Here is a 110317-nt window from a genome sequence, read left to right on the forward strand (position 1 = left end):
GAGGCTCCGTACTGATGATGGTGAGGCTCCCTACTGACTATGGTGAGGCTCCCTACTGACGATGGTGAGGCTCCGTACTGACGATGGTGAGGCTCCGTACTGATGATGGTGAGGCTCCCTACTGACTATGGTGAGGCTCCTTACTGACGATGGTGAGGCTCCGTACTGATGATGGTGAGGCTCCGTACTGACGATGGTGAGGCTCCGTACTGATGATGGTGAGGCTCCGTACTGATGATGGTGAGGCTCCGTACTGACGATGGTGAGGCTTCGTACTGACGATGGTGAGGCTCCGTACTGACGATGGTGAGGCTCCATACTGATGATGGTGAGAGTCCGTACTGACGATGGTGAGGCTCCCTACTGACGATGGTGAGGCTTCGTACTGACGATGGTGAGGCTCCCTACTGACGATGGTGAGGCTCCCTACTGACGATGGTGAGGCTCCGTACTGACGATGGTGAGGCTCCCTACTGACGATGGTGAGGCTCCCTACTGACGATGGTGAGGCTCCCTACTGACGATGGTGAGGCTTCGTACTGATGATGGTGAGGCTCCGTACTGACGATGGTGAGGCTCCCTACTGACGATGGTGAGGCTCCGTACCGACGATGGTGAGGCTCCCTACTGACGATGGTGAGGCTCCGTACTGACGATGGTGAGGCTCCGTACTGACGATGGTGAGGCTCCGTACTGACGATGGTGAGGCTCCGTACTGACGATGGTGAGGCTCCGTACTGACGAAGGTGAGGCTCCCTACTGACGATGGTGAGGCTCCGTACTGACGATGGTGAGGCTCCCTACTGAAGATGGTGAGGCTCCGTACTGACGATGGTGAGGCTCGTACTGACGATGGTGAGGCTCCGTACTGACGATGGTGAGGCTCCGTACTGACGATGGTGAGGCTCCGTACTGACGATGGTGAGGCTCCGTACCGACGATGATGAGGCTCCGTACTGACGCGTTTACTGCAAAAAAAAAAATATCTAAATGGCCAAGACTTCTGGACCAAATTTTCTCAAATCTCCATAGTAGTAATTTGAGACACAAAATATTTATATTTATTGGTTCGTCGTCCACATCTTGAATATTGTGTTTAGGTTTGGTCAACTTCCCTCAAAAAAAGAAAGACTGTCGGAATGGAGAGTCGAGCGACCAAGATGATTGCCAGACTGAGGAGCAAATCGTACGAGATGGGATTAAACAACTTGAATCTATTTAGTTAAAAAAAAAAAAAAGAGAGACGGTTAAGATGTGATCTGATACAAGTATTCAAAATCTATGAAAAACTTTGATAATCTTGATCTGTCAAGTTACGTAAGACTTGATTCCACTGATTTTTCTCGTAGTGATGCATACAAACTCGTGGACAGACGTTTTACCTCGAGTGAGGCGAAATACTTTTCAAGATGGTTAACATATGGGATGATGTCCCAGTTGGAGTGGTTGGAAGCAAGGCTGTAAATAAGTTGAAGAATAAACTTGGTAAATTCTTCTCTTTTAAGTCTACGACGTATATGCGGCTCCTTAATCACAATGACAATTTGCATGGTATTTCCTTTGAATCACCTTTATACTTTCGAATGTTTACCGACACTAATGTGTGTTTCTGATATTTTGCACCATCGCACCTCAGTAACTCAGTGCAAGATGTTAGTGGAAAACGAAACACAACTTGGCTGTACTTATCACACGTTGGCAGGTGTACCGTACATCACACGTTGGCTGGTGTACCGTACATCACACGTTGGCAGGTGTACCGTACATCACACGTTGGCTGGTGTACCGTACATCACACGTTGGCTGGTGTACCGTACATCAGACGTTGGCTGGTGTACTGTACATCACACGTTGGCAGGTGTACCGTACATCAGACGTTGGCAGGTGTACCGTACATCAGACGTTGGCTGGTGTACCGTACATCACACGTTGGCAGGTGTACCGTACATCAGACGTTGGCTGGTGTACCGTACATCACACGTTGGCAGGTGTACCGTACATCACACGTTGGCAGGTGTACCGTACATCACACGTTGGCAGGTGTACCGTACATCAGACGTTGGCAGGTGTACCGTGCGTCACATGTTGGCAGGTGTACCTACATCACACGTTGGCAGGTGTACCGTGCGTCACATGTTGGCAGGTGTACCGTACATCACACGTTGGCAGGTGTACCGTGCGTCACATGTTGGCAGGTGTACCTACATCACACGTTGGCAGGTGTACCGTGCGTCACATGTTGGCAGGTGTACCGTACATCACACGTTGGCAGGTGTACCGTGCGTCACATGTTGGCAGGTGTACCTACATCACACGTTGGCAGGTGTACCGTGCGTCACATGTTGGCAGGTGTACCTACATCACACGTTGGCAGGTGTACCGTGCGTCACATGTTGGCAGGTGTACCTACATCACACGTTGGCAGGTGTACCGTGCGTCACATGTTGGCAGGTGTACCGTACATCAGACGTTAGCAGGTGTACCGTACATCAGACGTTGGCTGGTGTACCGTACATCAGACGTTGGCTGGTGTACCGTACATCAGACGTTGGCTGGTGTACCGTACATCAGACGTTGGCAGGTGTACCGTACATCAGACGTTGGCAGGTGTACCGTACATGAGACGTTGGCTGGTGTACCGTACATCACACGTTGGCAAGTGTACCGTACATCACTGTAGGCAGAGGTTGTTCATGTTTACTGGCCTGCAGTTGGTTAAATGGTACACCAGTTTTCCCTTGAGTTACATGAAAGGTTCACGGATGAGCAAGGCAGGTACACTGGCTGTCCATCAATTAAGCATAGAAAATGACGAACTGAGAAAGTACAGAGGGTATACTGCGATAGATTATGGAGAGCGTAGCGGGGTGATAAGTGGCTCATTAGGTAATCAACATACAGCAGTTACCTCAGTATACTTGAGCCACTCTGTGCTCCACCTGGTGTTCTTCGGCCAGTCGTAAACCCAGCTTGGAAGCCTCGATCATTCTAGGCCTCGAAATGATTGGTGTTGTTGTGGTGACTGGTCGACGTAGCCCACACCAACACCTCCCCTGTTACATGACCTTCCTCTCCACTCCCTCATGACCTTCCCTTCCCAACACCCTCCACCCAGTGTCGGAAGGGGGTGGCCGCTGCTAGTCATAGTCAACACAAAATTTGCTGCGTCTTGAATAGACTAAAAAACTATTTATTTGTCTGGAAATTACTGGTCAGGTAAAGTGTTTGGATTTTGCTATTTAGTCTTACAAAGATTCAGCGCTGTACGTGTTATAGTTAGGGAGGTGTTTGTGTCGACGGCCACAGACGTACACAGACAACCACGTCATTGTTCCTGTGTAGTAACACAGACAACCACGTCATTGTTCCTGTGTAGTAACACAGACAACCACGTCATTGATCCTGTGTAGTAACACAGACAACCACGTCATTGATCCTGTGTAGTAACACAGACAACCACGTCATTGATCCTGTGTAGTAACACAGACAACCACGTCATTGATCCTGTGTAGTAACACAGACAACCACGTCATTGATCCTGTGTAGTAACACAGACAACCACGTCATTGATCCTGTGTAGTAACACAGACAACCACGTCATTGATCCTGTGTAGTAACATAGACGTACACAGACAACCACGTCATTGATCCTGTGTAGTAACATAGACGTACACAGACAACCACGTCATTGTTACTGTACAGTAAGACGGTACATCTCCTGGTGATCATATTCCAAAGCGTGTACACAACGGTAGCAGTACAAGCGGTCTGTCCTGAACCATGTGTTGTGACGCTCATTGCTGTACAGGTTGTGAACATTTCTGATGATCATGGTGTAACCTCATGAGCCTACTGACCATCAGTAGGCTACATACACACACACACACACACACACACACACACACACACACACACACACACACACACCCCAACTAACTTATGTGGTACGACACTTTGGAAATTAACCCTCACTGCCCCGCGACCCACCACCTCAACGATTCATTACGTGTGTAGGAACTGGATCATACAACACGACCAGTGTGTGGTGCCACTTTCGAAATTTCTCGAGGAATGTTTGTATCCACAACGTACAGTCGTGCTGGGTCTTACAACGAGGTATGGTTGGTGGCGCATATCATGAAGGTGTACGTGTGCTATCTATCTAGCTGGGCCAGACTGGAGCACACACTTGCCACACACAACTACACCAGTCGTTATGTACACAGTTGTACGAGGTGGTCATGTGTGTGTGTGTGTGTGTGTGTGTGTGTGTGTGTGTGTGTGTGTGTGTCACTACCTGATGTGAAATCTGACTCGCAGAGACAAGTTGATACCAGATCACCTCAGTGTGAGTGGCTGGTCAGCTGGTCCAGATGAAACCCAGGCATAAATACATGGTTATACTCAGGTTATAACCCAGGCATAAGTACATGGTTATACTGAGTTTTGATAACCAATTAAAGACAGTTGGCGATTTTAATGAAAAATTAGGTGTTAGCAACACTACGAATTTCCCTTGTTACACACACACTGGAGTACCCGACGTTGCCCGGGGGAGAATTGCGGCCTTTGGTTGCCTCAAAATGGCCCTCAGAGCTGGTGTGCAGAAGCTTAAAACATTGCCCAGACTCTGGATAACCCACACCCGAAATCTTGGGTCTGCAGGTGCTACGGTTCGGCTGTGACATAGAAACGAGCGAACGTACAGACAAGTCTTCCCAGGTCTTCGTGAAGTCTTCCCCAGGTCTTCCTGAAGTCTTCCCCAGGTCTTCCCCAGGTCTTCCTGATGTCTTCTCCAGGTCCTCCCCAAATCAACCCCATTCCTCATTGTGTCTTTCCCAGGTCCTCCCCAGTTCTTCCTCAGGTCCAGCGACACATCTCCCGCGGTCTGTGCTTAACATCTTCCTTTCGTCCTCCCAAGGTTCCGCCCAGGTCTTCCCCAGGCAGGTTTTCAACGCGACATTCGACGCTGAAACTCTACGGCGTTTCAGAACCCGCGTCTCGCCGTAGCGCGGCCGTGTGGGTCTCTAGGGCGGCGGCCACACAGGCCGGGTTATGATCTGCACACAGGTGTATCTGCACCTCCAAGTGTGGTGTCTCCTGCTTGTAAGGTGTGCGCCTACGTTAGGTAGGGAGAGAGAGAGAGAGAGAGAGAGAGAGAGAGAGAGAGAGAGAGAGAAGAGAGAGAGAGAGATTTGCACTCGTATGTGTCGTTGAATCAGGCATTTGTTTATTGTTACGTTGTTTTGGTTAGGTTGGGTAATACTGTAAGCCAGTTGCAGCCTGAGATGATGGATCTGTCCACCGCCATCATGTCCACCGCCATCATTTTGCTCAAATTGCTTGAAATCTTTGAGCAGACACACAGGAACCTCCGTGATGACACAGAATGACAGGCATCTCTCACGGACGTCAGATACAGCGAGGATGATACACGTGTTCGATACCTCGGTCATGGTCAGGTGTGTGATGGTAGGTGGACTCAAGAGAGACAAAGATTCTGAGCCGAAGCTTCGTTCTGGTAGCAGACATGTTGGTGAGGTTTGTGACCGAAGTGGTTGGTACTTTAGGTCCACTGGATGAACCAGCTGACGACCAGAGTCGAACCAGCCACAACGAACCTGGTTCGTATAGATACCTGAGCCTTGAAGCATTGTCTGGGTGAGGAAGTTGGTGCGTTTTCTATTGTCTGGGTGAGGAAGTTGGTGCGTTTTCTATTGTCTGGATGAGGGAGTTGGTTCGTTTTCTAATGTCCTTTTCTTACTGTTGCTTTATAAGAGAAGATATGTGCATGTCATGTTTACCGTACAATAACGGAATAATCAGGTCAAGTGAAGATTTCTTGGTCGAAATTAGGAACGTTCAATGAAATATGAATCTTCATAAATAAAGTTTATTTACTTTTTTGCCAAAGCAGACGAGGTTGTGTGTGGCGAGCGACGACCATCATGTTGTCTTGCTGGTGGTACCTGGTGTGGGTTGGTCAGCCTAACCTCAGATGGTTGTCAGCTGTGTCAGACTGACCTCCATCTCGTCAGCAACCGATCCTCCACCGTCACACCTGCCAGGTGCTGGACACGGATAACGTTTCAACCATGACCCAGGTAGGGATATCCCAACTTGACCCACCACCTGCAGCTGATTCATCTCAGTTCCCGTGTTACCGACGGACGGGGCACCGCTTTCCTCCACCTCATCCACCAGTCCTCAGAGACGCCAGGATACATCATCCTCCACTGACGTGACGTGAGCCGGTGCGGCTGTGTGTTCCGTCGTGGTCAAAGGTCGTTCCATCGTGGTCAAGGGTCGTTCCGTCGTGGTCAAGGGTCGTTCTGTCGTGGTCAAGGGTCGTTCTGTCGTGTTCAAGGATCGTTCCGTCGTGTTCAAGGATCGTTTCGTCGTGTTCAAGGATCGTTCCGTCGAGTTCAAGGGTCGTTCCGTCGAGTTCAAGGGTCATTCCGTCGTGTTCAAGGATCGTTCATGTGTGGTGTGTGTGTGTCATCCCAGGAACAATATGGCATTCTCGCCGCGACCAGAGCCATCCAGGACGACCTACATCCTCCTGCCCAGGACTCGTCCCACGCTCACCACCAGAGGTCTACTCCTCCCGCGCACCGGAGCGGGGTAACTTCCTCGAGAAACTACAGCAGTATTGTGAGGCGACCACAATGGCATCATCACAGGTTAAACTTCGTCACGATGCAACAAATGTGATGTTATCTGATGATGCACTTGTGAACCTAACGTATAACTTGAATGGTTGTAAACAGCTGATAGTGGGACCAGCTTAGGTGTGTGCTACATCTGGACTTGATGGTTGTATCTGATCATTTGTGTCAATCATTAGTTATCAGTCTTGGACTCAGTCACCACATGTCAACATCCTACACTCACAAGGTTCACCCAATTTCACATCAACGCAGACAACATTGGTAGACATCGATGTGTGAGCAGAATTGGCCTGACACTATGGACTGTAAGAACACTGGTGAATCATGGGCGAACTTCAAGACAAAGTTTTCATCCACACTGGATGATTTAGCGCCTCATAACGTTAGCAAAGAACTGACCTTGGTGAGGTTTGCCACGGCCATAGTGGACCACACGCGGCACAGGGACACATACCTGAACAAATACAAACGATCCAGAGTTAGGCAGATTATGAACAATACTTGCATCAGGTCAGGTAAAAAAAAAAATTACCTAAATTCAGTTAATGATAATAATCATAATAAGAACCGTCCAAAGACATTCTGGAAAATCTTGAAAGACTTAAGTCCTTCAACTAAGTGTAGAAATAAATGTAGCAACATTTCCTTGAATATTGATAATACATCATGTGTTGCCAAAACAAAGGTAAATAAACATTTTAGTTATGTCTTTGTCACTAATGTTTATCTCGTGTTGAGAGATTACCAGCATTTTTGTTTTTGTTGATGGCTTCATTCACAGACAAATGTCCACATCAAGGCCGGGCCTTAATAGAAATATAGAGAATTATAGCGCAGAAAAAGAAAACACAAGGGAGAGTATTTACTAATTTTGAAGAAATCAGAAAGCCTGTCATTTAAAATGTGCCAGGTCATAGTGATTGGGAAAGACATGAGAAAGTGGAGAGTTCCAAAGCCTCGACGTGTAGGGAAAGAAATAGTTATCAAAGTGGCTCACCCTTCAGTTGCCGATCGGCCACACAATAATCATGCGACGCAGCAGCTTGCCGAGTATTGGCTGCTGTGGTCTCATATGAAACAAGTTTATCATGGTTAAGATACTGTACAGACAGTGCCTTTAATTCATCTGTTGGTACAGATGATCTGGTATGTAAAATAATTGTACATTACATGAGCGTATGTTTGTTTTTTTTTGTTTTTTTAATTTTCCAAAAGAAGGAACAGAGAATTGGGCCAGGTGAGGATATTCCCTCAAGGGCCCAGTCCTCTGTTATAAACGCTACCTCGCTAATGCGGGAAATGGCGAATAGTTTGAAAGAAAAGAAAGATGAGTGTATGTCTGGCTAATAGTTTACACAACCTCCCAGCCAGATTTAGTAAGGATACTTTTCAGGTAATTGCCTCTCCACCCACTTGTTCATATTATAGATCTTTCTCAGTAACCCGAACACTGCTAATGATCATGTACGCCTCTGTGCGAAGAGTGAAGTATATGCTGGTAAATCCAGGTCTGTGTCTGTATTTAGTAACATTTCTAAAGTGTTTGAACATATTGTGCTTAACTAGTTAAATCACTATCTTGTACAACGTAGTCTGTTGTATGTTTCAATGTGGATTTAAGTCGTCATATTTCACTGATACATGTTTAACAATTTTGCACATCACTTCAAACTTGAGTGTGATCAAGTTAATTTTTCGGATATGGTTTTGTTGAACTGGAAAATAAAACTTTCAATACAGTAAATCATGATAATGTTTTGATGAAATGTATTGGTCTTAATTAAGGAAGATTTTATACTTGGGTTTAGTCACATCTGACTGGTAAAAGAACACAGGCGGGAGATGTTGATGGTACCCTGTCTGATGGTACAGGTGTAACGTGTGGAGTTCCTCAAGGTGCCATACTCACGCCTCTTCTGTTTTTGGTCCATGTTGATAACATGACGGCAACAGGGAAGTGTACATTTCTGCAGTACACAGACAACTTGGCTTTGCTGGTTTTAGGAAAGAAGACATCGGTGACAGAAGAGACCTCGGGTGGGGAGATGGAGCCAAGTAGTGAATGATTAACAGAGTATAAGTTGACATTTCGATTTTTTTTGTTTTGCTTCAAATCACCGATTGGATAATGTTGATTCCATCAATGGAGAGGAAAGTGATTCAGTCACATGTAACATATTTAGGCCTAACGTTACACTCGTCATTATCGTATGACGTTATCGTTTCGGAATTACTCAAAGTTCAAATATACTCAAATTTATGTGCAGAAACATCAGCAGTTTCGATCTCAAGACTGAAATGGTTCTTACATCTTGTATTAGATTTAGTGTCATTTCTGCTCTGCCTGTTCGTCAGGGTACAGTGGTGGTGGTATTGTGAAGGGTAGGAGGCAGGGTAGGTACAGTAAGGTTAGGTTAGGTTAGGTTAGGTTAGGTTAGGTGATATAGTGAAGGGTAGGAGGCAGGTTAGGTACAATAAGATACATGCTTAATGCTCCTCCCAGAACTCATGTTGGTTTTAATCAGTATAGTATGGTTGGTGCTGTCCCAGGAGAACACAGAGTAGAACACTTGACATATGAACATCAGTATAACATGATAAATGGTAGTGAAGCGTCCGCTGGTACATCCCATTCCTTAAAAGGGTAACCTTTCTAACCGCTCGACCTATCGTCTCGTTGCTTTGACATCTACCATTTCCAAAGCCTTTGAATCCCTCCTCCACTCCCATATCCTCAGACATCTTGAATCTCACAGTCTTCTCTCTGATCACCAGTGTGGCTCCAGTAAGCGAGATCCACTGGTGATATTTATTCTATCTTACTCATGTCTGGTCGTCATCCCTGAGTGATCCTGGGAAGTCATAAGTAGATGCCCTTGACATATCCAAAGCTTTTATCAAAGCTTGGCATCGGGGTCTCATCTCTGAGCTCCTCCCCTCTTTTGGCTTCCCTCCCTCACTTTACTCCTTGCCGATCTATCCCTTTGCTTGATGGATCATCCCCCGCCCGCCCCTTGCTCCATCAGCAGCGATGTCCCTCAAGGCTCTTTCCTGTACCCTATACTTTTTTTTCTTCTTATCAACAATTTCTTCTGTTCCACAAATAACCAAAGGCACTCATATACTGACGACTCAACACTGTATTCCTCCACATCCTTCAATTCTGCTCCCTCTTCTCTCTCCCGATTTGCATCTTGTCTTGACACAACTTCTTCAATAAAGTCACATTTTGACAGGATATCACAGTGGGGCAGACAAAATCTGGTTAAGTTCAATGCCTCCAGGTCCTAGTTTCTACCCATCTCTCTATTGAAAATTCATCCCGACTTTCCTCTCTCCTTCGACGACTCTGTAATTCCACCTCTTGAGTCAATGAACTTACTTGGAAACCCCGCATTAAGAAACAGGTAAGCCTACCTCCAAGAACCAAGAAGTCTTGTTGAGATGTCGAAGCAATTGCTCCGTTTATACAAAGGATTAATCCACCGTTGTATGGAGTGCTGCTCTCACATCTGGGGTGGGTCTAGCTCTGCAACCTTATTTGATAAAGTTGAGTCGAAAGCGGCCCGACTTATCAACTCTCCCAGGATAACCTTAAACCTTGACCCACTTGGCCTACTCGGCAATGTTGGTTCACTTTCCCTCTTCTGTTGGTATTACTTTGGTTTTTGCTCCCGAGAACTGGTCCACCACTCGGTACACCACGTAGTGCTCGGCAAGTTGCCGCGTCGCATGATTACTGTGTGGCCGCTGGCAACTCAAGGGTAGGACGTTTTGATAACTTTTTTATCTCTCTACACCTCAAAGCTTTGGAACTCTACCCTCTTGTGTCTTTCTCAATAACAATGACTTGGCGCATTTTAAAAGACAATTTTTTTTTCACTTCCTCCAAAATTCGTAAATACTTTTCTTTGTCTCTTTTTTCTTCCTTTCATAATCTTTTCTATATATCAGTTAAGACCCGGCACTGGTGTGGCCTTTTGTCCATGACTGGAGTCTCTATCGTGACTACGAGACGTAACGTTATAATGGTTATAATGGTGTGGAACAAGAGCTGGTCGTTTATCATATGTGTTGTACCTGGAGCAGCAGGTGTGGCTCAGATGGTCGTTCATATATACCACCACAGTTGTATGGGGAATGATCTACCACGGCCAGGTAAACAGTCTCAAGCTAATGATGGCGTTAAAGAAACAAATACGATCCTGTTTTTGCAATAAGTTAATTGATTATGATCTTAATGTGTTTGTTCCTAGTTTTTAATTCTTTTGCCTTGGTGCTAGTAACTTTGATCTGTTCTTTGATATCAGTTTTTAAGTAAGAAATCATTTAGTTATATTTAGATCGATTGTATTACATAGTCCTTTTGTTTATTGGTTACATTGTACTGTCAATCAGTTCAGTGCATTATGAGAACCACGTTAGAAATGAGTGCTTTTATATGCCCTATGTGCCAGTCTTAGTGAAATATGTATGTATATATGATTATTTTGTCAAATGAATCCAAATCCAAACTATAGTCATTTGCCAAACTTTATAGTTATCCTGCAAACTACTCATTCTCACTTGAATAACTTTATAGAAAACTGTAAATATGTGAAGGGAGACTTATCATTTTTGATGGCTTAAGTAACAATTACAATATTGGCTGATAATATACATGGGGCTTCATACTTTATAGTATACAGATGAGAGTATGAAGAAATTTATGGGAAATAGATGCATTAATAGATATCAACCAAGCAGAATTCAAGTATGTAGTGAAAGAGAAGCATACATTATCACGTGAACAATTATAATTGAAATCCAGAGAAAAGCGGAGTAAGATGTAGAAAAGGACATCATGTAATATTTTTGTTGCCGTGAATTAGCATTAATGAAGAATGAAATTTATATGACGAGTTGGACCCCAGACCAAGACACACGGTCCACTGTACTAGAAATGGGGCCCCACGAGTGTACCGTACTGTATATAGGGTCTGTTATTTAAGGGTATAGAAGTCCCACGCCACACTGTGCAAAGAACTAAGTACCTGCTTGCGACTAACAAGACTCTGTGGTGAAAAGTGGGAATTTCTCTGTGCTGACTTCAGTGGAGTGGGGCGGGGGAGGAGGCCAGACGTGTGAGATTGTTAGGGTGGTCAAGTCTTGAGTTAGGCTGGCTACTTAACATACAGTGTCACCTGAAAGTAATAACCACATTTTTTTTGTTTGTTTGTTTTGCACATTAAGCCATCGTCTAAGGGTGGTAACATTATCACGGTGTGTGGTGATTTCAACCTTAGAGAGAGAGAGAGAGAGAGAGAGAGAGAGAGAGAGAGAGAGAGAGAGAGAGAGAGAGAGAGAGAGAGAGAGAGATCTTGGTCGTGTTTATGAGCAGGTAGAGGCAGACGATGCAGCTCTGGGTTATGCCAGGGTGAGGTACACCTGATGACTGGGTTCATGTTATACACTTGCACGTACTGGAGGATCATCAACAGTGACTGTGTCAGTGAACAGTGAGAATGTGTCACGTCCAACTTCATTTGTTTAAGATGACATTTTGATCGATGGTAAAAGTCTACCAACATGAGAAGGTGGAACATGATGTATGGGTGACATTGAGTGATCCTGAGTGGAGGTTAAAAGGGAAAAAAATATAATCTTCAGTTAACTGCAGAGACACACGACCAACTCTCCGACCTGGACACTCAGTCGTAATAAGCCAATGTTACAGTTTAATCCGAGGCTCCTCCTCCCAAGAAGACGTTGCACTTAAATGTCTATATCGGTTAACATACTTAGTACATTCTTATCTAACTTACAACATATTTAGTACATTCTTATCTAACTTACAACATATTTAGTACATTCTTATCTAACTTACAACATATTTAGTACATTCTTATCTAACTTACAACATATTTAGTACATTCTTATCTAACTTACAACATATTTAGTACATTCTTATCTAACTTACAACATATTTAGTACATTCTTATCTAACTTACAACATATTTAGTACATTCTTATCTAACTTACAACATATTTAGTACATTCTTATCTAACTTGCTAAACCCTTACCTAGATTACTTTGTCAGACCGTACATCTTAAATGAGTCACGGAGAACGTTCGAGAAAGAGATGGCATTGTTACGTAGTGAAACCTGTACCAGTCCTGTTATACTGAGCCGTGTAGACCATTCATTCTGATGGTGATTCATCATTCATCATTCATCTAGCCAGGGAGGTGTACTGTGCCGTCACATAGTGATGAACGTTATCATCTTCCCGTTACATTGAGATCTCTGCAACTGTTGCGCGTTGACGCTTGGCATGCACAGGGAGACACGTCTAACCTCTGGAATAAAAGAGAGTTTTACCAGTGTTTGAATGGCAGAAGTGACGGTGTGTACTCCTTTTATGATGACTTAAGTAAGAAGGAAAGTATATCCCGTATCACTTCACTGTGGCTACTGAGGGACATATATCTGATTACCCTGTAGGTTATCAAGTGTCGCGCCAACAACACCAGAATGATGTTGGCCAGTGTTGACAACACTAGAATGATGTTGTCAGTGTTGACAACACCAGAATGATGTTGGCCAGTGTTGACAACACCAGAATGATGTTGGCCAGTGTTGACAACACCAGAATGATGTTGTCAGTGTTGACAACACCAGAATAATGTTGGCCAGTGTTGACAACACCAGAATAATGTTGGCCAGTGTTGACAACACCAGAATGATGTTGGCCAGTGTTGACAACACCAGAATGATGTTGTCAGTGTTGACAACACCAGAATGATGTTGGCCAGTGTTGACAACACCAGAATGATGTTGGCCAGTGTTGACAACACCAGAATGATGTTGTCAGTGTTGACAACACCAGAATGATGTTGGCCAGTGTTGACAACACCAGAATGATGTTGTCAGTGTTGACAACACCAGAATGATGTTGTCAGTGTTGACAACACCAGAATGATGTTGGCCAGTGTTGACAACACCAGAATGATGTTGTCAGTGTTGACAACACCAGAATGATGTTGGCCAGTGTTGACAACACCAGAATGATGTTGTCAGTGTTGACAACACCAGAATAATGTTGGCCTGTGTTGACAACACCAGAATGATGTTGGCCAGTGTTGACAACACCAGAATGATGTTGGCCAGTGTTGACAACACCAGAATGATGTTGGCCAGTGTTGACAACACCAGAATGATGTTGGCCAGTGTTGACAACACCAGAATGATGTCAGTGTTGACAACACCAGAATGATGTTGGCCAGTGTTGACAACACCAGAATGATGTTGTCAGTGTTGACAACACCAGAATGATGTTGTCAGTGTTGACAACACCAGAATGATGTTGGCCAGTGTTGACAACACCAGAATGATGTTGTCAGTGTTGACAACACCAGAATGATGTTGTCAGTGTTGACAACACCACAATGATGTTGTCAGTGTTAACAACACCACAATGATGTTGTCAGTGTTGACAACACGAACCGCCACAGATCCGTTCAAACATCCACAACCACAGGCAGAATTATCTGTTTACATTTTCTTCAACAAATGTGTTTCGTAAAGTGACGAAATTATAAGACATTTGAAGAGGAAATACAGTGTGGCAGGTCCACACTACAGGTCAGACACAGTTACATCAGGGAAAGAAGTGTTTGTGTGTGTGTATGTGTGTGTGTGTGTGTGTGTGTGTGTGTGTGTGTGTGAGTGGAAATGTACCACAATATGTCTCAAATACCACAAACAGATTGGAAGCCAGACTGGACACTCCTCTGCTACACTTGAGGTCAGTATTAAGCTGGCTTTATACAGACTCTTTTCATCCTTATGTGTCAGTTTAAGGGATTTGTTCTCATCATTCCTTGTGTGGTTATATATCAGGTCTGCTATTGTCCCTTCCTGGAGGTATGGTATCGAAGTGTCTCCTCTTGTCACTTCCAGACTCCGGGGTACTTCTAACCACTCAAGATCATTATTTACATGTTGAGATGCATGTGGGGATTATCCTCTGTGTGTGTGTGTGTGTGTGTGTGTGTGTGTGTGTGTGTGTGTGTGTGTGTGTGTGTGTAGTATAGTGCCTCCAACGTGTCTTGCGTTATTCAGCCGATGCCAGACATGTTGGTATGCCTTTCACAGGTCCATGTCTCCACTTGGCCAGAGAACATCATGGTCTGGTGTACCTTTGCTGCATTTGTTTGTATTGGTCGTTTTCTGAGGCTAAGTTCATCCATCAACATGTTGGAGAGGTTGGGGCTCTCAACACGGGTACATTTTCCTTCACTTCATTTCCTACTAGCGAGAAGAAAACGGGATTTAGGTTTCCTAAGTCGTTTTTCAGTCTAGTTACGACGGACCATGTCATCATGTGGTAGAGGCTGTGTTCTGCTGTTCCTGATGGACGTTTAGAAGTTGTTCTGGAGATGTTCTTCAGCAGGGTCTGAGGCCTGTGTGTTCACCAGTACGAAGTGGCTGGCGAACTCCACCACTGCCTGTACACTACAGTTCTCCTGTGCTGTAGGCACTATTGTTGTTGTTATTGTTGTTGTTGTGTGCAGCATCTTGTGGTGTACACCTCCCAGCACGTACATTACAATGGTTGTACACGGTTGTATTTGGTCTTAGTTTGGGGTGTGTGTGTGTGTGTGTGTGTGTGTGTGTGTGTGTGTGTATGTGTGTGTGTGTGTGTGTGTGTCCCCCCAACTGAATTGTGACAAGTCATGCTGGAACATCACAACATTGCTGAATGGTGAGACAGAAAGACGTGTTATTGATGGTCTGAATTTGTACTATCTTTCATTCCAGAGACCATCCTGGAGGCCAGGTGGTCGTGTGAGTGAGGAGGACCCGTCCGTCGACTGGCTGGTCTCCCGCCAGACTGGAGACGCGCCAGCTCAGCACAAACTCAAGTAAGTTATTAAGCCACAGTATTATCACCCACACACTCCGCACAGTGATACAGTCTGTGTGTCTCTCAGTGTAGCGCGCGGCGTCACGTGACATTCGTTTATTTTGAGTGATTTTGTGGTCCCCGGCCAGTAAGTATATTGTGCACCCCATGTTTACCCTTACGAGCTGGAGCGCGCCAGAATCGAAGGCCACACAGAGTCATTGTCAGGCCCCCAGTAGACTGATAATCCATATATTGTTACATAGTTCATTGCGTATTACGTCATACATTACGTGGTCTTTCATGTGGATAGTATTACCCGCTACCTGTAAACATTAGATACACACTTCGATAATCATGTCTTGTTATTGACAGTAAGTTGGTATGACGTATCTTGCTTGGGTTAGTTTAGCAGTGTTACCAGACTACCCACACCAGACGCTGGGGAGCCACAGTCGACGTGGTCGCACAGTCAGTAATGTATGGAGAAGACTGTCAGCAGTGAGGGGGGGTAATACTGTCTTAGTACAGGAGTAATCACTGTGTTACAGCCTACCCCACATACACGTGCACTGAGTGAGATTGTCATATTCTACCCCAGAGATGCAATAGTTTGTTTTTTCTCTAGAACATCCCCAGACATCATCAGTAGAGGAAACCTCTCCCTGGCAACATCCCCAGCCATCAACATCAGTAGAGGAAACCTCTCCCTGGCAACATCCATCAGCCATCAACATCAGTAGAGGAAACCTCTCCCTGGCAACATCCCCAGCCATCAACATCACTAGAGGATACCTCTCCCTGGCAACATCCCCAGCCATCAACATCAGTAGAGGAAACCTCTCCCTGGCAACATCCCCAGCCATCAACATCAGTAGAGGAAACCTCTCCCTGGCAACATCCCCAGCCATCAACATCAGTAGAGGATACCTCTCCCTGGCAACATCCCCAGCCATCAACATCAGTAGAGGAAACCTCTCCCTGGCAACATCCCCAGCCATCAACATCACTAGAGGATACCTCTCCCTGGCAACATCCCCAGCCATCAACATCAGTAGAGGAAACCTCTCCCTGGCAACATCCCCAGCCATCAACATCAGTAGAGGAAACCTCTCCCTTGCAACATCCCTAGCAAACATCATGAGAAGATATCTTTCCCTGGCAACATGCAGGGAGTGCAGTGGGCACCGCCAGGGTTGGGTACATCTCTGACGACGTTATCTTCACGCGTCACACCATCAAGGGTCAGTGGGGTCCACTTCGGGTATGGTCCACGGGAGATAATGGTCTCACGTCTGCCATAACAGACGTCTGCTGAAGAAACCCACACCCGCCCTGTACAGAAGGTATCTGATCCTATATACATGTCACCTGTAGAATAGGATCTTACTTGGTAAAGCAGGAGTCCGCCACAGAAACACATACCCACTACGCCTACGAAATATCACATATCCAGTAAAGCATCAGAGGAATAAATCTCTACCTTTGACATGACTCTCAAAGGTCAAAGGCCATACCACGATACGCAAGAGTCGTACTCACTCGAGGGTCATACCATAATGTCAGTGGTTGTATCGTCATGCTCTGGGTCGCAAGGTCGTCCTTGAAGGTTCAGGGTTGGTTGGTGCCCACAAATGTGCCCCCCTCCCCCCCAGCTGGTGGTGAGCGGGAGGGCCTGGCAGGAAGCTGTGCACCACAACGTACCCAGTGGTTCTTGTGGTGATGCACAGACCACGGCTCCTCCTCGCGCCACATTCTTCCCCTCCCACTACTGACGCTTTGGCCTAACTGAAGACGTTAATCATGTGAATTTGTAAAGTTTGTGGTCAAAGATTTGGACACAGACTAGAACATTATGTCTTTGAATGTGAAAAAAAATAACTTTTTAGGGATAGATCTAAACAGACCCTGCAAGAAATGTCACAAGTTATTGTTAATAATAACAAGATACCCGATATGTTAAGTTTGTATCCACTTTTTGAGTCTAGTCTGTAAAACTTACCATATGAAACTATGTCATGTATGTACTGAAATACCAATTGTAACATCTAACGTAATAACAACCCACTGGGGTCTGAGTAAGACTCTGTAACCCCTGTAATTATTTTTCGATGCTGCTCACAGGAGGAGCATGGGGTGGACAATAAATTTTTCCGGGGTTACCAATACAAATTCAAATTCAGTTCTGTGTCTGCTTCGAACGCAGGGCTCTGAGCTGCCATGCCCACATATTGATACCGTGCTGTGCTCACCCGTGTGGATGATTAAAACTGTATTCATAATAAAATGTGGCAGTTATCTCCGGCCTTCTTTCTGCAGTTGCAGGCTTAGATAAGGAAGCCTGGATTATAGCAGGTACAGTACTGGGGGGTGAGTCATTGAGTCAGTGTTGTCCACCGACACAATGAAAAAGTTTAATGGCACATAAGAAAACTATAAGAAAATACTAATGAGTTGCGTGTAAAAGATACTGACAATATTTATTCACTTAGCATAAAATCAGACTTTTCTTTAGATAGAATACATGATAATTTTTCTTAACTTTTATCCTGAAATATAGAAATGTTGGAATGTTTGAACATCCCTTGTCATCACAAGAGCACCGTGGACCGTGATGTGTCTCCCCCGAGACCTGGTCATCACAACAGCACCGTGGACCGTGATATGTCTCCCCCGAGACCTGGTCATCACAACAGCACCGTGGACCGTGATATGTCTCCCCCGAGACCTGGTCATCACAATGCACCGTGGACCGTGATGTGTCTCCCCCGAGACCTGGTCATCACAACAGCACCGTGGACCGTGATATGTCTCCCCCGAGACCTGGTCATCACAACAGCACCGTGGACCGTGATGTGTCTCCCCCGAGACCTGGTCATCACAACAGCACCGTGGACCGTGATGTGTCTCCCCCGAGACCTGGTCATCACAACAGCACCGTGGACCGTGATATGTCTCCCCCGAGACCTGGTCATCACAACAGCAACGTGGACCGTGATGTGTCTACCCGGGACCTGGTCATCACAACAGCACAGTGGACCGTGATGTGTCTCCCTCGGGACCTGGTCATCACAACAGCACAGTGGACCGTGATGTGTCTGCCCTGGGACCTGGTCATCACAACAGCACCGTGGACCATGATGTGTCTCCCCCGGGACCTGGTCATCACAACAGCACAGTGGACCGTGATGTGTCTCCCCTGGGACCTGGTCATCACAACAGCACAGTCAGTGGACCGTGATGTGTCTCCCCCGGGACCTGGTCATCACAACAGCACAGTGGACCGTGATGTGTCTCCCCTAGGACCTGGTCATCACAACAGCACAGTCAGTGGACCGTGATGTCTCCCCCCGGGACCTGGTCATCACAACAGCACAGTGGACCATGATGTGTCTACCCCGGGACCTGGTCATCACAACAGCACAGTGGACCATGATGTGTCTACCCCGGGACCTGGTCATCACAAACTGTTTACAACTCTAGATGTAGGAGACATCAGGATAGATGATCTGACATGAACATATGTAAACATATCCTTTTTGTTCTTACATCAGCAGAATCATATCAGTGAAATTAATGGAGAGTGGAACGTACTTCTAACAAGCTGAGATAAACGTGATAAACGCTGTTGATCTTAACCACCTCTTGAGACAGAGGCACTGCATAAGTACTTAATTATTTAATCAGAAGAAAGGTTTTTAGCTGGTGTTCTTATGGTTTGTGGAGTGGTGTGGTTCATGGAACAGAGAGGGGGATACGGAAACACGGTAAACAACAACAACAACTTTATTGATTTATTAAGGTTCATATAGTGAGATAGACCAGAGGCAGTGAGCTACTGGCGATGCAGGGTTATGGTGAGGTAGGTTGAAAAATAGGAGATAGTCTTGGCAGGAGTCCCATGATGTTCATGTAGGAGGCGAATGTGGCGCGGATCGAAGCTCCTGGGGAGTGAGTAGCGGGCGTGGCCGTAAGTCCTATGTTGTTACTCAGAGTGAGTAGCGGGCGCGGGCGTGGCCGTAAGTCCTATGTTGTTACTCAGAGTGAGTAGCGGGCGCGGGCGTGGCCGTAAGTCCTATGTTGTTACAGGTGCTTCTCGGAACGGACTGAGACGATGTCCCGTGCCACTCCTGTCGAAAGGTGGACGTCAGAGATGATGTACCACAAGCAAACTTGCCAGGTAGACGAAACGTCAGGAGTCACGCAGGGAACTTCTACTGACACCGAAGATCCCTAGGGCGTTTGAGCTTGGAATCACATGACCAAGACGTCATGTGATACACTAGAGTTTATAGCAAGTCAACTTCCTAACTGGCGTCCCTCGGTGATGCCCGGGAATTTAAGATAATGGGAGTACAGAGCACAAAGGAGATCTGGGAGAAGCTGTGCCCTTGAAGGAAATTGGAGACGCTGATTGACTAAGGATAGGTCATCTGTAGAGGGTGGGGTCATCAAGCGTATTCCTCTGGATATTTGGCAGGCAGTGAGGTCTCACGTCTTGACCTGCCACACAGTCAAGGCGTGATCAGTAAAGCGACCCGGACTGAGATTAGATAATCTGCGGGAGGTAGACCATCAAGCTTCTTCCTCTCGATATTAGGTTGTCAGTTGAGGTCTCACATCGTGCCATTGGGTCGCTACAGGTTCATTCATTTGCTATGTTACCTCGATGTTGACTAGCACTGCACATCCCTGTTTTTGTGTATTCACTTGTTTGTCCAGCAGAAAAGTTTGATTAGCAGATTCGGGTCCAGTGGTCCTGACCGTGTTTGCTCCTACAGAAATCTGTTACGCCCTCCTACCCAAGTCACGCCTTCACCACCACCACCACGCCCTTCCTCCCTCTCTCCACCATTACTACTACTCTTCCCCTCCCTGTCCACCACATCCTCCTCACTATCACCTCTCTCCTTCATTATCACCTCATCCACCCTCACCACAACCACTTCCCACCCAGTCCGTCACACCCTGAACGTCGGACGGCATCGTTCAGTGGTATAATCATTCAACTTTTATCATTGACCCTCTTAATACCGTCTGTATTGCTAATACAACCTTCCAGCTCAACAAGAAAATATTTCTTCGAAAAATTTCACACCAGCAGCCAGCATTTGTTTTCAGCTAAATGGATGGATGAATTATTGGTTGCGGTGAGTTACGTGATTGGACTTTTAAGAAAAGGATGGTAACGTATTATTTGTTAAGACAAGAAGGAGAATGGACTCTGTGTTAAGATATGGAGGGAATGTATTATATGCAAAGAGAGGCAGGGAAAACTGTATTAATATTCGGTATAGGAGTTACTCATCGTGCATCTGTCAACATCCTTGTCATCTCTACAGTACAGGAACGGACAGACAAAAATCTTTTCACTCATATTTTATAAGAGAATAAAAAATTCATGTGTTACATGTTAGCGAGCGGTATGTGCAATACAGAGACTGTGTGTTTGTGAAAAGAATGCTTGCAACGCAAGTGTATGTGTAACAGACTTGAAAGATAGCAGCAACCTGGGCCAAGAAGTACTTGATAGACCCCCACTGCAGTGCCGCTATCACTAAGTGCCGTGTACAATTTACCGTCATACATTGTGTGTTGTACTTAGTAATGTAATCACTGTAATCCACATGAGTAGCATCGAAATCATAATTATAACTATATGATAAATGTATATAGTCAAGGTTTTCTGAGCAGTCACCGGTCAATCAAAATCCGTGAGGTTAACATTGTATATAAATATATTTATAAATGGTGCGTCACAGGGTTAACAGGAGGGGAAAAAGTGGTGGTGGTTGTAGTGAGGTCGGGGTGTGCACGGTGAGTGGCGGCCACAGCTGCCAGGCAGACACTACTACACAACTTTCCAGACCCAGCTCCACGGTGACGGCCACTACCTCGTAGGTATGAATTTAATTCCCTCCTTGTCTCATCATCTCATGCCATTTCTTCCCTCCTCTCCAGGTGTCAGAATGTAGGCTTGTACCATGGGTGCTGCCTGTGATATGACTGTTGGCCGTAAGGTGGTTGTGTGAGGAGCAGGTGGCCAACCATGTACGCAATTAGACCTGTGATGTTGAGGTTATTGCATCATGCCACATGCACAGTGGGCGGGGGTGTCCACTACCCATACTATACCCCCCTTTCCACAACGAAGTTCAGGGTCAAATTTCAGTTTAGGGGCACCACACATTGATAGGTTTAGGGTACATGCAGTAGTGCACGTTGTGGTGAAAAATGAAAGTGGCTGAGGAGGATGTTATGTTGAATGACCAGTTTATTTAGGGGTGGGAAGGAATGCCAGCAACCCACGTGTGAGAGAAAAGACAGCTACCTAAACTAAAGAGGTTAATCTGAGAGCTACTTTTGAAGTAGTTTTTTTTTGTAATTGACAATACGGTTTATTGTTCAGAGAATAGATTTTGAGTGTGATTTGGAACATTAGATATTGAGTATGGTGATAGAGGGTAGGGTTTTGAATATCTAGGAAAATGTGGGGTTAACTGTAAATGAAGGTAAGTCACTTATTGGAAATTGAACAGAGACTGTGAAAGCTTTAACTTTTTCTCTGTAGCAGGTTAGATGACGTTTTAGTAGATTGTTTATATATTATTTTTTTTACCCATATCAACTAACCCCACCTTTACTCTGTTATTCATAACCCTAACCATTATTACCCTGGTTAATACCATAGAATAAGATAGAATGCTCCAAATCATGGTCTTGTATTTAGATTTTATTAACATTACCGATGCAAAAAAAAAAAAATTAGACCTAGTTTGAACAGACCTAAACTGGTAATTTACTTTCTTCTCTTCTCCAATTATGGATATGTCAATAGTAAGAAAGGCTACAAAGATCATGAAAAATATAGGGTTAGTTAACAAAGCAGTATGGAAAACATTTCTAGAATTAACACAACTATTGAAAACCTCACCTAACTTCGTTGGGCTGATATATACATTAGTCTCTAATGCTAGACTCGAAATGGAGAATGTGCACCGGAACATGTATCTGAGATGGAACATGTTTGTATCTTAGAATTCACTGGTGGGATGGAATGCATTTATGCATGTACAAATGCCTACAAATCCCAAAAGCTGGATGTAAACACCGAATGCTAATAATCATACCTTTCACTAACATTAAACAGGAGCTGCACTTCAGTGGCTATAATGAATTAAGGGAGGTTTTGCAGATCTCTAGTTTCATAGATGTGTTTCACTGACTGACTGCATTTAACCCAACAGTTTCGTAGCCCTCCCTACTGTTGTCATATAATTGTGGGATAGGGGGGGAATTTGGTCCCAGTCATGCTCTACCTCTCGTTCTGTTGTCTTCACTATGCACTATTATTGCATAACAGAGTATATGATAAAGCCATTTTTGTGATGCCTCGGAACTGGAATTTTGCCTTGTAAAGTTGTACTGGAAGTGTACCAGGGCTCTATCTTGGGAATATTAATGTTGCAGTGAGAGTATGCTTTGCAAAGAATTATGGTAAGACTATAGATGCTTGATTTAGAATTTTATTTCATCCCTTTTATTTATAGCAGTCCCCGGTACCATTGTAGGACAGTAAATTATTCTATCATGCTCCTCAGGTCTTACTGTATTTTCCATATAGTCTGCTACCATTGCAAAACAAGTTAATGATATTCTAAAGTCAAATTTTTGGCATTTGTAAGTAAGTTACAACTCGACCCCTTTTTTTTTCCAGCTGAAGGTATTATGGACTTGGTTATTGCCTACAGTTTACCATCCTAAAGAAAAATGCACAACTACATGATTTCAGGCTGTAGTGTTTATCTTCCCACCTGAATGCATCATAGGTTTGTCACTACTCACATGCATTTTCCTAGCAGATGTGCTTTAGGTATGGCCACTGCCAGCACCTTTTCATTCTCTTGTATCGGTGGTGTTCACTGGAAAAATAGTGAGAGCCAGTTGGAGTGATAGAACATTTTGATAGAGCTGCAAAGGCTTTGTAAAAATATATTCATGTAGAATCATTTTACACACACAAAACATCTCCACCAAATACTGTAAGAAATAATTTTTTTGCCACCCTCATATATAATACATTTAGGCTAAGTGGTTCACTTGATGTAATTGGCCAATTTAGCTGTTGCATCTCATACCTTCTTTATCAGTATGTCATTTTTGTTGCTTTCTGTGTGTCTTATCCAAGGATTTTATGCCACATATATATTTCTCACATCTTCATTTATTTCAGTATTTTGTCATAGATCCATCTGCATTTTTTATGAGGTATCCCCCACTTCTTGTATTTAAATTTCTAAAAAGGGAAACGGAAGAAGGAGTCAAGCGGGGATTGCTCATCCTCCTTGGAGGCTCAGATTAGGGTGTCTGAATGTGTGTGGATGTAACCAAGATGAGAAGAAAGGAGAGATAGGTAGTCTGGATGTTCTGGCACTGAGTGAAACGAAGCTCAAGGGTAAAGGGGAAGTGTGGTTTGGGAAAGTCTTGGGAGTAAAGTCAGGGGTTGGTGAGAGGACAAGAGTTAAGGAAGGAGTAGCAGTGCTCCTGAAGTAGGAGTTGTGGGAGTATGTGATAAGAGTTTAAGAAAGTAGGTTCTGGATTGTTGTGGGTAAAACTGAAAGTGGATGAAGAGAGATGGGTGATTATTGGTGCATATACACCTGGTCACGAGAAGAAAGATCATGAGAGGCAAGTGTTTTGAGAACAGTTGAGTGAGTGTGTTATCGACTTTGATGCATGAGACCGGGTGATTTAATGGGTGATTTAAATGCAGAGGTGAGTAATGTAGCAGTTTAGGGTACAATTGGTGTACATGGGGTGTTCAGTGTTGTAAATGGAAATGGTGAAGAGCTTGTAGAGATGTGTGCTGAAAAAATGCTGGTGATTGGGAATACCTGGTTTAAAAAAAGAGATGGATACATAAGTATTCGTATGTGAGTAGGAGAGATGTTCAAAGGGCATTATTGGAGTATGTGTTAATTGATAGGTGTGTAGAAGAGAGGGGGGAGTGGTCGAAGGTTTGGGGAGCATTGAAGAATGTGTGGAAGGCAAGAACATTATCTCAGAAAGCAAAAATGGGTATGTTTGAAGGAATTGTGGGTCCAACGATGTTATATGGTTGCGAGGCATGGGCTGTAGATAGGGTTGTACAGAGGAAGGTGGATGTGTTGGAAATGAAATGTTTGAGGACAGAATGAAGTGTGAGGTGGTTTGATCGAGTAAGTAATGAAAGGGTAAGAGAGATGTGTGTTATTAAAAAGAGTGTGGTTGAGAGAGCAGAAGAGGGTGTGTTGAAATTAGTTTGGACACATGGAGAGAATGAGTGAGGAAAGATTGACGAAGAGGATGTATGTGTCAGAGGTGGAGGGAACAAGGAGAAACAAGAGACCAAATTGGACGTGGAAGGATGGAGTGAAAAAGAGTTTGAGTGATCAGGGCCTGAACACACAGGAGGGTGAAAGGTGTGCAAAGAACAGAGTGAATTGGAACTATGTGGTATACCGGTGTCGAAGTGCTGTCAATGGATTGAACCAGGGCATGTGAAGCATCTGGGATAGACCATGGAAAGGTCTGTGGGGCCTGGATGTGGAAGGGGAGCACTCACTTTTATCCCCTTTGCCTTTGTACAATGGCACTATGCATGCATTCTGCCAATCCTCACGGTTTAGTATAATAATTTTTTTTTTCATTCATTTGCTTTGTTGCTGTCTCCCGCGAACTTAAGAAAACTAAGGTTTTATATCAGTACATTAGAGATGGGACAAGCACTAAATCATGGAAGATTCTTGCAGACTCACACTTAAATTTTCTCCTTTACCAGACTTGGCATTGTGCCCCTCAAGTTTTCTATGTTGCTTGGCTCTCTGCTTCAGTATATTCCTCTGCTAACCTTACTAATCATCATATCCATATACCTGAAGTTATTATAAGCTAGTTTTTCTTAGTTCATCCTAGATGAATTACAACGTGTACCTTCACAATTATTATATGTACTTGTAATGGTTATGTCAGAGTAAAAGTTGAGAAATTAGAATTTTTTTTCTATATTGCTGTACAAGTTTTTCAATAACTGATTGACTGAATCTTAACTCAGGGTCTTATCTGATCTTGACTGATAGTGATGATCATACCACTGCCCGTGGTCCATCTGTCATTTTATGTTTTATCTCTTAGTTGCCTATGGGAGGAGGAGGAGGTAAGGTGACATATTTGTTGATTGTGTGCATATAGATTAGATAGTCTTTTTCTGTTTATCAATCTGAGCTTTTTAGATTTCCTTGTGAATATTTGTTTCAGTAAACGTAACTTTTCATTCTTTTGTTTGTATAGGTGCCTTAATTTTGAACCTGTAAGTTGTAGTCGACAGTGATACTAAGACTTTCAGAAGGTAATTTGACATGTACTATGGGTAACATGAAACAGCACCGTCAGAGAAAAACCTGCAAAAGATTATCAGTATATTTGTTTTGGGGAAACAGTAGAGTAACACCAGGTGTATTGTATATCACTTCTCACCCTTCCCATTCCATCTAACAATACGTAGCTGCCCTCTGCTCTGTAGGGATAATTTCAACCACTACTTTCATGAGTTGATTTGTGTGTGGCCCAGCCACTTTGGCCTGGACACACAGTATGTACCTGGCTCCTGCTTTCCACAGTCTTTGTGTGGAGACCAGCCACATGAACATTGATCAATATGATTCTTCCTCCTTTCTCAGAAGAGCAAGCAGTGAAATTCTTTTTCATCTTACTTCATACATCGTTATAGTCACGCCTATAATCACTTTAAGAGTTAAGACTAATTTCCTTATTCTTTTTCTCATATTTCTTACTTTTCCTTTTATCTGAGGCATGTTTATGCTTGTACTCTATCAGCTACTTCAAATAGATAATGTGAACTCATTTATTTATATTATGGCTTTAGGAAATACTTTAAAACAAAATTTGGAAAACCTTCTCTTGTTTGCATAAAGGTAGAAGGCATTATGATGATGGTGTCTTTTGTCTACATGGACTATCAATTTAGATATGCTGTGTGAAATTTTGTGCTAGTAAAGAGAAAACCACAGTTCAGGGGTGCTGTGGTGTTCACATCCCACAAGACTGAAGATCACACCAGAACTCAGAAAAAGTTGCCTGCTTGGTACTAACCTTTACCTCTATCTCCCTACCCCTTCTTTTATTTTCTTTGGGGCTCCCACAGCACACTGGAAGTGGCTTCATCCACTGGGCATGACCACAAGTCATAAGAGGAGAGTGCAGAATAATTGAGCAGTAAGTGTTCAGTTTTTTCACTGTGGTTGCTGCATTGTGGGTATGAGAGGTTTTGAGAACTGTTGAAGTGGTGTTTGTTGTGTTGTAGGGATGGGGTGATGTGTAGATCATAGATGAGAAAGTGTAACTTGTATATGCCTGGGAATGTGGTTTCAGATGGATGCATGTCTGGTGGGTGCTGATGATGGTACATATAGATCTGTTAAAATTCTCACTTTTGAGGCCTCCAAGCCAAGTAACTTCCTTACCTTTGATTTTGCCAGCTTATGGCCATAGATTACAATACTGGTTGTGAAGAAGTCTAGGTCTTTAAAGTGTTTATATGATGTTGTAAGTAATGACTGCATTAACTGACACTACTTAGCATTTAGTGTTTCTATGGTTTCAGGCATGGAAAGGGATGATTTCCAGAGAATAGATGAGAAAGTGTAGCTCATATGTGTTTGGGGAGTGTGGTTTCAGGTGGACATTTGTCTGATGGGGTACTCATGATGATACATACTGTTGTAGTTAATTTTTCACTTTAAAACCTCAGGTCAGGTAACCTCCTTACCTCTTATTTTGCCACCTTTTGGCCACAGAAAATGTCTTCAAATTGTTTTTTGTAGTGTTTGAATAATGCATTAACTGACATTACTTATCATTTAGTGTTTTTATGTTTACAGATGTGAAGTGGGTAAGTTTAGAATTGCAAAAACATTTAAAATATTAACGTGTTTTATCATGTTTTTGGTATGTAGTAGATGTTGAGTAATGGCTGCTAGTGTTGTAGTTATGTATTGAGGATCATTTAATGACTGTTGGTATAGATAGCAACTAACTTTAGCATTTGATTATTTCAGTTGTTTAGTGGTTGCTAAGTTATGACAAGTTCAGCATGGGTGCCTCTGAGCAGAGTAACCAGACCCCAGATCCGTCCCCTGGCCAGGAAGCTTGTTATATTGCCAGCCTTGACCTTGGAACCACTACACTTCGCTGTTTCATTTATGATAAGAATGCTCGAGTCTGTGGAAAAGCAGAAGAAAAGGTACATATAGAACTAAGTAAAGTACCTTACATATACATCCCTGAAAAGTCACTCATTGCAAGGCTGCATTATTGGAGTGTAACCTCATCAAAAGACATTCTTACTCCAAAGGAGTCCACTTTTACCATGCTCCTTGATGTAGTTGAGCTTTAGGTTGTATAAGGTTACTATAGTGGATCATGATTCAAACCTAAACACTTTGCATACCCACACTCATTTCTTCACCGTTTGGGGTGATATCCCAGCTCCCATCTCCCAACAACCTGTGCATGGCAGTAACATTTATCCTAACCTAGACCCATAATGTACATATGCCCATAATGCCAAATCCCCACCATCAGAAAGCACTACTTATTTGTAGCATCTATTTTAAGGGGCATCACCTCCACTGCACATCCCATCTATTTTAAGGGGCGTCACCTCCACTGCACATCCCATCCCTCTACAAAAGACAACCCAGAGATATGGATGTGCAGCAATCACTTGGATATTAATACTCAGAGTGCCCACCTAAACACACACACACAGTGTGAACACCCAGCAAACATCAGCAAAGTGTACACAGCTTCGCTTGAGAAAACTGACTGTACCACTACACAAAACCCCATTAACACACCAAATATCTTACATCTCAATTCCAGTGGAATAAAAAAACAGTCACAAAGATGTACATAACCAACTTCAAAAACAAACACATACCCTCAGCTCACATTCACGAAACCAGACTTATACCCAAATCTACATATCCTCCATTCTGTTACTACGCAGCCTTAACCCATTAAATGCGCCATACAATTTCAGCTGTATTTTCATAGATTTACGTTAATTTGCTAAAAAATGAGTGCTCAAAGGATACTTTTCTAGTATGAAGAGACCATGAGAAATCCATTTCTAACAATAAATGCATCAAAAATGTGATTATTATTTGTATGCATATCATTTATTCATACATGAACGAAGTTGAAATATCACTGTACTGCATTATGAAGCAAAATGATTACAACAAAGTACACAGGCCTTGGTCTGATTCATGCAGAATCGAACTATACAGGTCACATTCCACAGGATCTACCCCCAGTACCAAACAGCATGTACCAAGCAAATATAAAGTAAAATTCAGTATATGCCTTTTTTCACGTATTTACTCAAAGCATACTCACAGTGCCTATAATGAAGTAACAGAGTAAAAGACTTACCTTATTTGTGTAACAAAATCGGTGAACTGTGAGAAAACAGCAAGAAAGCTACCAGTGAACACCTCTCCCTGTTTCTGCCTCCAGTGTTGAGTGCTTTTGCTGCCACCAGATGACAGCAGCTTCTGGGAAAGGTGGTTTACACAAATCTTGAGAGCCTGTAGTCACCTTTAACGGTTAAGGGAATTTTTTTATGGCAGTGTACTGTAGTTGCCAAATGCAGTAAAAGACAAAAAATTGCCTGTGATCACAGTTACAGTGTTAACATAATACAGGTATCCAGTCAATAAGGAGGACCCATGACAATTATACTCCACAATGTTCAATTCATAGACACCATTCAAAGCACAAAACATATTACAAACTGTGAAAACACTGGAAGCACAATCCGTGAAAATAGAACTGAAAAACATTGATTATTGTTATTGTACATAACCTAGCACCTTTTTGATGGGGCTCTTGGAGCTTTAAGAATGTGCTGCAGTGAGAAAGTGGGAAATGATGGAACTTCTTTCTAGCAAGAGGTTTGAGAGAAGACTACTTTGTTCGTTTAGCCTTGCTGAAGGTGAATTTTCACTCGCAAATTAGTGAAGTCCGGTAACATCACACAACACTTACAATGTAATCACCACCTATAAACCTTCCCTCACCAGATTCTCCCCCCCCCCAAAAAAAAAAAAAAAAAAAAAAATGCACTCTCCAAATAAAAAAAGCTAACCAGCACACCCAGGATATATTTGTGTGATGTCAGTATCCACCATTCTGCGTGGCTTATCACACACACTAAATATAAATATCCCATAGGCGATCTTACTATAAACAAGCAGCACCCCTTTCTCATCCTCAGCTTAACCACTCAAACATACTTCCGACCCATCACTTCCAACAGCCAACTTCATTGGACATTACATTTTGCACCCCAATACTCCACACAAGAATGACTTGGAGCAAACTACACACATTCTCCTCTGATCACTTACCCATCTTGATAGCACTTAAACTAACTTAAGAGATGGGGCCCCATGGATATTGAACTCCCTTCCAATACAGTACAAATACATAATTGCCCAAACAACACAGAAAAAACAACAAATTAGGAATGCACGTTGCCCAGCATTCTTACTGTACATAAAATCCTCACCTCAGAATTTCATACATAAGTTTCCTATCCCCATATCATGTATTTTACACATCATCAACACTACCAACCAAACCAGCAAAAAGTGCACACCACAAGGACATAAAGCAATATAAGCCAAAGTTCTTCCCAGAAATTGAAGACATTATAAAGCAAAGAAATATGCTCAGGCAAACCACTTGCCATCAGCAGAAATTTTTAGGGCATATTCAAACTTTAAACACCCCCTCCACAAACCAGTCATTTGAAAACAGACTGCCGAGTGACACACCTTCTTTGATGTTGTGGACCACAAAACCAACACCAACCAACTCTGGCAAACAGTAAAGAAAATTCACGCATCTCACACCACCAGTCTCCATACATGAAGCACTTCAAACCCAGATTAACATCCTTTCTGTCTGAGAACACACAGACATCCTCATGACATAGTATCAAAAAATTGATCACAAACTAGCTTCACCTCTAAACAGGACAGTCTTGAAGAACCTACTTAAGAGCCACCCAAAAACAACTGCTCCTCAGCCCTTTACACCCACTGATATTCAGGATTATTTGAAAACCTGGAAGAAAACCATGAAAACTGACCATTAGAACAAATCAGACTTCCTCATAAAACACTCTGACCCATATGCAGTCTAAACAGTTACACGTCTTCAGCTACTCTTGACCGTACAACAAAATCCCAGATGTCTGGAAACTTGGCATCATAGAACCCATCCTGAAACCCATTGAACCCCTAACTCTCCTTCATCCTATTGCCTGTGACTAGAAACCAAACTCTGTGAGAAACTGAGAAACAGAATCAATCTGTGCTCTCCACTCTCATCTGTACATCATGTCTTTAGACTCAGTCACTTCACTACCTCACTGCTGATGGATCTTACACAGTACATCTTTGAGGGCTTCAATTAACCACTGCCATTTCTCACACTGTACAAGTGGCAGTAGATATCAAGAAAGCGCTTGACACAGTCCCCGTATGTATCCTGTCTTGAATGATAATTGGCACCACTTTACAGAAATGACAAAAAGTGATTAACTAATTTCATAGCTGGCCAATAAGCCACAGTCATTCACAAAGGCTTCATTTCTAAAACCTTCATGCTGTACTGAAGGGTTCTTTAATGAGCAGTTCTTTATCTACCTCTCTTCAGTCTCTTCCTACATGACCTATCTTCTGCAGATTACACTGTAATGACCTCTTTGAACTGTATATGGAGGAAGTTTAAAAGTTGTAGGCCTACCCCTGTCTCTTGAGCCTTCCCTACTGATATTTTTACCGTATAACCTTTTTAATTTATGTATGTTGTCAATCAATCTGTTCCATTCATCCCCAACTCTTGTACTATAAGAGTATTTCTTTACATCCTTATTTATAAGTTTCTTACTTAATCATATGTTATGTCCTCTGGTTGCTTCATCCCCACATCTCTCACTGAAATGGCCACTGTCCTTTTTGTCAGTTTCTTAAAAACTTTTAAGGTTGTGATCAGTTCTAAACAGACTCGAAAGTTGGTCTAAAATGTGGTCGATGTAATTCAACCAGACCAAATGTAATGTAATGAGAATGGAACAGAGTGAAAGATGGCCTCAACATTGATGTGTGTGTGTGTGATAGGGATTTAGGAGTACACACTGTCCCAAACCTGAGATCAGAGTCCCATATTAAGAGAATATTTAAGGGGGCAAAATTGTCTGCTGTCAAATAGCATATTGTAGTTTTTGCCTTCTGAAGAATATGAACAGCTTGCTAAATGTTTTTTATCCATAGACTTGAAAGTTATTCTGATATTTGACAGTCTGTTTAGTTTCTTGCTTTTCACTTCCCTCATAACCTTTGCATCATCTGCAGATATATTTGAGTAGGACTGTGAAAGTCCTGTCTTGTGCAGTTGACCTCACAGTTACATCACAACACTCAGAAACCTTTCAAGCAACAACAAACATGCATCTTTCTTTTCAATATATGACATGAGCAGTCATTTAGAAGCAAGTTCAGATAAGAAAATACAATATATTACCAAAAAACAGTATCACACATTTAAGAATATTGAAAACATTCATGCATCGGTGGTAGTATGCATCTTGACAAACTTGCTGTAATGGTGGTGTTATAAGATTTACTGTCTGTTGTATATAGTATTTTAGAACAGCCACTTTTAAAGTGCTTGTAAAAAATGTAAGACCAATAACTAGACAATTTTATACTTATTGTACACATTTTTATGCATGCTGACTGCTAGCTGTACATGCCTCAGTCACCTAGGAGACAGTAAGAGGGCTCATCCCCTCATATGTTAAAATACAGATAGATTAGTTGAATTGTGTTTGCCTGTAACAGTGACGGGTGTCCTTTCTTACGAGGAGTACTTTGAGTAGTTTTCAGTGGCCATATCATGTATATTATATATGTAGGAGCTTCCCTTGAAGAACCCAAAATTGTTCACTCATCAGTTTTGTATGTCTGCTTTATATTGAGTATTTTGCCAGCTCACAAGAAGAATACAAAAAGATTTTACTGAAAGTTGCATTTATGATAAATGCCCATGCTGAATTATGTACCAAGCTTGTAATAAAGTTCACCTTTCCATTTTCAGGTGACCCTTTTATACCCTTCCCCTGAACGGGTGGAAATGGATCCAGAAGAACTATGGGAAAAGTTTATCACAGTCATAAATGCAGCTGTATCTAGTAAGTCCAACTGGTATAAGAATATTGCAAATTTGAGATTGTGATGCAGATACACATGCTCACTGTCCAGCATGCTCAGTCTCTCGGTATAGAACTGGGCTTAACCTGTGATATTTAGATTTAGCTCTGTTACACCTTAATGGAATTTAGAAGTTGATTCTACTCTGTCTATCTATCTATATCTCTGATGCTTGTTCCCTTCTGGAACCCCCTCAAGGGGATGGCCATAGCAATAGAGTCTCCATAACTAGTGAACTCCACTGCCACTTCTTATCCTTTAGTTCCTCACCCTTGACAGGCCACTAGCAGAGGGCAAAGTCTAGTGCTGTGTTTGTGGAGGCTTCCACCTAATGTCCCTATTGACTACTACCTAATGCTCCCGTCTAACTTTTCTACCTACTGATTCTGCCTAAATGTTCTACCTACTACTTCTTTCTATTACTCCAACCATTTTGCCAAAAAACAGGGCTAGCACATAACACTCGCCACAGGAAAATCTGGAGTTATGAAGAATGAGATTTGTGAGTTAAGTATTATCAAGTGTTATGTGTGACAGGAAGAGAGTGTCTGTTTGTGGACAGAATGCCAGTAGTCCATATGTGTGTGAGGCAGAAAGAAAAGATAGTTACTAGGTCAGAGGTGTGCAACTGATGGCCATTGAAATGCTGGCTCACTCTGCAGCTGCCTAACTCTCCTGATACCCATGCAGGTAGTACTGGTAATGTACTTCCCTGCTCATTGACTACCTTATCACCTACTCCCAACTAAAAGTTGTTCTAAAAGGAGATAATGCATTGCTACATGATTAGTTCCTGTGTTTCCTTTAACTTCTAAAAGGAAATAATGCATTGCTACATGATTAGTTTGTGTTTTCTTTAACTGTACCTTGGACGACTCTGACATTCCTTCATACCCTAATGCTCCTTTTTTTAATCCCATACCCCTTCCCATAATCTCTCTCTTGACACAAGTTAGGCTAATGGTCTTAATGGCATCCATCCTCATGTACTGAAGGAATGTATCTTGAACTTGCACCTGTGCTTGCTCATCTGTTCCGTTTCTGTTTAAAATCCAGAACTTTCCCTTCTTTTGAGAAGCATGCATTGATACATCTCATCCCTAAGAAGGGTGTCTGTTTGAACACTTCTACCTTTTTTTTTCCTGTTGCTTTGATATTTTCCATTTCTTGAGTCTTTAAATCCCTCTTCAACTCCTATATCCCCAGACATCTTGCATCTCACAGTCTTCTCTCTGATTGCCTGTATGGCTTCTGTAAGGCAAGATCCTATGTAATTGCTTTGATGTATCCAAAGTTTTTGACAGGATGTGGCACTGTGGTCTTATCTTTAAGCTCCCCTCTTTTAGCTTCCATCCCTCCCTTTGCCCCCTCATATCTAGCATCCTCTCTAGCCAATCTATCTCTATGCATATTGATGGATCAGCCTGTCCTCCTTTATCCATAAACAGTGGTGTCCCTCAAGATTTTGTCCTTTTTGTACAGTTGTTCACCATTTTCCTAACGATTTTCTTTCTACAAGCATAGTTAACCCACAGTTTAGACCCTGACATAACAGATTTTGGATTTAACAGACAAATGATAATACAGTACATTGATAAGAATTTGAAATAGAAACATTTTAAAAATCTCAAATGCTGCAACATGTGCATTTCATATCTCACTTGCTTTTGGTAGCATGGTGTAGTCTTGCTTTGTTTTGGTCTCAGTCTGCCTCAAGCTATTGTGCGGTCAGTTTGTTTACAGAGTGTTTCTGTTATTTCAGAATTTTTACTTTATTTATTTAGTAGTTTTGCAATCTTTACAGTCCAAAGTGGCATCAAGTGATTGTAAGAGGTGCAGTGAAAGCAGGTAGTCCATCCTCATTTTGTTTTAAAGAAGTACGCTTACACAGGAGAGGGATGGCATCACCTCTATCTCAATCTGACTCCTGCCTTCAACTGCTCTGTGAGCGTTCCCATGTTGCCAGGTGCCTGTTGCTCAACTATCGTACCACACACTAAATCCTACAGTGATAGAGATGTTAAAAGAAAGCATGTAAACTTAAATGTGGCACAGAAATAGGTTACATTCGATTTAATGGACTTTTGACAATAACGGACACCCCTTTCCCCCTATTGGTCCATTAAATTGTGGGTTTACTGTTGCCAAATGCACTCTTAACATTGATTTCTCAATGCTTCATTCCTTCACATCTTACAATTCTGCTCCTTCTCTGACTTGATCTGCATCTCGTCTTGACACAAGTTTCTCAGTAAACTCAGACTTGGATTGGATATCTCAGTGGGGTAGACAAAATCTGGTTAAGTTTAATGCCTCTTAAGACCCAGTTTCTGCCCATCTCTTCGAAAATTCATCACAACATTCCTCTCTCTTTCGACGGTTCTGTAATTCTGCCTCTTGACTCAATGAACATACTTGATATTACTGTAATGTCCACTCCATCTTGGAAACCCCACGTTAAGGAAATAGCTAAGTTTGCATCAGAGAAACCGGGAGCTCTGCTTAGATGTCGAAATATCATTTCTTCCGAACAGTTGCTTGGTTTTTACAAAGAATTTATCCATTCTTGCATGGAGTCCTGCTGTCACATCTGGGGTGGTTCTAACGCTGCATTTGTACTGAGCAGAGTTGAGTCAAAACCAGTCCGACTTATAAAGTCTCACAGTCTAACTTCTAAACGTAACTAGCATGCCCTGCACCACAATGTTGGGTAACTTTTCCTCTTCTTTAGGTATTACTTTGGTTATTGCTTCTGAAAACTAGTTGTTGTGCCCTCACCACTAGCAAGACTACTCAATACTCAGGAAGCTTATGCATCTTATGATGATTTTGTGGCCATTGGCAACTCAAGGGTGGGTTATTTTGATAATTATTTCTTCCCCACACCTTGAAGCTGTAGAACTCTTTACCTTCTTATGTCTTTCCCAGTAACTATGACCTGGCACATTTTAAAAGACAGGTTTTTCACTTCCTCCAGAATTTATAAATACTTTACCTTGTCTCTTCTTTTTCCCCATTCATTAACCTCTCTCTATTTCAATTAAGGCCCAGTCTTGATGTTGACTTTTGTCCATGACTGGAGCCTCCAATGCCAAAAAAAAGATTTGATTGACTGTGAAATATAGCTTACTAGGATGCATTTTTTACTTCACAATGTTGTGATTTTTACAGTTACATAGGTAGGAAGTTTATATATTCATTATTGGTAACTCCTTTTCCAGTTATTTGGTATGCATCCACTGTATACACTTAATATAAAGTAATCACGTAAGGGAGGATTTCTTTTTATATTTTGATTTACAGACTATTTCTGAGATGTAAATAGATAAAAGAAAGTGTGGTTTGCTACTATGAATAGTAATTGGACTGAATTATATATTTTTCATAAGAATTGAAAATATACAATAAATCAGTCAGTCATAACATTCAGTCCTGAGGAGAGAGTGTAATGTCTGTTGACAATGTATTCCCCATAATCTCTTGCATAGTAATGGATGGCTTAGAGAATATTCTTAAGATAAGGGTAGGTTGCTTGAAGATTAGCTGAAGGGAATTAGGTATTCCTATCTTTGCTAGCATGCAGGACTGGAGCTGGGGGCCCTACTTCTGTAACTACTTTTTTTCTAAAGGTGCACATGGCTTCAGAGGAGTTTATATGCTTTTGTTTCTCCGTATGTAAATAGAGGGGACATTGAAAATACTATTACATGTAAGTGGTTGTGTTTTATATGTGGTAGACAAAGTGATTATTTTGTGAGAGATGCTCCATTGCATACCAATAACCAAAAAGGTTTTTGAACTTTGACAGAAAAAAGATATTGCATGAAGAAACATGACTTTTTTATATATGGATGCATAAAGATGGGTATATATATACATCAAAGGATACTCAGAGAATACTGATATGATAAGCAAAATCACACTTTTCTTCAATTATGATGTTTTTGCAGACTGGAGATAGTGCGTGGACTTCCAACTTGCTCAGCTGTATATTTCAGTGCTGTGACACTCAGCACTTTGAATGATTCAAATGATGTTTTATTATATCCCTCTGAACAGGATCAGCTGAGTGGTCACAGTGGTCTTAACTGATCTGCTTCTTATGCTAACAGCTAGAATGCTGTGTATTTCCCTGCTCCCTGTTTATATCATCCTAGAACATTAAGTTCTGTTTCCTTGCGCTACCTCGCAAACGCGGGAGACAGCGACAAAGAAAAAAAAAAAAAAAAAAAAAAAAAGAACATTAAGTGATAATACTTAATTTTTCTTGTCTTTTTATATGTATAAGAGCTTTCTGAGATAATGTACAATTGTCTTTTTATATGTATAAGAACTTTTTTGAGATATACAATAATTATATGTGAAACTTTTTTTAACTGGGTTCAGAATTTTTCATTTAGTTATTACTTCTAAATGCATATATGCTTGGAAAAAATTGATATCAAATTTTCTTACATATATTCAGATGCTGGGCTAAATCCTGGGACCATTCGGTGTCTCGGCTTAAGTACACAGAGAGCAACCTTCATCACTTGGGACCGACGAACTGGTGAAGCATTTCACAACTTTATTACATGGAAAGATATTCGAGCTGACACTTTAGTCAAACAATGGAATACATGCTTGACAATGAAGGTGAAGCATTGATAATGGTTTTGTTTTAAGGTATAGCAAGGAAATGTAGAATTGAAACGAAGTGTAGGTACAAAAGCTGTTATTGATAGACTAGAGAAAGAAAGAAAGGAAATTTTGTTGGACACCTTTAGGCATGCAAATTGAATTCTGAGAATAAATAGTCGAAAGATTAGATAAGTTGGCTTCAATTTACTTTGAACAGCAACTAACCTTTATTACTATCATCAAACACATTCAACAAACCTTCAAAATACTCATTCCATCTCCTTCTCACTTCACCATTACTTGTTATTACGTCCCCATTATCCCCCTTCACCGATGTTCCCATTTGTTCTCTTGTCTTATGCACTTTATTTACCTCCTTCCAGAACATCTTTCTATTCTCCCAAAAATTTAATGGTATATATATGTATATATTTTTTTTTTTGCAAAAGCATTATGCGGATCTTTTAATTAGATAGTGGAATATATTTTCTGACAGTAAAGGTAAAGCACTGTCATTTGTTTTGATCTATTGTAGAGGGCAGCTGTAGGTTGTGAAAATTAATTTTTTGAATGCTCTGATAATTGATTGAAGTTGGAGAAAATTGGTTGGGTTATAAATAGGTAAGTGGAGTCAGAGAATGAAAGACAGGTTTTGAAAGTCTGTCTGTTGGTTACTCACAGTATCCTCCTATTCATGTACCTGTTTATCACTTATCCTTAACTCAGTTGCCTTTTCCCTGGGGTGGATCAAAATGCAAAAAGGCATGCAGCTCCAATGGAATAGATTTTTTCAAACTGGAGACCCTCAACTCTAGCCCCACAGAGTGGTGAATGGCAAGGATGTCCCTCTAACCTTCCACTTTAGGTGATATAGGGTATGGTAGAAAGAAGGTATGGGGAAATTTGGATTCTCAGTGAAAGAGAGAGTCATGGAAACTAGTTTTTAAGTGTATACAGCAAGAATTTCATTACCAGCTTGTCAATGAACACACTAAAATGAGTGTGATTGATATTTCTAGATCTTATTTTCACAGAGTAGCATGGAAACTGAGAATATCATATATGATATATTTAATGGAAAAATGATCATTTGATGGTTTAGTTTTTATTATGTTGTATTCAAGGATGTAAAGAACAGCAAAGATGAGACCAGACTTAAAAAGAAGCTATATTCGAGGAATTTACGCTGAACTCAACAATTTCTGTGGTAAAAAATGGATTTCAGTTGCTATGAACCAGGGCATTGTGCTGAAAGGCTCTGTAAAATTCACAATGAGGATGTAGGAACATGTGTCTTTAGCCTCAGAAATGGAGGGAAGGTTGAGAAAGAGAGGAGAGGCTTGTTTGTTTAACTGTTAAAAAGTAACCCTCCTCTCCCCTAACCTCCACCCCCTGCATGGCCCTCCCATCCCATAACTCTCACTGCTGGCAGGGCCCTCCCCTCCCAAGATTGCCACCCCTTGCACAGCCCTTTCCTCCCAGATACCCATCCTATGCATAGCCCCCTCTTATCCCTAGAACCCCCACCTATGGGTGGCCAGTCCAGTCACTGTGACCATTGGTGACTTGTCTGATCTCTTTAACTGTAGTTGCCTGACATAGTGAACACAGACTCTTGCTCCATTATATATAGACCAAAGAAATATTTTTTCTTGGAAGCACTGCATAAGAATGGGTTGTGCTATTTAATCCTGCCTGAATGATGGATACATTGGATGGGCATGCTATTGCTCTGTTATAGCAAGATGTTTTTTGCGTGTATTTTATATGACTGTGGCATTATTGTTTTCCTGTTCTCCCTCACCTATGGTAATTGAGTTGCTCGAAAATTACAGAAAATATAATAATGAGTGAGGGTATAGCCTACAATCATTTTTTTTACAGGCACGAAGCCAAATCTTTATTACCAATTGATGTACCTTCATCTTGATGCTATGATGCTAATTAACTAGAAAGTATGTTATTTGATGCCGCACTTTTAGGAAACTGGATGTGATAATATACTGGCTAGGCAAAAGAGAATGTGGAAAGATAGAAATTTTTTAGTAAAGTCATGGTCACCAGTATGTTATTCTGATATCCCAGATCAGTGCAGAAATCACTCTAGGACACTTAACCATAGTAAATGGTGTATATATTAATAGTTTTCTGATTTTCATTACAGATGATACGATTTGTCAGCTCCATATTATACAGAATTTTAAGAAGCAAAAGATACCTTGCAGCAAGTGTACTTACTTTCATGAATATTCAGGTGAGTGATTGAAATGTCTTAATCTTTTGAAATAGCCTTGTTTGTGTTCATGTTACAGTACCTCTTGATAAAATGACATATTGTATTAGTTCTGCAATTCATTATGTTTTGTTTATATTTTAGCTTAGGTCTAATTTGTGTTTTAAGGTATTATTTTTTTTTTATTATACTTTGTCGCTGTCTCCCGCGTTTGCGAGGTATATATCCAGAAATCTCTTCCATGATGTACTTTAAGGCTATTTTGATGATCTAGTTTCAAATTGCCCCTTCACCATTCTCCTGATGTGGATTTATACATATCTTCTGAATTCCAACTGTACTCTGTAAATCAATTATCACAAGTGCTGCCATCTTTCAACTGTCCTGTCCTATATGCCCTTGGGTTTCACATCCATACACTGGGAAAAGGACTCCATCTTGCAAAGTTCTTGTACATTATGTTTAAATTATTCCCACTCATCAGATATTTTAGTGCAACCCATCATTATTCTCCATATTATGACTTTTTTGAGGTACCATCCTCATTTAAATGCACTTCCAGTTATCTAAACTTTTCTGCAATTTCAGTTCTTCATTCTGCAAACTGATTTTACTCTGATCCATCTCTTTAGAAAACTAGCCTTATGGTTATTGTATTCCCTTTCAGCACATTAGATGATTCAACTAACACAGAAACTTCTTACAATTGTGGCCATTTCTGATATGTTTTTTCATGGTTAAATATCTCACCACAGTCACCCCACCTTACTCTCATCTCCCACATGTGAGAGAATCATGGTGAATGGTTAGATAGAAAGTGAGAAGGTCGCATCAGGTGAAATAAGGCATAGCTGCAATATCCTTTGTAATGCAGTGTCATACACTTTCTGGCAGTTCAGGGACACAGCCACATCCATCTCTTTTGTCTAAAACAAAGCTCACTCTCTAATAGAAGTTTGAGATATTTGAAGTGCATGACCTTTACTTAAAACCCTTTTGTCTCTCTCTTAGGTAATTTCTCCTTTGCACGTACTCATCCATTTGCTCACATTATTTTTTTGCAGACCACATTCATCAGAGAGACTGTAGTTAATCATAATTTCTCAGTCTCCTATCCTAATGATATGCTCAATATTTACTCTTTTCCAGTGACTAGTCTTAAAATGTATTAGATACTGTTTCTGCAAAAATGCAAAAACTTCATCAAGACCATTTTATGATAATGATCAAGGCCATATACTTGTTTGCTAATATGTTTTCTAGCAATTTGAATGCTTTCCAAGACCTCATCTCCACCCCAGTTTGCTTTTGCTTGCTCCTCGTATATCTTTACACCATCCACTATCGCTCTTCCTTCTAAATACCTCAGCCTAATTAGGTGGTCTTCATCCAACAGTACTATACTCTTTATTTTGTGGAAAAATCTTGGATTATTCCCTGCCTGTTCCAGAACATTCTTTTCTTAGTGTCTCTGCTCCTCCATCCCTGTCATGCTGTACTCATTCCTTGTCCTGTTATGCTTTTATTGCTGGCTGGCTGTTGTGTCACTTGTTATATGTATGGTATTCACATAGATTTTTTCATTCTTTATTTTTATGTAATTGTGTATTTTCACTCCTTCCTAGTAAAGGTTGTAGAATCAGTAGTTGGATACAAGGTAGTGAGACACAGGAGTAAAAAGTGCAGTGCATGGTGGATAGAAGTGATTAGAAATGCTTTGGAAGAGAAGAAAAAGACATATGATAGAGTGCTCAATAGGAATGTACCTGTAGAAGTATAGCAAAGGAGGAGGAAAGAATACAGAATATGTAAGTGGATTGTTAAGAAGCTGATAGAGGAAAGCAGAGTATATGAAGATTTCGGAAGAAAGTTAAGTGAAAAGTTTTGGGATAATAGGAATAGTGGTTCCAACAATGTTACATGGTTGCGAGGCATGGGCTATAGATAGAGTTGTGCGGAGGAGGGTAGATGTGCTGGAAATGAGATGTTTGAGGACAATATGTGGTGTGAGGTGGTTTGATCGAGTAAGTAATAATTGGGTAAGAGAGATGTGTGGTAATAAAAAGAGTGTGGTTAAGAGAACAGAAGAGGGTGTTTTGAAATGGTTTGGTCACATGGAGAGAATGAGTGAGGAAAGATTGACCAAGAGGATGCAAGGGAGGCATGTAAAGACAGGGATAAGTGGAGACTATTTTGCCATGGCCACCCCTTGATGGGAGTTCTCAGAGGGAATGGGTATCAGAGTTATAGATGGATTATTGGACATAAGATTAATTAAATTTTTTGTTATTACATACCAATGTTTCATGTAAGATATTACTTATACTATAACAGTTTGCAATTATAGGTAAATATGAGGTTGAAGTGGGTCCTGGAAAATGATCAGAGGGTTCGGGAACTGGCACGCAAGGGCCATGTAATGTTTGGAACCATTGACACATGGCTTATCTACAAGCTAACTGAGGGGAAGGTAAGCCATATTCTTAATAACTTGTATGAAGAGAACAGTATTAATTCTTGTCAGAAGAGATGCAGTATTTGCAGTGAAAACAGAATTTGTCACACATACACGAACACACACACACACACACAAACATGTACACACACACACACACACACACACACACACACACACACACACGCACACTAAAAAGTGTATATGTATATATTTATGGATATTTTTAGTATTGTAATGATTTTCTTTAACATGTTTAAATGATTTTACAGATATTATCTTTTCATCATACAGATTCATGCCACTGATTATTCCAATGCCAGTGGAACAGCTTTATATGATCCTTTCATTGAAGACTGGAATGAATTCTTCCTTAGTGTCTTTGATATGCCCAGGAGCATTTTCCCAGAGCTGCGTAATTCTGTAGGAGACTGGGGAGTATGTTCACCGAAGTTCTTCGGTGTTCCAATCCCTATCACAGCAGTGGTGAGGTTATTTATATTTGTACTGATTCTTGTATGTATACATCCTTGATGCAGTTAGATACTCCTTCGGTCTAGGTTGCTCATGAAAGGAGTAGTGTGGGAGAAATGCTAGAGCATTCAAAGAAGAAGTTCCCTCTCTTATCCTTTTTTTCATTATTATTTATTCTGAGCCTTTTAGTGAGCTAAGAATATTACTGCTTGATGAATGCTCTATTTTGAAATTGTGTTAGATCATAAATTTCTTAATTTTGTCTTACCTAGCAAGGTAACTTCAGGGACAGATGAAGAAACAGCCTAGTTCACTCACTTTCACACTATAGCTATCATGTATAATGCACCAAAACCAGAACTCCCTCTCCAGAGCTATACCCCACCTACCTTTCTCTTGTTTCCCTGACCACTTCATGTTTCCTTGTTCATTCCATTACTAGCATTGGCCCTTGTATACCATGTTACTCTGATTCAGTTTTCATATGCATGCAATTATGTTTAGTATTCATCAACCATAACGAGACAAGACAAAAGATGGTATATTGATAAAACTGGTTTTGAATATGTTAATGATATCTGTCAACAGAAAATGATGGCTCACTCTCAGACCCTGTTGTCTTGGACTGTTTCTTCATACTGTTTAATTCACAAGAAAGGTTTGTTCTTGGCAGCACCGTTCATAGAAGAATCACTGGATATCATTGTAGATGCTCTTTCATAAGTAAATATGGTGAGGACAGAGTGTTCGCTGAACAGAAATTCTTTAGTGTGAATCTTGTTGTGGGCATTATACCTGGTGGATTTTATTGCAATGATTGCCTATCACAAACTTATGATTTATGGGACCCATATTCCGTATTTGTTTGCAAGTACAATAAAATGCTTTTATTTTCATCAGGAATTAGTGGACATGTCTCTTCCTGTTTTAGTCACAGCATCTTATTACTTTCCAGCAAAGAAGACGATTACTGAATTCTATCTCTTTGTGAAAAAGTTTATTTTTACATTTACCCCTTATTTCATAACCCCTCTTTTACTTTTGTTATTCTTAGTGTCCTGTATGTCCCTTCATTTGTTCATATCAGTGTAGCACATGCATATTCTTCCAGAAACTTCTTGGTTGGTTACCATAACCATACTTTTCAGTATATCAGACTTAGCATAAGTGATGAGAATTTTTGCTTATTTTGTAGTTTTGTAAAGATTCAGCACAATTATCCTTTTCTCAAAATTGATATTCTAAAGGGATTTTCTCTTGAATCAGCTCAGATTGTGTTGTCTTGGGCCTAGTTGCTTCATGATAGTTGCACAGTTAGCTAGTTTTAGATCCTTCTGTAGATAGGAAAATAACAGCATGACATATTTACAAAAACCTTTCCTTCAGCAAGTTCCTGATAATTTTTTTTTTTTCTATTTTTTCATAGCACTTAAGGCTTCCAGAGTAAGCATGTACATGAAATGGACTCACTATTCTTAAATGTTTTTATTGTTAGGTGTCAGACCAAGGTGCATCCTTGTTTGGTTCATGCGGGTTTAAACGAGGAGATGTGAAGGTAACTTTGGGAACAGGTGCCTTTCTCAATGTAAACACTGGCAACAAGGCTCATGCTTCTGTCAAAGGTAAGAATCTTTTTTCTAAACTTTCAGATTTTCTTTGTATTTATATTGTAATCAGAACATTCATCCGAAGGAAGAAGAAGCAATACATATATTGATTTTTGTATTCATTTTTATCACTGCTATGTAAAACCTTGAGTATTAGATAGTTACTTGTTGAGAAGTTAAACTAGTGTTTTACTAACCACAAGGAGATGTATAAGCTAGGATTTCACCCTCTTTGATCACCATAGTATCTGGGACACATTAAATAAAGCAAACACTGATTCACCCATCCCCTTCCTCTCGTGAGACCACATTGTTGCTCCTCAGTATGATATTCTGTGCATGCCCTCACCTTCTCCATCACTACTATCCCATGTAGCTTATCAGGTACATTCAACAAACTTGTGCTTCTCTAGTTCAGACAGTCACCTTTGTCCCTCTTGCTTTTATACATTGGCATTATGTATGCATTCTGCCAAGCTTCAGGCATGCATTGAAAATCCTAACTAACCATTCAACAACACACTCACCTCCTGCCTTAAGAATTTCAATTGTGATACCATCTACTCCAGCCGCTTTGCCACATTTCATTATACGCTGGGTTTTCCCCGCCTTGTCTTTCTTTGCGAAATCATGAAATGCGAAATCACTTTTCATGACTCTCACTTTGCATACCTCTGCAACTCAGACACCATACATCTGCCAGCCTGTCATTAAACATATTCAATAGTGCTTCAAAAAGTTCACTTCATCTCCTCCTCACCTTGTCAATTCCTTTTAACACTTCCCATTTACCTCTTTTGCCAATGTTTCTATTCGTTCTCGTTTTTCTCATACTATTAACCGCCTTCCAAAACGTTGTACTCTTCAAGAAGAATACTGATTATCTCTCACCCCAACTCTAATTTGCCACCTTTTGCAACCCCTAAACCTTCCTCTAGACCTCCTGTTGCATTTTCTCACATCTTCCAATCATTTGCACTTTTCCTGTAATTGCCACCTATACACCTCTTTTCTCATTCACTGGCAACATTATTCTTTCGTCTCACCTCTCACTATCCCTTCTCACCTGCCCACCTCCCACCTTCAGCATGCCTCCCACTTCTCTTGCACATGCCAGCACTGCTTCCCCAAATAAATCCCATTCCTCACCCACTCCCCTAGCATTACTTTCACCTTTTGCTCTTCTACACCCAGTCTCTCCTGGTATTTCTTTTCCCATTTATCTTTTCCAAGCTCACTTACTTTCACCACCCAACTCTCACTCATATAGTTTCCACTTTTCCAAAATCCCCTACAAAGCTTCACTCTTGCCTCCATCAGATAACAATCAGACATCCCAACACATTCACATATGTGAGTCTTTTTTGCATGCCTATCATTTAATATCTAATCCAATAATGTTCTCTTACCATCTTTCCTATACACCAATGTATACTTATGTATGTCCCTCTTTTTAAACCAGATATTTCCTGAGGTGGAGGGAACAAGGAGAAGCAGAAGACCAAATTGAAGGTGGAAGGATGGGGTGGAGTGAAAAAGGGTTTGAGCAATTGGGGTCTGAATATACAGGAGAGAGAGGAGTGCAAGGAATAAAGTGAATTGGAATGATGTGGTATACTGTAGTCAACGTGCTCTCAGTGGACTGAACCAGGGCATGTGAAGCGTCTGTTGTAAACCATGGAAAGGTCTGTAGGGCCTGGATGTGGATAGGGAGCTGTGGTTTTGGTGCATTACACATGACAGCTAGAGACTGATTGTGAATGAATGTGGCCTTTTTTTGTCTGTTTTCCTGGCGCTGCCTTGCTGAAGCAGGGAGTAGCGATGCTGCTTCCCATGGGGCAGCGTAGTGCCAGGAATGGATGTAGGCAAGCAAGTATGAATATGTGCATGTTTATTTTTTTTTCGTACTGTTCGCCATTTTCCGCGTTAGCGAGGTAGCGTTAAGAACATAGGACTGGGCCTTTGAGGGAATATCCTCACCTGGCCCCCTTCTCTGTTCCTTCTTTTGGAAAATTGAAAAAAACGAGAGGGGAGGATTTCCAGCCACCCGCTCCCTCCCCTTTTAGTCGCCTTCTACAACACGCAGGGAATACGTGGGAAGTATTCTTTCTCCCCTGTCCCCAGGGATAGGGGAGAAAGGATGCATGTTTATGTATGTTTATTTATTATTATTTTTTTATTTTATTTTGCTTTGTCGCTGTCTCCCGTGTTTGCGAGGTAGCGCAAGGAAACAGACGAAAGAAATGGCCCAACCCACCCCCATACACATGTATATACATACACGTCCACACACGCAAATATACATACCTATACATCTCAATGTACACATATATATACACACACAGACATATACATATGTACACATGTACATAATTCATACTGTCTGCCTTTATTTATTCCCATCGCTTAATTTTCCAAAAGAGGGAGCAGAGAAGGGGCCCAGGTGAGGATATTCCCTCAAGGGCCCAGTCCTCTGTTCTCAACGCTACCTCGCTAATGCGGGAAATGGCGAATAGTATGAAAGAAAAAGAAAAGTGTATATTTTGATACGTATATATATATATATATATGTGTGTGTATGGGAGCAAGGGGCTAGAAACCCTCCCCTCTTTGTATTTTAACCTTCTAAAAGGGGAAACAGAAGGAGGAGTCACGCAGGGAGTACTCGTCCTGCTCGAAGGCTCAGATTGGGGTGTCTAAATGTGTGTGGATGAGAAAGATGAGAAAAAAGGAGAGATAGGTTGTGTGTTTGAGGAAAGGAACCTGGATGTTTTGGCTCTGAGTGAAACAAAGTTCAAGGGTAAAGGGGAAGAGTGGTTTGGGAATGTCTTGGGAGTAAAGTCAGGGGTTAGTGAGAGGACAAGAGCAAAGGAAGGAGTAGCACTATTTCTGAAACAGGAGTGGTGGGAGTATGTGATAGAGTGTAAGAAAGCAAACTCTAGATTGATATGGGAAAAACTGAAAGTGGATGGAGAGAGATGGGTGATTATTGGTGCATATGCACCTGGGCAGGAAAAGAAAGATCGTAAGAGGCAAGTGTTTTAGGACCAGCTGAGTGAGTGTGTTAGTAGTTTTGATGCACGAGATCGGGTTATAGTGATGGGTGATTTGAATGCAAAGGTGAGTAATGTGGCAGTTGAGGGAATAATTGGTGTACATGGGGTGTTCAGTGTTGTAAACAGAAATGGTGAGGAGCTTGTAGATTTATGTGCTGAAAAAGGACTGGTGATTGGAAATACCTGGTTTAAAAAGAGGGATATACATAAGTATACGTATGTAAGTAGGAGAGATGGCCAGAGAGCTTTTTTGGATTACATGTTGATTGATAGGCGCTTGAAAGAGAGACTTTTGGATGTTAACATGCTGAGAGGTGCAACTGGAGGGATGTCTGATCATTATCTTGTGGAGGCGAAGGTGAAGATTTGTAGAAGTTTTCAGAAAAGAAGAGAGAATATTGGGATGAAGAGAGTGGTGAGAGTAAGGGAGCTTGGGAAGGAGACTTGTGTGAGGAAGTACCAGGAGAGACTGAGTATAGAATGGAAAAAGGTGAGAACAAAGGAGGTAAGGGGAGTAGGGGAGGAATGGGATGTATTTAGGGAAGCAGTGATGGATTGCGCGAAAGATGCTTGTGGCATGAGAAGCGTGGGAGGTGGGCAGATTAGAAAGGGTAGTGAGTGGTGGGATGAAGTTAGATTATTAGTGAAAGAGAAGAGAGAGGCGTTTGGGCAATTTTTGCAGGGAAATAATGCAAATGAGTGGGAGATGTATAAAAGGAAGAGGCAGGAGGTCAAGAGAAAGGTGCAAGAGGTGAAAAAGAGGGCAAATGAGAGTTGGGGTGAGAGAGTATCATTAAATTTTCGGGAGAACAAAGAGGTGTTTTGGAAGGAGGTAAATAAAGTGCGTAAGAAAAGGGAACAAATGGGAACATCATTGAAGGGGGCTAATGGGGAGGTGATAACAAGTAGTGGTGACGTGAGAAGGAGATGGAGTGAGTATTTTGAAGGATTGTTGAATGTGTTTGATGATAGAGTGGCAGATATAGGGTGTTTTGGTTGAGGTGGTGTACAAAGTGAGAGGGTTACGGAGAATGATTTGGTAAACAGAGAAGAGGTAGTAAAAGCTTTGCGGAAGATGAAAGCCGGCAAGGCAGCAGGTTTGGATGGTATTGCAGTGGAATTTATTAAAAATGGGGTGACTGTATTGTTGACTGGTTGGTAAGGTTATTTAATGTATGTATGACTCAGGATTGGTGGAATGCTTGCATAGTGCCATTGTACAAAGGCAAAGGGGATAAAAGTGAGTGCTCAAATTACAGAGGTATAAGTTTGTTGAGTATTCCTGGTAAATTATATGGGAGGGTATTGATATAGAGGGTGAAGGCATGTACAGAGCATCAGATTGGGGAAGAGCAGTGTAGTTTCAGAAGTGGTAGAGGATGTGTGGATCAGGTGTTTGCTTTGAAGAATGTATGTGAGAAATGCTTAGAAAAGCCAATGGATTTGTATGTAGCACTTATGGATCTGGAGAAGGCATATGATAGAGTTGATAGAGATGCTCTGTGGAAGTTATTAAGAATATATGGTGTGGGAAGCAAGTTGTTAGAAGCAGTGAAAAGATTTTGTCGAGAATGTAAGGCATCTGTACGAGTAGGAAGAGAGGAAAGTGATTGGTTCTCAGTGAATGTAGGTTTGCGGCAGGGGTGTGTGATGTCTCCATGGTTGTTTAATTTGTTTATGGATGGGGTTGTTAGGGAGGTGAATGCAAGAGTTTTGGAAAGAGGGGCAAGTATGCAGTTTGTTGTGGACGAGAGAGCTTGGGAAGTGAGTCAGTTGTTGTTCGCTGATGATACAGTGCTGGTGGCTGATTCATGTGAGAGAATGCAGAAGCTGGTGACTGAGTTTGGTAAAGTATGTGAAAGAAGAAAGCTGAGAGTAAATGTGAATAAGAGCAAGGTTATTAGGTACAGTAGGGTTGAGGGACAAGTCAGTTGGGAGGTAAGTTTGAATGGAGAAAAATTGGAGGAAGTGAAGTGTTTTAGTTATCTGGGAGTAGATTTGGCAGCGGATGGAACCAAGGAAGTGGAAGTGAATCATAGGGTGGGGGGAGGGGGTGAAAGTTCTGGGAGCCTTGAAGAATGTGTAGAAGTTGAGAACATTATCTCGGAAAGCAAAAATGGATATGTTTGAAGGAATAGTGGTTCCAGCAATGTTATATGGCTGCGAGGCATGGGCTATAGATAGAGTTGTGCAGAGGAGGGTGGATGTGCTGGAAATGAGATGTTTGAGGACAATATGTGGTGTGAGGTGGTTTGATTGAGTAAGTAATAATAGGGTAAGAGAGATGTGTGGTAATAAAAAGAGTGTGGTTGAGAGAGCAGAAGAGGGTGTTTTGAAATGCTTTGGTTGCATGGAGAGAATGAGTGAGGAAAGATTGACCAAGAGGATTTATGTGTCAGAGGTGGAGGGAACGAGAAGTGGGAGACCAAATTGGAGGTGGAAAGATGGAGTGAAAAAGATTTTGAGTGATCGGGGCCTGAACATGCAGGAGGGTGAAAGGCGTGCAAGGAATAGAGTGAATTGGAACGAAGTGGTATACCGGGGTTGACGTGCTGTCAGTGGATTGAACCAGGGCATGTGAAGCGTCTGGGGGTAAACCATGGAAAGTTCTGTGGGGCCTGGATGTGGAAAGAGAGCTGTGGTTTCGGTGCATTATTACATGACAGCTGGAGACTGAGTGTGAATGAATGTGGCCTTTGTTGTCTTTTCCTTGTGGTACCTCGCACACATGCGGGGGAGGGGGTTGTTATTTCATGTGTGGCAGGGTGGCGATGGGAATGAATAAAGGCAGACAGTATGAATTATGTACATGTGTATATATGTATATGTCTGTTTGTTTGTTTTTTTCTATTATTTTGCTTTGTCGCTGTCTCCAGCGTTAGCGAGGTAGCACAAGGAAACAGACGAAAGAATGGCCCAACCCACCCACATACACATGTATACACATACACGTCCACACACGCAAATATACATACCTATACATCTCAATGTACACATATATATACACACACAGACATATACATATATACACATGTACATAATTCATACTGTCTGCCTTTATTTATTTCCATCGCCACCTCACCACACATGGAATAACAACCCCCTCCCCCCTCATGTGTGTGAGGTAGCGCTAGGAAAAGACAACAAAGGCCCCATTCGTTCACACTCAGTCTCTAGCTGTCATGTAATAATGCACCGAAACCACAGCTCCCCTTCCACATCCAGGCCCCACAGAACCCTCCATGGTTTACCCCAGACGCTTCACATGCCCTGGTTCAATCCATTGACAGCACGGTCACCCCGGTATACCACATCGTTCCAATTCACTCTATTCCTTGCACGCCTTTCACCCTCCTGCATGTTCTGGCCCCGATCACTCAAAATCTTTTTCACTCCATCTTTCCACCTCCAATTTGGTCTCCCACTTCTCCTCGTTCCCTCCACCTCTGACACATATATCCTCTTTGTCAGTCTTTCCTCACTCATTCTCTCCATGTGACGAAACCATTTCAAAACACCTTCTTCTGCTCTCTCAACCACACTCTTTTTATTTCCACACATCACTCTTACCCTTACATTACTTACTCAATCAACCACCTCACACCACATATTGTCCTCAGACATCTCATTTCCAGCACATCCACCCTCCTGCGCACAACTCTATCCATAGCCCATGCCTCACAGCCATACAACATTGTTGGAACCACTATTCCTTCAAACATACCCATTTTTGCTTTCCGAGATAATGTTCTCAACTTCCAAACATTCTTCAAGGCTCCCAGAATTTTCACCCCCACCCTATGATTCATATCCACTTCCATGGTTCCATCCGCTGCCAGATCCACTCCCAGATATCTAAAACACTTTACTTCCTCCAGTTTTTCTCCATTCAAACTTACCTCCCAATTGACTTGACCCTCAACCCTACTGTACCTAATAACCTTGCTCTTATTCACATTTACTCTTAACTTTCTTCTTTCACACACTTTACCAAACTCAGTCACCAGCTTCTGCAGTTTCTCACATGAATCAGCCACCAGCACTGTATCATCAGCGAACAACAACTGACTCACTTCCCAAGCTCTCTCATCCACAACAGACTGCATACTTGCCCCTCTTTCTAAAACTCTTGCATTCACCTCCCTAACAACCCCATCCATAAACAAATTAAACAACCATGGAGACATATATATATGTATACGTTGAGATGTATAGGTATGTATATGTGCATGTGTGGATGTGTATGTATATACACATGTATGTGGGTGGGTTGGGCCATTCTTTCGTCTGTTTTCTTGCGCTACCTCGCTAACGCAGGAGACAGCAACAAAGTAAAGTAAAAAAGTACATTTCAATGTATACATACATATACATGCACAGAATATACATATATACAAATGCAGATATTCATACATGCTGCCTTCATCCATTCCCGCTGCCACCCCGCCACACATTAAATGACACCCCCCTGGCCCTGCATGCGTGCCAGGTAGCGCTAGGAAAGGACAGTAAAGGCCACATTCATTCACACTCAGTCTCTAACTGTCATGTATAATGCACCGAAACCACAGCTCTCTTTCCACATCCAGGCCCCACAAAACTTCCCATGGTTTGCCCCTGATGTTTCACATTCCCTGGTTCAATTCACTGACAGCACGTCGACCCAAATATACCACATCGTTCCAATTCACTCTATTCCTTGCATGCCTTTCACCCTCCTGTATGTTCAGGCCCCGATCACTCAAAATCTCTTTCACTCCATACTTCCACCTCCAATTTGGTCTCCCACTTCTCCTCGTTCCCTCCACCTCTCACACGTGTATCCTCTTGGTCAATCTTTCCTCACTCATTCTCTCCATGTGACCAAACCATTTCAATACACCCTTTTCTGCTTTCTCAACCACACTTTTTTTATTACCTTACATCTCTCTTACCCTTTCATTACTTAATCAAACCACCTCACACCACATATTGTCCTCAGACATCTCATTTCCTACACATCCACACTCCTCCACACAACCCCATCTATCACCCATGCCTCTCAACCATGTAACGCTGTTGGAATCACTATTCCTTCAAACATACCCATTTTTGCTTTCCGAGATAACTTTCTCACCTTCCACACATTCTACATTGCTACCAGAACCTCCACCCCCTCCCCCACCCTGTGACTCACTTCTGCTTCCATGGTTCCATTCACTGCTAAATCCACTCCCAGATATCTAGAACACTTTACTTCCTTCAATTTTTCCCCATCTAAACTTACATCCCAGCTATCTTTTCCCTCAACCCTACTGAACCTAATAACCTTGCTTTTATACACATGTGCTCTCAACTTTCTCCTTTCACACACTTCTCTAAACTCGATCGCCAACTTCTGCAGTTTCTCACTTGAATTAGCCACCAGAGCTGTATCATCGGTAAACAACAACTGACTCACTTCCCAGACCCTTTCCTCCTCAATTTTTTTCCATTTAAACTTACATCCCAGTTAACTTGTCCCTCAACCCTACTGAACCTAATAAACTTGCTTTTATTCATATTTGCTCTCAACTTTCTCCTTTGATACACTTCTTCAAACTCGATCACCAACTTCTGCAGTTTCTCACTTGAATTAGCCACCAGAGGTGTATCATCGGCAAACAACAACCGACTCATTTCCCAGGCCCTCTCCTCCTCAGTAGACTGCATACTTGTCCCTCTCTCCAAAACTAGCACTGACCACCCTATCCACCCCATCTATAAACAAATTAAACAACCATGGGGATGTCACACATCCCCCCACACACTGACCTTCACTCCAGTGATGCTTCTTAGCCTTAAGTGCCTTACCCTTAACAGGTCACTGACAGAGGGCAAGTCTAGCGCAGTGCTTGTAGAGGTTCCTATCTAATGTTCCTGTTTACTACTACCTAATGCTCCTGCCTAATGTGCCTACCTGCTATGTCTCCCTAATGTTTCTACCTAATGCTCCTACCTAAATGTTCCTACCAACTACTTTTATCTATTGCACCAATCATTTTACCAAAAGGCAGGGCTAGCACAGAGCACTCACTACAGAAAAATCCAAAGTTATGAAGAATGAGCTGTGTGAGTTAAGTGTTCTCAAGTGTTATGTGTGTTTTGCATGAATAGGAAAAGAATAGATTTGTAAGTTGGAGAGAAGATGCCACCATTATCTTTCAAGGTAGTTTTTCAGTGGAATCCATGGGCATCATACATATTAGTTATAAGTTTGATGAACATCATTAAGATTTTGAACGTATTAATAAATTTAATATAACTCAAAATGTTTATTAGAAATTTAATGATATGCTGCACTTTTTAGGGATATATCCTGTACATGGATGGAAAGACAAGGAAGGACTGATACACATGGCTGAAGCCTCATCAAATGACAATGGAACTGTGATTGAATGGGGAGAACACATAGGTAAGAACTGTGAATTAGAGCCTGATATTCATATAAGCCATCAAAAGCATAAACATTTGATTTTTCCTTTCATAATAAACAAAAGATCCTATGTAGAAATGTTTGAATACTCTAGAACTGTGTAATTAAGAATTGCTATGTTGTTAGCACCTCAGTAAGATGCTAGCAGTTGATAAAGGATATTAAGCAGTGATATGTAAAGTCTGAATGAGAAAAGCTTGGACAAAAAAGAGTGATTGAGAAAGGTATAAACTAAAGTCAGTACCAAAAAAGTTGAGAGTGAAATATCCCAAGAATGGTATTATTTTGGCAGTGGGAACATTTAGAAAGTTTTATAATGCATGATGATCACAGAAATCTAATTCAGTCTTTCTAAAGGTCTCTTACTGTTGAATTGAAGCAGTTAACTAAAGATGGTGCTGAAAATCTTACATTGATATAAGCTGACTTTTATTTTTACCTAATGATACTCCTCTGGTTATTAGATTTAGTTAAAAACTTTAATGTTTCAGTAGTCCTCTACAGGCAATTCTCTCTTACTGTATTTTATATTAATAGTTGAGATCATAGTTAACTGGTTTGGTTAAGATAGCACCTTATCTGGTTTGGTATAGTTGCTTAACTCAGTCCATGTTGTGATGCACAAGGCTTCCAGCATGTCTCACATGCCAATGCCAGTCACAGTGCAGTGATGTAAACTTCGTGCTAGCAGTTGTTTTAATACAGCTATTGGCACATGAGAGTATCCCAAGCTTTCAATTTTGTCATGATTTGACTTTTTTAAGTAGTATATTCCACCCAAAGTAAATCTAAAGCATAGTGAATAATAGGCAACACAATTGCATAAAGGCCAAGTGGTAAAGAAGTAGTTTGAAGATTAAACTGAATATGTTGCACTGCTTTGAAATAAGCAAGAAACAAGCGTCCACTGTCTATGCTGTAAAGTCAGTGTAAGCCCACCTACAAGCTGTATGGAAAGCCCTTATGTAGCTGAAACAAGACCCTCTGGAAGGAGAGTGAAGAGCTCTCTTATAGCCAAAGTAAGACCCTCTACATGCAAGGTAACCCCCAGCAGTTCTGTTCTTAAAGCTGCCTCCCCTGATGAAGAAACAGTTGTTTCTGTTCCACACTCTCCCTCCATTGAACACCCAAACTCAGTCACATTTCACCAACAAGCATTGTTATGCAACCATTTCAGCCTTTTTTGATGTACATTCATGCAATACAGTTTCTATATTTTGTATTATGTATATTTTGATTCATTTTAGTATTTTTGGTCTCTTCTACACATTTGTGATTAAGTGTACCTGCAAAGTTAAAAATGAAGACCCTCTGCCTTTCCCACCACCACTACCTCTGCCACCCTTACAAAACACAGCATATTTTTTTAATGTGTTCCTTTATTATAAATGTTCTAAGGGTACTGTACTGTATAGGTAACATGGCACTAACAGGCAACTTAATGGCATTTTAGAGTTATATGGGAGTAACAAACTTGACTGTGGGATGCATCTCAGTTTGTATAATGAAAGTCTGTGGGAAACATGAATTGCCTAATGTAAACAGTTTTACTTTAGCACATTCTTGGAGTGTAGCCTCTTCATTGATTGGGTATTCCTGTACTGTATTGGACCACATCAGCAACCAAACACTTTACTAAATCATATACATCTTAGATTGATATAACATGGAAAGGATGCTTTAACATAGCTAAGACACCAGTGGTAAACAAACGTTACCATGTGCATTTCATATCGCACTTGTTTTTGATAGCATGGGGTATACTCACATTGTTTCTATCTCAGTCTGCCTCAAACTATTGTGCATTCTGGTTGTATACACAGAATTGTGACTTTATTTAAAATGGCATCAAGTGATAGAGGAATCAAAAGAAAGCTTGTGAACTGTATATTGTATTAAGAAATGGCCCATAGGTTACATTCGATTTAATGAACTTTCAGCATTAACAGATAATCCCTTCCTCATATTAGTCTGTTAAATTGAGGGTTTACTGTATGAAAGTTGAGAGTAAATGTGAATAAGAGAAAGGTTATAAGGAAACAGCATCGCTACTCCCGGCTTCAGCGAGGTAGTGCCAGGAAAGCAAACAAAAAAGGCTATGTTTGTTCACACTCATTTTGTAGCTGTCATGTGTAATACACTGAAACCACAGCTCCCTGTCCACGTTCAGGCCCCACAGACCTTTCCATAGTTTACCCCAGACGTTTCACGTGCCTTGGTTCATTCCATTGACAGCATGTCGACTCTGGGTATATCACATCATTCCAGTTCACTCTATTCCTTGCATGCCGCTGACCCTCCTGTATATTCAGGCCCCAATCGCTCAAAATCTTTTTTACTCCTTCCTTCCACCTCCAATTTGGTCTCCTGCTTCTCCTTATTCCCTCCACCGCTGACACATATATCCTCTTTGTCAACCTTTCCTCGCTTATTCTCTTCATATGTTCAAACCACTTCAACACACCATCTTCTGCTCTCTCAAACACACAGTTTTCATTTCCACACATCTCGTTCACCCTTTCATAACTTACTTGATCAAACCAGCTCACACCACATATTGTCCTCAAACATTTCATTCCCAACACATTTACCCTCCTTTGTACAACCCTATCTATAGCCCATGCCTTGCAACCATATAATATTGTTGGAACTAGTGTTCCTTCAAGCATAACCATTTTTGCTCTCCAAGATGAAGTTCTTTCCTTCCACACATTCTTCATTGCTCCCAGAACCTTCACCCCCTCCCCCACCCTGTGACTTACTTCTGCTTCCATGGTTCCATTTGCTGCTAAGTCCACTCCCAGATATCCAAAACCCTTCACTTCCAATTTTTCTCCATTCACACTTATCCCAACTAATGTGTCCCTCAACCCTGCTGAACCTAATAACCTTGATGTTATTGACATTTACTCTCAACTTTCTCCTTTCACGCACTTTTCCAAACTTACTCACCAACTTCTGTAGTGTTTCATTCAAATCAGCCACCAGTGCTGTATCATCGGCAAACAACAACTGACTCACTTCCCAGGCCCTCTCATCCTCAACAGACTTCACACTCGCCCTTCTCTCCAGAGCTCTTGCACTTACCTCCCTAACCACCCCATCCATAAACAAATTAAACAATCATGGGGACATCACACATCCCTGCCACAGACCAACCTTCACTGGGAACCAGTCACTCTCCTCTCTTCCTACTTGTACATATGCCTTACATCTTTGACAAAAACTTTTAACTCCTAGCAGCATACCTCCTGCACCATATGCTATTAAGACTATTCATAAAGCATCTCTATCAACCCAATCATATGCTCTCTCCAGATCCATAAATGCTACATACAAATCCATCTGTTTTTCTAAGTATTTCTCACACATATTCTTCAAAGCAAACACCTGATTCACACATCCTCTACCACTTCTGAAACCACACTGCTCCTCCCCAATCTGATGCTCTGTACATGCCTTCACCCTCTTAGTAAATTTCCTCCCATACAGTTTCCCAGGAATACTCAACAAACTTATGCCTCTGTAGTTTGAACACTCACTTTTATCCCTTTGCCTTTGTACAATGGCACTGTGCATGCATTCTGCCAATCCTCAGGCACTTCACCATGGTCCATACATACATTGAATATCCTTACCAACCAATCATCAACACAGTCACCCATTTTCTTGATAAATTCAACTGCAATACCATCCAAACCCACCAACCTTCTGCCTTGCCGGATTTCATCTTACGCAGAGCTTTCGGTACCTGTTCTCTCTTAACCAAACCGTTCTCCCTGACCCTCTCTCTTTGCACACCACCTCAACCAAACATCTGCTACTCTATCATCAAATACATTCATCAAGGGCAAAGGGAACAGAGGTACTACAGAGACATAAGTTTGTTAAGTATGCCTGGAAAATTGTATGGGATGGTTTTGATTGAGAGGGTGAAGGCATGCACAGAGCATCAGATAGGTAGGAACATTGTAGTTTCAGAAGCGGTAGAGGATGTGTGGATCAGGTGTATGCTTTGAAGAATGTGTGTGAGAAATATTATGGAAAACATGGATTTGTATGGAGCACTTATGGATCTGGAGAAAGCATATGAATGGGTTGATAGAGATGTTTTGTGGAAGGTCTTGAGAGTATATGGTGTAGGAGGTAAGCAGCTAGAAGCAGTGAAAAGCTTTTATCAAGGTTGTAAGGCTTGTGTGTGAGTAGGAAGAGAGGAGTGTGATTGGTTCCCAGTGAAGGTTGGTCTGTGGTAGGGGTGTGTGATGTCTCCGTAGTTATTTGATTATTTATGGATGGGGAGGTTATAGAGGCAAATGCAAGAGTTTTGGAGAGAGGGGTAAGTGTGCAGTCTGTTGGGATAAGAGGGCCTGGAAATTGAGTCAGTTGTTCGCCGATGATACAGAACTGGTGGCTGATTTGAATGAAACACTACAGAAGTTGGTGAGTAAGTTTGGAAAAGTGTGTGAAAGCAAAAAGTTGGGAATGAATGTGAATAAGAGCAAGGTTCAACACGGTTGAGGGGCAAGTTATTTGGGTTGTAAGTTTGAATGGAGAAGAATTGGAAGTGAAGTGTTTTAGGTACCTGTGATTGGACTTTGCAGCAAATGGAACCATGGAAGCAGAAGTGATTCAGGATGGAAAGAAAACGTTATCTCAGAGAGCAAGATTGGGTATGTTTGAAGGAATAGTAGCTCCAACAATTTTATATGGTTGTGAAGCATAGGCTGTAGATAGGGTTGTATGGAGGAGGGTGGTTGTGTTGGAAATAAATGTATTCAAGATATCTGAGGATGTGGGAGTTGAGGAGAGATTTAAAGACTTTGGAAATATTAGATGTCAAAGCAACAGGATGATAGTTCAAGGGGTTAGAATGGTCACTCTTCTTAAGGATGAGATACATCAGTGCATGCATGCTTCCAAGGAGAAGCACAGGTGCAAGTTCAGAGGTACAGTCTTTCAGTGCATGGGGATAGATGTCATCAAGGCATAAGTCTTTGCTTGTGTCGAGAGAGAGAGAGAGAAGTACTTTTCAGGCAGTTCAAAAAGAGATCATGGGAAGGGGTATAGGATTAGTAAGAGGGGCATCAGGGGGGTGAAGTAATACTAGAGTTATCCATGGTAGAGTTGGAGGAGAAATGGGAACTGAAGAGAGTTGCTTAGTCTTTAGGAGAGGGAGAGGCAGCTTTTATACAATCAGAGTGGAAAAGTATAGGAGGGGTAGATGTACAGAAGTTGTTAGGATGCCCTTAGCTAAAGGTTAGAAGACCTATCTGTGGATGACGAGGAGAGATTATTGCACTTCCTATGAATAGGGAAAAGCTTTTTCTCATGATTACAGATAGTGATAAATGCTGAATGGGAGTTAGAGGAGGGAGAGTTTTTCCAAGCTTGATATGCCAGATAACTTACCTGAATGGCCTCAGTTGAACCATAGATTGGAAGAAGAGGTCGTCTGGGGGAAGATGGGATAAATGCTTCTATTCCCGCAGCAATAACCATTTCCATGTGTTTGGCATAGAAGCATCAACACATAAGAGACTGTAATATACCCAAAGAAAGTCAGAAAAGAATATTCTTAAGTTATTCCAATCATCTTTGTTTAGGTGCCAGTATTTGCATGTAGTAGGGGCTACTGGAGGGGGAGGTACTGTTAAAATAGGTACATTTATGAGATTGTAGTTAGAAAAACCAATTGTGGGCAAGATTGTGTAGTTACAACTTGAAGGATTAGAGGTGAAAAACAGGTTTAGAATATTAGGGGAGTGATCACAATGGTCAGGAGTATGAGTGGAGTGGGAGATAATTTGCTTTGTACATTGCCTGAGGTATGACATGCTCTGGTGTTTAAATTGCTGTTGCATAAGCATTGCAGAGACTGTAAATTCTGTGTCAGGATCAATGAAAAGTTTATGCACCATTTTGAATTATGGATATCAAAGTTGGTCCTTGGGCAGGATCAGACAAGAGTATGTCACTTGAATTTTTCCATAATGCTGAGTCAAGCCTAACTCTTAATGGAGTTTTAAATGATATAACAGGCCTCCCTGAGTTTACCTACATTAGATTAGATAAGACTAATGAAGTTGCTTAGTGCATATGAAAGAGGTATGATTATTATTAAGTTATTTGGTATATGGAACCAGAAAAATTACAGGTTAATTCTTTTGCTCCACAGGCTTATATGAAAGTGCTTCAGATACTTCTGAAATGGCAAAATCTGTAAAAGGCCCCAGTACTGTATTCTTCATTCCTGCATTCCAAGGAATTCAGGTATGTTTTTGTAATGGGTAGAATGCATCAGTGACAAACTCATTAGTATAGATCTCTCTGCCTATATATATATAGAAATAGTTGATAACTGTACATGTTACTATAAGGGTCAGTTTTGATGATGGACCAAGATGCTTCTTCTTGTAGCATAATGACTACACTCTGTAAATGTTGATGTATGTAGAATCTTCCGTATGATCCAAAGTCCCTTTTATCACACCTACATTTAATGTTTACCCAGGCACCATTAAATGATGCTAGAGCTACAGGTGGCTTCCTTGGACTTAGTGCTGATACAAGTCGTGCACATATGGTACGGGCCATGCTTGAGTCTCTAGGATTCCGTGTATATCAGATGTACAGTGCCATGCTGAAAGAAGCAGATTATGAGCTTCTTAGTCTCAGGTATGAAGAAAAACGGAAATTGAAAATTACTTTGATATATTGTTTTCTTTTTTCATTTAGTTTATGCATAGTGAAATTGCAGTATGATCAGTTTTTCTAGGTTTGAACAGTTAATTATTTCTTTTGTGCAATGAATTTTGTTACCTGAAAATGGAGAAAGCATAACAGTATTAATTTGACATAGAGTTAAGTTAAAGATTTAATGAGTAATAATGCTTCATCTCTCAGATAATTCCAATTTTTTGGGTGCCTGATTAAGATCGGTATTTCATATGTGAAAATTTTCAAAGTGTAAGAACCCATGTTATTAGAAATTTGTGAGAAATTATATGATAATTGATAGGTCTGTTACTAGACCAACTTTTTTTGAGGAGTTGGTAATGTTTCTGATTCCAGGTTAACAATATATAGAGACTCCCAAAAGTTGCTTATCTATGCTTCTTATTCAGCTGTGGTGTTGTCCAGTTGAGCAAAGCATTCCTTGTTGAGTGTTATTTATTCACTCATTGACTAGCTTTTTTAGAATTCGTTAGAGCACTACAAATTTTTCATTTCCAATCTACTGTAAGACTTGCAGCAAATTTGCAATGTTCATCTGGATAGCTTGGTTCTGCAGCCTTCAGCACATCTCAGTTAATTTATGTTTTCAGGTGTTACTTAGACTGAATCATTGGATAAAGCACAGAATGAAATTAGAAAAAGGAAAATCACTTTTAGCCAGAAATACAATGATCAGGACAAAGAAGATGTAACTACTGGACCTAAGAACAACTAGTTTTTTCACTTCGTTAATCAAACCTGCATGAAGAGTGTACAGTTTTCAGCTAGGCATTCACTGACCTTACCTCCACAGTTACTATTTCTCAGATGATTAGCTTAATGACATTGAGAGAATGAAGAGATTAACAAAAAACTCACAATATCCTTGTTTGGCCATGAAAATTTGACAAATATTTGAATGAATACACACCAGTCGATGACCAACATTGGATGATCTCGTGGTTGGTAAAATGATTTTTTGTCGAGATGGTAAGATTATTCATTTACAGTTCATGAAAATTTGAAAATAGTTTTTTCTTTTTTTCTCCACTGCTGTTTTTCCTGTGAGCTTAGGAGATTCTTTAAGATAATTCCTGTCTCTCTTTGCTAATCTCTTATTTTTGATTGTGGCAGCTTGATCATTTTGGCCCAGCCCACTGCCAGTCAGTAACTGCTGTCAGTTTAGTCATCAACTCACTCACTTCCTGCCACTCAGAGTTTACAGTTCCCAATGATTGTATACTGATAGGACATTGCTGCTGCCACATTGGCTTTTCCCATCCCATGGAACATTATACTCGGTTTATAAATATCCGTGGCAATAGGGGAGATAGAATGTTGTCCATGTATTTCTTCTTTGTTGAGAAAGATGACTTAAGAGGGGCAAAAGTGGGGAGCCTGGAAATTCTCCTCTCCTGTAGTAGTATTTTCCTTATGAAAGAAATGAATGAGCATGATAGGAATTTTCTTTTCAAAAGACGAAGAATGGCCCATCCACTCATATGCACATATATATATACATAAATGCCCACATATTCACATATACATACATATCAACATATACATACATATAAATACACACACACAGAAATTACATACATACACTTGTATTCTTTCATACTTGCTTGCCTTCATCCATTCCTGTCCTCACCCCTCCGCACAGGAAAACAGCATCACTATCCCCTGCTTCAGCGAGGTAGCGCCAGGAAAACAGACAAAATAAGGCCACGTTCATTAACACTTAATAATGATATATATATATATATATATATATATATATATATATATATATATATATATATATATATATAATATATTTTATATTTTTTATTATACTTTGTCGCCGTCTCCCGCGTTAGCAAAGTAACGCAAGGAAATAGACGAAAGAATGGCCCAACCCACCCACATACACATGTATATACATACACGTCCACACACGCACATATACATACCTATACATCTCAACGTATACACATATATACACACACAGACATATACATATATACACATGTACATAATTCATACTGTCTGCCATTATTCATTCCCGTTGCCACCCTGCCACACATGAGATGATAACCCCCTCCCCCCCCGCATGTGTGCGAGGTAGCACTAGGAAAAGACAACAAAGGCCATATTCGTTCATACTCAGTCTCTGGCTGTCATGTATAATGCACTTAAACCACAGCTCCCTTTCCACATCCAGCCCCACAAAACTTTCCATGGTTTACCCTAGACGCTTCACATGCCCTGGTTCAATCCATTGACAGCACGTCGAACCTGGTATACCACATCGTTCCAATTCACTCTATTCCTTGCATGCCTTTCACCCTCCTGCATGTTCAGGCCCCGATCACTCAAAATCTTTTTCACTCCATCTTTCCACCTCCAATTTGGTCTCCCACTTCTCATTCCCTCCACCTCTGACACATATATCCTCTTTGTCAACCTCTCCTCACTCATTCTCTCCATGTGACCAAACCATTTCAAAACACCCTCTTCTGCTTTCTCATCCACACTCTTTTTATTTGCACACATCTCTCTTACCCTTTCATTACTTACTCAATCAAACCACCTCATACCACATATTGTCCTTAAACATCTCATTTCCAGCACATCCACCCTCCTCCACACAACTCTATCTATAGCCCACACCTAGCAACCATGTAATACTCTTGGAACCACTACTCCTTGAGACATACCCATTTTTGCTTTCACTTGCCTTCCACACATTTATCAATGCTCCCAGAACTTTTACCCCCCTCCCCCACCCTATGACTCACTTCCGCTACCATGGTTCCATCCGCTGCCAAATCCACTCCCAGATATCTAAAACACTTCACTTCCTCCAGTTTTTCTCCTTTCAAACACCTCCCAATTGACTTGTCCCTCAACCCTACTGTGTCCCTCAACCCTACTGTACCTAATAACCTTGCTCTTATTCACATTTACTCTCAGCTTTTTTCTTTCACACACTTTACCAAACTCAGTCACCAGCTCTTGCAGTTTCTCACCTGAATCAGCCACCAGTGTTGTATCATCAATGAACAACAACTGACTCACTTCCCAATCTCTCTCATTCATAACAGACTGCATACTTGCCCCTCATTCCAAAACTCTTGCATTCATCTTCCTAACAACCCCATCCATAAACAAATTCAACAGCCATGGAGACATCATGCACCTGTGCTGCAAACCGACACTCACTGAGAACCAATAACTTTCCTCTCTTCCTACTCATACACATGCCTTACATCCTTGATAAAAACTTTTCACTGCTTCTAGCAACTTGCCTCCCACACCATATATTCTTAATACCTTCCACAGAGCATATCTATCAACTCTATCATATACATTCTCCAGATCCATAAATGCTACATACAAATCCATTTGCTTTTCTAAGTACTTCTCACATACTCTTCCCTGTTAGTTATGTCCATACAGGGTCTGTAAATGGAATGGGATCATGTTAGGGATTCAAAACTTGGGTTCTTATGTATTTCCAAAAGGGGAAAGCATTTGATTGATTTGTTGTTACTTATGAGTATTCACAGTTTTTATAATTTTTTCTTACGTAAGCTTTAACAACCATGTTTGCTTCTGTAGCTTTGTTGAATTTAGATAATCATCCAAAAGTGACATGAGTTATTTTAAATGATCATTATGTTATCTTTATGGCCTTCATGAGTATATTACAGTTTACTATATTATTATAAGTATTACAAGTCATTGTTGCATTTGACCTTGAACATTGGCTAGACTTTCTATATGATCACTTCCCTTAAGTCACCTATTTTGTAGTTAAATTTGAAGTTTTGCCCATGGACATGTGTTGTCAGTCTTTTTTTTTACATTTTATTACATTTATTACATTTTTGTTCCATGTCTCTTCACCTGTTTGATGATGTTGCTGAAACGTCCCTGCGGATGAATTACTGCTCTCCATGGGATGTCTCGTCCTCTGTGAATGACTGTGGGTATATGTTATGTGGTTTTGGCATAATTTTTGTATGTTCATTGATATTACACTCATTTCATTATATGTACACCATTGCCTCCACATTGTAATTTATACAAATATTTTAAATTTTTGTGTCCTGTTCACTTGGGCTATACATGATTTTTTGCCAATTCTTTTTTCTCTGGGATGTATGGTCTTTACCCTTTTTACTTGCTTGTTTGTGCATCATAAAATTTACCATGTTTTGATAATGCAATGAACTACAACTACTTGCTTGTTTGCTCTTTATAATCTCTTGGCTTTCTGTTGAACATTGATTTTCAAATTTCATGTAAAATAATTATCTTATATGATTTACTCTTATATTGATGAACAATCTAATATGTTGTGTGTGATTCTCTGATTGTTTAACCCAACTTGGGTATTTTTTTGATAAAACATTCATCGTATCCACAAACATTTGTCTGGCTGCCTGTTCCTAAATAAAATAATTCCTTGAAAATCTTTCTTTTGTATTATGAAACTGTTAATCTCTTTGTTTTGTCATTGCTCGCAAACATTAATGTTGTTATCATGTCATAAGAGACTTAACTTACTCCCACATTGAATAATGAATGAATTATTGAAATTTGTAACACCTCCATACTTGTTTCTTATACCCTTTCATATGATATGGACCTTATCATCTTTTTCAACTAACTATGATAAAAATCAACTTTATAATGTTGACTGTTTCTTTCCCTTTGCAAATTCCTCATCATACATTTTACTCTTACATTCATTCTCTACCCTTCGTACTTTCCCGTCAATTTGTATCCATTCCATTTTTTTTCCAACATTGAAATCCTTCTTTTTCCTCCTTGTGTTAACTGTATATTGTGTATCTTCCTTTTCTCATTTATTTTTTGGTGCCATCTTTGCTCTTCATGTTTTTGTTAATTCAATCCACGTCTGTATCTTTCTGCTCCAAATTATACCTTGGTCACATCTGTGTCCATTTACTGTACTCTTATTCCATGGTATGCAGTGAGAGTTTACCCCTCAGGGTGGATGGGGGTGTTGCACAAAATGACTTCTTGATGCAGATGATCGCCACCTTGACAGGGAAGACAGTAGAGAGACCAAGCTCCATAGATGTTTCAGCTCTGGGTTGTGCTTTTCTGGCTGGTATGGGTGCAGGTAAGACCCATTTATTGTCTCATTATTTATGTTTATAAAATTTCCTAGATATGTTGAAAAAATAAGACTTACTTTTCTTTTCTTTGTAAAGGAAATAACCTCATTATATTTATTTAGGTTTTTCCACATGATCAGGTAAGAGTGTGTTAGGTCCATTATACTGTCTGATGTTAAGAGATGAAATTGTAAAGATTTACAAATATGGAAAGCATTCTGTTTCTTTGATATGTCCTGTAAATATCATCAGTATTATGATTCTTTCCTCATCTTAGTGTGAAAGTTGTGAATCACATCTTTATGTAACTGTTTTGAATGGGTATTCTCATTTAGCTAGGAAGTGGCTGCTTCATATTCCCTTAGTTCAGTCCACTGATGGCATGTTGCCCCTTGAATACCTCATCACTACATTTCAATCTGTCCCATGCACACTTTATACCACTGGGAGTGATTGTCTCCTCAAGGTGACTAGAGAATATGTTCAGGATTCATGTCTCTCTGGGATTAAGATAGGAATTGAAGAATTCTGTGGACATGCTGATATTTTGTTGAGAACGAGCCACTGTTTCAGTTGTGTAAGGTGTTGCTTGTCCAAGCACTGTAGTACACCATTTATGGCCACCCCCTCTTGATGGAGTTCCAGGTGAGAACAGGCATCAGAGATATAGGTAGAATGTGTTGCTACATATTTGGTGTTGCTACTATCATGTAAGGGTATCAAAGCGTTGTGATGTGATTGTGATGGCAGTTGCATAAAATGGACCTTCAGGTTGTGGTTTGCTGGAGGTAATGGTAGGTTACAAAGGAAGAATCAATCAATCAATCTCTCTCTCTCTCTCTCTCTCTCTCTCTCTCTCTCTCTCTCTCTCTCTCTCTCTCTCTCTCTCTCTCTCTCTCTCTCTCTCTCTCTCTCTCTCTCTCTCTCTCTCTCTCTCTCTCTCTCTCTCTCTCTCTCTCTCTCTCTCTCTCTCTCTCTCTCTCTCTCTCTCTCTCTCTCTCTCTCTCTCTCTCTCTCTCTCTCTCTCTCTCTCTCTCTCTCTCTCTCTCTCTCTCTCTCTCTCTCTCTCTCTCTCTCTCTCTCTCTCTCTCTCTCTCTCTCTCTCTCTCTCTCTCTCTCTCTCTCTCTCTCTCTCTCTCTCTCTCTCTCTCTCTCTCTCTCTCTCTCTCTCTCTCTCTCTCTCTCTCTCTCTCTCTCTCTCTCTCTCTCTCTCTCTCTCTCTCTCTCTCTCTCTCTCTCTCTCTCTCTCTCTCTCTCTCTCTCTCTCTCTCTCTCTCTCTCTCTCTCTCTCTCTCTCTCTCTCTCTCTCTCTCTCTCTCTCTCTCTCTCTCTCTCTCTCTCTCTCTCTCTCTCTCTCTCTCTCTCTCTCTCTCTCTCTCTCTCTCTCTCTCTCTCTCTCTCTCTCTCTCTCTCTCTCTCATATTACTGAGTTACCACAGCAGTAAGAGATGAACAAAGGTCACATCTGTTCACATCCATACCCTAGCTGTTATGTGTAATGAACTGAAACCACAGCTCCCAATCCACAATCAAACCCCACAGACCTTTCCTTGGTTTACCCCAGACACTTCATGTGCTCTGGTTCAGTGCATTGACAGCATGTCAGCCCCAGTATGCCACATCATTCCGGTTCATTCTATCCCATGCAGTACATTCACCCACCTGGAAGCTAAGGCCATTATCACTCCAAATCATTTTCACTCCATCCTTCCATCTTCAGTTTGGTCTCCTCGTTCTCATAGTTACCTCCACTTTTGACACATACATCCTTTTTGCCAACTTCTCCTCACTCTTTCAATCCATAAGTCCCAACCATATCAGCACACCTTCTTCTGCTCTCTCAGCCATACTCTTTTTACTACCAAACATCTCTCTTGCCATTCCATTACTTAATTGATCAAACCACCTCACACCACAAATTGTCCTTAAGCATTTAATTTCTGACACATCCACCCATCTCTGCACAGCCTCATATATATATGATATTCTTCGGACTCCTATTCTTTCAAACATACCCATTTTTTGCCCTCCCAGTTGTCATTCTTTCTTTCCACACACTTCATTGCTCCAAGGACCTTTGCCCCCTCCCCCACCCTGTGACTCAATTCTGCTTCCATACTTCCATCCGCTGCCATTTCCACTCCCAGATTTCAAAAAACACTTCATTCCTCCAGTTTTTCTCCATTCAAACTCACATCCCAATTACTCTGTCCCTGAACCCTGCTAAACTTAATAAGCTTTCTTTATTCACTCCCAACTTTCTCCTTTCACACACTCTTACAAACTCAGTTACCAGCTAATGCAGTTTCTCACTTGAATCTGCCATTAGTGCTGCATTATCAAGTAATGATGACTCACTTCTCTGGCCCTAACAGACTGTGTACTTGCTCCTCTCTCCAAGGCTCCTGCAGTTAACTCCCTCACCTCGCCATCCATAAACAAATTAAACAACCATGGGGACTTCACACACCACTGCTGCAGATCAATCTTCACTTGGAACCTTTCACTTGCTTCTTTTCTTACTCATGCTTTACACCCTTGGTAAAAACTTGTCACTGCTTCTAGCAGCTTTTCCTTATGTTTCTAAGATCTTCCTCAGAGCTGCCCTATCAACTCTATCATATGCTTTCTCCTAATGATCAGTAAATGCCACATACAAATCCATCTGTTTTTCTAAGTGTGCAAATCCATCTGTTTTTCTAAGTATTTCTCACACTATTTGAAGCCAACACCTGCAGGATCCATACATCCTCTACCACTTCTCTGAAACCACACTGCTCCTCCCCAGTCTGATGCTCTTTACATGCTTACTCCTCAATCAATACCCTCCCATACAATTTACCAGGTATACTCATCAAACTTGTACATCCATTTTTTTAACACACACCTTTATCCCCCTTGCCTTTATACAGTGACACTATGTATGCATTCCATTAATCCTCAGCCACCACACTATGATCCATACATACATTGAAAATCTTTACCACCCAGTCTACAGCATAGTCACCTCCTTTCTTTATAAATTCAGTTGCAGTGCCATCCACTCCAGCGGCTTTGCCACATTTCATCTAATGCAAGGCTTTCACCACCTCTTCTCTCTTCAACAAACCAATCCCCATGACTTTTTCACTTCAAAATACTCACTTCACCATGAAATGTTATCACTTCTCCATGTGCACCCTTCACTATTGTTCCCATTTGTTGTCTTGCTTTTCATACATCATGTACCTCCTTCCATAACATCATTTTATTCTCCCTAGAATTTAGTGACCATCTCTTACCCTAACACTCATTTGCCCTATTTTTCAAACCCTGTACCTTCCTCTTGACCTCCTTTCACTTTCTGTTATACATCTCCCAATCATTTCCACTCCTTCCCTGTAGGTACCACCCAAATGCTTCTCTTTTCTCTGTCACTAGCAATTTTACTTCTTCATCCCAGCATTCACTATCCTTTTTAATCTGCCCACCTCCCACCTTTCACATGCCACATGCATCTCTTGCACATGCCATCACTACTTCCCTAAATACCTCCCATTCCTCATCTACTCCCCTTAATGCATTTACTCTCACCTTTTGCCATTTTACACTCAGTCTCTCCTGGTATTTCTTCACACAAGTCCTTTTCCAAGGTGACGTACTCTTTCAACTCTCTTCTCCCAAACATTGTTTCTTTTTCAAAAAACTTGACAAATCTCCACCTTCACCTCCACAAGATAATGATGATGCATACCACACCAGCTGCCCCTTTCAGCACATTTATATCCAAAAGTCTTTTGTGTACCTGCCTTTTAGTTAGTATGTAATCCAATAATGCCTGCTGACCATTTCTCCAACATAGGTATACATGAATATGGCTTTTTATACCAAGTATGCCCAATCACCGGTCCTTTTTTGGCACACAACTCCACCAAATCATTCACCATTTCTGTTCATAAAACTGACTACCCCGTGGGCCCCATTTATACCATCCACTGCCACATTTCTTACCTTCACATGTAAATCACCCATCACTAATACCCAGTCTTTTATGATATGTAGTGATTACAGGGGTAGAATTCTCCCTTCCTTACTTCCCAATCCTCTGTTCTTAAGGCTACCTCGCTAATGCGGAAAATGGCATTATTCAACCCACTGACAGCACGTCAACCCCGGTATACCACATCGCTCCAATTCACTCTATTCCTTGCCCTCCTTTCACCCTCCTGCATGTTCAGGCCCCGATCACACAAAATCTTTTTCACTCCATCTTTCCACCTCCAATTTGGTCTCCCTCTTCTCCTCGTTCCCTCCACCTCCGACACATATATCCTCTTGGTCAATCTTTCCTCACTCATTCTCTCCATGTGCCCAAACCATTTCAAAACACCCTCTTCTGCTCTCTTTCTTTCTTTCATACTATTCGCCATTTCCCGCATTAGCAAGGTAGGGTTGAGAACATAGGACTGGGCCTTTCAGGGAATATCCTCACCTGGCCCCCTTCTCTGTTCCTTCTTTTGGAAACTTAAAAAAAAATGAGAGGGGAGGATTTCCAGCCTCCCGCTCCCTTCCCTTTTAGTCGCCTTCTACAACACGCAGGGAATACGTGGGAGGTATTCTTTCTCCCCTATCCCCAGGGATAATATATATATATATATGTATTATTATCATTATTATTATTATTATTATTATTATTATATTATTTTTTTATTTTGCTTTGTCGCTATCTCCTGCGTTAGCGAGGTAGCGCAAGGAAACAGACGAAAGAATGGTCCAACCCACCCACATACACATGTATGTACATACACGTCCACACACGCAAATATACATACCTATACATCTCAACGTATACATATATATACACACACAGACATCTTTTTCTTTTCTTTCATACTATTCGCCATTTCCCGCATTAGCGAGGTAGCGTTAAGAACAGAGGACTGGGCCTTTGAGGGAATATCCTCATCTGGCCCCCTTCTCTGTTCCTTCTTTGGGAAAAAAAAAAAACGAGGGGAGGATTTCCAGCCCCCCGCTCCCTTCCCTTTTAGTCGCCTTCTACGACACGCAGGGAATACGTGGGAAGTATTCTTTCTCCCCTATCCCCAGGGATATATATATATATATATATTATATTTTTTTTGCTTTGTCGCTGTCTCCCGCGTTTGCGAGGTAGCGCAAGGAAACAGACGAAAGAAATGGCCCAACCCACCCCCATACACACCGACATATACATATATATACACATGTACATAATTCATACTGTCTGCCTTTATTCATTCCTATCGCCACCTCGCCACACATGAAATAACAACCCCCTCCCCCCTCATGTGGGCGAGGTAGCACTAGGAAAAGACAATAAAGGCCACATTCGTTCACACTCAGTCTCTAGCTGTCATGTACAATGCACCGAAACCACAGCTCCCTTTCCACATCCAGGCCCCACAAAACTTTCCTTGGTTTACCCCAGACGCTTGACATGCCCTGGTTCAATCCATTGACAGCCCGTTGACCCAGTTATACCACAACGTTCCAATTCACTCTATTCCTTGCATGCCTTTCACCCTCCTGCATGTTCAGGCCCCGATCACTCAAAATCATTTTACTCCATCTTTCCTCCTCCAATTTGGTCTCCCACTTCTCCTCGTTCCCTCCACCTCTGACACATATCCTCCACACAACTCTATTTATAGCCCACGCTTCGCAACCATATAACATTGTTAGAACCACGATTCCTTCAAACATACCCATTTTTGCTTTCCGAGATAACGTTCTCGACTTCCACACATTTTTCAACGTTTCTAGAACTTTTGCCCCCTCCCCCACTTTATGATTCACTTCCGCTTCCATGGTTCCATCCACTGCCAAATTCACTCCCAGATATCTAAAACACTTCACTTCCTCCAGTTTTTCTCCATTCAAACTTACCTCCCAATTGACTTGTCCCTCAACCCTACTGTACCAAATGACATTGCTCTTATTCACAGTTACTCTCAGCTTTCTTCTTTCATACACTTTTCGAAACTCAGTCACCAGCTTCTGCAGTTTCTCACCCGAATCACCCACCAGCGCTGTATCATCAGCAAACAACAACTGACTCACTTCCCAATTTCTCTCATCCACAACAGACTGCGTACTTGCCCATCTTTCCAAAATTCTTGCATTCACCTCCCTAACAACCCCATCCATAAACAAATTAAACAACCATGGAGACATCACGCACCCCTGCCACATACCAACATTCACTGAGAACCTATCACTTTCCTCTCTTCCTACACGTACACATGCCTTACATCCCAGATAAAAACTTTTCACTGCTTCTAACAACTTACCTCCCACACCATATATTCTTAATGCCTTCCACAGAGCATCCCTATCAACTCTATCATATCCCTTCTCCAGATCCATAAATGCTACATACAAATCCATTTGCTTTTCTAAGTATTTCTTACATACATTTTTAAAATTATTATTATCATTATTATTATTATTACTATTATTATTATTATTATTATTTTTTTTTCCATACTATTCGCCATTTCCCACAATAGCGAGGTAGCATTAAGAACAGAGGACTGGGCATTTGAGGGAATATCCTCACCTGGCCCTCTTCTCTGTTCCTTCTTTTGGAAAATTAAAAAAATAAACGAGAGGGGAGGATTTCCAGCCCCCCGCTCCCTTCCCTTTTAGTCGCCTTCTACGACACGCAGGGAATACGTGGGAAGTATTCTTTCTCCACTATCCCCAGGGAATTATTATTATTAGTATTATTATAATAATTAATTGCTGTTTCCCGCGTCAGCAAGGTAGCACCATGAAACAGACAAAGAATGGCCCATCCACTCATACACACATATATATACTTAAACGCCCAAACACACACATATACATGTATATACACATGTACATATTCATATTTGCTTGCCTTCATCCATTCCTGTCGCTACACTGTCCCACGGAAAATAGCATTGCTACCCCTCACCCCTATGTCAATAAGGTAGTGCCAGGAAAACAGACCAAAAGACCTTATTCGTTCACACTCAGTCTCTAGCTGTCACGTGTAATGCACTGAAACCACAGCTCCCAATCTACATCCAGGCCCAGCAGACCTTTCCATGGTTTACCCCAAACGCTTCACATGCCCTGGTCCTGGTACAGTCCATTGACAGCACGTCGACCCCGGTATACCACATTGTTCCGATTCACTCTACTCCTTGCACGACTCTCATCCTCCTGTTTGTTCAGGCCCGATCGCTCAAAATCTTTTTCACTCCATCCTTCCACCTCCAATTTGGTCTGCTTCTTCTTGATCCCTTCACCTCTGACACATATATCCTTTTTGTCAGTCTTTCCTCTCTTTCTCTCCATATGTCCAAACCAATTTAACACACCCTCTTCTGCTCTCTGAACCACACTTTTTTTATTTCCACACATCTCTTACCCTTTCATTACTTATTCAGTCAAACCACCTCACACCACATACTGTCCTCAAACATTTCATTTCCAACACATCCACCCTTCTCCTTACAACCCTATCTATAGCCCATGCCTCACAACTATATAACATTGTTAGAACTACTATTCCTTCAAACATACCCATTTTTGCTCTCCGAGATAACGTTCTCTCTTCCACATATTCTTCATCGCTCCCAGAACCTTCGCCCCCTCCCCCACCCTGTGACTCACTTCCACTTCCATGGTTCCATTCATTGCTAAGTCCACTCCCAGATATCTAAAACACTCTGTTAGGATAGATTGGCTTGCTATGTCAAGAGCAGTTGCAATTTCTTTCACTGTACAGGATTTCTGAGCTTGTTAGGGTGCAGAAATCATTCTTTTTCCCATGTATATATATTTATATCTCTGATGCTCATTCCCTCTGGGAACTTCCATAAAGGAGGGGTGGCCATAGCACTAGAGCCTCTGCCTATCCCTGTCTTTACATGTTTTGCTCACATGCATTCTTCCCCCATTTCTCTCCTTCCAGGACTCTTCCACTTTATTTCCTATGTCACTGGTGGTCTTCTCACACCAACTCATTTAATCGTATTATCATAATCTCTCCTTGTAAATTCACTGTCTTGTAGTCTTTCCCTGTGCCCAGACCATGTCAAAGTATTATGTTACACCCAGTCTGCCACTCCACAATTCATTCACTTTGCATTCCCTGCCCTGCCAAATCTCTTATACACTCCCTCATTACTTTCTTCATTCCATCTAGTCGTACCATTTACTTCTTTCAAATAACTCATTTTCTCTACCCAGATTCTTGACCTCTGTGACTCATCCCATGTCCATGTCTACCTATTCTTTTGCTCACTTTCATGCTTACACCTCTGCCCTTCATTATTCTAAGGGCCCCAATGACTCTTCTACCTTGTACTCCTCTCTTCCGTATTTCCTCTTCCGTATCACCAAACTTACCCAGGACAGCTCCCAAATGCTTAAATTCTGTCACCTCTCCCAGTCTTTCTTCCCCCATATATTTGACACAGTTTTATGCACTTTCTTCTCACTCTATGGGGTTTAGCAAGGGCTTAGCAAAATAAATATTTTCACTCTCTTTCCTCTTAAACACCATTACCAAACTTTTACTCCCATTCACTTTCAATTGCTTGTGCATACATGCATCATAAAACACACTAATCACCTTCTGTAACTCTGAGCAAACAATACAGTATCATCTGCAGACAGACTTGGCACTAACCACAGTACTTCACCACCACACTTCATTTCACCCATTTTTTCCTAGTTTTGCTTTCCTCCCTCTTATTACTTCACCCATATATATGTTACAAAGCCACTTTGACATCATAGCCCTGCCTCACAACCACATGTATAGAGAAACTTATGTTCTACTCTCCATCCACTCTTGTGCATGCATTTGGTCTTCAGTAGAAGGCTTTAACACCATCCAACAGTTGCCCTCCTACTTCATTTATCCCGTAAAGCATTTCTCTCGACTCTGTCTTACGCTTTCTCAAGATCCTTAAAAGCTGCATACAGCTTTTTTTTTTTTTTTTTTTTTTTTTTTTTTATACTTTGTCGCTGTCTCCCGCGTTTGCGAGGTAGCGCAGGGAAACAGACGAAAGAAATGGCCCAACCCCCCCCCCCCCATACTCATGTACATACACACATCCACACACGCAAATATACATACCTACACAGCTTTCCATGGTTTACCCCAGACGCTTCACATGCCCTGATTCAATCCACCGACAGCACGTCAACCCCTGTATACCACATCGCTCCAATTCACTCTATTCCTTGCCCTCCTTTCACCCTCCTGCATGTTCAGGCCCCAATCACACAAAATCTTTTTCACTCCATCTTTCCACCTCCAATTTGGTCTCCCCCTTCTCCTCGTTCCCTCCACCTCCGACACATATATCCTCTTGGTCAATCTTTCCTCACTCATTCTCTCCATGTGCCCAAACCACTTCAAAACACCCTCTTCTGCTCTCCCAACCACGCTCTTTTTATTTCCACACATCTCTCTTACCCTTACGTTACTTACTCGATCAAACCACCTCACACCACACATTGTCCTCAAACATCTCATTTCCAGCACATCCATCCTCCTGCGCACATCTCTATCCATAGCCCACGCCTCGCAACCATACAACATTGTTGGAACCACTATTCCTTCAAACATACCCATTTTTGCTTTCCGAGATAATGTTCTCGACTTCCACACATTTTTCAAGGCTCCCAAAATTTTCGCCCCCTCCCCCACCCTATGATCCACTTCCGCTTCCATGGTTCCATCCGCTGACAGATCCACTCCCAGATATCTAAAACACTTCACTTCCTCCAGTTTTTCTCCATTCAAACTCACCTCCCAATTGACTTGACCCTCACCCCTACTGTACCTAATAACCTTGCTCTTATTCACATTTACTCTTAACTTTCTTCTTCCACACACTTTACCAAACTCAGTCACCAGCTTCTGCAGTTTCTCACATGAATCAGCCACCAGCGCTGTATCATCAGCGAACAACAACTGACTCACTTCCCAAGCTCTCTCATCCCCAACAGACTTCATACTTGCCCCTCTTTCCAGGACTCTTGCATTTACCTCCCTAACAACCCCATCCATAAACAAATTAAACAACCATGGAGACATCACACACCCCTGCCGCAAACCTACATTCACTGAGAACCAATCACTTTCCTCTCTTCCTACACGTACACATGCCTTACATCCTCGATAAAAACTTTTCACTGCTTCTAACAACTTGCCTCCCACACCATATATTCTTAATACCTTCCACAGAGCATCTCTATCAACTCTATCATATGCCTTCTCCAGATCCATAAATGCTACATACAAATCCATTTGCTTTTCTAAGTATTTCTCACATACATTCTTCAAAGCAAACACCTGATCCACACATCCTCTACCACTTCTGAAACCGCACTGCTCTTCCCCAATCTGATGCTCTGTACATGCCTTCACCCTCTCAATCAATACCCTCCCATATAATTTACCAGGAATACTCAACAAACTTATACCTCTGTAATTTGAGCACTCACTCTTATCCCCTTTGCCTTTGTACAATGGCACTATGCACGCATTCCGCCAATCCTCAGGCACCTCACCATGAGTCATACATACATTAAATAACCTTACCAACCAGTCAACAATACAGTCACCCCCTTTTTTAATAAATTCCACTGCAATACCTTTTGCTATATACTTTTCCACTATCATTCTCTACAAAAATCTCATCCACACATCTGCTTTTCCTAAAATCTCCTTGCTTCCCATTTATTCTTCAGCTAGTCTCTTCCGTCACTCTATCAGTCAACACTCTTTCACACACTTTTCCTGGTGTACTTAACAAACTTTTTCCCTTATAATTGCTACATACCTTCTTAACACCTTTTCCTTAGAATAAAGGAACAATAATAGCTTTCGTCCACTCCTCAGGCACAACCTACTGCTTGCATGCTAAATTCCATATGAAATGAAACCTCTCTATCATGCTCTCTCTCTATACTTCAAAATTTCAACTGAAATCTTATCCACTCCATTTGCCATTTCTGCCTTCAACCTCATTATCCCCCTTTTTATCTTGTATCCCTTTCCTTCCATCCTCCATACCCATGCATGTAACAGCTGCTGCCTCACCTTCTCCCTCATTCATCATTTCTTCAAAATACTCTCCATCTTCTTTTGACTTCCTCCTTTTGATTTAGAAACTCCTCTTCCTTACTTCTCACATTGACGTATCCGCCTCTTTCTTTTTTTTCCAGTACAATTTCGTATTTTCCTTAAATTTTTCACTCAACCTGCTTCCAAAACCTCTCTCTTTCTTTGCTTTACTCTCTTAGCCATTCAACATTCTACTGACACATCTTAAATCCTTCCCCTCTCCTTTGCTAAACTCTCATGGGTATATACGTCTCAGGCGGCCTTTTTCTTCTCTTCCATAGCAATTTTAATCTCGTCCATCCACAAAACATTTCCAGTATCATCCGTATGTCTCACAACCTTGTATCCAGCTACTGATTCTGCAGCCTTTAACAGTCTTTCTCAAAACATTTTAAATTTTAAACACCTCATTCACACATGACTTCATCCCTACATTTGCTGCACTTTTATCTAACTTTCTGACCCTTTTTTCATACTCTTTGTTGCATTCCTTCTGATTCATCTTCTCTCATGCTAACACTTTTACCTCATCATTCTTCCTTATACCATACCTCCACTTCTGATTATTTTCAGCTACATTCACAATGGAACATAGTGATCTGCCAAACTTAAATTCCACACTGACTCGGAGATTGGCATATTTTACTCATTAGTTACCGTCTCTCCATTGGTTATACTTTTCTCTTCATATATTCTCCAGTTTTTTTGTAGTTACTTGTGCAGCCCTTAGTCTTTCATTGTATTCTTATATGTTAGTACAAGTGGTCAGCTTCCAGAGTGTTTTAAGGAGGATTGTGCACACACTGATGCATTCGGACTTTAAGAAAAAGTTTTCAAGATATTGCCAAGTACATGAAACCTCTTTATACCTAACCAGTGTTTTTACTTGTTATATTGTTTCATCTAATTTAGACCCTCTAAACTTCACTGTGCAGGCATCTGGAAGTCCCGTGCTGAGCTGATCCCCCTTCGGCAAGTAGACAGAGTCTTCCACCCACAGATGGACCTCCAACCCCAACTTCTTGGGCAAATGAAGGAATGGGAGAGAGCTCTTAAACGCTTTACTAAATGGCATACAAAGAGCAGTTTAAACAGGGGCCAGTCCTAGGAATCCTCTAGTAGTCATCAGCATGCTCAGAACAGTGTTTGTCATCACTGTCCTCATAAACAGTGCTCATCTTCATCTGAAACCCCAGATTCAATTTCTCAGCCTTCTTTATCATCTGTGGGAAAGAACAACTTCGAGAACATTGCAGATTTACTCGAAGTGCATGAGGGTACTGATGAGATTAGTACCTCCAAGAATTGCATGAAATGTTGTGTGTGTGGGATTAATCTCAGGGATGGACCATGTAAGAAAAGGCATGGTAGTACCTCATCATCTGAGACTGGTTCCTCAGGCTATGAGATTGCAACTAACATGGTTCTCTTTTTGCTTGGTGCTATGTTCTTTTTCTTAAGCATTGCTGTTTATGACATGCTTTACTGAACTGGTAACTCTAATGTATCAAGCAGATTGAAATATATTAAAGAATTATTTAGTGGCTGGAGAATTTGATACATATCAGTGTATCATATGATGCAGCAATATTTTTATAATTTTATATTACCAACACTCTTCCCATTCATAGCATTTTACCTTGTTCAGGCACTTGTTATGTATGTCAATATGACCCATCGTACTGAACTACGATGGTTCATCAAACTGTTACATAGATTTTGAGTTCACTTTTACAGTAGGCTTTCAAGTATAGGCTTTTCAGATGTCCACAATTCTCTTTTATTCATATAGATTGGGTATAGTCATTATTGCCAGAATTCTTGAAAATATGCAGTGGATTCCATAAGTATCTCACAGACAGGAAAAAAGGTGTGTGTGTGATTATCAGACAGATTAAGGTACAGTCTTCAGAATTGTTTGATGATTGTTTAGTTATCTGCACAAATAAAATAGTTATGTGTGATCATCACATGCTACAGAAATTACAACTACAAATGCTTAATACTTATTCTTGTAACACTTTCTTAATCTCATGAAACGTAGCTGTGTGTGAATAGACTGTGAGTACAGAAATATTCAATACATTGTATTTGTTTTAATGGTTATGTTTGATAGCAGTTGAAGATGTGTTTGTGTGATTGAGTATTATACTGCTAGGGAGGGGTAGTTTCAGTTTTCTCCAAAAACCTATTTTCCACCAAGGCTTTGATTTGATCATTTGTATGCTCTTTACTTATAAATACTGTATGATAAGGAGCTGTTTTGATGCAGTCCTCTTAATGTTGCACAGTATGTTATACATTATTCTGTCCACAAACATAGAATCTCTCCTTGTCATACATAACACTTGACAACACTAAACTCGCACAGCTCACTCTTTGTAACTCTAGATTTTCCTGCTGTAAGCACTATGCATTTTGGCAGAATTGGTAGGAGGAGTAGATAGAAGTGATAGGTTAGAACATTTAGGTAGGAGCATTAGGTACAAACATTAGGTAGAAGTTGTAGGAAGGACCATTTGGTAGAGGTAGTCATTTGATATGTACATTAGGTAGGAGCCTCTGCAAACACTGCACCAGAGTTGCCCTCTGCCAGTGGCCTGTTAAGGGTGAGGCACTAAAGGCTAAGAAGCAGCACTGGAGTTCACTAGTTATGGAGACTCCATTGCTATGGCCACCCCCTTGAGGGATTTCCAGTTAGGGAGAGGTATCATAGGCTTAGATAGATAGATAGTACATTATACTCCATATAGTTTGTGTGTTGTCATTCCCCCTACTGTTTCTTCACACTAAACTTTTGTTATGCCTTACTCTTTTTTTTGTTACTGGTTTGGTGTTACAACTTTAACATACACATTACACACCATGTGAATAAGCTGTTATTAGCCATCCATCAGAAACATACATATAGATGTGTGTATCCAAGAGATTTACCACCATCAATTGGTGATCAAAACGTAAGCATGTTAGAGTAACAAAAGGAAGCCCAGAGTATGGATTGCTTTGAATATTTTTACTGAAGTCTTTTGTTGAGGATTTTTATTGGTGTACATGATATATCAACCCTTTCACAGTGACCTATTTATTGCTGTTAACTCCATAAGTCAGCTTAGTTCTTGGCAGATAAAAATTTTTCCTTTCAAGAACTGACAGCCTTTCTCTGGTCTATAAATGTCTGCTAGACTTCATTATGTGCTGCCATCTGGGAGCAGTTTTGAGAAACATGAACAAAAACAAATTTCAGATAGCTGAGATAGATACCACCCATACTGCCTACACATTAATGGTTTATACTTTTTTCAGAGAATAAAGTTATGTACAACATAACAGCGTGATATACAATGTAAGTATATATTATATCATACCATGTAAGTTAAGGAAAATATTATTCGTAGATAGATGAGAAACACAAGGAACATACATCAGCAGGCTGAGATAAATCCTTCCTGTGCCACATACAGAATCATGATTTATACTTTACAGTAGTTTAGGTAAGTTATATAAATCATGAATTTTGGTAGGCTGTGTTAATGCTGTCTCATACCACAGATTATAAGAAGAATATCTTTACTACATAGACAGATGAGAAACCAGAGGTAAACTAGATAGAATGAAGAAAGTAATGAGGGGGGCATATAAGAGATCTGATATGGCAGGGAATGAATTTGTGGAGTGATAGAGTGGGTGAAAGGTAATACATTCTGGTGATTTGGGCATGTGGAAAGAGTACAAGATGGGACATGCACAAGGGGAGTGTATGATAGTATGATTAAAGGGGATAGTGTGAAAGGAAGACTATCGAAGTATGGCTAAAGGGGATGGTGCAAGTGGAAGCCCCCCACCAGCATGATTAAAGGGGTTGGTGTGAGTGTAAAACCACCTGTGATGTGGGGAAATAGTGGAAGAGAAATGGAGGTAGAGAATTTGAGGAAGAATGCATAGAATCATATATGTGGGGAAGGCATGCAAGGACAGGGGTAAGTGGAGACTCTTTTGCCATGGCCATCCTCTTGATGGGATTTCCTAGAGGGTACTGGCATCGGAGATGTAGATAGAAAGATAGATAGAACAGACATCCGAGTTATGTTACCTATGCCACTTACACAGGAGTAATTTAGGCAGGTTATGTACATTATGATATCATTTAATGCTGTGTAGATGTTTGTTTTATATCTCACTTCATTTTTTTTTCATGGCACATATCATAGTTATAGAAATTAGAAAGGAATTTATCAGGGTGCTCTCAGGTGTGAATTTCCAGCCTCATTCACAGTTGAGAATATATCAGTTTCTTCCCAGTTTACTTTAAAAGAAAGCTCTGATTGGATATAATAACAAGAAACAAGAAATTTTTATTATCACAGGCATAATCATCAAAATTGAAAGTGAATTGTAGTGTTTTATTGGTGTGTTAATAATTAAAAAGGTTTTTATGGCTTGATGCACGGTAAACACATAACCTTTCAAAATAACTGATTTTTTTTTTTTTTTCTTTTTTTTTTTTTACATTCTAAACATTTGAAGATTCTGGTTGTTGATTTTTCCCAATTTGAACTCGGGCCTCCTCCTGAAAAACCTGGATAACCTTCTGCTACAAAAATGAAATGTGCTTTTTTTCATGAGAAGTTTGTGTGCATCCTTTTATATTTGTTTTGATTCAGCTCTTTATATGCCTCTCCTGGATTGTTTGTCTCGTGAGCTTTAAGAGATTCTGTAACATCCGTTGTGGTTAGAAACTTCACACCCCTTCCTTCTGAAAAGGTAAAAGCTTCTCATTCCTTACTAACCACTTTCAGTAGCTGCAGCATACAGCTCATATCTGCTAGTCAGCAACATCCATCTGCTGATGATGTCATCCAGCTAGCTGACCTGCCAGTCACAAGTGTTCACTTCATAATTCTTGGAACACAGGCCTCGGTGGTGGTTACTGTAGGTGGGCTGTAGAACCATAGGATATTCCCAGTTAGAGTACAGGTCAAGTCTCTCTCTCTCTCTCTCTCTCTCTCTCTCTGTCTCTCTCTCTCTCTCTCTCTCTCTCTCTCTCTCTCTCTCTCTCTCTCTCAAGCTTAGAAATTGGCACTGAGGAACTCAATTCTGTTGCTCAGAGTATTTGCTCCTACAGCACTCCTAACCTGGGCAGAATGTTCAGTTTAACCCTGAAATAATAGTTTTCTTCAGAGGTATTTTCTGGCCTGTTTTGAACAATCTACCGATATTATGACATTTGTATGGTTTCTTAGTGTCCCTTGGTCACTATATATGCTATTACAGAGACTGCTTCTCTCTTTACTTTTATGTATATTTCATTCATAGATATTAATGAGTCACCACTGTACCTCCACTCCCTCCTCCCTTCCTTCATTACCCCTCGCTGCAATGTTTTATGGTTGACTAAGGTAGTTGTTGGGAAAAATAAGTTGTGCAACTTAATACAGTGACATAGCAAGGTTGCAAAGCAAAAAGGTTACCCTATGGGTAAACTATGCTTTCTCCATTTTTTTTATCTTTAAAGGAATAACCTTGAAAATTTAGGGGGTCCTCAGGACAGGTTTATCAAAAAAAATTCTTTAAAGTATCTTAGCTTATTAGTTATGAGGAAATATGAAAACCTAGAGAAATACAAAAATATCTGGTAAATTAACAATACAGTAAACCTTCGATTTGATGGACTAATTGGGGGGAGGGGTGTCCATTAATGCCAAAAGTCCATTGAATGTAACCTGTGGGCCATTTTTTGATACAATATACAGTTCACATGCTATCTTTTAATTCCTCTGTCACTTGATGCCATTTTGAATTGTAAAGATTACAAAATTATTTGATAAATAAAGTCACAATACAACTTGACTGCACAATAGCTTGAGGTAGACTGAGATTGAAACACAGTGAGTATACCCCATGCTACCAAAAACAAGTGTGATATAAAGTTTGTATGGTGCAGCATTTGAGATTTTTTAAATTTTTTTATATTTCAAATTATTATTAATCAGTACATTATTATTTGCCTGGTCCGTTAAATCTGAAATCCGTTAAATCGAGGGTTTACTGTATTTGTTGATTCACAGACTTATTGATTTGGCATGTTAGCCAAGTCAAACCTTCACCCATCTTGGCTTATGGGTAATTAACACAAGGATTCTTTCTTGATGCAAATTGTACTTGCTTGTGACATAAGGCATGCTTTATGATGATTAAGCATGCCTTCCTTTTTCAATGACCACAGGAGAAGGCATCTTGTACAAGTACAGATAGAGTCCCCACAAGTTTAGACATATTAACCCATTGTGTTAAAAGGGTAACTGACTTCTTTTGATTTTTTCCATCACTAATAATAGTTCCTTGTGATTTAATGCACCTCTCTATACAAATAAAGTGCACCTTCCAATTTAAATGAGGAAAGGAAGAGGCAACCTGTACAAGTACAGATACATTTGCTACAGGGAAAAATCATAAAAGTACTGGTGTGGTCTTGTAAGCGTTAAACAGATGTGATATAACCTTAACCCAGGAAATTTTTTTACTCTTAGTCTGTTTAGTGGATATAAGGAACTTCCAAGGCCTATACTACTCATTACAAACACACAACACAGTACACCTAGTACATGGCACCCAGAAAAGGATACTCATCACATGACACACAACATTGGACAGTTTCGCCAACTTCGTAGATACTTAGGATGGATGCCTCGAGTCAGAATGCCATGTAGCTGCAGTTTTTTCAGAAGAGGAACAAAATTCTTGCTAAATTCATGTAAGGGAGATTATGGCTTCATGATTCTTCATCTAAAATGTCCTGAATTCAGGTTGCAGGATTCTTTTTCTTATGAACATGACAGTAGCTCTTGCAGATCCTTGCCCTTACTTAAAAAAGAAAAAAAATCTTAATGTATAAAAAACTTTTCTTCATGTTTCCTATCTTTAAGGAGCTTGCTTTTTTTGGGTTAAAACCATATCAAGTCAGTATCCAATACAGCAGAAATGTCAGTAGGAAGTGAAATGTTCATTTGTTTCCTTTCAGTGTGGATGGTTCCTCATGAGATCTTTTGCTATCAAAACAAATGCTCTGTCATCAACTTGTGTTGCTCCTTTGTTCCACAAAAGTGCAGTAGCAATTGATACCTTGGTTATGGATTGGAATCATGAAAACCAAATTTTTCCTCTTTCCTTCAGGGAATCTTTTGGATGAGTTCCTCTCAACTATTATATTATTGAGTTTACTGATCTTTGTAGAGACAGTTTCATACCAGATTCTTCTACTGATATGCAATTTCCTCAGATCGTACACCGAGTTTTCCTAGACTATCTTAATCTGGGTTCAGGACTGCAGCACCAAGCACTGGGTTTGAAGACTTGCATATATATGTTTTTCAAATTTGTTACATTGTAAGTTTGAGAATGTTTAACAAAGAAACTGCTCCATGATGTCATTTTTTACTCAGAGGTAGTGTCAGTCAGTCTAGAAATATTTTCACTCATCTTTGAAGATTTAGATTCTGAAATTCAGAGACTGTTTAATCTTTTCTAACCTTATCATAATATAACTGTCTACTGATGTGATTGTCATATTCAAGAATGCCAATCAGGAACTACTGTCCATTGGCCTTGGAATAACCTGTCTGGACTTACATGAGATAAGCTTCTCAGGTCTTTCTTCTTGGGGAGACCTGTTGGGCTTCCATTGCAGCTAAATCGGAGTTGTCAAGTTTTTGGGTTTCCTACCATCTGAGGAATGTATTTGGCAGTATGATGTGTCACTGAGTATTCTTGAGAACTATCTCTTTGATATCATATAGGGATAGAAGAGTTACTAATTCTTGCAATGTCTAGGATTTTGGCAAAAAAGTAAGTTTTGAAACACCCATATGCCTAATTTAATCTCGTGAGAGAATTATTGAGAACACTGGAGGCTATTGAAGGGAGTCCCTTTCTGTTCATCTGGGAATCCTGAAAACCCTTTCAGCAAGGAACTTCTTTTCTTGGTTTAAAGACCAATTTTGGAGTCTCAGACTGGTTTATATTTAAGAATTCATGATGCCAGAAAGGTGGCTTCCACTCTGACCTTCCTAAGGAACCATTCCTTGGAGGAGATTAATAAGAACTCTCTCACATTCCTCGGCAGTCTTATTAAGGGTTACTTTACCCAAGACATTGATCACCATCATGCTGGAGGTTTCCTAATGCACAACAGGATACCTTTAAAGTGACTGTTTTTGCCATGGCTTTCAGCTAAGTATTTTTCTAAACCTTCTCTTGCATTTAGGTATGCTATCTAAGCTCACAAGACAGACTGACTAGAGAATGAGAAACTTTTTCTCTCCAGGATGGTGTCCTGTGAAGTTCTCACACTTGATTCCAAATACTGACACATGTTAGCAGTAAAGGCACTTGGATATGGAACTGTAGCTATAGAAAGTAGGTAGGAACATTGAGCAGGAGCATTAAGTAGTAGTCAGTAAGAGCAATAGGTAAGAGTCTTTGCAAACACTTTGCTAGAATTGCCTCCACTAGCAGCCTAAGGGTGAGGCACTAAAGGTTAAGAAGTGGCATTGGGGTTCATGGGTTATGGAGACTCCTTTATCATGGCCACCCCCTTGAGGAAGTCTCAGGTGGAAACAGGTGCCAGAGACATAGATGGAAAGATAGCTGTAGAAAGTATTGCTCTTCTTACTATTTATTTAGCACTATCAAATAAAAGTGTTCATATAAAGGCTTACCATGCTTGTTCATCTTGCATTATTAAGGGACAGTAGCAGAAGAGAGGGTCAACAAGAAAAAGAAAAGCTTTATACCCTCCCCTCCCAATATACTTTAACAAACTTATGATTCCAAACTCATTTCTATAAGGACATTACTTCCGTCCATGTGTATGCAGGCAACACTCATCCTAAGCAATATCCACTGTGGATCCTCTGAGTCTATTTCCATCAGTGTTATCCTCAAGATATGTTCTCTGTGACTTGCAGTCCCTTTTGTTCTGTTCTCTTCAAAACGTAATTCATGTGATGGTGGCAAACTGTGTAAAAGGATTATAATGTGAGCAGGAGGGAACATTGTAGTGTGACTGATCAGGGGCAAATGTCTCACAGGTGGTGATTGGCTGAGGAGTGCCGAATTTGTTGTCCTATGCAGTAATTGGGCCACCAGTAAGGAGGGTGAAGATGTCTCCTTTTCAACTGCAGGTGATGCATTGCAGTCTACCTAAGTGATAAGGTGAAATTGTTCTCCTTTTTAAAAAGTTGGGGTAATCGACTACATTATCTGTACCATAACTTGATGTCTCAGTACTCTTTTCAAAAGAGGGAAGTTTTAAGATTATAATGGTATAACAAATACATTTCTGGCTGCTGTGTTGCATGTCTGGTTCTCACCCATAGTACCTCACTTACATATATAATATCTTTCAAGTATGTGTGCATTTTTATGTTACTCTTTCATAATAGCACCTAAAGGCCCCAAATTTTAGGTGTAGGTGTTTCAGAATGTGGGCTCTGTTTTAGGTTACTGTATGTTGGCCTTAAAGGCTATTTTCAAGTGTGTATAAGTGTGTGCATTAGTGCAATTTTTGTGACTTTCACAGCTGAACCGTAGCACCTAGAGGCCCCAAATTTTATGTGTAGGTACTTCAGCCTTTGGACAAGGTTTTAAGCTACCATCTGTATACTATTTTTGGGTGCTTGTGTGTTTGTTGGTTATCCTTTGATGACCAAACCATGGGACCTAGTCCCCAAATTTTGGATTTAGATACACTTTAAATCTGGCAAGGTGGTAAGCCTTTTAAAGCAATAGCTTTAAAAGGCTTTTGTTGTCGCATTTGTTGGTTATGCTTTCATAGCCAAACTAGCTCCCAGAGGTCCCAAATTTTAGGTCTGGCTACTTCAGCATCCTGACAAGGTTTTAAGTTATAGCATGTTGGCTGTGATGGTCATTTTGAGGCTACCAAAGGCCACTTTTCCAAAAACCTTATAGATTACACATAGTTCACTGCCCTCATTCAAAATAGGTGACTTTGTAGCTTCATGTTATCATTAAGATACCTTAGGTACCAACAAAGGTTCAGAGTTACTACAACCATTTTTTCCTGCACAACCTTGGTATTCTAAGAATTTCCCTAATGATATTGAACTTATTATCTTGGTATGTCAGCATTTTCAGGCTTACAAATTTTCCATCCATTGCGTATTGATTAGGTGCTAGTTTGATTTTCTATTAATGCATGCTCCCATCATGTTTAGGTTTCTTGTGGTGAGCATCTCATTTTTCAGGCTTGAAATTCCACCCATAATGGATAAATTGTTATGGAGGCCTCTTACAGCTGACATAGGAAATAATAATTCAGCTCTGTAACAAGCACCAAAGCCAGACTGTAATTCTCCATGAAATCAATTCTAAGAAATGTTTATGAAATGTTTATGTACTGTTAGTATCAGTCATTATCTCAGAAAGAACTAAAGTGAAGTTTAAGATGAGAGTACTGTTAGAATTTTTACTTAAACAGAGTGTCGGTACGAGTAGGATTGAGGTTCAAAACTTGCTCCTATAGTTTCTTTTCAAAATATTTTAGTAGTAGTACCCTCAAAATTATAAAGTTAACCCTTTTATAGTAGTTAAATTGGAAGAAAGAGTCTCAATGGAATGACAAGAGAGAAGTGTTAAGGGGTAATGTGTCTAAAAGGTTCTTTCTTAAGGACACAGATGGCATAATGTTTAAAGGCATTTGATTTGTTTACCTTGCAGTGCAAGTTCAAATCATGCTCAGGACCCCTAGTATTTCTACAAATATTGCACTTAGTTTTCATATTGTGTGCTTACTCTCTAACAGTTGTACAAAATAGCATCTGACATTAATGCATCTATAGAATTTCGATTAAACCAGTTGCTACTGTTGACAGAACCAGTAAATCAAGACCTCTTTTGCACCCAGTATTCTCTTTCCAGTCTATTTTATTCTGTAATCCTATCATCAGTATCTGTATTGAGTCTTGTATTAACTTGTTTGAGCATTCATATTAACTACTTTCAATAGTTTTTGTTGTTGTTTGTATGTTTGCTTATTTTTGCTCAACACAGAAGGTACATCATTAAGAGACATAAAAGAGTATAGAAAATCTGTCGTATGATAAGCTTAGGATCCCCATACATTTTCAGTTGTGTACTAAACTAACCAACAAAAAAGACTAGGTTTTATTTCTTATGTTGTGAAACCTTGTCAAGTTCCTTTACTTGAATTTCCTTAAATTGCATAAATACTGAACTATGTTGAGAATTACTTGCATCGCAGATAGATAGTCACTTTCCAGAGGTGATTACTTCTGCCATGGTGGATAGTGAACTGTCAGGTTTTCTCATTGTAACTTAAAAGAAAGTTATATCAGTTGCAGTCTTGAACTGTGTTGCATTGAACAGCTTACAAAATTACATATGTAGCTGTGTTGTTACTGGTTAAGCAGCTGGCTTATGTAGTGTTGACAAACTTGTCACAGATATTTATTCTGTGCATATCACCACTAAACTGAGTGCAACAACCATAAATGTATTTAGAGGCTCTGTAATGCTTGTGTCATCCATTTAGCACTTAAATGTGATGTATTATTTTTGCTTCATTGGATTTTGAAGTTTTGTAATTAAATGAAAATATGAGAAATGCTTAATCATATATAAAAAATGTATATTCTTTTATCACGACATAGATTTAAAGATTTCATTTTTGGTCTTTTTCAAGTAGAACTCCTTTGAATATCATTCAGGATATTGAAAACTTACCGTACTAAATGTTGGCTGTCATGTTTGCTTTCAGATGTCCTTAAAGTTTTGTACATTCTTTGTGGAAACTAATTGGTTAAAGTAGTTGTGGATTAAGCCAGATGGTGTAAGATGTAAATTTTTTTGGCAACCCAAATGCCATGTTGCACATTGCTTTTAAAATTATAAGAGGACCATTGAGAAGCCATTACAATAAACTCTCACTGTTTTTTAATGCTTGGGACCAAGCTTCTGATATTGAGGTTTGCAAAATAGCAGTCGTAGTTTCCTGCCCTTCAAATCCCCTGCCTGCCACTTCAAATATATGTATATCTCTGTTATCATGCACTGCAATTCTGATGGTGTTTTGAATTTGATTTTGCAAATCCCAATTAACGGTTTACCACAATTCGTAATATCCCACTCCAGTGTTTGAGAGAATGTCATACTCGGAATTATTAGTAAGTTGACTTCAACACACCATACTCCACTATGTCTTATTTATTTTTATAAACACATCTCCCTGTTTCAAGCATTTCTTGTAATGTGAGCCATATTTCATGTTTTCTTTTACAAGACCCAGCAGAAACCAAGGCTGAATGCTTTGTTGGGGTTATGAAATTCACAACAGCATGAAGTGTTGGACCATGACAGTTCAAAATCTCTGTAGCATATGGCCGAGGCTTGAAGGTAACTCATTCAGACTGAGCTGATCCAACTGTTCTTCCTTTGACTCTTCTGGGTTTTTTTCTTTGCCTCAATTTTCTGATTAGAAAATATATTTTTTGTGCCATCATCAGTATGAAATATCTCAGATTCCATATACTGAAGTGTGAAATAGTGAGACTTTACTGTGTGAAAAATCATTAGCACCCAACATTGAATATTGTATATTAGGCTGAACTGTTGTTTTTGAATGTTTTTAAGTAGAAACTAGGGTGATTGTTTGCTGTAGGCTTATAAAAGGAAAGTTAGTAGCTGTGAGTGTTACTGTTGTTATAGTTAAAAGTTTATTTTTGATATGTAAAAAGAATATTATTGTTTACATAGTTGTGTGTGTTTTTCTTGAAATTAGTAAGATTATAACTTCATTTGTTTAATTTTGTCTAGGGCTCATATAGTCTTCCCTAACATTTCCAAACAAACTGAGCATTTTGTTTGTTTAATGTTTTGCAATGGTAAAATGCATGTCATGAGTGTCACTTAGCTTTTATAGTGTTGGCTAGTTTTTTTTTTTTTCTAGTTTAGAATTGTCTAGCTTCTCTTTGTTCATGTTCTTTCAGTTTCACGCTTCAAACTTTCATCACAGGGCAGTTTTTCTTTTCTTTCTTCCTCTGTGATGAAATACAAGTTTGTAAGAAAAAGTATGTCGATTATATCTTATTACATTGTATTACCATTGAGCATTATATCAATTTTGGATCAGTAGAATCTTTCTTAGACATATGCATTCACCCAGATACATGTACATTATAAACACAGTTGGCTGTGTCTGTTGATGTTTGTGAAATCATAGTAAATCATTTATGTGACTTAGCCCGATTGTCATACAGGTTCCTTACCAGGTTCCTTGCCATATCCCAATTGATAAAGTTGCATGCATATTCAGCTGGCTTGCAATAGTAAGTTGTTGTTGTTGGCTATTATTATGCATGTATTGTGATAGGTAAATAATTGCTTTTCCGTTATATCTAAAATTGTTTGAGCTGTATATGCATACATGCTCTTAGTTTATTTCTTTTGCTTCCCATTTTCATCATTCTAGTCATTCTTTCTTCTTTTTACTCATATTAATTAAGGCTTCTTTATCACAAAAAATACTCACCAATTCTTTAAGATGTTTCTGTAGCATATAGGTATAGGCATGTGCCTTTTTAGGGAATTTATTTTGCAGAACTGGGGTCCCTAAACTTAGCCCCACTGGCTGGCACGGGTAGATACACCCATTTCCCTGGGAGTAAATTCGCTGCCCTAATGATGATAATACAGGAATACCCCTTAGATGCATTCCTTGAGAAAGAGCTTTCAACAAATCATCTTCCATCATGTCATTATAGCATGTCTGACATGGAGATATGTTCCTAACAGCATTACTTTTTACCTATGAGGACTTCCATTTTCACTCCCATAGTGATACTTGTTCTTATCACTTTTGGTGTATTACCATCATTACCACTTGCAAATTTTGTACCAGATATCATGGGTAAAGGATGTTATGTTAAATGATGAATGAAGTGAGTGAAAGATTGACCATTCACATTTAAAGGGTGGAAGCACAGTAAGCTAAGTGCTGATTGGCTCAGAGTGCTCCACATATGTTGAAGGGCATTGGCTGAGCAAACATAAACAAAAATGTTTGCAACCACTTCATTTACATTGACAATTTTCCACCACAGTATAGAATTAAAAAAAGCTAATTGCTCTTTAGTGAATCAGCTTTCAGTTGGGTATCCCTGTAATGATAATGTCAGTCATTATGATGCATATTTCATGATCATTTCTGTTTCAACCTTAAGTGAAGTAGTTCCAGAGACAGATAAAGAGCAACCTCATTTGCTCATATCCACTCACTAGCTGTCACATATGATACACTGAAAACACATGCACACACACACACACACACACACACACACACACACAGGCTGCTGACCTTCCCCTGGTTTCCCCCAACTGCTTTATGTGCCTAGTTCAGTCCTTTGATTATACATTGCCCCTTTGTATACCACATCAGTCCAATTTACTCTATTCCATATATATCTCACACCTTCATGCATGACTAGGCCCCCAACCCCTTAATACTTGTCACTTTATCCTTCCAACTCTAGTTTAGTCTTCACCTTCTCCTTTCCCCTCCACTTCTGACATATTCTTTCATCATCAGTCTCTCCTCAATGTTTGTCTAAACCATTTCACCACACCCTCTTCAACTCTTTCAGCATATTCTTCTTTGTACCACACCTCTCTCTCATCATCTTTCCTTATTCAATCAACCCTCCTCAAACATTGATTTTCAACATATTTCATGCTTTGTGTGATCAAGAGCCCACACATTGCATCCATAAAACACCATTGGGACTACTTCATCATCAGACATGCTCTCCACACATTCCTCAGTGCACCTCCTCACTCACCCTATCCCATGCATACATTAGCTTCCATGGTCCTTTTTTTACCACCACTTCCACCCCCAGATGTCTAAAACACTTCACTTCCTCCATGTTCTTTCCATTTAAGCACACAACTACACTTCAATGAACATGTCTCTTTCTGCTGCTAAACCTAATAATCTTGATTTTATTCACATTTACTCTCAACTTTTTCTTTTCACACAAATTTCCAAACTGAGAATCCAGTTATGCAGGTTTTCTTTCAAATCTGCCACTAGCACTGTGTTTTCAGCAAACAGTAACTCACTCGCTTACCAGTCCCTTCCACGTCTCACAGACTGCCCCTCTCCTCAATACTCTTGCATTCACTTCTTTCACCACCCCATCCATAAACAGATCAAACATCCATGGTGACATCACACACCCCAGTCGCAGACCCACCTTAACCTAGAACCAATGACCCTCCTCTCTTCTTACTCACAGACACCTTCCTCTCATGACAAAAACTCCTTATTGCTGCTAATAGCTTTCCTCCTATACCTTATATTCGAAACACCTTCCACAAAGTGTCTCTGTCAATCCTGTCTTATGCTTTCCCTAGATACTTAAATGCCACATACTAGTCCTTCTTTTCCTCTTGAGTATTTCTCTCACAGATTCTTCAAAGCAAATACCTGATCCACACAACCTTTACCATTCCTGAAATCACATTTTTCTCTTCAGTTTGTTGCTCTGTCTATGCCAACACTCTCGCACAGTGTATGTAGCAGGTACACTAAGCAGACTTGTGCCTCAGTAATTCAAACATCCCTTTACAGGATTTTACTAATCCTCAGGAACCTCACCATGAGCAGTACATATATTTAAAATCCAAACTAATCAATGTAAACACAATTAATCCCATTCTTAAGAAATTCAAATGCAGTCCCACTAATTCCAGCCACTTTGCTAATTTCATCTTGAACATTGCTTTCACCATCTCTTCTCTTTCCACCACTCTCCATGACTCTTTTGCTTCACATACTTCTGTGTTTGAATAATCCCACATCTGCCTGTCTCATCATGAAACACATTAAACAACCTTTCAAAATATTTCACATTATTTTGGTCTGTTACCAATTTCCCATTTGTTCCCTTCACTGATGTTCCCTTTGCTCTCTCTAATTTTTCTCACATAAGTACCTCCTTCCAAAACATTTTCTTATTCTTCCTGAAGTTTGCTGATACTGGCTCCAACAGATCTCATTTGCCTTCCTTTTCAGCCACTGCAGCTTTCTCTTATACAGTCCTTCCCTGCATAAAATGCCCATACACCTGTCTTTTCTTTTTCACTAGCAACTTGACTTTCTCATTCCACTCCTCTGTCTTTTTTCACCCGTCTAGCTCCAACCATCTGCATACCACACACTCATCTCACACATGGAAGGAGTGCTTCCCTAAACACCTCCAATTCCTCACCCACGAAATTTAATTTCACCTTTTACTATTGTACACTCAATCTCTCCTGATATGTCATTTCACAAGCCCCCATTTTATGCTCACCCACTTTCACAATCTTCATACTCCCCACACCAGTCCATCAACACAATTCTCCCATTCCACTCTAAATTGTGCTTTGTCTGCTTCTGTTCCACCCTAACAAAAGCATATATAACAGAACTGCAGACCACACAAAAAACTGCACTCGGAACAGAGACTGCCTAGGAACTGCGAACACTCAACTTCCTCACAACAAGACAAAGATCCTCCCAAAACAGCTGCATTTCAACATGCTCGTCACTCATTTCTGTGCAGCAGCATTGATCCCTCTTAACCAAACCTACTTTATAACTGACTTATTTATCCCCCCTAGAAATTAAAATCATATCCCTGCTTCACATTTCAATAACTTTTGCTCACAGATCCCCTTACCCCCAACCCTAACAAATAACACTGACAAAACACATACACACTGAAGTAACCCATCCACCTAACTCAGGTCTTAAACTCCAACCCTCTGGACATATACCCATTAGAAACCACTCTCCCCAGATAGACACCCATCACTACAATGCTACAAATGCTATTTCAGCACATCTCAAGAACTTTCATGCCCATCATGCAACTACCATAAAGATATTGAGCACTTACAACTCAGCTGCCCTGCAATTTCTGCACATAGATGTACACCCATCACAATTTATGACCTGTGGTCCTATCATGTGAATATGACCAGCTTCCTGAGTGTTGCATGAGCCTCATGAGAACAGAAAGGACTCTTGGGGCAGGAAGATAAGGTATATATAATTTATTTTTACCCAGGACCAATTTCTCTAAAAGAGTCCTGGTGTTACTCAGGACCTTTCTAAAGGTTCAAGCAGGCAAAGCTGGTCTGAGAATGATCACTGGATGTCTAGTAAGCACAAATGCAAAACCCCACTCACAATGAAGCAAAGATCCTACTATTACTGTCCCACCTCAATGTGCAAGCACTAAATATCCAACCCCCGAACTTGGTTGTTAACTCCAACTCACCAGACATACACCCATCAAAACCACACTTCCCAGATATACACTAATCACACTGTCCTGTCTACCTACACTGGATATTATACATCACAACACTATAAACACCATTACAGCATATCCCAAGACCCTTCATGACCATGATGCAGCTACCATAAAGAAATCACAGAGCACTGACTACTCATACTGCATTCTCTATACATAGCTGCTCATACATCACAACACTATTACCTGTGGTCCCAAGCAGTCAGTACGGCCAGCTTCATGAGTACTGCAGGAGCCTTGTAAAGATAGAACCTCCTTGGGCAGGAAGTAAGTCGTAGGGTTGGGGAGGGGGCAAAGGTTCTGGGAGCACTGAAGGATGTATGGAAAGAGAGAACATTATATGGGAGGCCATAAATGGGTATGTTTGAAGGAATAGTGGTCCCAAAGATATTATATGGATGTGAAGCATGGTCTATAATAAGGTTGTGCAAGGAAGGGTGGATGGGTTGGAAATGCAATGTTTAAAGACAATATGTGGTGTTAGGTGGTTTGATTGAGTGAGCAGTGTAAGGGTAAGAGAGATATTTGGAAATGAAAAGAATGTCATTGAAATAACAGAAGGTTTGCTGAAATGGTTTGGGATATATGGAGAGAATGAGTGAGGAAAGGTTGACACAAAGGATATATGTGTCAGAATTGATGGGAAAAAGGAGAATGGGAAAACCAATTTGGAGATGGAAGGATGGAGTGAAACAAAAAGGATATATGTGTCAGAATTGATGGGAAAAAGAACAGGAAGATCAAATTGGAGATGGAAGGGTGTAGTGAAAAAGATTTTGAGCACTCAGGGCCTGAGTATGCAGCAGGGTGAAAGACGTGCACGGGTTAGAGTGAATTGGAACAATGTAGTATACTAGGGCTTACGTGCTGTTAATGGACTGAATCAAGGCATGGGAAGCATCCAGGATGAACCATGGAAAGGTCTGTAGATGTGGATGTTGAGCTGTGCTATATTTCGGTGCATTACATGATAGCTAGAGAATGGATGTAAGTGGATGTGGCCTTTCTTCTCATGTACCTAGCACTCCCTTGCTAATTCTGAAAGTGAGTCAGTTGTTGTTCACTGATGATACAGCACTGGTGGCTGATTCGGGTGAGAAACTACAGAAGCTGGTGACTGAGTTTGGTAAAGTGTGTGAAAGAAGAAACCTGAGAGTAAATGTGAATAAGAGCAAGGTTATATTAGGTACAGTAGGGTTGAGGGACAAGTCAGTTGGGAGGTAAGTTTGAATGGAGAAAAACTTGAAGGAAGTGAAGTGTTTTACACATCTGGGAGTGGATTTGGCAGTGGATGGAAGCAGAGGTGAGTCAGGGTGGGGGAGGGGGCGAAAGTTTTGGGAGTGTTGAAAAATGTGTGGAAGGCGAGAACATTATCTCAGAAAGCAAAAATGGGTATGTTTGAAGGAATAGTGGTTCCAACAATGTTAAATGGTTGCGAGGTGTGGGCTATAGATAGAGTTGTGCGGAAGAGGGTGGATGTTGGAAGTGAGATGTTTGAGGACAATATGTGGCGTGAGGTGGTTTGATCGAGTAAGTAATGAAAGGCTAAGAGAATTGTGTGGTAATAAAAAGAGTGTGGTTGAGAGAGCAGAAGAGGGTGTTTTGAAATGGTTTGGTCACATGGAGAAAATGAGTTAGGAAAGATTGTCAAAGAGGATATGTGTGTCAGACTGTGGGTGGAGGGAATGAGAAGTGGGAGACCAAATTGGAGGTGGAAAGATGGAGTGAACAAAATTTTGAGTGATCGGGGCCTGAACATGCAGGAGGGTGAAAGGCATGCAAGGAATAGAGGGAATTGGAATGATGTGGTATACGGGGTCGACGTGCTGTCAGTGGATTGAACCAGGACATGTGAAGTGTCTGGGGTAAACCGTGGAAAGTTCTGTGGGGCCTGGATGTGGAAAGGTAGCCGTGGTTTCGGTGCTTTATACATGACAGTTAGAGACTGAGTGTGAACGAATGTGGCCTTTGTTGTCTTTTCCTAGCACTACCTCACGCGCATGCTGGGGGAGGGGGTTGTCATTTCATGTGTGGCAGGGTGGTCACGGGAATGAATAAAGGCAGCAAGTATGAATTATGTACATGTGTATACATGTACATGTCTGTGTATGTATATGTATGTGTACGTTGAAATGTATAGGTATATATATGTGCGTGTGTGGATGTGTATGTATATATACATGCGTATGTGGGTGGGTTGGGCCATTCTTTCGTCTGTTTCCATGTGCTACCTCGCTAACGCGGGAGACAGTGACAAAGCAAAATAAATAATAAACGATATATATATATATATATATATATATATATATATATATATATATATATATATATATAGGCATTTGGACAATTTTTGCAGGGAAAAAATGCAATTGAGTGGGAGATGTATAAAAGAAAGAGACAGGAGGTCAAGAGAAAGGTGCAAGAGGTGGAAAAGAGGGCAAATGAGAGTTGGGGTGAGAGAGGATCATTAAATTTTAGGGAGAATAAAAAGATGTTCTGGAAGGAGGTAAATAAAGTGCGTAAGACAAGGGAGCAAATGGGAACTTCAGTGAAGGGCGCAAATGGGGAGGTGATTACAAGTAGTGGTGATGTGAGAAGGAGATGGAGTGAGTATTTTGAAGGTTTGTTGAATGTGTTTGATGATAGAGTGGCAGATATAGGGTGTTTTGGTCGAGGTGGTGTGCAAAGTGAGAGGGTTAGGGAAAATGATTTGGGAAACAGAGAAGAGGTAGTAAAAGCTTTGCGGAAGATGAAAGCCGGCAAGGCAGCAGGTTTGGATGGTATTGCAGTGGAATTTATTAAAAAAGGGGGTGACTGTATTGTTGACTGGTTGGTAAGGTTATTTAATGTATGTATGACTCATGGTGAGGTGCCTGAGGATTGGCGGAATGCGTGCACAGTGCCATTGTACAAAGGCAAAGGGGATAAGAGTGAGTGCTCAAATTACAGAGGTATAAGTTTGTTGAGTATTCCTGGTAAATTATATGCGAGGGTATTGATTGAGAGGGTGAAAGCATTTACAGAGCATCAGATTGGGGAAGAGCAGTGTGGTTTCAGAAGTGGTAGAGGATGTGTGGATCATGTGTTTGCTTTGAAGAATGTATGTGAGAAATACTTAGAAAAGCTAATGGATTTGTATGTAGCATTTATGGATCTGAAGAAGGCATATGATAGAGTTATAGAGATGCTCTGTGGAAGGTATTAAGAATATATGGTGTGGGAGGCAAGTTGTTAGAAGCAGTGAAAAGATTTTGTCGAGAATGTAAGGCATGTGTACGAGTAGGAAGAGAGGAAAGTGATTGGTTCTCAGTGAATGTAGGTTTGCGGAAGGGGTGTGTGATGTCTCCATGGTTGTTTAATTTGTTTATGGATGGGGTTGTTAGGGAGGTGAATGCAAGAGTTTTGGAAAGAGGGGCAAGTATGAAGTCTGTTGTGGATGAGAGAGCTTGGGAAGTGAGTCAGTTGTTGTTCGCTGATGATACAGCGCTGGTGGCTGATTCATGTGAGAAACTGCAGAAGCTGGTGACTGAGTTTGGTAAAGTGTGTGAAAGAAGAAAGTTAAGAGTAAATGTGAATAAGAGCATGGTTATTAGGTACAGTAGGGTTGAGGGTCAAGTCAATTGGGAGGTAAGTTTGAATGGAGAAAAACTGGAGGAAGTAAAGTGTTTTAGATATCTGGGAGTGGATCTGGCAGCGGATGGAACCATGGAAGCGGAAGTGAATCATGGGGTGGGGGAGGGGGTGAAAATCCTGGGAGCCTTGAAGAATGTGTGGAAGTCGAGAACATTATCTCGGAAAGCAAAAATGGGTATGTTTGAAGGAATAGTGGTTCCAACAATGTTGTAAGGTTGCGAGGCGTGGGCTATGGATAGAGTTGTGCGCAGGAGGGTGGATGTGCTGGAAATGAGATGTTTGAGGACAATGTGTGGTGTGAGGTGGTTTGATCGAGTAAGTAACGTAAGGGTAAGAGAGATGTGTGGAAATAAAAAGAGAGTGGTTGAGAGAGCAGAAGAGGGTGTTTTGAAATGGTTTGGGCACATGGAGAGAATGAATGAGGAAAGATTGACCAAGAGGATATATGTGTTGGAGGTGGAGGGAACGAGGAGAAGTGGGAGACCAAATTGGAGGTGGAAAGATGGTGTGAAAAAGATTTTGTGTGATCGGGGCCTGAACATGCAGGAGGGTGAAAGGAGGGCAAGGAATAGAGTGAATTGGATCGATGTGGTATACCGGGGTTGACGTGCTGTCAGTGGATTGAATCAGGGCATGTGAAGCGTCTGGGGTAAACCATGGAAAGCTGTGTAGGTATGTATATTTGCGTGTGTGGATGTGTATGGGGGTGGGTTGGGCCATTTCTTTCGTCTGTTTCCTTGCACTACCTCGCAAACGCGGGAGACAGCGACAAAGCAAAAAAAGAAATATATATATATATATATATATATATATATATATTATCCCCGGGGATAGGGGAGAAAGAATACTTCCCACGTATTCCTTGCGTATCATAGAAGGCGACTTAAAAGGGAAGGGAGCGGGGGGCTGGAAATCCTCCCCTCTGAATTTTTTTTTAAATTTTTCAAAAGAAGGAACAGAGAAGGGGGCCAGGTGAGGATATTCCCTCAAAGGCCCAATCCTCTGTTCTTAATGCTACCTCGCTAATGCAGGAAATGGCGAATAGTATGAAAGAAAGAAAAAAAGAATAAAAGTGCTACCTTGCTGTGTGTATGTGTGTGTGTGTGTGCTATTTCATGTGTGGCAGGGTGGCAACAGGAATGGGTGAGGGCAGCAAGTGTGAGTGTGTACATGTGTATATATGCATATGTCTGTGTATGTATACGTTGAAATATATGTGTATGTATGTGCGTGTATTGGCATTTATGTATATACATGTGTATGTGGGTGGGTGGGCCATTCCTCGTCTGTTTTCTTGCACTACCTTGCTGATGCAGGAGCCAGCATTTAAGTATAATGAATGAACATAAATAATAAACATATATCCTCTTTGTCAATCTTTCCTCACTCATTCTCTCCATGTGACCAAACCATTTCAAAACACCCTCTTCTGCTCTCTCAGCCACACTCTTTTTATTACCACTCATCTCTCTTCCCCTTTCATTACTTGCTCAGTTAAACCATCTCACACCACATATTGTCCTCCAACATTTCATTTATAACTCATCCACCCTCCTCCATGACTCGCAACCATACAACATGGTTTGAACCACTATCCCTGGAAACATGCCTATTTTTGCTTTTCGAGATAACATTCTCCTTCCACACATTCTTCATTGCTCCCAGAACCTTTGCCTCCATCCCCACCTCGTGATTCACTTCTGTTTCCATGGTTCCACTTGCTGCTAAGTCCACTCCCAGATATCTAAAACACTTCACTTCCTCCAATTTTTCTCCATTCAAAGTTACATCTCAATTAGCTTGTCCCTCAACCCTACTGAACCTAATAACCTTGCTCTCATTCACATTTACTCTCAACTTTCTCCTTTCATAGACTTTTCCAAACTCACTTACCAACTTCTGTAGTTTCTCCCTCAAATCAGCCACCAGAGCTGTATCATTGGCGAACAACAACTGACTCACTTCCCAGGCCCTCTCATCCCCAGCAGACTGCATACTTGCCCCTGTCTCCAAAACTCTTGCATTTGCCTCCCTAACCCCTCCACCCATAAACAAATTAAACAACCATGGGGACATCACACAACCCTGCCACAGACCAACATTCACTGGAAACCATTCACTCTTCTCCCTTCCTACTCGTACACATGCCTTACATCCTTGGTAAGATCTTTTCATTGCTTCTAGCAAATTACCTCCCACACCATATACCCTTAACACCTTCCACAAAGGATATCTATCAATCTTATCATATGCCTTCTCCAGATCCATAAATGCTACATACCAATCCATCTGTTTTTCTAAGTATTTCTCATACACATTCTTCAAAGCAAACACCTGATCCACGCATCCGCTGCCGCTTCTGAAACCACACTGCCCTTCCCATCTGATGCTCTATTCATACCTTCTCCCTGTCAATCAATACCCTCCCATATAATTTTCCAGGAATACTCAACAAACTTATGCCTCTGTAATTTGAACACTCATCTTTATCTCCTTTACCTTTGCACTGTGGCACTATGCATGCATTCTGCCAACCCTTAGGCACTTCACCATGGTCCATACATATGTTGAATATCCTTACCAACCAATCAACAACATATTCTCTTCCTTTTTTAATAAATTTCACTGCAGTATCATCCAAATCCACCATCTTGCCAGATTTCATCTTCTGCAAAGCTTTCACTACCTCTTCTATCTTAACCAAACCATTCTCCCTGACCCTCTCACTTTGCACACACACACACACACATACACCGACCAGCACACCCTATATCTGCCACTCTGTCATCAAACACATTCAACAAACCTTCAAGATATGTACTCCATCTCCTTCTCACTTCATCACTACCTGTTATTACTTCACCAATTTCCCCCCTTCACCGATGTTCCCATTTGTTCTCTTGTCTTCCGCACGTTACTTACCCCCCTTCCAAAACATCTTTATATTCTCCCTAAAATTTAATGATGCTATCTTTATCAACCTTTTTCAACCTTTGCACCTTTCTCTTGACCTCCTGCCACTTTCTTTTGTACATCTTTCAGTCATTTGCACTCCCTCCTTGCAAGTATTGTCCCAATGCCTCTGGGATAAACCATGGAAAGGTCTGTGGGGCCAGGATGTAGAAAGGGAGCTGTGGTTTCGATGCTTTACACATGACAGCTAGAGACTGAGTATGAACGAATGTGGCCTTTTTTTTGTCTTTTCCTGGCGCTACCTTGCTGGAGTGGGGGGGATGCTATTTCATGTATAGCAGGATGGCAACAGGAATGGATGAAGGCAGCAAGTATGAATATATACATGTGTACATATGTATATGTCTGTGTATGTATATGTTGAAATGTATATGTAAGTGTATGTGTGTGTATGGGCATTTATGTATATACATGTGTATATGTGGATGGGTTAGGCCATGCCTCGTCTGTTTTCTTGTGCTACCTTGCTGATGCGGGAGATGGCAATTGAGTATAATAATAATAATAATGATATATATATATATATATATTTATTTAATTTACTTTGTCGCTGTCTCCCGCGTTAGCGAGGTAGCGCAAGAAAACATACAAAAGAATGGCCCAACCCACCCACATACACATGTATATACATGTCCACACACGCAAATATACATACCTATACATCTCAACGTATACACATGTATACACACACGGACATATATACACATGTACATCATTCATACTGTCTGCCTTTATTCATTCCCATCACCACCCTGCAACACATGAAATAACAACCCACTCCCCCCCGCATGTGCACAAGGTAGCGCTAGGAAAAGACAACAAAGGACACATTCGTTCACACTCAGTCTCTAGCTGTCATGTAATAATGCACCAAAACCACAGCTCCCTTTCCACATCCAGGCCCCACAGAACTTTCCATGGTTTACCCCAGACACTTCACATGCCCTGGTTCAATCCATTGACAGCACGTCGACCCTGGTATACCACATCGTTCCAAATCACTCTATTCCTTGCATGCCATTCACCCTCCTGCATGTTCAGGCCCCAGTCACTCAAAATCTTTTTCACTCCATCTTTCCACCTCCAATTTGGTCTCCCACTTCTCCTCGTTCCCTCCACCTCTGACAAATATATCCTCTTGGTCAATCTTTCCTCACTCATTCTCTCCATGTAACCAAACCATTTCAAAATACCCTCTTCTGCTCTCTCAACCACTCTTTTTATTACCACACACCTATGTTACCCTATTATTACTTAATCAAACCATCTCACACCACATATTGTCCTCAAACATCTCATTTCCAGCACGTCTACCCTCCTCTGCATAACTCTATCTATAGCCCATGCCTCGCAACCATACAACATTGTTGGAACCACTTTTCCTTCAAACATACCCATTTTTGCTTTCCGAGATAATGTTCTCGACTTCCACACATTCTTCAACGCTCCCAGAACATTTGCCCCCTCCCCCACCCTATGATTCACTTCCGCTTCCATGGTTCCATCTGCTGCCAAATCCACTCCCAGGTATCTAAAACACCTCACTTCCTCCAGTTTTTCTCCATTCAAACTTACCTCCCAGTTGACTTGTCCCTCAACCCATTTGCACCTAATAACCTTGCTCTTATTCACATTTACTCTTAGATTTCTTCTTTCACGCACTTTACCAATCTCAGTCACCAGCTTCTGCAGTTTCTCACATGAATCAGCCACCAGCGCTATATCATCAGTGAACAACAACTGACTTACTTCCCAAGCTCTCATCCAGAACAGACTGCATACTTGCCCCTCTTTCCAAAACTCTTGCATTCACCTCCCTAACAACCCCATCCATAAACAAATTATATATATATCTATATATATATATATATATATATATATATATATATATATATATATATATATATATATATATATATATATTTTCTGAAAGAAGGAACAGAGAAGGGGGCCAGGTGAGGATATTCCCTCATAAGCCCAGTCCTCTGTTCTTAACGCTACCTCGCTAATGCGGGGCATGGCAAATAGTATGAAAGAAAAAAGAAAGATATATATATTATTTATTTATTTTTATTATTTTGCTTTGTCGCTGTCTCCCGCATTAGTGAGGTAGCGCAAGGAAACAGACAAAAGAATGGCCCAACCCACCCACATACACATGTACATACATACACATCCACACACAGCACATATACATACCTATACATCTCAGTGTATACATACATACATATATATATATATATATATATATATATATATATATATATATATATATATATATATATATATATATATTATCCCTGGGGATAGGGGAGAAAGAATACTTCCCACGTATTCCCTGCGTGTCGTAGAAGGCGACTAAAAGGGAAGGGAGCGGGGGGGCTGGAAATCCTCCCCTCTCACTTTTTTTTTAATTTTCCAAAAGAGAAGGGGAACAGAGAAGGGCCCCAGGTGAGGATATTCCCTCAAGGGCCCAGTCCTTTGTTCTCAACGCTACCTCGCTGGTGCGGGAAGTGGCGAGTAGTATGAAAGAAAAGAAAAAGATATATATATATATATGAGAATGAGTGAGGAAAGATTGACCAAGAGGATATATGTGTCGGAGGTGGAGGGAACGAGGAGAAGAGGGAGACCAAATTGGAGGTGGAAAGATGGAGTGAAAAAGATTTTGTGTGATCGGGGCCTGAACATGCAGGAGGGTGAAAGGAGGGCAAGGAATAGAGTGAATTGGAGCGATGTGGTATACAGGGTTTGACGTGCTGTCAGTGGATTGAATCAAGGCATGTGAAGCGTCTGGGGTAAACCATGGAAAGCTGTGTAGGTATGTATATTTGCGTGTGTGGACGTGTGTATGTACATGTGTATGGGGGGGGGGGTTGGGCCATTTCTTTCGTCTGTTTCCTTGCGCTACCTCGCAAACGCGGGAGACAGCGACAAAGTATAAAAAAAAAAAAAAAAAAATATATATATATATATATGTTAAACTTTGTCGCTGTCTCCCACGTCAGCAAAGTAGCACAAGGAAACAAATGAGAATGGCCCAACCCCTCCACATACACATATATATACATACACGTTCACACACGCACATATACATACCTATACATACACTGACATACATATATACACACGTACATAATTCATACTTGCTGCCTTTATTCATTCCTGTCGCCACCCTGCTACACATGAAATGAAAACCCCCTACCCCCGCATGCGTGCGAGGTAGCGCTAGGAAAAGACAACAAAGGCTACATTCATTCACTCTCAGTCTATAGCTGTCATGTATAATGCACTGAAACCACAGCTCCCTTTCCGCTTCCAGGCCCCACAAAACTTTCCATGGTTTACCCCAGACTCTTCACATGCCCTGGTTCAATCCATTGACAGCACGTCAACCCTGGTATACCGCATTGTTCCAATTCACTATATTCCTTGCACACCTTTCACCTTCCTGCATGTTCAGGCCCTGATCGCTCAAAATCTTTTTCACTCCATCTTTCCACCTCCAGTTTGGTCACCACCCCACTTCTCCACCTCTGACAAATATATCCTCTTTGTCAATCTTACCTCACTCATTCTCTCGAGGTGACCAAACCATTTCAAAACACCCTCTTCTGCTCTCCAAACACACTTTTTATTACCACACATCTCTCTTACCCTTTCATTACTTACTCGATCAAACCACCTTACACCACATATTGTCCTCAGACATCTCATTTCCAACACATCCACCCTCCTCCGCACAACTCTATCTATAGCCCTCACCTCACAACCATATAACATTGTTGGAACCACTATTCCTTCAAACATACCCATTTTTGCTTTCCGAGATAATGTTCTCGCCTTCCACACATTTTTCAATGCTCCCAGACCTTTTGTCCCCACCCCCACTCTGTGACTCACTTCCGCATCCATGGTTCCATCTGCTGTCAAATCCACTCCCAGGTATCTAAAACACTTCACTTCCTCCAGTTTTTCTCCATTCAAACTTATCTCCCAATTGACTTGTTCCTCAACCTTACTGTACCTATTAACCTTGCTCTTATTCACATTTGCTCTCAGCTTTCTTCCTTCACACACCTTTTTTTTTATATACCATTCATATATATTCATACACATTCACCATTTCCCATGTTAGCAAGATAGCATTAAGAACAGAGGACTGAGCCCTAAGAGGGAAAATCCTTACTTGGAGCCCTTCTCTGTTCCTTCTTTAGGAAAAGCAAAAACTGGAGGAGAGGATTTCCAGGCCCCCCAGTCACCTCTTACAACTTGCAGGGAATATATGTATATTTATTTTTTTATTTATTTTGCTTTGTTGCTGTCTCCCACGTTAGCAAGGTAGCGCAAGGAAACAGATGAAAGAATGGCCTAACCCACCCACATACACATGTATATACATACACGTCCACACCCGCAAGTATACATACCTATACATCTCAATGTACACACACACATATATATATATATATATATATATATATATATATATATATACACACACACAGACATACATATATACACATGTACATAATTCATACTGTCTGCCTTTATTTATTTCCATTGCCACCTCGCCACACATGGAATAACAACCCCCTCCCCCTCATGTGTGCGAGATAGCGCTAGGAAAAGACAACAAAGGCCCCATTCGTTCACACTCAGTCTCTAGCTGTCATGTAATAATGCACAGAAACCACTGCTCCTTTTCCACATCCAGGCCCCACAGAACTTTCCATGGTTTACCCCAGATGCTTGACATAGCCTGGTTCAATCCATTGACAGCACTTCGACCCCGGTATACCACATCGTTCCAATTCACTCTATTCCTTGCACGCCTTTCACCCTCCTGCACGTTCAGGCCCCGATCACTCAAAATCTTTTTCACTCCATCTTTCCACCTCCAATTTGGTCTCCCACTTCTCCTCTTTCCCTCCACCTTTGACACATATATCCTCTTGGTCAATCTTTCATCACTCATTCTCTCCATGTGACCAAACCATTTCAAAACACCCTCTTCTGCTCTCTCAACCACACTCTTTTTATTTCCACACATCTCTCTTACCCTTACATTACTTACTTGATATATATATATATATTTTTTTTTTTTTGTCGCTGTCTCCCGCGTTTGCGAGGTAGCGCAAGGAAACAGACGAAAGAAATGGCCCAACCCACCCCCATACACATGTATATACATACGTCCACACATGCAAATATACATACCTACACAGCTTTCCATGGTTTACCCCAGACGCTTCACATGCCTTGATTCAATCCACTGACAGCACGTCAACCCCGGTATACCACATCGCTCCAATTCACTCTATTCCTTGCCCTCCTTTCACCCTCCTGCATGTTCAGGCCCCGATCACACAAAATCTTTTTCACTCCATCTTTCCACCTCCAATTTGGTCTCCCACTTCTCCTCGTTCCCTCCACCTCCGACACATATATCCTCTTGGTCAATCTTTCCTCACTCATTCTCTCCATGTGCCCAAACCATTTCAAAACACTCTCTTCTGCTCTCTCAACCACGTTCTTTTTATTTCCACACATCTCTCTTACCCTTACGTTACTTACTCGATCAAACCACCTCACACCACACATTGTCCTCAAACATCTCATTTCCAGCACATCCATCCTCCTGCGCACAACTCTATCCATAGCCCACGCCTCGCAACCATACAACATTGTTGGAACCACTATTCCTTCAAACATACCCATTTTTGCTTTCCGAGATAATGTTCTCGACTTCCACACATTCTTCAAGGCTCCCAGAATTTTCGCCCCCTCCCCCACCCTATGATCCACTTCCGCTTCCATGGTTCCATCCGCTGCCAGATCCACTCCCAGATATCTAAAACACTTCACTTCCTCCAGTTTTTCTCCATTCAAACTCACCTCCCAATTGACTTGACCCTCAACCCTACTGTACCTAATAACCTTGCTCTTATTCACATTTACTCTTATATATGGGGATGGGGAGAAAGAATACTTCCTCGTATTCCCTGCGTGACGTAGAAGGCGATTAAAAGGGGAGGGAGTGGGGGGCTGGAAATCCTCCCCTCTCGTTTTTTTTAATTTTCCAAAAGAAGGAACAGAGAAGGGTGCCAGGTGAGGATATTCCCTCGAAGGCCCAGTCCTCTGTTCTTAACGCTACCTCACTAATGCGGGAAATGGCGAATAGTATTGAAAAATATATATATAAATATATACACACACATAAGGAAAGGATCACAATTGAGTGCATGATCGATTACATTCTTATGAGCATGGGGAAATGAAACAAGATAATTCCCAAGTGCACTTTTATGAAATAACCACATCATCAGGGAAGGTACAAGAAAGAAAAATAACAGTCAGTTGATATACAACGAAGAGGTATAGCTAGGACTCCATTTGGTAAGCAAGTGACTACCTGAATCTAGGCCAGGTGCATTTGAGTCTGGTATCAAGCAAATCATAAACACATTATGTGGAGAAGAACGGGAACAGTTTATAAACTTTATCAAAAATAAAGCTATCTAATTTGTATAAACTTTCACTTTAAGCAATATGGGGAGTAAAGTAAGATTATGAGTAAAAGGGAGATCGAAAAGGTTCAACTCTATAAAATGATTTCTTTGCCAAAATGAGGGATTTATCAGTGAAAGATTTAGGATACTTTAACCTGGATCCAGTAGAGTATATGTTGGATTCAAGTTAAAGTATCCTAGATCTTTCATTGATAAATCCCTTAAGCTGGCAAAGAAATAATTTTATAGAGATGAGCCCAAATCTCCCATTAACACCAAAAACCTTTTAGTTCCCCTTTTAATAATAATTCTACTTCCCATGTTGCTTAAATCCTTTCATGTAAATGTTGCCTTCAGCAACAACAATACTATAAAGGTCATCTTAATCAGGAACTCACAAGAAAGTTCTGTAGCATGCATCTATAGAGTACCATATAGACATTGCAATGTTTTATTTATGTTGGGCAGACTGGTAAGGATCTTTCTGTTGAGACTTAAGCAACATAAATATAGTATATGAACAGGACAAGAATCAAATGCCTTGTTTAATCATGTTAAAAATTATGATCATTGTATTGGCTGTAGTAATGCCATCTCGTTATTAACTCTTAACTCCTGTACCATGAGAAATATCATTGAATCTGTTATTGAATACACAGAGAATTGTAACATTAATATTAGTGAAGATCTATACAAACTGGATAGCTTTATTGTTGATTAAATTTGTGGACAGTTCCCCTTCTTGTTCATATAACTTGTTTATGATGCACTTGATACCAGACTCGAATGCACTTGACCTCCATTTGGGTAGTCACATGTTTATCTAATGGCATCCTAGCTATGTCCCTTCATTGTATATCAACTGACTTATATTTCTTTCTTGTATCTCAACTGATGATGTGATTATTACATGAAAATGCACTAGGGAACTTAAGTGTTTAATTTCCCTGCAGACTCATGGGAATATATATATATACTTTGACTCTGTCTCCTGCATTAGCGAGGTAGCACAAGGACACAGATGAAAGAATGGCCCTACCCACCCACATACACATGTATATACATACACGTCCACACACACACAGATACATACCTATACATCTCAACATATACATACATATACACACACACACATATATATATATATATATATATATATATATATATATATATATATATATATATCATTAAATTTAAGGGAGAATAAAAAGATGTTCTGGAAGGAGGTAAATAAAGTGCGTAAGACAAGGGAGCAAATGGGAACTTCAGTGAAGGGCGCAAATGGGGAGGTGATAACAAGTAGTGGTGATGTGAGAAGGAGATGGAGTGAGTATTTTGAAGGTTTGTTGAATGTGTTTGATGATAGAGTGGCAGATATAGGGTGTTTTGGTCGAGGTGGTGTGCAAAGTGAGAGGGTTAGGGAAAATGATTTGGTAAACAGAGAAGAGGTAGTAAAAGCTTTGCGGAAAATGAAAGCCGGCAAGGCAGCAGGTTTGGATGGTATTGCAGTGGAATTTATTAAAAAAGGGGGTGACTGTATTATTGACTGGTTGGTAAGGTTATTTAATGTATGTATGACTCATGATGAGGTGCCTGAGGATTGGTGGAATGCGTGCATAGTGCCATTGTACAAAGGCAAAGGGGATAAGAGTGAGTGCTCAAATTACAGAGGTATAAGTTTGTTGAGTATTCCTGGTAAATTATATGGGAGGGTATTGATTGAGAGGGTGAAGGCATGTACAGGGCATCAGATTGGGGAAGAGCAGTGTGGTTTCAGAAGTGGTAGAGGATGTGTGGATCAGGTGTTTGCTTTGTGAGAAATACTTAGAAAAGCAAATGGATTTGTATGTAGCATTTATGGATCTGGAGAAGGAATATGATAGAGATGCTCTGTGGAAGGTATTAAGAATATATGGTGTGGGAGGCAAGTTGTTAGAAGCAGTGAAAAGTTTTTATCGAGGATGTAAGGCATGTGTACGTGTAGGAAGAGAGGAAAGTGATTGGTTCTCAGTGAATGTAGGTTTGTGGCAGGGGTGTGTGATGTCTCCATGGTTGTTTAATTTGTTTATGGATGGGGTTGTTAGGGAGGTGAATGCAAGTTTTGGAAAGAGGGGCAAGTATGAAGTCTGTTGGGGATGAGAGAGCTTGGGAAGTGAGTCAGTTGTTGTTCGCTGATGATACAGCGCTGGTGGCTGATTCATGTGAGAAACTGCAGAAGCTGGTGACTGAGTTTGGTAAAGTGTGTGAAAGAAGAAAGTTAAGAGTAAATGTGAATAAGAGCAAGGTAATTAGGTACAGTAGGGTTGAGGGTCAAGTCAATTGGGAGGTAAGTTTGAATGGAGAAAAACTGGAGGAAGTAAAGTGTTTTAGATATCTGAGAGTGGATCTGGCAGCGGATGGAACCATGGAAGCGGAAGTGTATCATAGGGTGGGGGAGGGGGCGAAAATCCTGGGAGCCTTGAAGAATGTGTGGAAGTCGAGAACATTATCTCGGAAAGCAAAAATGGGTATGTTTGAAGGAATAGTGGTTCCAACAATGTTGTATGGTTGCGAGGTGTGGGCTATGGATAGAGTTGTGTGCAGGAGGATGGATGTGCTGGAAATGAGATGTTTGAGGACAATGTGTGGTGTGAGGTGGTTTGATCGAGTAAGTAACGTAAGGGTAAGAGAGATGTGTGGAAATAAAAAGAGTGTGGTTGAGAGAGCAGAAGAGGGTTTTGAAATGGTTTGGGCACATGGAGAGAATGAGTGATGAAAGATTGACCAAGAGGATATATGTGTCAGAGGTGGAGGGAACGAGGAGAAGTGGGAGACCAAATTGGAGGTGGAAAGATGGAGTGAAAAAGATTTTGTGTGATTGGGGCCTGAACATGCAGGAGGGTGAAAGGAGGGCAAGGAATAGAGTGAATTGGATCGATGTGGTATACCGGGGTTGACGTGCTGTCAGTGGATTGAATCAGGGCATGTGAAGCATCTGGGGTAAACCATGGAAAGCTGTGTAGGTATGTATATTTGCGTG

The 110317-nt window shown here is 40.9% G+C and overlaps 1 protein-coding gene across 8 annotated transcripts; it reads left to right on the forward strand.

Annotated features, from left to right (window-relative positions):
• Positions 1-15485: 15485 nt before the first annotated feature.
• Positions 15486-102690, forward strand: LOC139749096 (glycerol kinase 5). 8 transcript variants are annotated; one of them, XM_071662646.1, is made up of 13 exons: positions 15486-15579; positions 27677-27861; positions 32793-32886; positions 37371-37540; positions 39690-39779; positions 42106-42228; positions 42508-42699; positions 44183-44309; positions 53679-53783; positions 59980-60074; positions 60316-60479; positions 65504-65655; positions 77720-102690. In XM_071662646.1, exons 2-13 carry the CDS (start codon positions 27712-27714, stop codon positions 77890-77892), a joined length of 1635 nt encoding a protein of 544 aa, XP_071518747.1. In that variant the 5' UTR covers positions 15486-15579; positions 27677-27711; the 3' UTR covers positions 77893-102690. The 8 variants fall into 8 exon arrangements, with proteins under 8 accessions (XP_071518747.1, XP_071518744.1, XP_071518742.1 ...); XM_071662643.1 differs by lacking the exon at positions 15486-15579 and adding an exon at positions 19340-21457; XM_071662641.1 differs by lacking the exon at positions 15486-15579 and adding an exon at positions 19341-21461.
• Positions 102691-110317: the final 7627 nt, after the last annotated feature.

The sequence above is a fragment of the Panulirus ornatus genome, chromosome 6 (assembly GCF_036320965.1).
Source record: "Panulirus ornatus isolate Po-2019 chromosome 6, ASM3632096v1, whole genome shotgun sequence".
In the NCBI taxonomy this organism is placed as follows: domain Eukaryota; kingdom Metazoa; phylum Arthropoda; class Malacostraca; order Decapoda; family Palinuridae; genus Panulirus; species Panulirus ornatus.

What these genes read in the sequence shown, in the direction of transcription:
- LOC139749096 (XM_071662646.1), top strand. Translation starts at nt 27,712, where the DNA reads ATGGGTGCCTCTGAGCAGAGTAACCAGACCCCAGATCCGTCCCCTGGC. An exon ending in CTGCATTCCAAGGAATTCAG is followed by an intron (nt 60,075 to 60,315) that starts GTATGTTTTTGT and finishes ATGTTTACCCAG; the next exon opens with GCACCATTAAATGATGCTAG. An exon ending in TCTGGCTGGTATGGGTGCAG is followed by an intron (nt 65,656 to 77,719) that starts GTAAGACCCATT and finishes TTCACTGTGCAG; the next exon opens with GCATCTGGAAGTCCCGTGCT.